The sequence below is a fragment of the Myotis yumanensis genome, unplaced genomic scaffold, assembly GCF_028538775.1.
Source record: "Myotis yumanensis isolate MYYU_CA2020_CCGP unplaced genomic scaffold, mMyoYum1.0.hap1 SCAF_12, whole genome shotgun sequence".
Lineage (NCBI taxonomy): Eukaryota > Metazoa > Chordata > Mammalia > Chiroptera > Vespertilionidae > Myotis > Myotis yumanensis.
Window position 1 is genome coordinate 17,140,589 of NW_027223763.1, and position 119,487 is coordinate 17,260,075.

Consider the following 119,487-nt stretch of genomic DNA (forward strand, 5'->3'; position numbering starts at 1 on the left):
GGTCACGAGGCTGCGTTCCTTTGCCAGCGGGGTCTCCGTTTGAGTCGAGCTTTAGGACCTTGATTCTGCCCTGGGAATGCTTTGCTTCTCGGACTTATCTCCTGCCATGTGCAAACCTGGGCGTCTGCCCGGCTGCCCACCCTCCCTCGGAGGCTGCCCTCAGGAACGATTTTCCTTGCAGATACGTTAGGTCCGAAGCCAGCGAGTGTCGCCTGTGGACTCCCACGGAATCTGGACTAAAGCCGGTCTGACCTCGCGGGGCTGTAGATGGCACTGGTGGGGGGCAGCTTCTGGATCAGAGCTCTTTGCAATAGTCACACCAAAGAATTCAGTTAACTCTGATTTTTTTACTCTTAGCCGATATCTAATCGAGGCAATCTCCAAACTCAGTGACGCAATAAGGTTAATTCTGTGATCCAATATTGCTTTTGGTAATACATCTTGGACATGACTCAGCTACCCTAATGAACTAAAGACTGGCATATATTTAGGTAGACATGAAGAAATTGCTTTGTATTGTGAAATGGTAGAACAGGATGATTAAGTTCTTTCTGGGACTAGTTAGAGAAACCAGCCTGGAGACTCCCTGAAGAGCTCTATTTACTCATTTATATCACTTGCCAGTCCCCTATAGACATTTGAATTTACAATCCATGATATGGTGTTTAGATGCTCGGGAGGAATTTTCTTATTCAACAGATATTAGCTCCTGCTATGTGCTGGTCACTGGAGCTACAGGCAGGGCAAAAAAGACAAAGGTCTCTGTCTATGTGGGAGGAATGAGGAGTAGCCAATGTGTACTTTAGACTATCCTATATCCTATATAATAAAAGCCTAATATGCAAATTGACCAAATGGTGAAACAACTGTCAAACGACCGGTCGCTATGACATGCACTGACAACCAGGGGGAAGATGCTCAACGCAGGAGCTGCCCCCAGCCTGCAGGCCCCAGGCCAGCCAAGGCAGGTGCAAGCAGACCCCCCCCACCCCACATCCCCCGACATCGCCCCACAGAGGGAAGCGACTGGGCGGCACCAAGCTGGCCAAGGCAAGTGCCAGAAGGGGCCCCCCAATCACCCACCAGTCTCCCCACAGATTAGCCCTGATCACTGGCCAGACCTAGGGACCCTACCTGTGCACGAATTTCATGCACCGAGCCTGTAGTTGTAAATATGAAGTGTTTTAGAAGGATTATTGATAAGGACTGTCATTAAAAAAAACTATACTCAATAAAGTGAGTATAGAATGGAGAAAATATTTTCAAATGAAATATCTGATAAAGTTTAGTATCCAGAATATATAAAGAACTCTTAACTCAGCAACAAAAAGATGAACCCAATCGAAAAATGAGCAAAGGATCTGAGTAGACCTTTCTCCAAAGAAGTCATACAAATGGCCAGCAAGTACATTAAAAGATGCTCAACATCATTAATTATTAGGGAAATTCAAATCAAATTCAAAATGAGATTTCACTTTACACCCAGTATGATAGTTATAATAGAAAAAAAAGGAAAATAAGTGTTGGCCAGGATGTAGAGAAATTGTAACCTTCTTACATGGCTGATGGGGATGTAAAATGGCACAGCCACTTTGGAAAACAGCTTTGCAATTCCTCAAAAAGTTAAACATCTGTTACCAGCTACTGGATATTCACATGCAATTACATTTTTAAATGCACACCCGAGAAATGAAAACATTCAAAATAACCACCAGATGGCACTGTTATTTAAATATTCAAAATATAATACCACAAAATGTTAATTAACAAAATTGTGATAAATTATAACCTGATTTGGATTAAGGCAAAAATAGCATGAGGTTCTCTGTAGGACTCCCATAAAGGGGAAATAAAAAGAGGTATACATTTGAAATTCCTTAAAACTGCATCATTAAAATAGTACATAATACTCTACTTCATTTTTATATTATTTAAATTATCATAAAATAGTCAAGCCTGTCTTCACTTTGTGACTTCTAAAGTCTATTAAGTTTAATTCTCCAATATTAAAAAGTAATTCTCAGATACATAGGAAATTGAAAATGCCAACTTAAATTGAAATATCAAAAGTTAAAACATTGAAAACTTTAATATTAAATTATCAAAAAAGGACTCTTGTAGAAGAAAGACTCTTCATACCCTGGCCCCTTGTATAAAAATATACTTTTTAAGTGTATAATGAAGTAACATTCACATTTGTTGACCATAACCCACATAAGGATATAAATTTTTATCCAGACCCAAAATCCAGTTTTCTATTCTATTTTAATCTCTTATATCTTATCCTGTTCTTTTTAAATTGATCATAACCTAGTAAATTATTTTGATGACTCATTAATGGATCGTAACCTACCCTTTGGAAAGTATTGCTTTAGCCCAGCTGGCTTGGCTCAGTAGTTAAGCATCCACCTATGAAGCACGCCACCTATGATAGGCATGCAGGAGGCAGCCAATCAGTGATTCTCATCATTGATGTTTCTCTCCTCTCTGAAATCAATAAAATTATATTTCAAACAAATAAACATTGCTTCAGTGTGTTGTAATTTTTGAACTTGCCTTTTAAGATATCTTAGGCCTCTCCAGTCAAATATAAAATTACTAATTAATGGTCAGAGGCCAATAGAATGTGACTAAGAGCAGGTGGAGGCTTTCAATGGCTTTGAATGTCAGGGATCTCAAAACTTTCCATTTCATTCATCCACAAAACAGCCCACCCTAGTTCAGAAGCTTAAATGGGGAAATCCTCGGGATTTAGAGGGTATGACAGTTGTTTCTGATAATGTACCAAATCTTCCTCATAGGACTCCTAGTTTGCCTTTTGTTGCTCAATGAATTATTGCCAGTCATTATTTAATAACTAACTATTGGATATGAACCTCACTGCTGTATTTTAATGTCTACATATATCTGGTAATACATCATTCCAACAATCTAGAGAAAGTGGAAGTTTCTAATACTACCCTTCAGAGTTAATCATTGTTAACAGTTTGGCATATATCCTTTAAGATTTTGACATTTTTATATAGATGTTGATCATTTTTTTTTTTTTTATGTTGTTCCTTATATTCCACAAATGAGTGAGATCATGTGATATTTATCTTTTCCAACTTTTTTTTTTAATTAAATCTTTATTGTTCAGATTATTACATTTGTTCCTCTTTTTTCCCCCCATAACTCCCCTCCTTCCAGCTCCCACCCCACCCTCCACCCTCACTCCCCACCCACTGTGTTCATCCATAGGTGCATGATTTTTGTCCAGTCACTTCCCGCATCTCCCACACCCCTTTTTCCCCCAAGAATAGTCAGTCTATTCCCTTTCTATGTCCCTGATTCTATTATAATCACCAGTTCATTCTGTACATCAGGTTATTTATTCACTTGATTCTTAGATTCATTTGTTGATAGATGCATGTTTGTTGTTCATAATTTGTATCTTTACCTTTTTCTTCTTCTTCCTCTTCTTAAAGGATACCTTTCAGCATTTCATATAATACTGGTTTGGCGGTGATGAACTCCTTTAGCTTTTCCTTATCTGTGAAGCTCTTTATCTGACCTTCAATTCTGAATGATAGCTTTGCTGGATAAAGTAATCTTGGTTGTAGGTTCTTGGTATTCAGCACTTTGAATATTTCTTGCCATTCCCTTCTGGCCTGCAAAGTTTCTGTTGAGAAATCAGCTGACAGTCGTATGGGTATTCCCTTGTAGGTAATTGAGCCTCTTTCTCTTGCTGCTTTTAAGATTTTCTCTTTGTCTTTTGCTCTTGGCATTTTAATGATGATGTGTCTTGGTGTGGTCCTCTTTGGATTCCTTTTGTTTGGGGTTCTCTGCGCTTCTTGGACCTGTAAGTCCATTTCTTTCTCCAGGTGGGGGAAGTTTTCTGCCATTATTTCTTGAAATAGGTTTTCAATATCTTGCTGTCTCTCATCTTCTGGCACTCCAATGACTCTGATATTAGACCGCTTAAAGCTGTCCCAGAGGCTCCTTACACTATCTTCACACTTTCGGATTATTTTTTCATTTTGCTTTTCCAATTGGGTGTTTTTTGTCGAATCTTTGGTTTGATTATTGTACTCCTCTGGTCTGCTATTGGGTATAATATTCTTTATTTCAGTCCGTGTATGCTTACTTTCTAATTTCTTTATCGTAGCATCGAGGGTCTCATTAGTTTTCATGAGGCTCTGCACAAATTTATGGCAAGCCCTCAAAATTGCGATTCTTAGCTCCATATCCTCCATTTCTGTCATGTTTTTTTGTCTCCGCATCTTTTATGCTTTCTTGGTGCACCCCCTTGTGGTCTCTGTGCGCAGTCTTGTTCTAGCCAAGCCTTAATTGTTGTCTAGATGTTGATCATTTTTAAAGCATAGGGGAGATATCTATAATAATAAAAGCATAATATGCTAATTAGACTGGACATCCTTCCGGACAACCTTCTGGACGAAGCCAGGGCTGCGAGGGAAGCCTGGGTCCCGGGTGCCTACCAGCAGCCAGAGGAAAGCCCAGGTTCCAGGTGCCTGCCCGTGGCCGGAGGGAAGCCCAGGTCCTGGGTGCCAGAGGGAACTGGGTGCTGGCAACCGGGGGAAGGCCTACTCTTGCACAAATTTTGTGCATTGGGCCTCTAGTCTATATAATAAAAGCCTAAGCAACCGTTATGGCGGAATGACCAGAACAACTGGTGGCTATGATGTGCACTGACCACCAGGGGGCAGACACTCAATGCAGGAGCTGCCCCCTGGTCGTCAATGCGCTCCCACAGGGGGAGCGCTACTCAGCCAGAAGCCGGACTCACGGCTGTTGAGCGCAGCAGCAGTGGCAGGAGCCTCTCCCACCTCCGCAGCAGCACTAAGGAGCAGTGATCTGAGCAGTAAAGAGCGAGGGATCCTGGACTGCGAGAGGGATGTCCAACTGCCAGCTTAGGCCTGCTCCCCGCATGGAGTGGGCCTAAGCTGCAGGCAGACATCCCTCAAGGGGTCCCGGACTGCGAGAGGGCACAGGCCGGGCTGGGGGAAACCTCAGTGCACAAATTTCATACACTGAGCCTCTAGTATACTATGTTGTTTTGGAACTGCTTTTATTTTACTCAATGCTTCATAGACATCTTCCCAAGTTTACACCTAAAAGTTTATCTTAACGATAGGTGCATAGTTTTCTTTTATAGGAATGTACTCCATATTAATTTTACCATAGTCATATTTGATGGACATTTAAAGTATTTTAAAATTATCTTTATGATAAACAACATTGCAATAAAAGTGTTTGTGCATATATCACTCTTTGCTAATCATATTACATTTCCTTAGAATATGTTCTGGGTTTGCTCAGTAGATATACACATTTAATACCCTTTAGCTAAAGATTGTGCTAATAATTTACACCAAGATCTCTCAACCTTGCCATTATTGACCTTTTGGGTTGGATAATCCTTTGTTGTAGGAGTCTAAAAGTGTACCGTAGTGTGTTTAGCAGCATTCCTGGACTGTATCCACTATATGCTATTATTTTATTTATTTGCCTTGTTAATCCTCATCCGAGGATATTTTTTCATTGATTTTTAGGGAGAGTGGGAGAGAAAGGAAAAGACAGATAGAAACATTAATGTGAGAGAAACACATGGAATGGTTGCCTCCTGCACATGCCCTGACCAGGGCTGGGGCTGGGGAGGAGCCTGCAACCAAGTTATGTGACCTTGACGGGAACTGAACCCTTCGGTCTGCAGGTCGACACTCTATCCACCAACCCAAACCAACTAGGGCTCCACTATATGATATTATTCCCCTCTCCTAGTTTTCTTTGTTCAGTGTGGTAAAATATACATAACATAAAATTTACCATTTTAACTATTTGTAAGGGTATATTTCAGTAGTATTGAGTACATTCACACTGTTGTGTAACCAACACTATCATCTATCTCCATGCCTTCCAGTTTTAACAACTAAAAATGTCTCCAAAAATTCTAAATGTTCCCTGGAGGGCAAAATTGTCCTGGTTGTTTACACCATCACAGAGTTGAACGAGAAAGCCAAACGTCAATATCATTAAAAAAGGAGGAGGAGGAGGAGGAGGAGGAGGAGGAGGAGGAGGAGGAGGAGCGGCTACGGATCTGCAATAGATTAAAGGAGACTAAAAAGACATTACAATTAAATGCAACACATGATCTTGTACTGGATCCTGTATAGAAAAAAATTGGTATGTTAGCACAATCAACAAATTGGAATATTTACTGAATTAAAATATTGTGTCAATGATAAATTTCCTAAATTTGATAACTGTAATGTGGTTATGTAAAAGAATGTCTGGGTTCTTAGTATGAATATTAAAGGGTAAAAGGAAGTGAATATGTACCAACTCTCAAAAGTGTGTGTGTGTGTGTGTGTGTGTGTGTGTGTGTAGAGGGAGAGAGGGTGCTAAAACAGGTGCTTTGGGGTAAAGATATACGAAATCTTTAATTATTACAATTCTTCTGTAAACTTGAATTCAAACTAAAAAGTTTTGTTTTAAGTGAATGAGAATGCTTATTGCTGAGATTATAGATTGTCTGCTCATGCTTTTCAACTCTGGTTCCCTGCTAATTTTGTTCATCAATGCTTCAGAAAAGGTAACCATAACTATGGCTCCAGATAACATATTAATTAGTCTAGGTCAGTGGATCTCAAACTTCAGTGTGTACCAGAATCATCTGAAGAGCTTTGCAAAAAATGGATTAATGGGCCTGCCCTCTGGAGTTTCTGGTTCACTAGGTCCTGGACAATACAGTTGAAGAATCTGTATTTCCAACAAGTTTCCAGGTATTGTGAATGCTGTTGGTTGGGGCACAAAAAGGTGTTGGCCAGAAGTACCCAGCCTTGCTTGCAAATTGGAATCACTTAGGGATCTTTAAAAAATTCTGATGCCTGGATCTTACTTCCAGGCATTCTAATTAAATAGGAAGTAAACTCCCAGGTAGTTCTAATACTCAGCCAAGATGGAGAATCACTGATCTTGGCCCATGTCATCTCATTCCCCTTGTCAATGCCTTGTTCAGAAGTGGGCATATTATCCAGTGTGACAAATGCTGGGAATAGTTTTCTTACTTTTAAGAAAGACCACAGAATTGTCTCTTGTAGATGTCATTTCTGGATATGATGCTTGGAACTGCTGCATCTATTCTGCAACCATAAGAGGAAGTAGCTTTCCCCTTTCCTATAGCTCCTTCAAAGGTAAACTTTCTCCTAGAATATACATGAAGGAAAGGTTGGGGTTGGGGGCAGTTGTCTCAGAACCCTCCTGCTAGTTTTCTAATACACTCACCGCTCCAAGGTACACTGTGGGTTTTCCTCACTTTGAAGCTGGCTATATCTTAGAATTCCAGGAAACATTTCCCTCAGTAGACAAACCAATCCCTTGCATGAGGGCTCACAGGGGAGTGAGTGTGTGGATCACGCTACGTTTCCCTTTTTTGCTCTGTTGGTTCATTTACTGCACCATTCCCACACAACTCTTTGCCAATGAGATGAGTTGGAGCTTACAAAAGTGAATTAGTATACATCACTGATTTTTAATCATTGTGCTGCAAGAACTTTTAAAACATACAATACCTGACTATTTAATTAGGGGCGCTGACCTCTTTTCCCTTAAGATTGTCAAATAAAAAAATGACAACAGTCAACACAATAGTTGCCCGGTGTGAATTAATCAGAATTATACCTCTTTTTGTTGTTGGATGGACAAGATATATTTCTGTTATGCCACAGAGTTTTAACTATTCGTTTATGTGTGCCATGGGATGAAAAAGGTTGAAAATCGCTGCTATAGCTATAAAAAATTAACTTTATATGACAACTGCTATGTGAGAGACTACTATTTGCCTACCCATTACACATTCTTCACTTCTTACCAACGTCTATTATTAGAGGTGGCACTATGCCCAATAAAAACATTGCATCTCCCAGCCTTTCTTGCAACTAGGAGTGACCATGTGACCAAATTATGGCTCTTGAGACATAAGTGGAAGATTTTGGACTTCTAGGGAAGCTTCTTTAGAAAAGCTTCTAACCATTTTGTGAGCTTAAGAATTAAAGCCATAAAAAAAAATGAAAGCCATATGCTCACATAATGGAACAAAAAGCGATTGGCATCTTTGATGAACATGGAATGTCATAACAACCCTGAAACCACTACTTCTAGAATTTTGCATGAAATAAAATTTTACCTAATTTAAGGCACTATTATTTTTAGTTTTCTGTTATATGTATCACAATCTCTTAATGATACTCAAGGCAAAAGTATAAAAAATTATATAAACCATTGCAGGGGTCCCTCCTGAACATACCCAAATCCCTACTTTGCTCTGGCTTCATATCTGCTTTCATGCCTGAGAGCATGAATTTTGTTCAAATTTCCTTCTTTAAAATGCGCTTTACTATCTTCACCCCTTTCAGGAGATCCCATGCTCCACTCACACATCGATTGGTTGCCTCCTGCACGAGTCCCAACCAGGGCCAGGCAGGGGAGAAGCCTGCAATGAAGGTAAGTGCCCTTGACCCAAAACGAATCTGGGACTCTTTGGTCCGAAGGCCCAATGCTCTATTCACTGAGCCAAATCAGCTAAGCCTGAATTATTCATTCTATTTAGACTATGGCTTTAGCAAGAGAGTCCAAGTGGGTGTGGTTGCTAAGCCCAGTTTCCTTGGAGATATTTCCACCTAATTCTTCCTGGTGTCCTGACTTAATAGTAACTTTTATGTCAAATACACCCACATCGCCCAAAGTCAGGCATTAATTCTGAGACACAGTACTCCACTTTGAGTACATGAACTCTTTCCATGCTAAGAAAGAAACATTTGACTCTTCTATCATCAACGTAGCTTCCTCTGCTCACTATAAAAATAGCATTATAGCCCTAGCTGGTTTGGCTCAGTGGATAGAGCATTGGCCTGCAGACTGAAGGATCCCGGGTTCAATTCCAGTCAAGGGCATATGCTGGGTGTGGGCTCGATCCCCAGTAGGGGGCGTGCAGAAGGCCAGCCAATCAATGATTCTCTCTCATTGATGTTTCTATCTCTCTCTCTCTCCCTCTCCCTCCCCCTTTCCCTCTGAAATCAATAAAAATATATTTAAATAAATAAATAGAATAAAAAAATAAGTAAAAGTAGCATTTTATTTTGCAGGACAATGTCAGTTTTCTTTTATCTTCTAGCTTTCAAACTGTTCCTACCACCAGGCATTTTTTAAAAAGAATTTTAAAAAGGGCATTCAAAGTTAGCTTAAGAATCAGGTCCATGATTGAGCCATCTCTTAATGGCCACTACTTTGCTATACAAAGATCAAGCTTTGGAATTACCCCCATGTCTTTACTCTGTGCCAAATTATTCTTGAAGGTGTCATCCTCCTACTAACCTCTCCTAAATTAAATTTTACTGTTGAAAGTATTACAGATGTCCCCTGTCTTTCCCCACTAAATTAAATTTTTGATTAAGGTTTCAGACTCCCACTGCTCTTGTTGGAGAGGCTACATGAAGACTTAGGATCCTCTGACACAGTAATCCTCTACCTCCATGCGTGGGGGTTAGGAATGGGGAGGAGATGTGCTTTTCTAGTTACATTAATAACATATTCTCACAGAGAAATGTTCCAGGTTGTTCTTTAGCTTTGTTTTTCTGTGACTGACCTTTTGCTTATTTGCCTGTTCAAGGTTAGATATCTGCCTTCCCTGTGGGCTCATCAGTTATGGTAAACATTTTTTAGAACCATATTGGGGGGGGATAACAGCTCTATCCATTTGTCTGTCATCGCCAGAACCTTTCCACTGACTTTGTAGACTATGATCTGCTTTTGGCATAAGGCTATTGTTTCAACAAAGGACAAATAAGGAAAAAGAAAATAAATATACTCTAACCAATATATTTGGCTCCTTGTTAAGTACTTATGTCAAAAAATTTAGAGGGAAGGTTTGAATTAGTGACCACAATGAAGGCTTTGTTCTAACTGTAAAATAAAATTTATAAAAATAAATAAGTACATAAAAATAAAATATATATTTTTAAAAATCCCCACTTAATTAGAGTAATGAGTTTCAATCTCTTCCAATGTAGTTTTTAAATGCTGTAAAGGAGTAGCTATAGCTACAGCTACAGAGTTTTCTGGGGAAAGATTTTTAATTCATTGAAGTTTCATTTAGAAAAATAACAGAATATATAAAGACTCAGGAAACAGATAACACATTATCCTTTCTAAAAAGAAAATCTTAAGGATGTAATTTTGCCTACTGAAAGGTGAATTTTATTTTATTTTATTTTTATTTTTTTAATTAAATCTTTATTGTTCAGATTATTACATTTGTTCCTCTTTTTTCCCCCCATAACTCCCCTCCTTCCAGCTCCCACCCCACCCTCCACCCTCACTCCCCACCCACTGAGTTCATCCATAGGTGCATGATTTTTGTCCAGTCTCTTCCCGCATCTCCCACACCCCTTTTCCCCCCAAGAATAGTCAGTCTATTCCCTTTCTATGTCCCTGATTCTATTATAATCACCAGTTCATTCTGTACATCAGGTTATTTATTCACTTGATTCTTAGATTCATTTGTTGATAGATGCATGTTTGTTGTTCATAATTTGTATCTTTACCTTTTTCTTCTTCTTCCTCTTCTTAAAGGATACCTTTCAGCATTTCATATAATACTGGTTTGGCGGTGATGAACTCCTTTAGCTTTTCCTTATCTGTGAAGCTCTTTATCTGACCTTCAATTCTGAATGATAGCTTTGCTGGATAAAGTAATCTTGGTTGTAGGTTCTTGGTATTCAGCACTTTGAATATTTCTTGCCATTCCCTTCTGGCCTGCAATGTTTCTGTTGAGAAATCAGCTGACAGTCGTATGGGTATTCCCTTGTAGGTAATTGAGCCTCTTTCTCTTGCTGCTTTTAAGATTTTCTCTTTGTCTTTTGCTCTTGGCATTTTAATGATGATGTGTCTTGGTGTGGTCCTCTTTGGATTCCTTTTGTTTGGGGTTCTCTGCGCTTCTTGGACCTGTAAGTCCATTTCTTTCTCCAGATGGGGGAAGTTTTCTGCCATTATTTCTTGAAATAGGTTTTCAATATCTTGCTGTCTCTCATCTTCTGGCACTCCAATAATTCTGATATTAGACCGCTTAAAGCTGTCCCAGAGGCTCCTTACACTATCTTCACACTTTTGGATTCTTTTTTCATTTTGCTTTTCCAATTGGGTGTTTTTTGTCGAATCTTTGGTTTGATTATTGTACTCCTCTGGTCTGCTATTGGGTATAATATTCTTTATTTCAGTCCGTGTATGCTTACTTTCTAATTTCTTTATCGTAGCATCGAGGGTCTCATTAGTTTTCGTGAGGCTCTGCACAAATTTATGGCAAGCCCTCAAAATTGCGATTCTTAGCTCCATATCCTCCATTTCTGTCATGTTTTTTTGTCTCCGCATCTTTTATGCTTTCTTGGTGCACCCCCTTGTGGTCTCTGTGCGCAGTCTTGTTCTAGCCAAGCCTTAATTGTTGTAGTTAACACTAGAGGGGTTTGACCACCAGGCCGACTGGCTATAGGAATCAGCTGTATGGAAAACGTCTGCCTTCTGGGGAGGCGCTAATCCAGCCTTTGCCTGAGGCGATCGGCAAATGGCTGTGCGCAGGGTTTGGGCGGGGCGGGATCAACAGGGCGGGCGGAGGGAGCAGTTATGGCCACGCTCAGTCCCGTTCCCAGAGGCTCTGCTTCTCAGAACCCCGGCAGCCGCTGCAAACCTCGGAGAGAAAGCTGCCCTCAGGTTCCAACTGATGCCGGATAATCCCGCTTCTCCCGTTTGAGTCTGGGTCCCTAGAGACTCGCCCGGATCTGGAGCCCAGAGTCTGAGACTCACTCCCGACAGAAAACGACAACCGCGCCCTCAGCCACCAGCCCGCTTTGCGCGCGCACCTCGGTACCTTTGTATTTTCCACACTGTGCCGCCTCTGAGCCTCGATTTGCTGTTCTCTTTCCTTCTAGTTGTAGAGTCTCTCTTCAGCCAGCCTTCCTGTGGTTCTTGGTGATGTCCGTTCAGTCTTTTAGTTGTATTTTTGAAATGGTTGTTTGCGGCAGCGGTCTCCGGTGTTTACCTACGCCGCCATCTTGGTCTCCCTCCTCCGAGACGCGACGACCGGCACCCGCTTTGGCTGTGAAGTCACCGGGGGCGGTGCGCTCCGAAAGGTGAATTTTAAAAACAACAATATTGTCAATGAGAACTCCCCTAAACCAATAATTATATCTAAAAATATGAATATTTATAAAATTTAATGTGATAGTTATAATTTTTGATAGAAAATTTACATAATGTGAAACTAATACTCTAACAAAACTGACAATAAAGGAGAGAGTCATCAGAGTTGTTGTGAGGGCTAATTTTTTATTTCTCAGAGTGGAGTCAATAAATATCTTGTACATTTTTGCTCCTGAAGCTGATGATTTATGTACGTTATTTAACACTTAAAAGATAATTATTAGTGGAATCAACACTAGATCTTCTAATTTACCAGAGAAAGTTGCTATAATTCTGATACTAAACTTTAAAAAGTAGAAAGGAGCTCTGCTGAGCTGTAAAGAAAGGAAAAGCTTTAAAGGAGGAAAAGGGGCAAAAAAAGGTAATTATTAGTAAAAGATGCATTGTCTCAGGCTGGGTCACTCTCTTAAGGGGAACGGAAAGGTTTTATCTGGTAACTAGAGGCCTGGTGCACAAAATTCATGCATGGGTAGGGTCCCTAGGCCTGGCCGGCGATCAGAGCTGATGGGGGCCTTCAGGCTGCCTGCCGGGGCCTTCCTTCATTTCACACCACCCCCTGGTGGTCAGCGCACGTCATAGCGAACGATCGAACTCCTGGTCTCCTGGTCGAACTCCCGAGGCGACACTCTGCATAGTAGCCTTTTATATATATAGATTATCTCACTAGTGCTGACTAGGTAATTCCAGGTTAACTGCTTAAAGGTTAAATTCCTAGGAGTGATTGAAACTGCAATTAGATTAGGATTAAGTCTTGGTTTGCTAATGTGGGGCTTAGCATAAGTGACTCCATTTTAGGCCTGTTGTCTCTTTTTTTAACACTGGAAATAGAAAAAAAGTTTCTATTTGGTGTTAGTATGCCTTTTACACCCACACTTGGTAATCTCCCTTTTTATAAAAAGGAGAAATAGGTCTCTGGCCCAGAGTCTTCAAGAGATAATAGTATCTAGCTAGAATTTTTTTAAAATATATATTTTATTGATTTTTTACAGAGAGGAAGGGAGAAGGAGAGGGATAGAGAGTTAGAAACATCGATGAGAGAGAAACATCCATTCAGCTGCTTCCTGCACACTCCCTACTGGTGTTGTGCCTGCAACCAAGGTACATGCCCTTAACCGGAATCGAACCCGGGACCCTTCAGTCTGTAGGCTGACGCTCTATCCACTGAGCCAAAACGGTCAGGGCTCTAGCTAGAATTTAATATTGTTTACATTGTATTCAGTGACAGCTCTTATGGCAAATGATACTGGTTTTCCATTTATGATAGTGATATAAAATGTCCTTTTAAAATAAAATAATTGCTCTGGCCAGGCAGCTCAGTTGATTAGAGCATTGTCCTGATATGCCAAGGTTTCGGGTTTGACCTCTAGTCAGGGCACAAACAAGAATCAACCAATGAATACATTAATAAGTGGAACAACAAATCTATGTTTCTCTCTAAAATCAATTTTAAAAAGTGATGTTATAAAAAATATTTTTTTAAAAAGTAAAGTGATTTAGAGAAAAATGTTGAGCAAACAAGAGTAAAGATGATACATGGATAGAACAAGAATCATGGAAATGGTATTGGAATGACCCAAGTTTGAGAAACTGCTCCAGGCAGATGTTTCTTAAGTGGGCCTGTGAATACATTCATGGCGGTCTGAGGGTTTTCTGCAAAAATGTTTCACATTTGTGTTTATAATGTTATATAATTATATTCTAGATCATGTGGATAACTATCTTACAATAAAGTGAGGCCATATAAATTTAGCGCCTACCTTTGTATATACATTTGCTTCCTCACACATTAGTGCCACTTTGTCATGGGCTAATGAGAAAAAAACAGAGAGATTGATAGGTAAATGATGCATTTGATTCACATAGAAGGCAAGTGATATAACATTCTAAGAAATGCAGGTATATAGGAAGTTTTTAATACAATTGAGTTATTGTCCCCATTATAATGAAGTTATATCCATGCAGATATTCAGCTAATACTAGTATACAAAGGTTGGCCCTACTAATCATGGACAACATCTATTTTGAATGGTTGGTGTCCATTTAGTACCAGTTATTAATTAAAAATGTTGAGTATCACCTGTATTATTGGTCAAAGAACCTTTGCTGTAGGAATCAGCACTATATTCATGTTGTGAGTAAGGATTTTTTGTTTTAGCAGACAATTTTACCTTTTAAAATTAACAACAGTTAATTTAGATTTCTATTGATTTAAAATGTTTACATTTAACTTAAAAATCTATTTCAGTTTATTATTTATAAAATCTAGTCTTGTTTCTAAATATTTAACAGCCATTATAAGAAAACTAAGTCAATGCTGAAGAGTATCTTCTTTTTCTTAAAAGTCGAGGTTACATGGGGTATAATAGGGTATATTCTTTTTTTTTTTTTAATCCTCATCCTAGGGTATGTTTAGAGAGAGAGAAACATAGATTTGAAAGAGAAACATCGATGGGTTGCCTCCCTTAAGTGCCCCAACTGGGATGGAATCCGCAACCTAGGTATGTGCCGTGACCAGGAATCGAACCCACAATCTTTTAGTATATGGGATGACACTCCAACCAACCCAGCCACGTGGCCAGGGCTGGGTGTATTCTTTAAAAAAACCCGAAAAAACTATAGTTAAAATCTGTAGGAGAGTAGGGCTATAGCTTAAGTTTGTTTTCTGTGGTTTTAAAAAATATTTTTTTATTGATTTCAGAGAGGAAGGGTAAAGCAAGACAGATAGAAACACCAATAATGAGAGAGAATCATTGATCAGCTGCCTCCTGCATGAGCTACAACCCCCGCATGCACTCTGACCAGGAATCGAACCATGACCTCCTGGTTCATAGGTAGACGCTCAACCACTGAATAGCTTGAGTTTTTATCCTATATAAATTTCAACATGTGCATTTCAACATATTTAAATTGTACCTAAAAACAAAAATAAGTAGAGTGGTGGAGAAGGGTAAAGATATAGATGAAACAAGAATGTCAGAATATTGAGGTAGACAGTCCTGAAGTAAGACTATCAGAAAACAAGTGAGAAGAAAGAAATTGTTGTAGACACTTAGGTTGCCCATGAGAAAAAGTAAAAAAACCAACAACAACAACAATGTAAAGGGGCAAAGCAAATATTCCGTTATCAGTTCTCAAGAAGTAGATGGCGTAAAGATAAATCTGGAAAAGTACATTCTGTGGGCTCAGGTGGCAAAAAAAAAAAAAAAAAAAAAAGAAAGAAAGAAAGAAAGAAGAAAAGCTAATGGGAATATATTCTACCTTGGATTTAGCAATAAACATATACTAAGGGGTCCAACTCTTGGTGCAGGGGCTGCAGAAAAAACTTAACCCTTTACATCAATGATTCTCAAAATTTGGTTCCCATACTATCATCAGTAGCAGCCTCTTCTGGGAATCTGCTAGAAATGCAAATTATTGGGTCCCATCCCTGGGTCAGAAATAATCAATTCCTGTTTAACAAGCCCTCCAAGTGATTCTGATGCATATTAAAGTTTAACTACTGCTCTACATTGACAATTTATCAGTGATTTTAAATGATCAGTGATTGGTAGTTGGGAGTCATTAAACTATTCCATTTATTATGTTTGAAATAATAATTCCTTGATAAAAGGTCATAAAATAGAAGACAGTCACATATCACTTGTAAAATAAAAAAGAAAAACAGATCCATATATTTGAGAAATGGTAGAGTAATGCTTCTCAAATTGTGGTGAAGGACCATTTTTTAAAAAATTCCAATCTTCTGTGCCCTAATACTTTTGCAAAAATACAATAAAAATAACTAAAATAAAAACAAATACAGAATATTAATCCTACATTTTTATTAGTAGATTCAATAGAAATAATATTTCTCTGTCAAATTGCTATGAAAGTTTCTAGACACTTATTCTCATACTAGAAGACAGTTGCACAAAGATTCGCGCAATAGACCTTCCTTCCCCTGGCTGCCGGCACAGGTTTTCCTCCGACACCCAGGACCCAGGCCTTTGGTCCGGCCGTAGCGGAGAAGCCAAGCTTCTTCAGTCTTCAGTCTTTGCTCCGAGCCTGCTTATGCAAATCAACCGCCATCTTTGTTGGGTTAATTTGCATACTCATCCTGATTGGCTGGTGGGTGTAGCAGAGTGATACCAATTTGCATGTTTCTCTTTTGTTAGTGTAGATTCCATTCTTTTGGTAGGGACTAGTAGCACTTTACTACTATAGATCAGTTGGTGCTGATTCATGGTCTACACTAAATACATGATTCTTGAATGATGTTCTGCTTTGTAAGCTCATAATAGTAATACAAAATAATAAATATAAACATATTGCATGTGCTACTGTTTTAAGTACTTTTTATGTATCAATTCCTTTAAACTTCCCAAAAAACTATCAGATAAGTACTACTTATTATCCCCTCTTTATACTTCAGGAAACTACCGCCCAGAGAGGTTAAGTAACTTGCCTTAGTTCACTTTTAACTAATACTGGTCTATAAACTTTTTATTTTTTGTTTTGCTAAAAAATTCTGACAAATCAGGAAATGGGGTTTTAGGAGGGGTGGTGATGCAAAGGAAGGAAGCCATGGGGTAGATAACAGTAGTGTCTCCATCCCATGCCTGATATCATCTACTGAAGCGGACAGACTGGCATATTCAGAATGGGTGGGTGAGCCCTCGAACACATCTGTTCAATGTAAATGTTTATCTCATCAAGCAGCTCACTAATATTGACCTCAAAGTGATCCTCCATATCACTGAGGATCTTAGCATCACTCTCACCTGACACAATTATCATGGCCAAGCCTTTGGTGCCAAATTGGCCTGCTCCAGCCACATGATGTGGGTAGGTCTCACAATACTCACGTATATCGTTTTTTTTGTTTGTTTGTTTTTTTAAAATATATTTTATTGATTTTTTACAGAGAGGAAGGGAGAAGGAGAGAGAGTTAGAAACATCGACGAGAGAGAAACATCGATTCAGTTGCCTCCTGCATGCTCCCTACTGGGGAGGTGCCCGCAACCAAGGCACACGCCCCTGACCGGAACCGAACCCGGGACCCTTCAGTCTGCAGGCCGACACTCTATCCACTGAGCCAAACCGGCCAGGCACACGTATGTCGTTTTTTATTTTTTATTTTTTTAAAAATATATTTTATTGATTTTTTACAGAGAGGAAGGGAGAGAGATAGAGAGTTAGAAACATCGATGAGAGAGAAACATCGATCAGCTGCCTCCCGCACATCTCCCACCGGGGATGTGCCCGCAACCCAGGTACATGCCCTTAGACTGGAATCGAACCTGGGACCTTTCAGTCCGCAGGCCGACGCTCTATCCACTGAGCCAAACCGGTTTCGGCACGTATGTCGTTTTTAAAGGCAGTATTCAACAGCTTCATGTCCATGCCTTAGCCAAATAGGTTGGTAGCCACAGGAATTCATCACCGAAAATCTTTCAACTGCTGATACTGAGAAAGCCTCTCTTCCTGGGGCAACCCATAGCGGATGGCAATGGCTGGTTAGGTCTCCTCCACCAGGAGCAGGGCCAGGGCAGTGTAATGCTGCATATTGCTTCACAATATTTTAAGATTCTAACTGGCAAATCTGGTTCTAGCTCACACTCTTCACCACCATACAGTACTGTTCATTTTATTGCCTAGGCAGAGGTGTTGCTCTACTTAACTCAAATTATTCCTTTTTCTAGTTCTTTGATAAAGTTAGTGAATAGGATTCTCTTTTTGTGGGAGTGGGGGTGCGGGGTGGGTGTCTCAGCTTGAAATTAAGCAGAATCAAATATACTCAAGCATATCTGAAGAGGTGTGACAACCTTTATTTCCAGGAGATCTACTTGTAAGTGGGAACCAGGAAACACCCTGATAAACTGCCAGAGCAGAGAGTGGCATGTGCCAGTTTTAAGGACAGAAGCCCAGTAGTTAAGGGGACTGATGTAGTGATAATCGCTCCGATTGTTCTCTGGCCTAGCCCCACAGACTCATGCCTAAATACTAAAGGATTTCCTGTGAATAGGAATGGAAAGGGCTCTTTTATTAAAAATTTGGAGGCATTGGGACATAGGTGGTATAGTATGACAAAAGGACAGAAAAGAAATTCTCCTCTCTTCAGAAAAGTGCTCCAGAAAATTGGCATGGGCTGCCAATTCCTATTATGGACAGTGACAGGAGACAGCACCTTCAGTGCAACATGGGGACCCTCTGAACCAGGTGTTGGACATGTTAGGAGCTTCACATAAAGATGACTATGTTAGGGCCACACACAGAATGAGGAAAATGGGCATGACTCTTAGTGGTGGGAGGTCAATGAGTATGTAGGAGAGGCTTTCAAGCCTTCTCCCCACATAGCAGGGAAGGACGTGGAAGGAGGACTCATAATTCAACAGATTGGGCAAGGTCTGTCAGACTCAGTGTCTGTCAGATATTATAACTAGTTTGATTTACCACGGTGCTACAGCGTGAAAAATGTGAATTATAATTCCACACATTTTCCTTAAACCTTTAAAGTCTGTTATTCCTTAACTACTGAACAACCAGTATTAAGAAAATGCTCTGCAAGATTTCTTATTATTGTTATATTTTGTCTGACTTGTAGATTCACAGGAAGTTTAAAACGTAGCACAAAGAGGTCTGCATACTCTTCACTTAGTTTCCTCCAATGGTTAACATCTTAATAACTAAAATGAAATAGGAAATTGACATTGGTATGATCCACAAATCTTGAGATTTTTCCAGTTTTATATGCACTTGTGTGAATCTAAAATTCCATGCAATTTTATCATCTGTAGAGTGTATAATCAAGATATAGAACTGTTCCATTACCACAAACATCCCCCTTGCTACTCCATTGTAGTCACACCCAACCCCCTTTCTCCCCATACCCTCCCACTCCTGGCAACTACTAATCTATTATCCCTCTCTATAATTTTGTCATTTTGAGAATCCTATCTAATAATGAGGGAATATGCTAATTGACCCTTACACCATCGCAAAGATGGCGGCGCCCACAGCCAATAAGGAGGGAATATGCTAATTGATTGCCACACCCTCAAAGGTGGAGGTGCCCACAGCCACAAGATGGGGGAGCCCAGTCCCCTGAGACCCGCCAGGGCGCCTGCCTCCGGAGTCCCCCAGTCCCCTCAGCACCCCAGCCGCCCAGGGCCGCCCGAGGCTCAGGTAACCATGGCCGGCCAAGGCTTGCGCTGCTGGCAGTGGCAGCAGCAGAGGTGTGATGGGGCGTCGCCTTCCCTGATCGCCAGGTCACCTCCCGCCCCTGAGGGCTCCCGGACTGTGAGAGGGGGCAGGCTGGGAATTTTCATGCACTGGGCCTCTAGTGTTATATAAATAGGATCATGTAGTATGGAATCTTTTGAGGTTAGGTTTTTCACTCAGTATAATTTCAGATGTTTCTATTTTAGGGAATACAGGTTAATGATTATGACTTTATATTTGTCTTGGATAAAATGACATAAAAATGTCTACCTCCCAGATTTACCTAATAAATGATCTCATTTCTGACCTATACTGGTATTTTTACATTGCTTTTTTTGTCTCAAGAAGTCCTAACTGTAAATATAAATAGGGTAATGTCGGTTAAATATTAACTACCACTGCATACTGGAATACCTTAAGGTAAGTGTTCAAAGTTGTATTTTGTCCAAACATCATAAATGTGGGGGGTATCTTTTATCAGATAAAGGTGTTTCAGAGGAATTTCTTAGACAAATTAAAATAAAAACACAAGGAAGGCAAAATGTTAGACAATTTGTAAACTAAATTATTATGACTGTTTTTATTGATTTCAGAGAGGAAGGGAGTGGGGGAGAGAGAGATAGAAATATCAATGATGAGAGAGAATCATTGATCGGCTGCCTCCTGCACACCCCACACTGAGGGTCAATGGAGCCCGAAACCTGGGCATGTGCCTTGACCGGGAATTGAACAGATAGCCTCTTGGTTCCTGGATCGATGCTCAACTGCTGAGCTACACCGGCCAGGCTAACTGTCTGACATTTCAAAAGTATAGAGCAATTAGCAATACGGAATGCTACCTTCTTCACCATTAAGAAATGAGCAGTATACAGAACATAAAGCTTCCATGCCACGCCAGGTCATGGGAGTGATATTTGATCACTCAGAAACTCAGAAACTTTTACTGAGGACATGGTTTTTCCATGCCTTCTGAATTCTGGAATAGCCAGGAATCTAAAAGTAGTCCTAGAAGACCTAAATTCCATTCTTATCCCTGTTTTTGAATCACAGAGACTCACAAACCTATGGAGCTCAGTCCATGAGAAGTCTTGAATTTATGACCAAAAATTAGGGAAGAGAGAAAGGTTTCACCTTTTTGTTTTCTTTGTGAACTGTTTTCTTGTATCTAGGCTTCTGTTATTAAAACTACATGCTAAGTGGTTAGGAAATGTCATACAGTTTTGTTCACTTTAGTCAGGTACATTGTCTTTACATTGGAGACTTTTCAGAGTTATTGTCAATAATAAGGACAATGAATTTCAGACAGACTTTCACATTTATCTTTTTTATTTTTATTTTTGTTAATTCTCATGTGAGGATATTTTTCCATAGATTCTTAAAGAGAGTGGAAGGGAGGGGGAGAGACAGAGAGAGAGAAACATCAATGTGAGGCACATCAATTGCCTCCCGTATGTGCCCCAAGCAGGCTGGGGATTGAGCCTGCAACCAAGGGATGCCCTTGACAGGAATTGAACACGGGACCCTTCAGTCAGTGGGTCAACACTTTATCCACTGAGCCAAACCAGCTAGGGCAACATTTATTTTTTAATATTGAAATTTGTTAGCTATCTTAAGGAGTAGGGCTAAGAGAAAGACACATTTTGTTTTTTAAGTAAAGTATAAATTGACACAGCCTTTTGGGACTCATTTTGGCAATATTTATCATATTTGAAAATGCTTATACTCTGTTCTGCAATTCTACTTCTAGGAATCTATTTTTTCAAATATAATCATATGTATGCAAAGATGTTCAGACATATGTGATATTCTTTGCAATATTGTTAGTTATTTTAAATAATTAGAAGCAATGAAAATTTCCACTATTTTGTAAAATGTTAAATCATGGTACATGGAACTATGAAATACCGTGCAAGATTGAAAAAGAACGAAGTGGATAAAAAATACTGATGTGAAAAAAAAAAATCTCCAAAATTATCAAATGAAAAGAGCAAATGAAAAATGGTGAGGGTTTGGTTTGGAAGGATGCATAGAGAATTGTTATACTGGTTATCATGGGCAAGGGGTGGCTTGTGAAGAAAAATAATTATAACTTTTTAATATTTAATACTTTGAAATTTTCAAAATGAGCATGAATAATTATATATATATTTAAATATATTTTTATTGCCTTTAGAGAGAGAGGAAGAAGAGAGAGAGAGAAATATCGATGTGAAAGAAAAACATCATTCAGTTGCCCCCTACAGGGATGGAGTCGGAGACTTGGGCATGTGCCCTGACCTGAATGGAATCTGGGACATTTTTGTGTACAGGAGGATGCTCAAACAACTGAGCCACACCAGCCAGGGTTATCATTATATTTTTTGTATAATCAACAGAATATATCCCCCAAACAACAACAGCAAAACTGTTATCAGCTACTCACCTTGCTGATATTTTTAATATCCATCTGGCAATTTACAAACTGCAACTTAATATCTGGATTTAACATACAAAACAAAACATATTTGACCTTTTGGAAAGAGGGACTGAGCTCAGATACAGTACTTTAAAGGTACCTGAGGTATTTGAAAATTGTTTTTGGCCAATAAATAAATAAATCAACGGAATCACAGAATCCATTCAACCATGAAGGCTGGAACCTGATTTTCTGGGTACCCCTGCAGTGCTTGACACATAGTAAACACTCAATAAATATTGGCTCAATGATGGATAAATAGACAGCTTAAACCTTTTTCTTTTTTTTTTTTTTTTAAATATATTTTATTGATTTTTCACAGAGAGGAAGGGAGAGATAGAGAGAGTTAGAAACATCGATGAGAGAGAAACATCGATCAGCTGCCTCCTGCACATCCCCCACCGGGGATGTGCCCGCAACCCAGGTACACGCCCTCGACCGGAATCGAACCCGGGACCCCCCAGTCCGCAGGCCGACGCTCTATCCACTGAGCCAAACCGGTTTCGGCAGCTTAAACCTTTTTAGTGGCACCCACTTATTTAAAAGCACACCTGTGCGACATTTCTCTCTCTCATCTTTATAGCTCAATCTGTATTTCTATCTCCCTTCTTCTCTCTCTAAAATCAATTTTAAAAATTTAAATAAATAAATAAAAGCATACCTGTTACTTGAGCTTCTTGTCACTTGCTTTTCAAATTGGGGGGCAGAGAGGGAGCAGCCCTTTCTTTCTGCTTAGGAGGCTAGGAATTTGGTCCAGGACAGAGTTTAGTGGCTCACGTTTTGGTGACCTGTGACTTGAAAACATCATTCAATTTCAGAACTAGATAGAATATAAGAGGGAAATTATATATATATAATATATTACATAAAATTATATATAATATATATAAAATTATAGGTATACATAATTTTGCTCAAACTAGAGGAAAAGGCTCTAGTAGTGGCTGTGAATATGGGCCAATCACCGCACTCATGTCTAAATCTTTATGTGAAAAACGGGAATCACTCCCTCATAGATTTCTGTTGCTTGTTTTTTCTTTACATGGAGAAAAAAGGAAAACTTTTATAAAACGCTGGCATTAGGGTCGTCATTCCATATTGTGCAACGAATGTTTCAGATAAATTAAATCTCAGGCTGTGGGGTCGAAAAGCCGCCGGAGACTAAAACTACAAAAAAAATCAAATGTTCCCCAATTCGGTGCAGTCTCTTTAATCTCATTCGCCTTCATCGCAACCACACCTAGCGGGCAGGTGCGGGTCCCACCGTCCACTCCCAGCGCGCAGCCGGCGGGCCCCGCACCGGCCGGAGTTCGCCCCCGCGGGGGTCCCGAGCCCGGGCTTCCTCGAACGGCAGCGCCCGGGACTCGGAGGACGACAGCGCACGCCTGGCCTCCGGGCTTGGCGAGGGCCGAGCCGCCGACAGTCTCGTCCAGCCGGGATAATTACGCCGCGGTTCGGAGGCTCTCGCGGGACGTCCTTACCTACTCTCCGGAGTCGGGTTCCCAGGTTTTCCCAGCCGGTGGAGGGAGGTACCCAAGCCAGACGGCCGAATGCGGGCGGGAGGGCGGGGCGGCGCAGCGGGAAGCACAAGGCGCGCGCTCCCGCGGACACCGGAGGGAGACGGCGGGCGGGGCGCACGCGCGCGCCGGGGCCAGGGGCGGGGGGCGGGGTCTTAGGAAGCTCGCCGGCAGAGGGCGCCCTGGAGCCGGGCTGGTGGCCGGCAGGGGGCGTGGCCAGGGGAGGGCGTCAACGCCAGGGGGCGGGGCGGGGCGAGGCGGGGACGCGCTTGCGGGGTGGGGAAGGCGGGGGCGCGGCGGTGGCGGGAGCGTCCCTGGTTTCCGCCCCTGTTTCCCACTCTCCTTCCACCTCCGACCCGCCGGGGCTGTGGACAGGCTCCGCTGGCCCGTCCCCCGGAGCCGCCCCGCTGCTGCCGCTTCCTCCCTCCGCTCGCGGTGAGCCCGGCAATCTCCGCACTGTGCGCTCCCCCGTCTGGGCCATGGATGGGTAAGTGCTCGGCGGTGCGGCGGTCGTGCGGGGCTGCGCTTGTCCCGCTTCCTTTCGGCTCAGGTCCGGACGCGCCGAGGCCGGGGAGCTGGGTGCGGCACCGGCGGTCGGAGGAGCGGCCCCGGCCGAGCCCGACGGCCGGGCTTCCGGGCGCCTCCTAGGGGAGCTCGGATTGCGGAGGGGCGGTCCGCCACCGCCTCGCCTTCTCCCCCGTGGGGCGCCCCCGTAACATCCGCCCCTCACACCGGGAAGTGGAGGAGAGCCCGGTGGAGCCGCCCGGGGGTTGGGGGCTGGCCTCCGCGCCGAGGGTCGGGGAGCCCTGCCCGGCCTCTCGACACTTCCTCTCTGAAAATGGTGCGCGGCGCTGGGGGAGGCGGAGGCGGCGCTCGGGCCGGGCGTCCTCCCGCTTGGGGAGTTGCTGTTTACCGGCGAGGTGGGGCGAGCGCCGGAGCTGCCCCTGGCAGGGAGGCGAGCGGCCGCGGGGAGGCGGACGGCGAAGTGCACGCGTCGGTACACGTCTGGGCGGCGACCCGCTGCCGGAGCCAGGGCCCCACGCGGGTTTCGGCGTGCGGGGGCACCGGCCGAGGTCCCCGGGCTTGTGCCGGGAGCTGAGTTAACGATCGCTGTACACCAGGCGTTTGGAGAACCGTGGCCGCCTCCCCCCCCCCCCCCCCCCCCCAGGAAACTTCGTGAATCCCCCTGCCATGTATGCAAAATACTGTATCAGTGCCATTTCCGGGGAGCCTTCCAACGCTCTAAAAGTTAATGAGATCTGTGATCAAAGTCAAGAGATTTAGAATAACCGACATAAATATTTCTCTTGGGGATTCAGTGATATGGGGTGGGACCCGACAGATATTTTAATATTTATTTAAGGAAACAACTGGGTGAGGATCTTCGTGAATTGAAGGTCGTAGTATATGTACATCAAGAATTTTTAAAAATGTCCAGCTCTTGTTAGCACCTGCAGATCACTTATGTAGGCATTCGAAGCTTTATTGGGACTTTGACGTGCTTTTGATGATACGATTTCTGTAAACCCCTCGGTTGTAGAATATGCAGAACTTGTTTGAAACAGTAAAAGCCGTGTACGTGTGGCCATATAGTCGATGATTGCTGTCATGCTGTGTAAAGACCGTGGAATCTTACAACCGTTTTTACCTTCGTTAGATTTCATTTATCCTACTTTCGTAATATTAAGTCTAAATGCTATATTGGATTAACTCATTTGAATGCATATTGTACGCTGCTACAGACATTAGACAAAGTTCAGTTTTACATTTCATTTATGGTTGGATGTTCTTTCAAGTGTTTTTTTTATTTAATTGAAACTTTATTGTTTAATTGAAGCTTCTCTGGGAGATTTGTTGAAAACTCATTATGTAAAATTTGCTATTTTGTGTAATTATGCCACTGGTTTTAGTTAGGAAGGCTGTGAAATTAGTATTTCATTATGTATAGTGAATTGTAAAGCGGTTTGACTTGAGATATGAAAGTAGGTTAGGTTTTTGTATTGGAAAATTTAAAATAGAGGGTAATATAGAGGACTCTTGGGTTATGCATTTTGGCTGTTAAATTCTTGGACAACATGAAGTGCAAGCTTACTATTTTAGACAGTGTTTTAAGTTCTGTTCACTCTATATGCGATTTTAGAGCTAAGAATGAGTTTAATGATTTAAATAAGGGCAATAAGGTACTGGAAGGTAAGTTTATTTGGGAGATCAAGTAGGTGCATGATTTACTTTGTAACAGGATCTATACCACAGTATATTACATAGTCTTTTTTTTATGCACAAACATCAGTTATTTATCACATTTAAAATTTAGACAAATGAATTTCAATTTTCAAAAGTCTATAAGGAAAAATAAATCTACATGGTAATTGTTTAAAACAATTGAATTTGCCTCATTAAACAGTCCAAAGTCATAAATTTGTTTACTTTTATTAAGTAATGATATTATGTGTTATTAACAATATATAGAACTTACAGTTTTCTTTTAAAAGCTATGTAGACAAACCTAAGGGAAGACAGTTTCTTTGGAGTTAGAAGAGATGGATTTTTGTTCAGCAGAACTTTATAGGGGTTTTTACACCTTGGTGTTAAGGAATGTGGTTTTGACACAGTGAATTTTGGCTTTCAGGAGGCTAATTAAATTTCTGCATTTTCCCACAGCCTGAAAAGGGTCTCTTTTCATTATTTTGAATAGTTAAAAAAAAACAAACCACCAGTCAACATCTTTCTAGTTCCTCCTCAAATCCCACTGTCTTGTGTGTGTGTCTGTGTGTGTGTTCATTTCCTTTTGAGGTAATTTATATTTAAAGTTTTTTCCTAGTTAACTTTTATTTAAATATACAATTTATTTTAAGTTAAATTAACTGTTACTAGTCTTAAAATTATATATTCGTTCCAGATGTATATCATAGAGGTTAGACAATTATATAATTTACCAAGTGATCCTCCAACACAGATTTGATGTGGTGGATTTTATTTAAAAGCCAGTCTTTGAAAATTTTGATATCTGAAATTTGATGTGTTCTGAGAGACTATCTTAGCTGAATTTTGGTGAGCTCTTTGGGTGGTATATACAAATTTGCAAAATAGCTACTATTTCTCTAAATCCACTCACTGGTTTTGTTTCATTTAAAATTTTAGACTGGTCATTTATACCAGTGATTTAAGAGAATGAACTTTGGTAATTTTAAGTTTTGGTTTGGATTTTTTAAAAAGAGGTAAATGGATAAACATAATCATTTTATTAAAGCACAACTATACTCTCCTAAATACTAAAAGAGAATTTGATTTATTAGTTGTTTCTTACATTTCTATTAAAGCTTTGCTTTTACATCATGCTTTTGCTAGGCTGTCCCATCACTTTTCTTTGTATTAACATTTCACAACTCATTGCATTCTTATTTTTATTATTTTTATTATAATGCTTTTTCTTTTTTTTTCTTTAATCTTATTATCTGTCTTTTAAAAACTTGTTCTCTAACTTTGTTTTCCATTTTCTCTTTTACTTTTTCCATACAGTGTTGTTACAGATCTTATAGCAGTCGGTTTAAAGGTAGGAATCTTTTACTATCCTTTAATAAGCATTTTTAAATTTTAGTTTTGGCATTTTTTTCCCAATGGTGAAATCATCTCACCTGTTCATAAAATGATATGTTTTATTGTCTGATAATAATCTCTTATTTTCACTTAGCTCCATACTAAGTGCTCTTATAGCTATTTTTGGATTTTACATATTTATTGAGAGGCCACAATATTATCTTGTGTATCTAAAATGTGAACAGAAAGTTTAGCCCAAAGTTTTACTTGAACTATCATAGTGTGTGTTTATTTTGTTTTGTTTTACCAGTTAAATGTAACCTAGGTTCAGATTTATTTTGCTATCGTGTCCTTTTTTTTATATCTTCTCTTGGGTATGCTTATAAGTAATACAATTATAACAGCAGCTGAAGTTTCTTCAATTTCTACTATGTGCCAGCTGCTTTACATGTATTTTCACTAATTATTATAACAGTTCTTCAAGGTAGGTATTAATGTTCCCATTTTAGAGATGAAAAAATAGGTTCAGAAAATTTGTATTCAAGGTATAGTGCACCAGAGTTTAAACCCATGTCCTCCTGGCTCCAGAGCCTGGCTCTCCAGCCCACCCCCACCCCCCATTATACCTAGCTGCCAGTAATGAGGATTCTGTCTTAAAGGAGGAGAACTGGATAGTTAATATTTCACAGTAACGCTTCTTCTAAGTTATAAGTCAATTTAGTTTTATCAAAGTCTTCTCATTTATTGGGTTCTAAAGTATAAATCAAGTCAGCGGTGTTCAACAACATGAGGCTTTTACAATATAAATGGGCGTTTTAAGGTTCCCTTTAGCTGGTGTTTGGTATATCTGAGTTGAGAACTTGGTTCTAGAAGCCACTTACAGTTCAGATCAGTGTAGAAAATAGAAAGAAATAATTCATAGTTTTATTATATGTGTCTTATATAGCATTGTTACACTACTTTTTATTTATCATCTCTCTCGCTAGCAGTTTCCACACTTCCCTCATTTGCATTTATTGGGTCTGTTGGTGACATTTATATTCTTAAAACACCTTAAAAAATAAGCATAAGTACAGCATACAGCATTTGAGATTAACAATGGTATGTCCAAGATTATAATTAGGAACTCGTGCTTAAATTATCTTTCGAAGTTGGTGGAATTACTTGCTTTGGCAAATTTTGAGCATATTTTATAACTTGAAAATAAATGGAGGAGCCTCTTTTGGTGGGATGTTTCCCCCCAACCCCCCTTTGTTTTTTTCTGATATACTTAAGTCATTTTCTCATTTAGGGGTGATAGAGATTAGAAACTGCAGGAAGGAATATTTAAAGTGAATGTTGTTTTGGTCTTATCAGAAATGTAATTTATGATTCTAGAGCAGCCGTGGGCAAACTACGGCCCGCGGGCCGGATCCGGCCCGTTTGAAATGAATAAAACTAAAAAAAAAAAAAAGACCATACCCTTTTATGTAATGATGTTTACTTTGAATTTATATTAGTTCACACAAACACTCCATCCATGCTTTTGTTCCGGCCCTCCGGTCCAGTTTAAGAACCCATTGTGGAAGGAGAGACCAAGATGGCGGCATAGGTGAACACCTGAGATTGCTGCGGCAAACAACCACTTCAAAAATACAACTAAAAGACGGAACGGACATCACCCAGAACCACAGGAAGGCTGGCAGAGGACAGACTCTTCAACTAGAAGGAAAGACAACAGCATACCGAGGCTCAGAAGAGGCGCAGTGTGGAAAATTTAAAGGTGCGGAGGTACGCGAGAAAAGCGGGCTGGTGGCTGAGTGCGCAGTTGTCGTTTTCAATCAGGAGGAAGTCTCAGACTCTGAGCTCCAGATCCGGGTGAGTCTCTAGGGACCCAGACTCAAACGGGAGAAGCGGGATTGTCTGGCATCAGTTGAAATGTGAGGGCAGCCTTTTCTCCGAGATTTGCAGCCATTGCTGGGGTTCTGAGAAGCAGAGCCTCTGGGAACGGGACTGAGAGCAGCCATAACGAAAACTAATGAGACCCTCGATGCTATGATAAAGAACCAACTAGAAATTAAGCATACACTGACTGAAATAAAGAATATTATACAGACACCCAATAGCAGACCAGAGGAGCGCAAGAATCAAGTCAAAGATTTGAAATGCAAAGAAGCAAAAAACATCCAACCGGAAAAGTAAAAGGAAAAAAGAATCCGAAAATACGAAGATAGTGTAAGGAGCCTCTGGGACAGCTTCAAGCGTACAAACATCAGAATAATAGGGGTGCCAGAAGATGAGAGACAGCAAGATATTGAAAACCTATTTGAAGAAATAATGGCAGAAAACTTCCCCCACCTGGTGAAAGAAATGGACTTACAGGTCCAAGAAGCGCAGAGAACCCCAAACAAAAGGAATCCAAAGAGGACCACACCAAGACACGTCATAATTAAAATGCCAAGAGCAAAAGACAAAGAGAGAATCTTAAAAGCAGCAAGAGAAAGAGACTCAATTACCTACAAGGGAATACCCATACAACTGTCAGCTGATTTCTCAACAGAAACTTTGCAGGCCAGAAGGAAATGGCAAGAAATATTCAAAGTGCTGAATACCAAGAACCTACAACCAAGATTACTTTATCCAGCAAAGCTATCATTCAGAATTGAAGGTCAGAAAAAGAGCTTCACAGATAAGGAAAAGCTAAAGGAGTTCATCACCACTAAACCAGTATTATACGAAATGCTGAAAGATATCCTTTAAGAAGAGGAAGAAGAAAAAGGTAAAGATACAAATTGTGAACAACAAACATGCATCTATCAACAAGTGAATCTAAGAATCAAGTGAATAAACAATCTGATGTACAGAATGAACTGGTGATTATAATGAATCAGGGACATAGAAAGGGAATGGACAGACTATTCTTGAGGGGGAAAGGGGAATGGGAGATGGGGGAAGAGACTGGACAAAAATCGTGCACCTATGGATGAGGACAGTGGGTGGGGAGTGAGGGCGGAGGGTGGGGCAGGAACTGGGAGGAGGGGAGTTATGGGGGGGAAAAAGAGGAACAAATGTAATCTGAACAATAAAGATTTAATTAAAAAAAAGAAGAACCCATTGTGGCCCTCGAGTCAAAAAGTTTGCCCACCCCTGTTCTAGAGTTTGGTAAAAAATGAATACATGAGGCATTTTAAAAACAATCATTTGGATTGAGGAATTATTCTTGAAGGATTGTCATGCCTGTTTTCTTGTGGAGAAAAATATATTTTGATGATAACTAAAAGAAAATGTTAGGCACAGGAACTGGATTTGAATACATGATTTGGATTTCTGACTACCGTTTTTGCAGCAAGCACTTTAAAAACAAAGATCAGATCCTACTCTGAAGAAAAGATAAGTTGATTAGTTGATTCAGTAGGCAGTCTATGCTTTTATAGTCTTAAATACTATAAAATAGGTTCAGAAAATTTGTGTTTAAGGCATGGTGCCTTGAATACAAGAGATTTCATATATAGAGAGATTTCTCATAAGATATTCTGCTTCCTTGGATCCCATCCAAGAAAGTTTAGTTACCAAGTAGGAGGCCAATAAGACTCATATTTTATCTAGATTACTAGAGGCCTGGTGCACAAAATTCGTACACTAGTGGGGGGTGGTCCTTCAGCCCAGCCTGCGCCCTCTCACAGTCCAGGAGCTACCCTACTGCCACAGAGGCGGGAGAGGCTCCCGCCACTGCTGCTGCGCTTGCCAGCCATGAGCCCAGCTCAGGGCTTCTGGCTGAGTGGCACTCTCCCTGTGGGAATGCACTGACCACCAGGGGGCAGCTCCTGCGTTGAGCATCTGCCCCCTGGTGGTCCGTGCATGTCATAGCAACCTGTCGTTCCGCTGTTTGATCTGCATATTAGCCTTTTATTATATAGGATATAAACCAAAATTAGTGAATTTAAATAAGTCTTTTAAAAAGTCGGTTATTTATCTTCCTCTATTTGCTGTCTGAATATAATGACTAAACAAATAGTTGTAGCCAGTGCCACGAGTGGATTCCATATGTTGCTTTTCAGGGGTCAAGAGTTTGGAATCCTTGCTCATACTTGATATTGCCAGTCTTTACATTAGCCATTCTAGTGGGTTTAACTGGAATTTGCGTTGACCTTTTGTGCTTGCACCCTTTCATGTGATCTTTAGCCATTCACTTACCATTTTTTTATGAATGTTGTCTTTTGCCTATTCTTTTCAAGTAGGTTTCTTATAGATAACATATAGTTAGGTCTTTTTTAAGCCACTCTGACAATCTCTGTCTTTTAGTTGATATATTTAGACCACACTTCAGGGTATGATTAATTTAGTTGGATTAATATTTACCTTTTACATAATTGTTTCCTATTTATTGACTTGTTTTTATTTTCTTCCCCTTATTATTTTTTTGCCTTCTGGTTTTCATTGAGTATTTTATATGATTTTTTTTATCCTCTCTTAGCATATTAATTATACTTCCTTTAAGCATTTTTTAGTGGTGATTGCGATATACATTTACAACTCACTCAAGTCCACTTTCAAGAAATAACAGTATATTGCTTTGTGTGTAGTGTAGGTACAATACTTTTTTTTAGAAATGTCAGTCATTTTTTTTAATTGGTACAATACTTTAGAGTATTGTCTTTTTCTTGCCCTTTATGACATTGTTATTCTTCATTTTACTTAATCATATGTAATCATATGCAATAATCACCAAATACATTGTTAATATTATTGCATTAGATGAAGTTATCTATTAGATCATTTAGGAGTAAGTATAAAATAATTTTATTTTACCTTCATTTATTTCTTTTCCAACAGTCTTTCTTTCCTTATGTAGATCCAAGTTTTTGATTTATATAATTTTGCTTCTCCCCAAGGAATTTTTTAAAACGTGTCTTGCAGAATCTACTGACAATAAATTCCCTTGGTTTTTGTCTGAGAAAGTCTTTATTCCTCCTTTACTTTTGAAGGACACTTTTTATATAGATTCTAGGTCGGTGGGGTGTTTTTTTTTCCTCCCTTAACATTAACTTTAAATATTTCACTTCACTTTCTTGCTGCTTGTATGGTTTCTGATGAGAAAGAAACATGTATAATTCTTATCTATATTCCTCTATAAGGTGGGTTTTTTCCCCAAGACTTTTCTCTTTGTTTTTGGTTTCCTGAAATTTGAATAATATGCTAAGGTATTTAAAATTTATTGGGGTGACAGTGGTTAATAGGATCATATATGTTTCAAGTTTACATCTCAATACAAAAGCTGTATATTGCACTCTGTGCCCACCACCCAAAGTTAACCTTTGGGTGGTGGGCACACAAATGCATCCCATTTTTCTTCGCTAATGTAACTGGTATTTTATTGTCAATATGTAAATTACATTGCATATTGACTTTGTAACTTATGATATTGCTATGTTACTAGTTTTTTTAGTTCCTTAGAATTTTTATGTACATGATCATGCATCTATGAATATTATTTTATTTATTCCTTATCAATCTGAATGAGTTATTTTATTTCTTGTCTTAATGTAATGTTTAGGACCTCCAGTATAATGCTGATAGAGATGATAACATCCTTAATCTCATTCCTGCTTTGAAGGGAAAGTAGTCAGTCTTTGTTAGTTGTACATTTTTCTTAGATGCCTTTTTTCAGGTTCAGAAAATTCTTTTCTATATCTCATTTGCTATTTTTTGGTATCATGAATGGATGTTGAATTTGGATCTTTCAAGATTTGTATATTTTAGCATAAAGTTCACAATATTTCCTTATCCTTTTAATTTCCCTTGGATCTGGAATGATTCTATATTTTTAGTCCTGATAATTAATTATGTGTGTGGTTCCCCCTCCCCCCCCCCCCCCCCCATTGGTTTAGTTAGAGGCTTTTTAATATTACTGATCTTTTTAAAAGCCAATTTTTGGTTTTACTTCTGTATTGGTTGATTCTTCTGTTTAATCTGTTTCACTCTTTATTATTTCCTTCCTGTTTATGTTGGGCTTAATTTGTTTTTCTTGACTTGAGTTTTTTTTGTTTTGTTTTATAGCCTGAAACAACATTATTGTCAAGATTTATCTAACGTTTTCTGTGAGTCAGGAATATGGGCCTGCCATAGCTGGGTCCTCTGGCTCTGGGGCTAGGGCTGCTATCAAGGTATTAGTAGATGAGATGTTGCAGTCATCTTCTGGGGACGAAATCTACTTCCAAGCTCACTCAGATGGTTGATGGCAGAATTATTTACTAAGTCAAATGATTAATTATGAAGGTAAATTATGAAAATAGAATTTTTAGACATGCATAGCCCTAGAATGTTTACTTTCTGTTTACCATCATTTAGGTAGTTGTTTTAAGGATGTACTCCTGTAAACTAAGAACAAGGAAGACAGAACTTCAAAAAAAAAAATTGAGCCAATCCAGAATAATAATGAAAAGAAGACTCAAGTTAACAGCTGTTCTGAAGGCCTACAAAGCATTCCAGATTGACACAGGAGGAAAGAGGGTTTTAGGAAGGAGATCTTGGGAAGAAAAATAAGGACTAGGTAGAATGAATGGTGTCATGAAGATTTTGGGTAAAATTTGATGACATAATAAAGGACAATGATGTGAGGAAAATAAAGGCAGTTACAAATCTCATGGGAAGCAAAACTGAAAAAAGAAAATCATGGTCTAACCCTAGTTAGAATGTGGCATAATGTTAAGAAATTGATAAGAGTATAGCCCTGGCCAGGGTGGCTCAGTTTGTTGAGCATCATCTCATTCACCTGAAAGGTCACTCACTGGTTTGATTTCTATCCAGGTGATGGATTCAGTCCCCAGTGGGGTATGTACAAGAGGCAACTGATCAATGTTTCCCACTCTCCCTCTATCTAAAAATCAATACAAACAAAGAAATTGAAAGAATTCATTTGATCTTGATTCTAGGAACAATCTTTTTCAAGTGATCTTAAGGTTGTAACAGACCATAGAGTAAAAAATGAAGTATGTCAGGGTTACATTTCCTTACATAGTGATAACAATGTAAATGTTTATTAGTTTTCCACTTTGAGTCAACCTTTGGACAGGACACGAATGGACAAAGCCCAGAATACTGCTGTTGCAGGGCAGATTGTAATAACCATAAAAAAATAAAATAACAGAGGGAGGGACAGAAGGAGAGAACAGATTACTAGCACTACTAATAGCTTTGTCTTTCAAAATGGAGAATCAAGAAATAATTTCATATTGACAAAATAAGCAATAAACTGTAAATATAGTATTTAAAGTTCAAAGATCTGTAATAATAAAAGCATAATATGCAAATTGACCGAACAGCAGAACGACTGCCTGGACGACCTTCCGGATGACCACACTGTGACATGCACTGGCTCCAGGCCAGCCAAGGTGGGTGCGATGCGATTGGTCAGGGGGCCCTGCCATCACTCCATGACCGCCCCGCAGAGGGAGGCCCAGGCCACCCTTTGTGGGGTGATTAATATGGGGGCTCTGCAATCGATTGCCCCAAAGAGGGAGGCCCAGGCCATTCTCTGTGCGGTGATCAATTGTGGAGCCCTGGCCAGGTGGGCAGGGCCTCCCTCTACTGGGCGATTGATCGCGGAGCCCCCCCATCGGTTGCCCCAAAGAGGGAGGCCCAGGCTACCCAGCCTGCAGCACTGTGGTGGGTGGGCAGGGCCTCCTGGCTGGTGGCCACAGAGGGAGGCCCATGCCACCCAGCTGGCAGCACTGTGGCAGGTGGGTGGGGCCTCCCTCTGTGGGTGATTGATCTGGGGGCCCCGCAATTGATTGCCCCACAGAGGGAGGCCCAGGCCAGCGATGCTGTGGCGGGTGGGCAGGGCCGCCAGCCATCCTCCCCTCAGAGGGTGGCCCAGGCCAGGCAAGCGATTGCTCTCCACGCCTGTCGCCCACAGAGGGAGGCGACCGGTGGCAGGAGGGTGGGCCAGCTGCCAGCAGCCTGGGGAAGGAAAGACCTGATAAGCCCTGATCACTGGCCAGGCCTAGGGACCCTACCCGAGGGGTCTCGGATTGCGACAGGACGCAGGCCGGGGTTAGGAACACCCCCCCTACACACATGAATTTCATGCACCGAGCCTCTAGTAGTTACATAAGAATTAAAATTGCTAGCACATATTTCAAACAAGACAGAAAAAAGGAAGTGTAAGAGATAAATTTTAAAGTTTTCACACTAGAGGTTAGTTTATTTTTAAAGTTGATAACTCAGAAGTAGTGTTACAAGCATATATTTGGGTTATGGAGATAACATTGGATAATTAAATTGTGTAAAGATTTGGATATGAGTGGAGAGACTTGCTTTTATCATGTAAACTCCTTTGTAACATTTGATGTGTTATAGTATGTGTACTTGATAAAAATAAAATTAATAAGTTAAAAGAACAGAAGTAATTTAACAAAAAATAAACTTAACTACATGTATATAGGGAACTTTTGTTTCTAGTGTTATTCCCCCACAGGTAGCAATTTTATTAGTTTTTTTTGCTTACCTGTCTAGTACCTTTTTAATGCAAATAAAGGCAAAAGTACGTATTTTTTCTTTCAATTCTAATACAAAAGGTAGCATATTTATACTGGTCTGTCGTTCTGCTGTTCGGTCAATTTGCATATTGTGCTTTTATTATTACAGATCTTTGAACTTTAAATACTACACTTACAGTTTATTGCTTATTTTGTCAATATGAAATTATTTCTTGATTCTCCATTTTGAAAGACAAAGCAGTAATCTGTTCTCTCCTTCTGTCCCTCCCTGTATACTGGTCTACATTTGGATTTTTTTCACTAAAACATAAGGCATCTTCCTCAACCCCCTCACCCCCATTCTAATTTTTAACAGCTGCAAAATATTTTGTGGCTATAGAAGTTATTTATTAGGTCCTCTGTTGATGGACTCTTATGTTAATTTCCAGTATTCTAATAAAGTTTCTTATGAATAATTGTGTTCATCTGTCATTATACATATATGCTGTTGTATTTGGGAAGTAGAGTCCCAGCATGGGATTGCTATATCAAAGGTTAAAGGTGTTTCTAGGTAAATAATGACAGATACACCTCCATTAGGTTAGCACTATTTTGCGCAGTACAATTCTTGCCAAGATTATCCTGTTGAACTTTTGTTTTTCTTCCAGGCTTATTGGTGATAAATGTTATCTCATTTTAGTTGCATTTTTTTTTATGGGTGACATAGAGAATATTTTTATATCTTTAAGGGATATTTTAAATTCCTTGTCTTTGGGATGCAGGTTCTTATTTTTAATTTTTCTGTCGGCTATCTTTTTCTTTTCAACTTTTAGAAACTTTTTATAAATTAGGGAGGGAAAGTTGGCCTCTAATGAATTGCAGATATTTTCCCCAGTATGTCATTTGACTTGCTTATGAAACGTTCTGCCATGTAGGTGTTTGATTTTTGGATAATTGAAGTTAGCAGCAGTAGTAGTAGTAGTAGTAGTAGTAGTAGCATAGCTCTAGATTTAGAGTCATATGCTCTCCCATTCAAGGTTATGAAGGAACTCACTGATGTTTTCTTAATACTTGTATGATTATTTTTCACATTTAGATCTTTTGTTTTTAATCTTTATTGTTGAAGGTATTACATAGGTCCCCATTTTCTCCCACTGGCCCCTTATTGCTCGCCGCCATCCCCACCCCAGGCTTCCACCCCCCTATTGTCTGTGTCCATGGGTTATGCATATATGCATACAAGTTCTTTGGTTGATCTGTTCCCACCCACCCACTCCCGCCTTTCCTCTTAAGATTTCTCATTTAGATCTTGATTTATTTGGGTTTTATCCTAGTGTGTGGTGTGAGAAATGGAGTCAACTTTATATTTTTCCAAATGGCTACCCAGTTGTCCAAATAACAGTTAATTATAAAGTCCATTTTCTCCACTGTTAATTGATGGTATACTCTGGTACTTTACCTTTTGCTAATGTAGCATCATGACCTTGGATATAAAACTGGTTATTCTAATTGTCAGTTCACCTGAGATAGAACACTAAGACAGAGGAGGGAAACTTCCTTTTAAATAATATATGTTAAGTTCTTTATGTATATTTTTGCCTGGAATCCTCACAACAACACTATGAGAAGATGTTTGTATTTTTCCCATTTCAGATGTGGAAACTGCGATACAAAGATAGCAAGTAACTTAGTCATCACATAGTAAGAAGTAGAGCCAGGATTTGAATCCTGGTGTGACTCCTTAATTAAGCTGTCCCATACCTTGCAACACTGTGTCCTATCTCTGATTTTATGGAGGCAGCAGGGAGCCTTGAGTTTTTTACTCTTTCAAATCCTTTGCTAATGCAGCAGCAGCAGCAGCAGCAACAGCATGACTGTGGAAATAGAATTTTAACTAAAGAAGTGTGTCTAGGTTCCAATCTTACCAGAGAGCTGCAAAAAAAAGAATAATAATAATAATAGTAAATAAGTAAATAAAGACTAGCTTAGCCATTTGAGCTTGGCAAGTGCAGAAAATAGTTAATGTATCAGGCTAGAGACTGTTCTTAGAAAGGCTGCTTACAACTTTATAAGGTTGGCCCTTGGTTGGAATACAGTTTTACAATAAGTAAGAGTGGCTCATTGTGCCCAGACTGTGTAAATAGTGTGGTTTATACTTTCTTTCTAGGAGTCTGGAAATTTGGTACATGCTTGGCAGGGAGTGCCTTTGTGACCAGCCCCCAATAAAAACCCTGGGTAGTGAGTCTCTAATGACCTTTTCTAGTAGATACAGTTTCCACATGTGTTATCACAAATCATTGCTGGAGGAGTTAAGTGTAACCCATGTTCACTGGGAGAGAACTTTTAGAAGCTTATACCTGGTTTCCTCTGACTTCCCCCATATGCCTTTCTCTTTTGCTGATTTTGCTTTGTTTCCTTGCACTGTAATAAGTCTTAGAACACAACTATATGCTAGGTTCCGAGAGTGCTTTTTAGAGAATTATTGAACCTGGTGGTGGTCTTTAGACTAATTCTAATCACTGACACTACATGTTTGTTGTGATTTGGGCAGTAGGGGATGTGTCTGTGCATGTGAAGCGGTGGAGAGAGGGAGAGAATGAATGAATGTACACAGAATATGAGAGCTCTATAACTCTGGGAGGTTAGGAGCCACAGTAGCTGGGACTAACAGCAGAGAAGAGTTTTCTTCTTTACATGCAGAGGAAATACTGGCAGATAACTGGTTTCTGCTCAGTCGCTATTGCAGATCGGAACTTCATTCAGCAGCTATACTGCTAGTGATGACATGTTGGGGCAATAGCATCAACAGCCAAGGAGCAGTAGTAGTTGAAGAGAATCCACCTTTTAGAATTTGTCATTCAAGAAAGGGTTCTTGCTTAAGAAAATAAGACATTTTTTTCTGACAAGTTGTATACAGTCTTGGGTGAAAGAAGAAATAGCCAAATAAATAATTAGTCATAGGTTTCAACACCTTTCTCAGTTATTCATAGAATAAGTAGACAGAACATCAACATTCTGTTCACCAGCTCCCCTCCAGCTTTAAGAAAGAAAAAAAAAAAGGATTTTATCCCTATCCAGCGAGGTATCAGTATACAAGAAGTTATTTTAAATGGAAACTCTGCATATCTATTATAATATTAGACCAATTTTGGTGAAACTCTATGTAGTATCATTTTTATTTCTGTTTATGGAAAAACATAGTAACAGCAGGTGAACATGTTTTCTGTTCTGGAAGTGTTCACAAAGGTTCACTAGACTATCTGCTAGAATTATAGAGGAGGCAAACTATCTTGGCTTCAATTTATAATGGAAATTTCAGTATTTAAGATACTTTTCTTAAAAAAAACAGATAGTTATAGGATCATGGAAAATTGTGAAGTATTGCCCTAGCTGATTTGACCGTGCGGAATGAAGGGTCCCTGTTTCGATTCCAGTCAAAGGCACATGCCCGGGTTGCGGGCTTGACCCCTAGTAGGGGACATGCAGGAGGCAGCCAATCAGTGATTTTCTCTCATCATTGATGTTTCTATCTCTCTGTCCCTCTACCTTCCTCTCTGAACTCAATAAAAATCTATTTGAAAAAAATTGTGGGGTATTTTTGATAATCTCTTTTTTATACTTACAGTATCTTGGTAGACTAAGACAAATGATCTTATTCTTGAGTTTCATATCCATTTTAGGTATGATCTGAAATTTAACCATGAGTTAATGGTTTATTTTCAGAATCTTTCTTACATGTTATTTTAGTGGCTATTTCTCAATTGTGTGGATTGCCTTTTATCATATTAATAATCTCACTTTAATGTTAAATAAAACCACTTCCCATCAAATTTGATAATGAAACACTTTATTTGTGCTGCTTAAATACAGTATTCTTTTGCTTTGTTGGCCCTGTGTATTTAATTATTCTTCAGCAGGAGAGAGCTTCAATAATTGATACTTGAGGCAGTGAAGCTAATTGGTGTGTTGACTTAGCCAGAGAGCTAACATGTCCACAGAACAACTCCTGTACTTGTGTAAATTTACGACATGTTTCTAAGGAGACTGTTGATCTAGCATTGTTCATGCACTTTCCCTTTCACCCCCACCCCCATGTCGTCTTTATTATTTGGCTTGTTAAAGCCTTTTATATAATGGTAATTTGTTGACCTGTGGTACAATCTTTTTTCTCTCTCTTTTTAACAATTTCCTTCTCTTGGTCATCTATAGTCACTCATCCAACAAGCTTTTCTTTCTTTTCTTTTTTAAATTCTTTCATCCTGCTTATCTTCCATCTCTTAAACGATGATCTCTTATAGCAGACTCAGGAGAGAGGTACTTAACTTTACGTAGGTCTGCATTGCTCTTCCTATACTATAATGGAAATTACCTTTCAGACACTTTTTGCTTATCTATGGACCACCATTGTATAGAAGGACAGTGAGAGGTGATAGTGTAAGATAGGGATGAGCTCTGAGAATGAGCTTTGATATTTGACAGCTTGATCAATCTTTTCTGCTCTTGAGAGTTGAACATAGGTGATGGTAATGACTGTTCTAGGCTAGCAAGAAATCTCTCAAGGAATCCTCTGGCTCAGAATGATATATCCCATCATACTTGTGTGTGTGTGTGTGTGTGTGTTTAACTTTTATTTTTTAAAAAAATAAGAGTTTCACAGCAAGTTGTAAAGATACTATATAGGGAGGTATTGTGTACTGTTCACCATTTCCCCCAATTAAGATGGTTGCATCCTATACAATAAAAGCCTAATATGCAAATCGACTGAATGGCAGAATGACCAGTGGAACAACCAGTCGCTATGATGCGCACTGACAACCGGGGGACAGACGCTCAACACAGGAGCTGCCCCCAGCCCGCAGGCCCCAGGCCAGCCAAGGCGGATGCCAGTGGAGGCCCTCCGATCGCCTTGCCAGTCACCCCACAGATTGACCCTGATTGCCAGCCAGGCCTAGGGACCCAAATTTCATGCATCGGGCCTCTAGTCTTAATTGTAATACACTATCAAAACAAGCATATTGACATTGATCCAGTGCCTTTGCATAATTCTGTTTCATCTCATTGCTTGTGTAGATTCATGTAACTGTCACCACAATTAAGATATAGAACTGATTCATCACCACAAATATCTCCCTAATGGTACCTTTTTATTTTTATTTTTTTATATTTTTTATTGATTTTTTACAGAGAGGAAGGGAGAGAGATAGAGAGTTAGAAACATCAATCAGCTGCCTCCTGCACACCCCCTACTGGGGATGTGCCCGCAACCAAGGTACATGCCCTTGACCGGAATCGAACCTGGGACCCTTCAGTTTGCAGGCCAATGCTCTATCCACTGAGCCAAACCGGTCAAGGCTGCATATCCTTTTTAAAAAAAATTGTAATTAAATCTTTATTGTTCAGATTATTACAGTTGTTCCTCTTTTTTCCCCCCATAGCTCCCCTCCACCTGGTTCCCACCCCACCCTCTGCCCTTACCCCCTGCCCCCAATTGTCCTCATCCATAGGTGTATGATTTTTTTCGTCTCTTCCTGCACCCCCCCAAGAATTGTCAGTCCACTCCCCTTTCTGTGCCCCTGATTCTATTATATTCACCAGTTTATTCTATTCATCAGATTATTTATTCACTTGATTTTTAGATTCACTTGTTGATAGATATGTATTTGTTGCTCATAATTTTTATCTTTACCTTTTTCTTCTTCTTCCTCTTCTTAAAGAATACCTTTCAGCATTTCATATAATCCTCGTTTGGTGGTGATGAACTCCTTTAGCTTTTTCTTATCTGTGAAGCTCTTTATCTGACCTTCAGTTCTGAATGATAGCTTTACTGGGTAGAGTAATCTTGGTTGTAGGTTCTTGCTATTCATCACTTTGAATATTTCTTGCTACTCCCTTTTGGCCTGCATAGTTTCTGTTGAGAAATCAGTTGACAGTCTATGGGTACTCCCTTGTAGGTAACTGACTTTTATTCTCTTGTTGCTTTTAAGATTCTCTCTTTGTCTTTTGCTCTTGGCATTTTAATTATGATGTGTCTTGGTGTGGTCCTCTTTGGATTTCTTTTGTTTGGGGTTCTCTGCGCTTCCTGGACTTGGAAGTCTATTTCTTTCACTAGGTGGGGGAAGTTTTCTGTCATTATTTCTTCAAATAGGTTTTCAATATCTTGCTCTCTCTCTTCTTGCACCCCCATAATTCAGATGTTGGTATGCTTGAAGTTGTCCCAGAGGCTCCTTACTCTATCTTCATATTTTTTGGATTCTTTTTTCTTTTTGTTTTTCTGGTTGGGTGTTTTGTGCTTCTTTCAAATCTTTGACTTTATTCTTGGGATCCTCTAGTCTGCTGTTGGATCTCTGTATAATATTCTTTATTTCAGTCAGTGTATGCTTAATTTCTAGTTGGTCCTTTTTCATACCCTTGAGGGTCTCACTAGATTTATGGAGGGTCTCACTAAATTTATTGGTGGTTTCTAGAAAATTCTTGAAAAACCTTATAATCATGGGTTTTGAACTCTATATCCAATAGTTTGCTTTCCTCCATTTCTGTCATTTGTGACCTGTTTCTTTGTCTCCGCATTTTGCCTGCTTCCCTGTGTTGGTAGAGTGGCTTTGTGTGCTGGGTGTCCTATAGGGCCCATGGCTCAGCCTCCCCAATTACCTGAGGTAGACACTCTTGGTGCACCCCTTTGTGGGCTTTGTGCACAGTCTTGTTGTAGTTAAGCCTTGATTGTTGTAGGTATCACTGGGAGGAATTGACCTCCAGGCCAATTGGCTATGAGAATCAGCTATGTCTACGGTGGGAGAACTTCTGTGCTGGAGATACCCTTCTGGGGCAAGACTTGCTTCAGTGGAGCTTTGGTGCTCCCTGAGTGTGTCCCTTATGGATCTGAGGAGTTGTAATCTGGATAGACCCACTCTGACCACTGGGTACACTGGCTCTAGGATCTCTAAGGAGGTGCTAATTTAGCCTCTGCCTGTGGCTACCCAGCAGGAGGTACGGAGAGATCTGCAGGTTCCTCTTCTTTGTTTGGGGTTTGGAGGTGCCCAGATGAGGCCCAGCTGTGAAGCAATGCAAGCTGCTGTGGGGCCTTGGGACTTCTTTTGGATGTTCGGGGTCTCTCTGACCCAGATGCAGTTGGTTAGGTAATTTTAGATTGCAAAGGGCCAGGCCATTCATATGCAAAAGCCTCTGTGCACAGTTTGGGTGGGGCAGTGTCTCAGGGAATCAACAGGGCAGAGCAAACAGCTAGGGCTGATCCTCAGCCCTGCCCTAAGAGGCCCTGGGTCTCAGTGTCCCGCCGTAATGGCTGCAAGCACCTCTGAGAGAAAGCCGCCCTTGAGTTCCACCCGATGCCAGACAGTCCAGTTTCTCCCCGTATGAGTCTGGGTCCCCAGAGACTCGCCCGAAACTGGAGTTCAGAGCCATCGGGAGCTTGAGACTCCCTCCCGTTTGAAAAAGACAACCTTGTCCTCAGTTGCCAGCCCTTTCCGAGTGTGCCTCCATACCTCTGCACTTTACTTCCATACCTCCTCTGAGTCTCAGTGTGCTTTTCTCTTTCCTTCTAGATGTAGAATTTCCACTCAGCCAGCCTTCCTGTGGTTCTGGATGATGTCCATTTTGTCGTTTAGTTGTATTTTTGAAGTGGTTGTGCGAGACAGCAATTTCCGGTGTTTACCTATGCCGCCATCTTGGTTTCTCCTGCATATCCTTTAATGATTAATAATGCTAAGCATCTTTTAATATGTTCATTGGCTATTTGTACATCTTGTTTTGGAGAAATACCTGTTCAAATCATTGCCTTCTTAAAAATTGGGCTATTTGTCTTTAATTATTGAGTTTTAAGAATTTATATGTTCTGAATACTAGTCCCTTGTAAGTTATAAGATTTTCAAGTATCTTCTCTAATTCTCTGGCTTATCTTTTCATTTTCTTGATTGTGTCCTTTGAAGTACAATAGATTTTATTTTTTATGAAGTATAATTTATCTGTTTATCTTTTTTTCTTTTGTCACTTGTGCTTTTGGTGTTAAAAAACCACTTCTGTAACCCAAATCCATGAACATTTACCTTTGTGTTTCCTTCTAAGAGTTTTATAGTTTTACATTTAGGTATACACTCTTTTTGAGTTAATTTTTGTATATGGTGTGAGAAAGGTATACGACTTCCATTTTTTGCATTTAGATATATAGTTTCGATGTATAATTTAGTTTTGACTATATTTTTGAACTCTCTTTAAATGCAATAATAGCATGCATTCCTTTTTTATTTTTATTTATTTATTTTTTATTTATTTATTTTTTTTAGTGGCCAAGGGTGATTTCTCCTTTACCTGCCATGTTGCGCTGCAAATGGTGACCCTGCTGGGTGCCTCGGGTTCTCCGCTTCCTGAACTCACCCCCCTCACCTGGAGATGGGGGGGTAGAGAGGGCGGATGGCGGCGGATGGCACCTGTGGGGGTCGGGGTCGGGGGTCGGGGGGAGAAGGAAGGAGGGGCGGGAAGACGAGCCAGCAGGATGGTGGGTTTCACTCAGGGGCTTCCCCGTTCTTGTTCTTGCTCTTCCTCCTGCAGCAGCGGCAGCTACCGCATTCCTTTTTTAAAAAACATTTTTATTGCCCTAACCGGTTTGGCTTAGTGGATAGAGCATCAGCCTGTGGACTGAAGGGTCCTGGGTTCAATTCCGGTCAAGGGCATGTACCTTGGTTGTGGGCACATCCCCAGTAGGGGATGTGCAGGAGGCAGCTGATCAGTGTTTCTCTCTCATTGATGTGTCTAACTCTCTAACCCTCTACCTTCCTCTCTGTAAAAAATCAATAAAATATATTTTAAAAAACACACACAAAAAAACATTTTTATCCATTTCATAGAGGGAGGGAGAAGGAGAGGGAGAGGGGGAGAGAAACATCAATGATGAGAGCGAATCATTGATTGGCTGCCTCTTGCATGCCCCCTATTGGGGATAGAGCCCACAACCTGAGCATGTGCCCTGACCTCCTGGTTCTCAGGTCGATGCTCAATCACTGAACCATGCTGGCTGGACATTCTTTTGTGACTTTTTATGTTTGTGAGATTCATTTATGTTATTGTGTGGAGCAACAGTAGTTCATTGTCATTGCTATAAATTGTTGAATACATTTACAAAAGTTTATTCACCTATTTTATACTTAATGCCATTAGGCTGTTTCCAGTTGGCTAGTAGAAATAATGCTGCTGAGAACAATCTCAGATGTTTAGGTGCGCATAAGCAGGCAATCTCTTGTGTGTATCCATAGGAGTACAATAAATACATAGGGATCCTAGGATATTCCATATAATAAAATTTAGTAGATTGGGTCATTTTTCCAAAGTTGTCCCAATTTACACTCCCTCTACCAATATGTAATAGTTCTGTCACTTTACATTCTTATCAACACTTGATATTTCAGTCTTTTTAATATCCTAGTATTTCGTTGTGGCTTAAACTTGCATTTCCCTGATGACCAAAGTAGTTAGGCATTTTTTTGGTATATGTTTATTGGATATGGTATTAGTCATTTCAATGTGGCTGAGAAAAATACATTTATTTACTTACCATGTTGGTGGTCCTTACGTAGCTATACATGTTTTTGTTCTAGGAATCATGCTGAAAGAGCAGCCCCTGTTTAGGATATATTCTTGTTTCAGAGGTAAAGGGGGAAAACTAGTAGAAAATTACTATCTTTTGAAGATTCTGTTTGGATTTAGTGTAGGTCACGTCCATTCATATTCCATAGGCCAAGGCATATCTTAAAACCATACTCAGGGTCAGTAGACCAGGGAGGTGTCCTCCTTTCGCAAGACGCATTAAAAGTCACATGGCCATTGTTGGGGTGAATAGTTTTTTCACAGAAAAAGCAGAGGGCACAAATACTCTGGAATAGTAATAAAGTCTACCATCTTATTTCTGAGGTGCTTGTTCAGTTCTCTTGTCATGTTCTGTTATTCTTGACTGTTTCTTATTAATTCCTTGTGGGGAGTTTTTCCTCCTTTTTTCTTAGTAAGTTGTGAATATAAATCTTTTTTGGGTATAGATAGTGAAGATATTTACTCTCACTCTTTGACTTGGGCCTTTTTAATCCGCTAATGTCTTTTGTTAAATAAAATTTTTTAAAGTTGAGATATATTTGACATATTTTAGTTTCAGATTAGGTATACAACATAATGATTCAATATTTGCATATTATTGTAAATGAAATTCTGAATTTCATTGTTGTCTAGTTTATTGATATTTTCCTTTATAATTGGTTTTGTTTCTTGTTTAATAAATCTTTCCCTACTCCAATATTATAAAGATAGCTATTTTCATTATTTTCTAGAGTCTTTATTATTTTGTTTTTTACATTTCAATCTGTAAACCACCTAGAATTAATGTTTAGTGGACATTTTAACATATTCCTTCAAGTCTAGAAAAGAGCTAAAATGATCTCTAAGTAGTTTCTAAGATCAGATTAACTCAATTTACATATAGAAACATTGATACTAAATTCACATATGTATAGAAGATATATCTGTTTTCTAATATAAAAACATGTTGGGCATATTTAAAATTTTTACTACATTTAAAACTGCAAAAATTCACCTTTCCATATCCGTAGGAAGTCAGTAAACAACTATCTTTGGCTACCAACATCACTATTTCTCAGATATTATCAGGAATTCGTGAGTCTATAATTTCCATCTTTCTGAAATTTAAGAGTTTCAGTTTTATTTTATCTTAGAGCTTACTTAATTTCTTTCTCTTGTCCCAAGCTGTCTCTATAAACTTCTAGTGAAAGAACCAAAGAGAATAATTTCTAGATGTGTAGTACAGAAATTGTTTAAATAATTGTGTTTCTATTAAGCAAACACGTTAGTAGTTTGCCTTTCTTCAGCAAAGACTGAAGTTGTTCCTTGCAGAAGAGGTACTTACATCTAAACATTAAATATATGTTGTGGCACTTTTGCTTCTCTAATATTTGTAGGATAGTTTGGGGATTAAGTTTTATCATCTAGTAGACCAAAATATTTGTTCTTAAAAATTGACCAAGTTAAGCAAATAGTAACATTTTAAATAGGTTAGTTTTAACACTGTGCATAGTATTTTTGTTGTTGTTAATCCTCACCTAAGGATATTATTCCATTGATTTTTAGAGAGAAGGGAAGGGAGATGGAAAGATAGAGAGAAACATCATTGTGAGAGAGACACGTCGATTGGTTGTCGCCTGCAACCGAGGTACATGCCCTTGACCGGAATTGAACCCTGGACCCTTCAGTCCGTGGACCAGTGTTCTATCCACCAAACAAAACTGGCTAGGGCTGTGGATAGTATTTATTATCTTTCTTAAATGTAAACTTAAATCTTGGTAATAGATCTTAGGGTTATAATGAAAAGTCTATCTGACTTTTCCTTTGGCATTGACCATTCAGGTTTGGAATTGGTCAAAACTCTTACCTGAAAAATAGAGTAAGTATTTACTTAAATAGTAGTTTAAGAAATAGTACACATTAAAGATCATTTTGAAGATTAATGGATGGAAAAAATAATCAGTGAATAAAAGAACTTGGCCAATATAGAAATAAATTACATCTTTGTGTTCAACCTAAAAAAGAGGGTATCAAAAAACCAGAATTATTAGGGAGTGCTGCACAAAATATTTGCATTCACATATATTACAAAAACTTAACGTACTTAATATACTAAATATTCTTAATGTACTAAGTGTAATTAAAAATATACTACAGCCCTAGCCGGCTTGGCTCAGTGGATAGAGCATTGGCCTGCGGACTGAAGGGTCCCAGGTTCGATTCCGGCCAAGGGCACATGCCTGGGTTGCGGGCTCCATCCCCAGTGTGGGGTGTGCAGGAGGCAGCCAATCAATGATTCTCTCTCATCATTGATGTTTCTATCTCTCTCCTCCCTTCTCTCTGAAATCAATAAAGAAATATATAAAATAAATTATATATATATTACAGAAGCAATGTCAGGATGGAAATCCTAAATTCCTAAATATGGTTTCTGGTACTTCACATGTAGCATGTCAGAGGATTGGGTTTAATCAAAAAAGGTTCAGGATTATGCCTCCAGTTATGTGATGGCCATTCTGTTTTTTAATAACTGTCATGTAGATATTTAGTAATTTTTCTTTTCTATAAAGTTCACTTCCAACCTTTAGCCTTTGTGATTCTTGAGTACTTCCCCTTAAATGCCTTGATATTCAGGTGAAGTAATTTATTGACTTCTATGTTTTTAGTAGTAAATATGGACCGTTATTTGAGATTTGTTTTATTAACAGAATATTACTCTTGCCTTTCAGCGGGGATCTGATGAGCTTCTTTCTTCTGGCATCATTAACGGACCTTTTACCATGAACAATTCTAGTCCTTCTATAGGTGTGTATGGTGAGTTTTCTTTTTTTTTTTTTTTTCCTTTTCAAAATCTGAAATGTTTTTTTTCTCCATGGGTTTCCCCCCAATTTTTTACAGTGCTCTTATTTTGGTCATCTTATAAACATGTTGAAGTTCCACTACCTATATATATAAAAGGCTAATATGCAAAGTATCTCCTCAGGAGTTTGACAGGGAGACCGGAGTTTGATCGCTCACTATGATATGCGCTGACCACCAGGGGGCGGCGCAGAATGAAGGAAGGCCCCAGCCGGCAGCTGGGGAAGGGAGGTCCCGGCTGGCAACCGGAAGGCCCCGATCGGCCCTGATTGCTGACCAGGCCTAGGGACCGTACCCGTGCACAAATTTCGTGCACCGGGCATCTAGTTTATGTATAACAAAAACTAAAATTTATTGCTGTAAAGTTCATATATGTGAAATTAAGAGTTATAGTTCTCATAAATTTTAAGGATTAATTTGGGTTTAATTTGATAATTCCTTTTTAGTTTGATGTTCTGTGTGCTACACAGTTGTGATAAGGCTATCAATAAGTTGGTGACCCTTCACAATTGAGTAAAAGAACTAGGTGCAAACTCTTGTAGTATTGAATGATGATGGATTTAGAATAGAAGTGTTAAAATTTTAATATGCCAACATGATTTTTAAAAATTGAAACATACCTTGTGGGGAGGGGAGGGGCTGAGAGGAGGGGAATAAAGGGAAGGAAAATGGGAAATATCTATAATATTATCAATAAAAAAAATATTTTTTTTAAACATTGAAACGTAATTCACATCCCATAAGGTACCACTTGATTTAAAAATATTTTTGAAATTTGGAGACTGGAGACTGTAAAACAAGTTGGGAAAGTGTAACACTGGAGGGAGAGTGAGCCTTTAAGAGACTGTTTATACAGTAGCAGTAACAATTATGACGGAGAGAATTAGAGAACTTACAGAAGGTGAAAGTGATAGTTGTTGATGATTACTGTTGGTGATTAATGTTTGAATAAGAGATTTCATTGATGATTTCCAGGTTTTGGTCTTAGAAAATTGAATAGATGGTGATGCCACTCTTTATATTAGAAAATGTAGGAAGACCAGAATTGGACAACATAGCAGGTTCGGATTTTTATTATTGAATTTGACTTTCTCTGGAACATCCAGATGGAAGTTTCAGGTAGATAGTGGGTTCTTCTGGTCTCAGCATTGTGAGAGACATTTGGAAGTGAATATCATACACATTGGCAGCTGAAGTCATGAGAATGGAGAGTCTCAGAAAAGGTGAGATTTTTATCTAGATGTTTTTGGAGTTATAGGGAGTTAGGGAACAAGTGGACCTCAATTTCCAGACCCTGAGATACATGGGGTTTGGGAAAGTGAACAGGCTTTATGTGAGGACACACTGAGAGAGGTGGACCAGGTTTAGTTAAGGCAAAAGATGAAAAGAAAATTGAATGAAGAAATTAAAAATATATGGAAATTGGTCAGCCATGATACATTGCTCTGAAGGAAGCATGTCAAACTCACAGCGAGTTTGACATGCTTGCTCTAGAGGACTAAATGGAAAGATTTTGTAGGCAGAGCAACAGCATAGGATTTGTTCATGTAGAAGTATGGACCATGTAATACGGGCATGAGACTAAATCAGCTTTCTCAAACTTGAGCTGGCATCCAAATCACCTAGAGGGCTAGTTCAATAAAGCCTGATTGCTGAGTTCATCCCTAGAATTTCTAATTTATTAGATCAAGGGTCGGTCCTGATAATTTGCATTTCTGCAAGTTCCCAGGTAAAGGTGATGCTGCCATTTGAGGAACCATACTCATAACTACTGGATAAAGTAAAAGCTAGAATATGAAGTTCTTAAACCTTTTGATCTGGTGGGCTTAAAAAAAAAATTCTGCCCTTATTCCCCAGAGTTATAGTATATCAAGGGTAGGGCCTATATGTTTGTTCTTATTTTAAAGATTGAGGTCAGGTAGTCTCTTTGGTCTTGGTTGATTGATTACTTAAGAAAGAAGTATGAGATCTAGCTTTTAGCAGGCGGCAGTTTTTGTTTTTGTATTTTGAATTTCTTCTTGTATCCCATTTCCTAAGTTCATTGTTTCTTTTCCTGAAGCGCATATCCTCTTTAGTAGCTGTTTCAGCAGAGCTCTGTAAATGGTAACCTCTCACACTGACTAAAAATGTCCACTTCACTATCGCTATTGAATGATAGCTATTTAGAATTCTAGGTTGATAGTTATTTTCTCTCAGCACTTTGAATGTACTATTTTACTCTTTTGGCTTCTATTGTTGAAAAGTCTATTGTCAGTTTATGTTATTACTTTGTAGATAGTTTTCTCTGTAGTTATTCTTAATATTTTCTCTTTATTTTTGTTCTGTGGTTTCACTATGCCTAGGTGTGCATCACAAGTTCTCAACCCTGGATGCTCAATAAAATAGCTTAGGAAGCTTTGAAGAAAATACAGATGCCTTGACTTACCCCACACCAATTTTAAAATCTCTGTTGGGGCTTGGGCTGGGGTGGGTCTAGAGACTCTAGATACTGTTCTTTATTTGTTTTTAAAGCTTCTTAGGTGAATATATAGATAAATATATATATGGTTTGTGCAGCTGGAGTTGAGGACCATTGCTGGAGACTAATTGCCTCCTTCTGGATTTCTGTTTTATGAAATGGTAAAGGAAATCCTTCAGACTTGAGGAAAATGATACCAGGTGGAAACTTGTGTCTACAGTGGTAATTATGTGGACACATGACTTTCTCCTTTTTTTTTTTTTTTTAAATTTAAAAGATAATTGAGGGAGGATTCTGGGAAGATGGCATAATAAGAAGCATCAGGAATCATAACTGCCTACCTAGACAACAATTGCACTGCCTGAATCTGTAACTGAATTGGAACTCTTGAGTCTGTTGAAGGCTTGCAAGTTTCATGAGGAGACTTGGAAGGTAAATTATGGTTAATTTTCAGATCTTAGCACAGTAGCTGCTACCCGTACCACCACCACCCCCCCCCCCACCCCCCCTCCCACCCCCAGTCACATGGAGCCAGCTGTATCCCTGTTTTAGGAGTAGCTTACAACAGCTTGCGGGAGCTAGGATGGTCAAAAAAAGACCTTGTCCTTTAACTTTTGGGGATCTGTGCTCTGATAGATAATTGCTTCATCTGATACACACTTGCAAACAAAGAGGCAGGCAACCATTGTTCTTGCCTCTCCTGCTTTGTTGCAAGCTAGGCCTCACTCCCCCCAGATGACTACCATGAGATTTAAAGGGCCAGTGCTCTTCTCCTTCCCCCACTTCATTTTTCCTGTTTATTTCCTTTTGGGGACCAAACATTAAAAAAACAACTGCATCTACAGGGAAAATTAGAAAGTGGTCATACAGGAAAAGGCTCTGGTGAAACCTGAAAAGACCTTAGTTTACACAGCAGGCTCATTGTTGGCCCAGAGACAGCCTATAATAATAAAAAAAAGAAAGACAATAAATAAAAATAATTCAGAACCCGGAAAGCCTCACAGAAGGGGAAGAATCTGATTTCCAGAGTTACCACATTCCCAAATTTGATGAAAAACGTGAATATAAATATCCAAGAAGTTTAATGAACTCAGGTAAGATTAACTCAATGAGACCCACACTGAGACACATTATAATCAAGCTTTCAAAAGACAAAGAATCTTGAAACTGCAAGAGAGAATGAACTCGTCACATACAAGGGATCCTCAGTAAGAATAAGGGCAGATTTCTCATGAAGAACTTTGGAGGCCATGATGCAGTGAGCCAATGTATTAAAAGCGTTAAAATATTAAAACTGTCAACCTGTAAAAGAATCCTATATTTGGCATAACTGTCAGTCAAAGGTGTTTTTTGTTTTTTATGTTTTTTAGTTTAAATAAATTTTCTGCTACAGAAAGAAAAATTTATAGATTAACATCCCTCATGAATATGGACACAAACATATTCAGCAGGATAGTAAATCAAATATCTTATATAATACTAGAGGCCCGGTGCACAAAAATTTGTGCACTTGGGGTGCGGGTCCCTCAGCCTGGCCTGTGCCCTCTCGCAGTCTGGGACCCCTCAGGGGATGACCACCTGCTGGTTTAGGGCTGCTCCCCGGGGGGTTGGGCATAAGCTGGCAATCAGATATCCCTCTGGCAGCCCGGGAGCCCTCGGGGGATGTCCATTTGCCAGTGGAGAGCAGGCCTAAGCTGCAGTCGGACATCCTTAGCGCTGCTGAGGAGGCGGGAGAGGCTCCCACCACCACCGCTGTACTGGTAGCTGTCAACCTGGCTTGTGGCTGAGCAGAACTCCCCCTGTGGGAGCGCACTGACCACCAGGGGGCAGCTCCTGCATTGAGCATCTGCCCCCTGGTGGTCAGTGTATGTCATAGTGACCAGTCATTCCCAGTCTTTCTGCTATTAGGGTCAGTTTGTATATTACCCTTTTATTATATAGGATAGAGGCCTGGTGCATGGGTGGGGGCTGGCTGGTTTGCCCTTCAGGGTGGGGGTCCCCACTGGGGTGCCACTGGTGCTGGGGTCCAATCCCAGCGGGTCCAGGGGTCCCCAAAGGTGTGGACGGAGTTGGCGAAGAAGGAATGACACGAAGACAGCCTTCAGTTGATCAGCAGCCTAGTCAGGACCTATAGCCAGGATTTCCAGCCAAAGTTCTGGTCGGAGCTCTGGTTAGGAACTGATGAGGTTCTGATGTTTATTGTCTTGTTACATCCGTATTTATACCAGCCGATTTTAATCCTGTCAATTTCTATTACAAAGGTTAGGGCGTTTCTTATCTCCATTCCAGGGAGTAAAGATTATGTAGCTTAACTACCCGCCTGGCACTTAATTAAGGGGTTGTATCCCCTCCCTAACCTCAGGGAAAGATCCCCACCTGGGGAAACAACCTTTCTTGGAGAGGTGACCTTGGTTAAAACACATGGCGCTAAAGGGAGCAAACATATTAAGAACAGTATGCTATATATGCCAGGTCCATTGAAACATGCTGTGCAGATGTTTCTTTCCTGCAGCGACTGTGTCAAGCAGCAAGGATGGACCGGATTCCGGCAACTGGGGTGCCTGACCAGCCTGGGTGAGGGGTTAATGGCTGTTTTCAGGCTGGCAACACCCACTTTAGGGTGGGGGTTCCCCATTGGGGTGCCTGGCCAGTCTGGGTGAAGGGCTGAGGGCCGTTTTCAGGCTGGCCAAGCCTCCCCAGCGACAGAAGCTCCCAGCCTCTCCTTTTTTTCTTTTTTTTTCTGGGATTTATTTACCTTCTATAATTGAAACTTTGTAGCCTGGAGTGGAGCTCAGAGCCAGCCAGGGCTTGGCTTCCTCCATCTCCAGGGGCAACCCAAGGCTACAGCTCAGTGGCCACGGCCTGCTGAAAGCAGGTATCTGGGGTTTATTTACCTTCTATAATTGAAACTTTGTTGCTTTGAGTGTAGCTTAGAGCCGGCCGCGGCAGGCGGGGAACCTTGGCTTCCTCCATCACTGGAGCAAGCAAGCCTCCTGCTCATTCCAGCTCTGTGGCTGCTGGCCGCCATCTTGGTTGGGTTAATTTGCATATCTCGCTGATTAGCCAATGGGAGGCATAGCGAAGGTATGGTCAATTACCATGTTTGTCTATTATTAGGTAAGATAAGCCTAATATGCTAAGTGTCCGGTCATCCAGTTGGCTGTTCAACCAATCAAAGCATAATATACTAATGATATGCTAAGGCCGCTCAACTGCTTGCTATGACATGCATTGACCACCAGGGGGGCAGATGCTCCGATCAGTAGGTTAGCTTGCTGCTGGGGTCCAGCTGATCGGGACTGAGCAAGGCAGGCTGGACACACCTTGGAGCCCTCCGTGGCCCCTCCCCACCTGGCCGACCTCCCACATCCTTTCCTGGCCCCGACCGTGCTCCAGTGGGGTCCCTCAGCCTGGCCTGTGCCCTCTCACAATCAGGGACCCCTCGGGGGATGTCTGAGAGCCTGTTTCAGCCTGACGGCAGAACAATCGGTCGCTATGACACACACTGACCACCAGGGGTCAGACGCTCAATGCAGGAACTGCCAGAAGCCAGGCTTACAGCTGGCAAGTGCAGCAGTGGTGGCAGGAGCCTCTCCCGCCTCTGCAACAGCACTAAGGATGTCCAACTGACGACTTCGGAGAATGGGCCTAAGCTGTCTGTCGGATATCCCCCAAGGGCTCCCGGACTGAGAGAAGAGGGCGCAGGCCGGGCTGAGGGATCCCCCCTCTCCTGAGTGCATGAATTCCATGCACCGGACCTCTAGTATACATATAATATGGAAAAAGAGGGGAGATAATATATCATGATCAAGGAGGGTTTATATCATTTTAAAAAATTCAGTTCCCATTTATGTTAAAAGCCTTAGCTAATTAGGAGTAGAAGGGAACTTTTTCAACCTGATAAAGGTATGAAACTACAATAAACGTTATACTTAGTGGTGTAAGACAGTGCTTTCCCTCTGAAATTAGGAATGATGCAAGGGTGTACAATACAAGGTCAACATACCAAAATTGTATTTCTGCATACTATCAATGATTAATTGCTACATAATTTAAAGTGTTATTTACAAGTCCATTAAAAATTATGAAGTACGTAGGGCTAAATGCACCAAAATATGTGCATGACCATTCCACTGAAAACCATAGAACGTTGCTGAGAGAAAGTAAAGAAGGCCTACATAAATGCAGAGATATCATGATGTGTATAGTTTGGATGACTCAATTATTAAGAAGAGAACTCTTCTTAGTAAGTACCTGATTTCAAGAATTCCTGTAAAGCTATAGTAATCAAGACAGTGTAGGACCTATGGTTTAATTGAGGAGCTGGTCATTTTGGAAGGAGGACTGACTAAAAGGGGCACTTGGGACCTTGTGGGGATGGTGAAATATTCCTATATCTTGATAATTGTGTTCATATGGGTGTATATGCGAGAAGTTGTCAAACTGTAAAATGTGGGTAGATTTTATTTTATCTAAAGTATACCCTAATAAAGTTGAATTTTTTTAAAAAATCCATATTTACAAGGTAGTTTACCTCATAGATTCCTCCAGTTTTGAGATGGGAATATATAATTTTTAAAAAGCCTCTTTCATTTATCTCTTTGGAACATGACTAGTAGGCATTCAGTAGTTTTCAGTATATTGTTCAATAAAATACAAGATTGATGTAAGCTAAGTATTTTGAATACTTATTTTCATAATAAAAATTTTGGAAAGTGTGATGTATCCTTTCATACAAAGAACTAGAGGCCCGGTGCACAAATTCATGCACAGGTGGGGTCTGGCTGGCCTGCCCCGATCGGGGCCTATCGGGCCACACCGGCCCAGGGGAGGGGCCGCAGGTGGTTGGTGGGCCGTGCTCACTCCTGATCGGGATTAGGGGGGCTTATTGGGGATGGGGCCAGTTGGCCCCTTCCCCTGGTCGAACTCCCGGTGGAGGGGACAATTTGTATATTAGCCTTTTATTATATAGGATAATTCTTCAAAGTTATGTATTCAGTGTAATAGAATTTCCTCATTTCCTGTTGACTTTTATTGAATTATGGCTATATGGTTGCTAATATATATTTTCCACTTTCAGATTATTATACTTATCAAATATTTAGATACAGCCATTTTTGGGTCATAAAGTAACCCAAAATTGATTTTTTTATTTCATAAAGTAACTTTTTTGATTTCAGAAAGTAACTTGCCAAGACTGGATATCTGGGCATAGCCTATGCTCATAATATAGCTATGGCACTTTCATAATAATATAGAACAATTAACCTACAGTGGTGATGTATAATTGCACATTTTTTAAAATAAAAATGTGTTACCACGGGTCTTTATTTGATAGTGCAGCACAAGCCCAAATAGTTGTAGTATTAATCTTTTTTCTCACACATAGTTTTACAGAGATTATGTATACCTCTGTAAAAGAAACGACCTTCTTAATGTTCTTTCATTTATTTTAGAATAGTCTGGGTAAAGTGATATAAACCTCTTGCTTTTAAAATGTTTTTTCCAGTATTTAACAATATTTTCTGGTTAAGAAAACACAAGGTGGTGGTATTTTAGTCTAGCCATTCAGATCTACAGGGAGGGTGCAAAAAGGCACCCTGGCTTTTACTCCTATCCAGGGTGTGATGTTTGGTATTCTTAACTAGTGACAAAATTATAAGCCACATAAATTTGGACATACATTGAAAATTTATAATGTAAATTTGCTTGCTTATTTCTAGGAATGATAAGACAAACGCTTTGAGATTTAGTCCTAGTTGGGTGGCTCAGTATACATCAAAAGGTAGCAGGTTCGACTTCCTGTAAGGCAGTGCTTCTCAACCTTCCTAATGCCTCGACCCTTTAATACAGTTCCCCATGTTGTGGTGACCCCCAGCCATGAAATTATTTTCGTTGCTACTTCATAACTATAATTTTGCTACTGTTATGAATCGTAATGTAAATATCTGATATGCAGGATGTATTTTCATTGTTACAAATTGAACATAATTAAAGCATAGTGATTAATCACAAAAACAATATGTAATTATATACGTGTTTTCCGATGGTCTTAGGCGACCCCTGTGAAAGGGTCGTTCGACCCCCAAAGGGGTCGTGACCCACAGGTTGAGAACCACTGCTGTAAGGGCACATACTAGGTTGTGAGTTTGACCTTGGTCGGAGGCAACTGATGGATGTTTCTTTCTTCCTCTCGAAGGAAAAAAAAACTTGATTAAAAAACCACACATATATACTTGAGTGAAGATTTTTACAAGGTTACATTTAAATTTTAGTTTGAATAATGCATTTTTCACCTGTTCCAGGGGTCCTCAAACTTTTTAAACAGGGGGCCAGTTCACTGTCGCTCAGACCGTTGGAGGGCCGGACTATAGTTTAAAAAAAAAACTATGAACAAATTCCTATGCACACAGCGGCGGCAAAAACACCCGGCGGGCCGGATAAATGTTTTCGGCGGGCCACATGTGGCCCGCGGGCCATAGTTTGAGGACCCCTGTCTAGCCATTTACAAAAATAAATCATCTCTGAACCTCCATCTCTTCATGTGCTAAAATTAAGATTTAACTGAGTATATTTCTATATGTCAACTCAAATAGGGCAGTGTAAATGAAAGCAGTGTGAAAACTAGAAATGAATGGACAGAGTCTTTAGAGCAAGAAAATGACATGGTACACTATTTTAGGTTGATAATGTAGGATCTGAGACCAGGCAAAAGGGGAGTGAGACTAGAGAAGTAGAAGGGGACAAGATCGTAGATGAGGTTGGTGACATTGAGAGTGGAGATGAAAAATATAATTAGTCATTTTGGAGGGAAAACTTACTTCATGGTGATTGATGAGAAAGAAGAGGGAAAAGAAGGAATCTCTTGCCTACCAGATTATCAATATCTGACTGCCAATTATTTTTCACAGTCTGGCTAACCATTTGCTATACACAGACACAGAATTGTAAGGACTTCTAAGAATTGATAGTCTTTTGGCTCTGTGTAGGATGCTGCTTGAATTCATGAACGTAGAGAATTTGGGAGAAAATGCTGGTTTGGTTAATAAGTCAACTTATTCACCTGTAAGCAAGTAGAGTTCCATGCCACAGATACGGGTATAAAATAGTATTACCATAATTTTTATGTGGTACTCATGAAATTTATTTATTTAGGAGCACAGACATCTGATTGTAAAGTTCCATTAATATTTGGGAAAATGATCATTTTAGGCCTTTTGAAAGATAATATTTTCTTCCTAATAGTGCTAAGTATGGTATTTAGTATTTAAGAAAAAACACACATAACTGTAGTGAAACCTTTGGCTTTCAGATAATTTGCATTCCGTTTTATACAGTGCTATATCTGGGGGAGGGGGACATTTCTGGATCTTACATATATAAATTTGAGTATTTGTTACAGACTTGTCAGTCTAGTTATTGTCAGTGTTAAAATAGTAGGATTTAAATGAAATTTGTCTGTGAACTGAGGTAATTATTTTACAGCAGTGGTTTTCAAACTTTAAGGTTGCATCAGAATCATCTGGAGAACTTGTTAAAGCACAGGTTGCTGGGTCCTGCCTGTAGTAGATCTAGGGTAGAGCTGGAAATTTGCATTTTTAGCAAGGTGATCATGCTTATGTTAAAAACTATTACATAATAAGGACTAAGATTATTCTCAGAAACCACAATTTAGCCTCAAAAAATAACTTTAAAAAATAAATAATCTCTAAGAAATAGACTTAATTTTCATAAACATATAGCTCAAATCCAAATCCCTTTAGGGTATAATAAATATAAAATTTTTGTTATAGTGTACCCTAAAAGCTATTGTTCGTACTTATTTAGCAACAGAATAAATTAGAAAAATATATTTTAAAATACTGTAAGGACATTATAAATGTTCTCTATTCACAACAAATAGTTGATTATTTAGAAGTATTTGGTGCTTCTAAATATGTAATTAACTTACCCAGTAATTTCCTTGAAGTTAAACATGCTTATATTTTTAAAGATTTTAATACCTGTGTGAAAAAACCAAAAACCTCTTCACTTAAAGATGAATGGTTCTTTTCTCCTCTTACCTCATCTATCCCATTATCCCCAAAATTTCAAAACCTGAAACTCTTGGAGGATCAGTATTGTCATGATACATATGATTAATATAGTATGTCTACCCAAATTAGTTTCAGTAATTTTTTTAAAATCTTATTTTTTTTAGCTAATGGGAGTGACAACAAGAAATTTAAAGGAGATAGACCTCCCTGTTCGCCTTCCCGTGTTCTCCATCTTCGCAAAATTCCAAGTGATGTCACCGAAGCAGAGGTCATATCATTAGGTCTACCATTTGGCAAAGTAACTAATCTTTTGATGTTGAAAGGAAAAAGCCAGGTATGTAATATTTAAAGATTGACCCATCGTTATATCTCTGGGTATTAGTGTTAAAGATGATTTTTATTTTTTTGAACTTTTCTAAATTGCATTTTCTAAATTTCATTCTATTTACATAAAGTAGTTTTTAAATTATAATTTTTTGTGTATGACAAGAAACAACAGATAAAAATATTAACATTGACTGGTCTTTTTCCCTTAATAAAAAAATTTATATTTTTAATTACAAAATGGCTGATGAAAATATCCTGTGATTACCAAAAGACCCCAACAGAAAAAGAGAGAAAATATAAATTATACCTCATTTGGCAAATTACAGGACATAGAGGTTTTCCAAAATCTATATAGAAATATTTATACTATTTTAGTTATAGAATTAATAAGTAGCTTCTTCGATAATTTCAGAAGTTAATAGGTTTTTCTTAAGATGAATATGCTTTTGTGGTGATCATTTCAAAAATATAGTACATGTCATATTGATTGAATAATCGCATGCTTTCTTGTTCCATCTCAGACCTCACTGGGATGAATTTTTTAGTTCTCTCCTAGTTCTCTTTTACACTGAGCATTGTTGCAAAGAAGCGGACAACAAATTGAGCGAGGCCCTAGACATTGTGTAGTACATTGGGATATGTCCCTATGTTTCTTACACTTCTCATGAATAAGTTTAAGAAGCACATTTTAAATGTATTTATAAATAAGTTGCTTGATTAGCAATAGACTTGCTAGAGGCTGGATGATGATGTCTGAATTATGTTCAGACCTTTAGTAAGCTATAAAGTAACATCCCTGTTTAATTCGGACGAGATTATTAAGATCTGTAGAAGTTAAATAAGGTGTTAGTCCTTGTTGTGTCTACATACTTAATCTCCCATCTCTTGGAGATAGTACATGTACCTAGATCTTTATTTTAACACAGTTGCCTTTGTTGAGAATACTAGGTTTGCATGGTTTGAAAAGAGCCAACATGGCCATGTCTAATGGTTGTGATATGTGTAACAGCCATGTATCATGTATATTATCATATTTCAGTAGTATATCCTATACATTATGTCAAATGGCTGTGAGAGGCAGCAGGCAATATCATACTTTCCTCTGTCGCTACTATTAGTTCTGGGGTTTTATTTATCGGTAGTGCTAATTGACTTATGTTGATTGCTTGTCTTTTGTTTATAAGTACTATTTGAAAAATATCTTGTCAGTGATATACTTTAGCAGGAGATTCAGATGTGAGTCACTAGAACTACTTTTAGGCATAATCTTTCCCATGGTACTTGGAAGTAGAGTGTTGAGGGCATAAGGGGGATTATTTTCACCAGTCTTTCTGTGGGTAGTAATTTGATTTTCTTTCCACCCACATTATGAAAATTGATCCTTTTGACTGGATACTTTAGAAAAACAGAAATAAAACCTTTACTGGACAATTCATTAAATATGAATTCTTAGGTTTTATATGCTTTCAGGAAAAAACTTCTTATGACAAGAATCATGTACTATTCCAAATACATTGTTTAGTTTTTCCTTTGTGTGACTGATGTTAAACATTGAGTTAATTCTTAATATGTAGTAAAGAGTTTGTAGGAAAAGACCCTCTCCTCATATAGTGAATATTATTAAAATACTACAGTTGTACAATTTTTTTTGTTGAAAAGATGATTACAAACAAGGTAGGAGATACTGCCATAGCTATTTTTACCTTGATCATTTTTATCCTTTTTTACAAATACTAGAAAAAGTATATTACTGATACAACTGGATAGTGGATTTAAAGTGTATTGTGGATTTTTATACCTTTTAGATGGTATAAATGACTCAAAGTCTATTTCTTGAAGTGGAAGGAATTTTATTTGTTTATTGTGGATCAGTTAATTAATTAATGGTATTTGATCCACTGTTGTTGGCTAGCATTACTATTTAGTAGATTGTTTTTAGTTCATTTAATCAATTCAGTTGTGACATTTGATTAATTCAGTTAAGCATCATATTTAACATTAATTAAGTTAATAGCCTAGGATATTTGCCAAATGGAAACACTTGCCAAGTAAGTAACAAAGAAAGTTAAATTTATAGATATGTGCCATTTCCTGTGTTGAATAAATTTTGTTAAGTACATACTTTATAAATAAATTATAAATGTTTTATATATAATTTGAATTGCTAACTAAATGCTTTATTGTAGTAAAAAATGAATTGAGTTGTCTAACTAGAAATTTGCGTTGATTTAAAATGCATTTTAAATTTAAGATGTTCGTAAGGTGGTTCTGAGGGTTCAGAGTGATTAGTGTATGTCTATATTTTGTCTTCCTAATGAACCATTAAGATAGGTGGCAAAACCTGCCACCTTAAAGCTTTATAAGTATCCTATTCCTGTCATATAAGTTACAGGAGTCCTGATAGCCAGAAGAAGCCATATATAGAATAAGATATAAATACCAAGGTTTGTCTTCCATCTTAACTCATCCTATGTTACTCTGCAAATATTATTAGTAGTACAATGATTACAGATAAAAAAAATTTTGCTTGAATGATTTGGCTTATTATGGGAAGTTCTTCTGTTTCCCTAATTTGAATAGTTGAGCCTCTGCTCCTGAATGCTCTATTTAATTGTATTCATAAACTGTTTAATAAAGGGTAAAGAAGAACAGATGGTCATGCCCCATCTCTGAGACTGTTTTAGCAAAGAACTGTTAAATCTCAACTCCTGAAAGCATCCATTCATAGTGGTGATGCACACATTTTTAAAATATATGTATATTTATTGATTTCAAAGAGGAAGAGGGAGAGAAAGGTAGAAACATCATGATGAGAATGAATCATTGATCAGCTGCCTCCTGCACTCCCCCTACTGGGGAGTGAGCCAATCTGGGCATGTGTCCTGACCAGGAATCAAACCATTACCTCCTGGTACAGAGGCCAGTGCTCAACCACTGAGCCACACTCGCCAGGCCACACATTTACTTTTGCCTTTTTAATTACTTCTAGATTTAGGAGAAACAAAAATAAGAGAAAAATCAAAAACTAAATAAATAATCGAATCAATTTCTCAATCCCAAATCCTTTACTGAACTCAGCTTTTCAAGTATGTTCCCAATTAATATCAGCAATACACATTGAAGGAAAAGTCTTTTCATTCTCTTCATTACATTGAAGCAAAAAATCTTTCCATCCCCTTCTTTCATGAGAACAAATATACAATTACTATATATATGCACAGATATTTATACAGATATATGTGATTTATTTATTTACTTTTCTTGTTTTGATCTGGTCCTTGCCTTGTGGTGAGTGGCTTGAGTGGGTACAAGGTGGAGCTGCATGTGTGTGAGGGGCAGAGATGGATTGGTAACCACAGGATACCTAGTCTGTGTGTAGAACAAAAACAATTTAGTTACCCAGAGATAACTAACGAACATTTTGCTAACATTTTGGTGTGTGCCTTTCTTTATTCAGATGTATTATTGTCTGTGTATATAATTTTATTTAGGTTGACAATGCATGAGTTGAGAGCAACCTAGAATGACAAAATAGTTCTTAGCTGTCTTTCAAAAACCATGAGTTTTCACTTTACCTTCTTGTGTTTATTGCAGGCTTTCTTAGAAATGGCTTCTGAGGAAGCTGCTATTACTATGGTGAATTATTACACTCCTGTTACTCCTCACCTTCGAAGCCAGCCTATTTTTATTCAGTATTCCAATCACAGAGAACTTAAGACTGACAATCTACCTAATCAAGCTGTAAGTATTAAAGGCATTTTTAAAAATAGCTGGAAGCACCTATGGTATAATAGCTTAAGATTAATTTTCTGTTTCAGAGGAAAAACAAAAACGTGTTTTTTTAAATCCATCTTAGCATGATTTATTAGTAAAGATTGTGTATGTAAATTTCTTACCCAAAAGCTTAAACATAAGAAAGTGAAGCCATGTTTGAAGATTAAAGTTATGGTGTTAAAAATGGCAGATATTTACTTTTCTCATGTAACTGTTTACATGAGAAAAAAAATTAAATTGTTATGTATCTCTTAAAATCTCAGATCTAAAGGAATTTTAGAAGTCAGTCCTCTTTTACAGAATATATAGCAAAGGCATTGAGAAATTGAGTGATGTTTCTATTGTGATGTTACGTAACTGAATTTAAGATGTTAATAAGAATATGTATAGATATGTTTAGTAAATGATTTATAACTTCAAGATGAATGTGCAATGTAGAATATCAACATTTCTTAGCTATTTTCCAGTTTTTATTTTGGTGTAGTTCATGTTGAATCTTTTGTGTCTCTTCAGGTTGATTTTTAAGTAATTAAAATAGTAATTTGAAGATTTTTTATTATGTTAAGTGCATAATGTTTGGCCCCTATGTTCTTGCTCTAGGCAAAAGAACTCCTCCAGCTCTTGATTCTGTGTTGAAAGTTATTTAAATTAGTTGAATTTAAATTAGTTTTCCATATTATTAAAAATGGACATTTCCTTATACAATCTTTAATTTGTTCTAAGAGATACTAATCTATATATATTTATAAATGCCTAAGCGACCTTTATGACCGAACGATGGGTCACTATGACGCGCACTGACCATCAGGGGGCAGACACTCAACACAGGAGCTGCCTCCTGGTGGTCAGTGTGCTCCCACAGCCAACCTCCCCCATCTGGCCTACCTCCCGTGGTCCCTTCCCCCAGCCGGGCCCTGGGCTTAGATGAGGAGCCAGGGGTGCGTGGCAGTGGATGCAGCCCCTTTCCCAGGGGGCCGAGGGCTGGCTCCCTCCTTGTGCGCGGCGGCTGACCTCCCGTACCCCGTCCCTCCCCCAGGCCAGCAGGCCCCTATCGGCCCACTGCCCACCCTCTGCAATGGCAGCGAGGTGGCCAGGGAAGGAGGAGGGGGTCAGGTGGGGAACCACGCGATAGCAGGGCTCCAATGATGGCAGTGTCGACATTTAGCATCTGTTCCTCTATACCCGGCCTGGTGACCGTTGCCTCCTCTCCCGACCCTGATAGATGAGAAATTATATCTTATTGTTTACTGATTTTTATTTGATTACTCATAAAGTATTTATAGCAATTTCTGTTAATGTGGGTTTCCAAAACCCCAATTAAAAAATTGCGGTAAAATGTATATAATACAAAATTTACAATTTTAACCATTTTAAAGTATGCAGTTCAGTGGATATTAAGTACATTCACATCCTGCAACCCATCACCAACATCCATCTTCAGAACATATTCATCTTCCCAAACTGAAACTCTGCACATTAAACACTAACTTCCATTTTCCTCTCCCCTTAGACCCTGGCAACCACCATTTTACTCTCTGTCTCTTGTAAGTTTTGTCTGCTTTAATAATATAGTTTTAAAAATATTTTAGTACAGCCCTGACCGGTTTGGCTCAGTGGATAGAGCGTCAGCCTGCGGACTGAAGGGTCCCGGGTTCGATTCCGGACAAGGGCATGTACCTTGGTTGCGGGCACATCCCCAGTAGGGGGTGTGCAGGAGGCAGCTGATCAATGTTTCTCTCTCATTGATTTTTCTAACTCTCTGTCCCTCTCACTTCCTCTCTGTAAAAAAGCAATAAAATTTATTTTAAAAAAATATTTTAGTACAAGTCATATCTCTTAAGATTGTATTAAAGTTTCTGATTTTGATACCATACTCATACAGACTTAGCTAAGCAAAATTTAAAAAAAAATTGCCTATATTCTCCTACTTTTACATTTTAGTTGTTTATATTTTAATATGTAAATCTTTATTTTATTAAATATTTTTGGAGTGGGGAGTAAGGGTTAGCTTTTGGTCTTTATTTTACTACCAGTGACCAGTTTCACCTTTGTTATTTAACTTAATATGTTTTATTTCTTCAGATATATTAGAATTACTTTGGTAACTTCTACCCCAAAAACACAATTGGAATTGAATTTATTTTATAGATTAATTTAAAGATAATTAACGTATTTTTATTGCTCACTGATCCTTTAAAGAGGAAATTATATTTTGTTTCCTGTCTTTGAGTAGATCTTTTAATTTCCCTTTATGTAAGTTTTCTCATAAGTGTGATTCCTAAATATATTACTATGTCTTGAAGAAGAAATAAACAATTTAAAAGACTCTTAAAGATAGGATTATTCTAAAGGGAAACAGTGAGAAATCCCAGTTGCTTGGCAACCAAAGCCAGCCCAAATGACCTAGTTTATTCTTCGATAGCCTTGATTTCTTCCCAATATCCTTTCTATTTTGTTACTTTTGTGCAGTTTTTATGCATTGATGTTTCATAAAATACAATAATTTTTCTTTTATTCAAAGTTCTATGCCAAAGCTGAATTTGAAATTGAAGGTACCTGTTTGCATATATAAAATGTATTAGATAACTTTTATTTTAACAGTTCTGGGATGCTGATAAATTAACTGTTTCATTCTCTTTTGTTTTCTGAATCAAGATATCCCAAAACATGCCATAAGTTCTTTTCCAGCTTATGGACACACTTGCCAAAGGGTCAGGTGAATATCAAGTATTTTTGTCCCTTGACTTAAATTAAAATTATAGCTAAAAATTTTATATTTTAAAGTACATCATCTGAGAAATGGTTGTGTAATAGCAGTCAATTATTGTATGGACAGTTTTTCTTGACCTTGTGCATGGAAGTTTATAAATCCACAAAGAGATGACCATGGGAAGATTTTTCTCTAAAAAGTCATCAAACTGAACACTTAAAATCTCTGTATTTTTTTTAATCTCTGCATTTTTATGTATACTCATTTCCTTCTCAATTTTAGAAATGCCTTCACAGAATCTAGGCATGTTTTAATTTTACATGAAGTACATTTCTCTCCCATGCCTCAATAAAAATTTGTTGGTTTCATACTGCTGCTATTTCCTTTATTTATAGTTAGTGTAACCATTCTAGAGGGTTTGTTGCGGAACATTCAAATAGGATCTCTTATAATAGGAATTCTGTGTCATAATTTTTATCATCAGATTCACAGAATCTCTTCATATTAAGAAGACATTTCTCATTTTTCCCCTGACTTTTCAGTGGTTGTCAGTAAAGAGTATGCCTCAATTTCGTTTTTTTAACTTAAATGTGTGGTATTGTTTTTTTCAGGTGTTATTTTCTCAGATATTGGTTGTCAAAAGCATTTCTTGCATGCCTACTACTCTAAGACCTTTGTACTCAGTGCTCAATAATACAGGGTATATTGAAAACTCCAGAATGATTAGGACAATTTATACCATGGCTTTTTATATTTCTCCACTATGATATCCCATATGCCAAAGAGGAAGGAGTGAAGAGTAATACTAGCAACCACAAGCATATATGTAGAATTGCTTAATATAAAGGATAAATAGAATTTTTGGAGAGATAATGAAGTAAAGTCAGTGAAGTGAAGTTTACTTTTGTTTGTGCAGGCTTAATTTTGATAAGATTTAATCATCTTAATCTAAGAAGAAAAGGAACCATACTTAGAACCTCACTGTGATGATATCTTCCTAGACAAATTTCAAAATAAAAAATTCAGTTCTTCAGTTGCACTAGGCACATTTCAAGTGCTCACTAACCATATGTGGCTAGTGCAGGGGTGGGCAAACTTTTTGACTCGAGGGCCACAATGGGTTCTTAAACTGGACCGGAGGGCCGGAACAAAAGCATGGATGGAGTGTTTGTGTGAACTAATATAAATTCAAAGTAAACATCATTACATAAAAGGGTACGGTCTTTTTTTTCTTTAGTTTTATTCATTTCAAACGGGCCGGATCCGGCCCGCGGACCATAGTTTGCCCACGGCTGGGCTAGTGGCTATCATATTGGACAGTGTAGATAGTGAACATTTTCATCATCACAGGAAATTCTGTTGGACAGCACTGTATTTTATCTTCCATGCCTCTACTTTTGTATGCGTGTGTGTGTGATACAATTGTAGTAACTGCTTTAATCCCTTGTCTGCTAATTCTAGCCCTGTGTCAATTCTGGGTCTTTTTGGATTGATTGACACCACCACCACCCTCTTTCATTTAATTATGGGCTCAAAATGGTGGAAGTCTGAATCAGTTTTCAAAGTTGAAAGAAGTAGAACCCTGTTTTCTTACATAAAATCTTACTGGGGAGCCCAGTGTAAGTAGGTGGCATAAACCACCATGTTGAAATGGGATTGTAGTACTCAGTGTCCACATGTAATTGGCTTTCCAAGAGCATAGTTTTAAAAACCAATGTCATAAAATATTCAAATAATTATTTGTATATTATTCTCAAAGATGATGATGCTTTGGAAATTGAATGTTTGACAGTTGTTTTACCTGATACATAAAAATTTGTATATGGCATAAAAATGCTACTAAAAGGTATAAATAAAAGGTTTATACAGTCATGTGCCACTTAAAACAGCAGGGATATGTTGTGAGAAATGCTCATTAGATGATTGTATCGTGTGAATATTATAGGGTGCATTTACACAAACCTGGATGTTATAGCCTATTACACACATAGACAATATTGTATAGCCAGTTGTTCCTAAGTTATAAGCCTGTTTAGCATATTAATGGACTGAATACTATAAGTAATTGTAATACAGTTGTTAGTATTTGTGCATGTAAACATATCTAAAAATAGAAAAGGTACATTAAAAATACTACATAAAAGCCCTGGCTGGTTTTGCTTAGTGGTTAGAGTGTTGGCCAGAGGACCAAAGGGTCACAGGTTCGATTCCTGGTCAGGGGCACATATCTGGGTTGCAAGTTTGATCCCCGGCCCCAGTTGGAGCATGTGTGGAAGGCAACCAGTTGATGTGTCTTTCTCACATCAATGTCTCTCTTTCTCTCTCTCCCCTCCCACTCTCTGTAGGAATCAATGGGAAAAATATCCTCAGGTGAGGATTAACACACACATAAAAAAAATACTAAGTAAATAGATAAAATATACTATATAAAAGGTAAAGAAAAAAATGCTACACCTGTTTAGGGTACTTATCATGAATGGAGCTTGCAGGCCTGAAAGTTGCTCTGGATGAGTGAGGGAGTGGTGAGTGGATGTGAAGTCCTAGGACATTATTGTATGCCACTGTAGGCTTTATAAACACTATACACTTAGGCTACACTAAATTCATAAAGCAACATAAAGTTAAATAAAGCACAAGAGAACATGATGCAGTAAACATGAGGTATGTGAGACTGTTGCCAGCATAATATGGCATACTGTTTTTACAGCAAACTTTTTTTTTAAATAAGTAGAAAGAGTACCCTCTAAAATATTAAAAATTGTAATACTTAGGTAAGCCAGTAACATAGTCGTTTATTATCATTGCCCAGTATTATGTACTGGCACTTAATTTCATGTGGTAGTTTTATACTAATGGCAGCACAGTATGTTTGTTTACACCAGCATCTCCACAGACACGAGAGTAACATGTTGTGCTAAGACATTATGACATTCAAGATGTCACTAGGCAATAGAAATTTTTCAGCTTCATTAAAATCTTATGTGACCACCATCATATGTGCAATATTTCCTTAATGTTGTTATGCAGAGCAAAATAGATGTCCAATTATTAAGCATACAGAAAGTAAAAGACGGCCAATTTTCACAAAGGTACTTATTTTAAATATAAATGTTATTTATCATAGCAAAATGTTGGAAAGCTACTTACCTCACAAAGTGATGGTATAGTAAGTAATAAAGTAAATATTCAAATCGTGAAAACAAAACAGAAGTGCTAATATTATTTATTTTAATTCTTACGTGAGGATATATTTTTTATTGCTTTTTTTAGAGAGAGAGAGAGAGAAACATTAATGTGGAAGAAACATCGATCGGTCACCTCTCATATGTGCCCAACCAGGGATCGAATCCACAACCTGTTGGTATATAGGATATTGCTCCAACCAACTGAGCCACCTTGCCAGGGCAAGAAATGTTAATTTAAAACAACATACAAAGTACTGTGATCTTTAAAATTTCAAGTAACACTATGTGAAAATGAAAGTAACTGGGGGTTTTCATTTTGTTGCACAAACATTTTATCAACATTCTTAAGCAGTGATAAGTATGGAACAAGATTGATGAAAACTTGCATTTAATTTTAATAATCATTAACTGTGCCTTTTTTCTTTAAATTTTCCCTTCTTCGCTTACTTCATTTTTTCAAATAATGATTTTAAAATTTGAGACAATAGCAAAATTAGAAAAGTGTTGAACTTTTGATTTCTTGAGGCATTTGGGAAATAAATTGCTAATCTGGTCTGTCTTCATTTTCTAACACTTTTATCGTGTTTTGCCTACAAACGGGTATTCTACACAACCAGAATACAGTGGTTAAAATTAGTAAATTAGTCTCCTTTAATCTGAAACAGTTCCTCAGTTTTTCTTTGACTGTCATGACCTTGATACTTGAAAATTAATAGGCAATTTATCTTTTAGGATGTCCCTCAAATTGAGTTTTTCTGATGTTTCCTTGTGATTAGATTTAGTGGATAGTATATATCTTTATGTTCTTTTTTCCTCATTGCTTTGTATCAGGTGGGACATAATTTAAATTTGCTGCATTACTGATGATGTCCTCTTTGATCACTTGATTAGGCTGGTGTTTGCCTGACTTCTCCACTGTAAAGTTAGTATTTACAAAGCAGGGAGGGCGGGGGGGGGGGGGGGGGGGGAGAGTATTTGAAGAAAGGTATTTTAAGGCAATGTAAATATATTCTTCCTTATCACCTGTCAGTCTATATCAGTATGGACTAAAGGTTTCCTGTTTTATGCGATGGGCTATTATTTGTTATAATCATTATTATTTCATTTTCAAATTGTCCTATATTTGGCAAGTGGGACGCCCTTAGAGTTGTCTTCTGTGTCCTTTTGGCATCTCTCTATAATTTGTGTGTATATATGTATCTATAATAATAAAAGCGTAATATGCAAATCGACTGAACGACTGAACAGCAGAATGACTGTCCGGACGACCTTCCAGATGACCATGCTATGACACACACTGGTGCCAGGCCAGCCAAAGCGGATGCGATGTGATTGGTTGGGGGGCCCCGCCATTGCCCCACGGTGGCCCCACAGAGGGAGGCTCAGGCCACCAGCTGGTAGGGTGATCGATCAGGGGGTTGGAAGGGCCTCTCTGATAATGCAGCCCCTGCCAGGTGGGCAGGGCCTCCCTCTGTGGGATGATCAATCACAGAGCCTCATGATCGATCAATCGCCCCCCCCCCCCCCCCCCCCACAGTGGGAGAGGCCCAGGCTACCTGGCCGGCAGCACTGCAGCACGTGAGGGGGCCTCCCTCTGCAGGGTGATCAATCGCGGGGCTCCTGAACTGTGAGAGGGTACAGGCTGGGCTGAGGGACCCCCAGACCCCCTGAGTGCATGAATTTCGTGCACTGGGCCTCTAGTGTGTGTGTGTGTGTGTAATTTTTTTCTTTTTAATTAATGAATTTTTTTTATTGATTTCAAAGAGGAAAGGTGAGAGAGATAGAAACATCAATGATGAGCAAAAATCATTGATTGGCTACCTCCTGCACACCCCAACTGGGGATCGAGCCTGCAACCCAGGCATGTGCCCTAACCAGGAATAAAAAAACAACACACCAAACAATAAAAACAAAAGGCCATGCATTCATTTTTTGCTTTCCGTACTCCACATTGGGAACTTGACTTGGTTTCTTTTAGTGGAGTATAATATTTAGAAACTTGTCTGCCTAAACCTGCTTGGGCTCTAACATCCCATGCCCGGTTATCTCTCCATTGTTAACATTCTTATGCCATTGAGGCCTTCATAAACCTCTTGTTCACCATACTCAGACTGTCTTTACCACATTGGCTACTCACTCCATGTGGACCCCTGCCTGGCTCTCCTTGGGCTCTGACATTCCTGGCCAGTTTACTTTCTTCTGGATGCCTTTCTTACCCTTTTTGTGCTCTTCAGGTTCTGATACCCCCAGTGAGCCACCCCCACATAGAGAAACCTTCCTTACCTTGTTTGGGCTCAGGTTCCCCTTGCTAGGCAACCCTACCACATGGATGCTCTCCTAATATTGCTCAGGTTCTGATGCTACATGCCAGGATGCCTTCCTATAGGGATGCCCTCCTTACCTCACTGAACCACAGCTCCTTTCCTCCATATTTACATTTATTATTTGCCACCCAAAGGCTTTAGAATTTAATTGTTCAGGAAGAGTTAAGGCTACTTGAATGGTTTTTAAGTGGTCTTGAATATTATTTTCACATTGTCTTTTTTTCCTATTTAAATATTTTGAATAAAAGTCAAATATATTACTTTACATTAACTAATTTTTTAGGATTCATGTATTGCTTCTATGTAATTAAAGTACTCATTTTGGATTGTTTTGTAGCGAGCCCAAGCTGCACTGCAGGCTGTCAGTGCTGTCCAGTCAGGAAGTCTGGCCCTTCCTGGAGCTCCCACCAATGAAGGCACAATGCTACCTGGGCAGAGCCCTGTGCTCCGGATAATTATTGAAAACCTCTTTTACCCTGTTACTCTGGAAGTTCTTCATCAGGTAAGGAGGGACCTTCTTAAGAAAGCAGAGTCAAATGTGCCTCTGTAACTTTAGATGTTTTATATCTTTAGTTTTTTGGGTTGTTGATTTTGTTTGATGTATTTGTTTAAATTTTTAAAAAATTTACCGTGTTTCATGCAAGAAGTAGTATTAGTTAGAGATAATTTTGATACTCCCTGTTTTCTAACTTAAATACTTGATTTTAAAAGATGTGTAAGACATTCTTTTTTTTTTAATTCCTAGACATGGAAATGAATAAAGTATAGAATCTATAAAAAGCACTGGTGATAGTTATTCCTGACAAAGTAAGATCAGTATAGAAAATAACTAATTTATTCCTGTTGACTCCTTACATTTGAGTATTTTTATTTTAAAAACTCTGAAAGGAAGGTATACAACAATTCTTTACATGTAACATGGAAATATGTTAGTGCTGACTGATGCCCAATGTAGCTTTCATTGACTACCCGTAATATGCCTAACCTGTCTTGATAAAAGACATTCTACCATATTTTGGCCTACTGTGTGTATATAGAATTTAAGGATTAGGAGGTCACCTCGTTGTGTAATTTTATAGTGAATAAAACTGATATTCAGATAATTGATGCATTGTAGAGAGTAATTGAAGAGCCAATTAGAACTCAAGCCTCCTAATGTGAAGTCCCATGCTTGTTATATTTTTAATACTCCATATGTACATACCTTCAAAGTTTAACATGTAGATATTTGGTAATCTGTATACATAAATATTTGGCATCTAGCCCAACAACTTCAGTTAATTTTGTCCCTTTTAGCTGCATAATGATTTCATTTCATTATACTTGTCAATCCATGTATTAAAATACTAAAACATGTTATTTTCTTATTTTCATATCTGTATCTCAATATATATTACCAGTATAAAACCAGGTCAGTCCAGGATTATTTAACTGCTTTTCTAATCTTTGTATTTGTACTAAAAGTGAAGAGTGATTGAAGTATGTATGTGCATGTGTATTTACGAATTGAAATGCTCTTAACTCTATTCTCACATTTTACAAATAAGGAAACAGACCTTTAGAAGTTACACTAGGTTTCCACAGTCACTGTGCTAACTGGTGATAGAGCTTGGATACTTTCCTAATGCAGCCCCTTTGCTATGCATATAAATATCAAAACATACCATTTATTAGGCCCACTGTGATCCCTATGATAGTTTTCTGAGTACCATTTTCTTAAATATGTATTTGTAAAGCATGTCCTAGGGAAGGCTTTAACAGAGGTATCCATAGCCACTTTTGTTCCCTGAAAGGGTTCAGGAATTGCTCAGGTGATTGCTTTCTTTTTTCTGGTGGATTTTCTTCTCTTCTGTTTATTCCACAAAATGGCACTGAGCACGCTGTGATCCATCAGCAGTGTTTGTTTGTTTTTGGTACTGTAACCCTGTAGCTACTGCTAACGTACGCTGTGTTACAAAGGACATTCTTGGTCCTGTGGCTCAACATTGCCATCTGTCACGGTGAGTTTAGCCAGGGTCATGTGGTTTGGTCCTGTCGTTCCATTTATTATCTTCATGACAGCAGTAACAAACCTTGTTTCTCTCCCAAAAGATCATGGGGTCTTTCCGGTGAAGAGTAGTAATTCTGAGGATCCTCAATAGTAACTTTGGGGGTAGGACTCTCGGCCTTCAGTTATAGCACTGTCTTGTTTCATGCTCCTTCCCATTGTTGTTGAAATCAAACCAAATTCTTTACCAAGGCCCTAGGGCCCCCACATGCAGACCTCTCCCCATCTCTTTAACCCCATTTCCTAATACTTCTCTGCTTATTTAGCACCTGACTTTTTTGTTTCATTGATCTTCTCCCCTTCCCTCCAGCTTATTCCTGTCTTAGTCCATTTTTATTTTCTATTATTTAAGCTTAGAACACTCTTCACTGAGATAGTCACTTAACTGGATTTTACATAATTAGGTTTTCACTTTATTCACCTCCTCAGAGAGTCTTTCTCTAATTACATTAACTAAGCCCTCTCCCTCCAGTATCCTGTCTCATTAACCAACTAAAGTGTAGTGTAGCCTAAGCATTAAGGATACAGGGTTTGGAGCTGGTTTGAATCCTGGCTCTACCACTTACTACCTCTGTAATCCCAGGCAAGTAACTTAGCTCATCTATGCCTTTTACTTACTTACTAGTACATAATGGAGATGAATTAAGATGGTCTCTAATATCTTCATTGTGAGGTTTATATGAGTTAATGCACTTAAAGCACTTAGAACAGTGCCTGCTGCATATTAAGTGCTCAAGAAATTTTATCTGTAATTATCAGATGCTAGTAAATTTCACTGTAAGGAAATGAGATGTAATTTCATAAGTAATCGCATAAAATGCAATGAATATTGAGATGGGATCATACATGGAAATGTGGAGTTGCTTGCACCTGTTACAATTAGAGGATTGTTTTATATTCTTTGCTGAAGAGTTGGCATTAGCTAAACTGCTCTTTAACACCTGTAGAAGCTTGTGGTTGTTCCTTTAGCTCATGGTAAAGGGATTGAGATGGGAATGGTGCTATTTTAGATGATGGACATTAAGAGAGATGTTTTTAATATGTCATTTGAGCAGAGGCTTGAAGGATGTTAGGGTATAAGTTGTGTGTACATGGTCAAGTCAGAAAAAGCAGCAAGTGCAAAGTCCTGAACATGAAGGTGTGCTTAATGTGTTCAAATATCAGAAATAAGGCTCTGTCGGTGGAATATAATAAGTAGGAACGTAGTAAATAAGAGGGTCAGAGAAGCAGTTAGGAGCCATATTATGTAAATAAAGATTTTATTATCTTACATGGAAGTAAGATGGGAAACCATTGGAGGATTTGGGGAAGAGGGGCACGTTTACGTTTTAACAAGAGTCACTCTCGTTGCTGTTGTAAGACTACAGACAATAGTACAGTGAAGGCCTGGGGATGGGGTGGGAGCTGGGTGGAAGGGGTCAATGAAAAAAAGGGACATCTGTAATACTTTCAACAGTAAAGATAAATTTTTTTAAAAAAGAATAAGCTGTAGGCATAAGTGAAGGCTCTTGTCATAATCATGTAAGAGAGGGTGGAGACTGGGGTAAGGACGTGGGCACTGGAAGTAGTGGTTACGGATATATTTGGGAGGATTTGCTGATGGGTTGAGTAGGTGTAGGTTATGAAGAGAAAGAGAGTAATCAATAATGTCTTCCAGATTTTACCTGTGAAATGGTAAAGTAGAGCTATCTTATACTAAAATAGTAAAGACTGAGGGGAATAAAGATTTGGGGCAGGGGTAGAAGGTAGGGCAGGAATCAAGAGTGTGTTTTGGACATGTTTGATAGATCTATTACACATCCTAAGCAGGAGATGTTGAATAGACAATTGGCAAATAAACCTACACTGGCATAAGAATTCTGGGCTGGAGATTTGGTAATCATCAGCTTATGGGTGGTAATTTAAGGCCTTTGGGTTGTATGGCATCACCTAGGATAAAGGACTGGTCTTTTTGAATTGCAGAATAAAGAGAAATAACTTGCAAAATCTATTATGGTATTAAATAAAAAATTAAATCTAGTAATATAAAATTCTGGTTCTTAAGTCTTACTATTTTGTTGGCTACAAAAACTATTACAAACAAATTGTGTTCGGTGTGCCTGATATTTTTTAAAGTTCTAAGATGAATATACTTTTTACAACTGAATACTAGTGAACATTTTTAGTTTCTGGCAAGTTCTACCTATATAAATATCACCTTGAAAATTAATTTTACCAGAATTTGAGCTTCAGTATTTCTTTAGTCCCATTTTAAAGTCCAAAAGAATACAACGTACAGGAGATATCAAGAGTTGAGTCTATGCATTTATATTTATGACATCAAAATAAACATATTAGGGAAATAAAGCCAGAGACTTTATAATCAATAAAAATAAATCTGAATATATTGAACTTTCCTGAATGTTAATCTTTTGAAACCAAATTGTTTAAAATTTAGTATTTTGATAATTATGAAATAATGTTAAAAATCACACTTTAGACGTTCCTAGATTTTAGATATTGATGCTCTTAATTTTCCTTATTCAAACGTATCAGATTGATTGAATTTTGCAGCTATTCTCTCAGTATGTAAATACAATCCAGGGGACTCTAGAGAGCTATCTATGTTTAGCCAGTTAAGTCAATTTATATCCACTTAGCATTTTCAGATAAAAATCACATACCTGTCAGTGAGGATATCTGTAGGTTATTTTCCAGATTAAATGAGAGAATGAATCTAATTAGCATATTATACTTTTATTATTATAGATTTAAAATTCTATTGCTACTCATTTATTTGGTGATAAAAACACATAGTTGACACACTTATACAGATTGATGGTGCATGGTGTGTGTGTGTGCACACAACTTCACAATATTACCAAGGATGAAAATTAAGAAAATATAAGTAAGACCTTTTACCAAGAATGCTTATATCTATATCTTAAAGAAAGATACAAAATAAAATTCAAACTGAGAAGGTAAATTTGGTGTTCTTTTATGAATTTCAAGAGTATTATCTAGGTGGGGTGGATGGAGGTCAGTGAGGTTTGAAAAGGGGGAACATCTGTAATACTTTCAACAATAGAGATAAATTAAAAAAATAATAATGACATTTGGCAGGGGGGGGGTTAGGGGGTGCAGAATATTATCTAGGACACAGGTTGTACTGAGAAGATACCTGTGATAGGACCAAAATTTTCATTTAAAGAAAAAAGCAAAATAATTTCCTTAAGTTTTACAAAACACAATTAAATGAGAAATTAAGGTACCAAAGTTCTAAACCCTGAAATAAGACCATAATGAAATTAACTACAGTTTTTTAAAAGTTTCTAATTTCAATAAAGAGCTCTCAGACTATCTAATTTTAAGGAATGGCATTTTCTGGTGAGCCCCTTCCAAGACATTGGTTTCACAAATCTTGAATGATGTTATTTCCTAGAAGTGTTTGACTCTAAGCTAATTATATGTTAAGAATGTCTTGTCAAAAATGACCATTTGGACTTTAGAATACTTTATTTTGGGCATGGTAAAATACACATAAATAAATTTTACCATTTTAGCCATTTTAAGACATTTTTCATCTTTCCATGCTACAACTCCTGTACCCATCCTATCTAATAAAGAGGGAATATGCTAATTGACCCTCACACCATCGCAAAGATGGCAGCACCCACAGCCAGTAAGGAGGGAATATGCTAATTGAGTGTCCCGACCTCAAAGATGGCGGTGCCCACAGCCAATAAGGAGTGAATATGCTAATTGACTGCCACACCCTGAAAGATGGCAGCACCCACAGCCACAAGATAGTGGCACCCAGTCCCCTCAGCCCCCCAGCCTCCCAGGGCCAGCCAAGACTTAGGTAACCAGGGCCAGCTGAGGCTTGCGCTGCCGGCAGTGGTAGCAGAGGTGTGATGGGGGCATCGCCTTACCCTGATCGCCAGGTCACCTCCTGCCCCTGGGGGCTTTCAAACTGTGAGAGGGGCAGGCCAGGCTGAGGGACACCCCCCTCCCCCTCCAGTGCATGAATTTTTATGCACCGGGCCTCTGGTCCTATATAATAGACCGAATGGCGGAATGACTGGTCACTATGACGCACACTGACCACCAGGGGGCAGATGCTCAACAAAGGAGCTGCCCCTTGGTCAGTGCACTCTCACAGGGGGAGTGCCGCTCAGCCAGAAGCCAGGCTTATGGTTGGCAAGCACAGTGGCAGTTGTGGGAGCCTCTCCTGCTTCCGCGGCAGCACTAAGGATATCCGACTGCTGGCTTAGGCCCGCTCTTGAGTCCCTGCCTTTAATCTTTTTGGGTAACTTCCCAGAAGTGGAATTGTTGGTTCATATGGTGATTCTGTTTTTAAGTTTTTGGGTTTTTTGAAGAACCATCATGAATATTTTCCATAGTGCACAGGGTTCTATTTTCTCCACATCATCTCCAACACTCAGTATTTTCCATTTCTTTGTTTGTTTTGCTAGTAGCTATTCTGTTGGGTTTGAAGTGGTATCTCATAGTTTTTATTTGCATTGCTTTAATGATTAGTGATGCTAAGAATCTTTTCGTGTTTTTATTGGCTATACAGTCATCTTTTTTGTAGAAATGCCCATTCACGTTTTTTGTTCATTTTAAATTGGGTTTTTGTTGTTGAATTGTAATTCTTTATTTATATTCTGGATATTAATCTCTTATCAGATATATGATTTATAAATACTGTCTTTCATTTTGTGGGTTGCCTTTTCACTCTGTTCATAGTATTTTTAATGTACAAAAGTTTTTAATTGTGATGTAGTCGAATTTATCTATTTTTTCTTTTGTTGCCTCTGCTTTAGGATATTCTTTCTGATAATAAGAAAGCAGAGCCATTTGCCCTATTAACAATACTCAGACATAATCTTTGATAATAGGACATTTTTACCAGCTTAGGGAATACTTATCTTTTTATTCTTAGAAGCAGAGGACAAGTTTCTGGGTCATTAAGATCCAAATTTAAAATGGGATGTCAGAGGAAAACAAAATGCATTGTAGTAACCCTGGCCATGAACCTTTGTTTTGGTGAAGTAGAACAGTAAGAGCATTGATAACCAGATATCTGTCAGGAAACCTTCCCAAACCCTTGTTTATTCCTCTTCTCCAATACCACTTACGAGGGGCCTTCCTTGACCACTCTTGGATGTCTCCAACTTCAATTCTGGTTTTCTCTCATCCCTTTTTCTTTTTTAAATTCATAACCTTTTTTACAACTGGACATTGTTATTTATTTGCTTAGTTACCATGTCTTTTCTCATAAGGGCAGAGACTCTTGTCTCTGTTTTGTTCACTGCTGACTTTCCAGTGCTTAGAACAGTACTCTGTGAGTCTTTGAATTAATAGAGCAGTCTCTATTGAACATCTTGTAGTTTGTCTATCTCTAAAATCTCAAAAAGTTAGAGGCGATTCTCAGAGTGAAATAGTTGATCAATGTGACTCTTCCACTTCCATTCATATACTTTTCACCCCATTATCTTATAATATTATTTTCTATTGTAGACTCCCATTTTAGTATTGTGCCACTTATGACATACTATAAAGTAGGTTAAATATTTGAGTGCCTAGGGTTAGGCACTGTTTTAAGCCATGCATGGGTGTTGAAACTTTTACATCTTAGGTTTGATTTAAATTATTTTAGTATCAACAATTTTAACAGAGGAAATTATTTTCATTTAAAGATGGGATTCATGAGTCAAGCTGTATTTATAAAGATATGTGAGTTTAAGTTTTTCCTTAGATTTAACCTAATGTGAACTTTTTTTCAGATATTTTCTAAATTTGGCACAGTCTTGAAAATTATCACCTTTACAAAGAATAATCAGTTTCAAGCCTTGCTTCAGTATGCTGACCCATTGAATGCACAGTATGCCAAAATGGTAATTATTAACTTTTTTCATTTTTCAGTTGTTAATCAGTCACTTCGGTGATACCAAAGGAAGCCTTCATGTCTTCTCCCTTGCTCCCATTTACCATGTGTTTTTTAATTGTAGTAAGATAAACATAATATAAAAATTATCATTTTCAAATATACTGTTTCATATGCTCTTTTTTATAACAAGCTAAAAATTACTTTGTTCATATGAAATGGTTTCAAAGCACCTATTATAGCTCAAGATCTCTGGGACTCATTTCTGTTTGTCATATTTGAAGTCTAACATTGAGCACAGTGTTCCTGATATAATCTAACTAATAAAGTAAAATTATCCTTGCCCTTATGCTTTCATTTACTTCTATTAAATTATCCAAAGATTGATTTCACTATTTTTACAACTGTATTTCTTGTTGAATGTTATGAGTTCTGAATTGGTGAATACATTAAATCTTAGGAAACCTGCTGTGTCAACTCATAGTCTTTTTTTTTTTTTTTTTTTAGTTCATGAGTGCTTGATTGTTGACAAGATATAAAATTTCACAGTTTGGTTATATTTGACCCATCTCCTATTGAGATCTTACATCTCTAACCAGAATTGTATCTTACATCAGTGTCTGAATTGTTTCTGAATTCTTTTCAAAGATAGGGATAAAGTTAGTTGTACTTTTGTGTACCACACAGTGTCTACCTCTTGATTAGGAATATAGCCTTTATATTTGTACCCTCTACCGCCACATACATGTAATTTTGTGCCTTTATAGTGGCATACTCATCAATAAACTATTATAAGTCAGTGTTTTTTGTATATTTTTGTCTCGGTTTCTGATATTCATTTTGATAAATTTCGGCATTTGTACATAAGTCAGAAGTGACTACAAATATTCCTTTGGTAAATTTTTATTATTATGAAGGGGGAGGGATTACTGGTTTTTAGTCTTGTTCCAGAACTGACTTCAATTTTCCCTCAATTTATTTTTTATTTATTTTTATTTATTTACTTATTTTGTTAATCCTCACCCAGGGATATTTTTTCCCATTGATTTTTATTTTATTTATTTTTAATATATATTTTTATTGATTTCAGAGAGGAAGGGAGAGGGAGAGAGAGATAGAAACATCAGTGATGAGAGAGAATCATTGATTGGCTGCCTCCTGCACGCCCCCTACCAGGGATCGAGCCCACAACCCAGGCATGTGCCCTTGACCCGAATCAAACCTGGGACCCTTCAGTCCGCAGACCAGCTCTCTATCCACTGAGCAAAACCGGCTAGGGCCTATTGATTTTTAGAGGAGTGGAAGGAAGGGGGAGAGACAAAGAGAAGTGTCGCTGTGAGAGAGAGACATCCATTGGTTGCCTCATGCTCGCTCCTTGCCTGGGGTGGGGGTGTCTAGCCCGCAATTGAGGTACATACCCTTAACCTGGAATGGAACCCGAGACCCTTCAGTCCTTGAGTGGATGCTCTAACCTCTGAGCCAAATCGACTAGGGCCCTCAGCTTGTTACTCAAAGTGCTAAAAAATAAATTTATAAGAGAAGAAAATATGATAGAATTTCATGTATCGCTTTTCTAATAAGTACCATTTAGAAAGGCTTTATTTTATCTTTACCTGTATAAACTATACTAAACTATACTCATTCTTTAAAAAGAATTAAAATGAAGTGTAAAAATATCTGTAAACATTTTTTGTGGACAAAATAATCATAATATCAGCTAATACAATGTACAGTAATGCATAATAGTTTTCCAAGCCTTTACATTCCCTCTCTAATTTGATCTTTACCAGAGACAAGATAGGGATTATTATCCTTATTTTACAGATGGAAAAACTACAGTTAGACATTTTCCTTTTCTCTCTTAGGTGCACATAGTGACAGAGGTAAAAGTAAATAAAGGTCTTTGGCTTTTAATCCAGTGCTCTCTGCTTTATACCTGATAGCCATTCTTTGTCAAAGTAGAGACTACTTGATTTATCAGTGTTGTTGTCTTGCAAAACATCAGTCCCTTTCTTACATGCTTTAGGCACTGGATGGCCAGAATATCTATAATGCATGCTGCACTCTGCGTATTGACTTCTCCAAGCTTACCAGCCTTAATGTGAAATATAATAATGACAAAAGCAGAGACTTCACTCGCTTAGACCTTCCTACTGGTGATGGCCATCCATCCCTTGAATCCCCTATGGCTGCTGCTTTTGGTGAGTAGTTCTGTTTCGGGTCACAAAGCAAGTTTTCCAAAGTTACACATTTCATTTATTAATCCATGTTATGTCAATTAGCCTTTTTCTTCTTATATTCTCCCAGGTTTTCTAAAAGATAGCAAGGATCATAGAACAAAATTTGTTGATTAATTAAATTTTAATATTTGTAGATTCTATTAGTTGGCAAAACAAGTAAATATCTAACATTGAGAATTACAGATTTATTTTCTAACGTAAATATTATTCATTCTTTATCAACCATTCAACAGTGTACTTCAAATTAATAGTCTTTTACGTATTAACATTAGTTTAAATATGTTGGTTTATAGCCAACAGAATATTGGCTTAAGTGCTCCTGAGAGAAATCCTTTTTTAAGTAGTGATATATTAAAACAAGGATCTAAATTAGTGGTGTGTTCTTCCTTTATTCAAACAAAAGTATTTATTTTATTTTGTTTTGTTTTGTTTTTTAAACATCAGAACTTCCATCTTTACCTTAAGTTTGTGGGAAGTTGCATTTTTACATTAATAAAAATAGTCTTCTGAATTGTCTCTGTAAATGTTGCTCTGAAGGGCTTCCTTCTTTTATTTAAAACTAGTTCTCAATACATTTATACGTACTTTTTAAATAAAACTTTATGTTAAGGAAAAAGCAGTGGATGGCCCGGTTGGATATATCACTAGGTTAATGTGTGCTACTTTTTGGATTTGCAACTTTTCTAAGTGTGGTTTATATTTAGATAAAGTAATAATTGTATTACCCTTTGTGATTTCCCCAAATGACACCATAAAATATTGTTTCTTGAGACCTTAAGTGATATTTATTCTATCTTCATTTCACAGATAAGAACAAAAACAAGACTTATTAGCCAAATGGTTGTCTAAAATTCTCGAGAAAATACTTTGTAACTTTTCTTTTTCTTTTCTTTTTTAAATATATTTTATTGATTTTTTGCAGAGAGGAAGGGAGAGAGGGAGAGAGAGTTAGAAACATCGATAAGAGAGAAACATCGATCAGCTGCCTCCTGCACACCTCCTACTGGGGATGTGCCCGCAACCAAGGTACATGCCCTTGACTGGAATCGAACCTGGGACCTTTCAGTCTGCAGGCTGACGCTCTATCCACTGAGCCAAACCGGTTAGGGCTGTAACTTTAATTTTCAAGTATAAAAGCCCTTCGTTCTTTATAACTGAAAAAACAAGTCGAGTGAACTGTTAAGTTCATGTTCCTAAAGTTGTTGAAGTTTCTGTTCTGGTCTGACCAATTTTTGTGTTTTATTTGTTACCAGCCTTTACTTACATGTCTGATTCTGCAGAGCCAAAGGTCTCTGTAATTATTGTTTCAATAACACATGATAGAAATTGAGGCTATCATTCAAGTTTGCCAAAACTGGCTGTCAAGTGCAGAACTACACTTACTCCAATAACAGAATATATACTGTTGGTGTAATTAATGTTCTGCATTGTGAAAAGAGGACATTTAAAAAATACAATTAAGAATTTTGGTTTCTGAATATAGTGTCAGAATGTTAACATCCTTTTTCATTGTGTTAATAAATTCATAGTCGTTGCAAAGTGATGCCTACATCCTAAGATAAGTGATTCATCCGAGAACAATGCTTTTTTATGTATTGTGTGGAAGTTTACTATTCCCTTTTTTCTCTCGGCTTCCGAAACACCACACTCTTGACCTTTTTCCTACCTCAGTGTGTTCTTTCTCTTTTTTAAAGGTTGACATTTAAAATTTCTAGGGTTACATTTTAAGCACTTTGTCCTAGTTTTTAGTGATACAGGGTCGTACAAAGGTGGGTTTGCAGTTGTTGATATGGAAAATATTACAATAATTAATAAATAGTGATACAAGAATAAACTGTTTTGTGTACTCACAACTGTAAACCAACTTTTGCCCCACCCTGTATTTTATCAATAGAAAAGCTTATGAGACATGTAAATATATTTTAATACTTATGTAATTGTTACCTAGGTTAAAAAATAAAATATTTATACATACCGAAGAAGCACTCTTTGTACCCTTCTCATTAATTGTGCTCCCAGTCTAAAGATAATCAGTCTAAAATTTTATGATAATCATTCTTTAGCTTCTTAGCTTTTTGTTTTTACTTTGTTGTTGTTTTTACTATTTATTATGCAGCCCTAAGTGCTAATTTAAAAAATGTCTTTTTCTATATTTAGAACCTTACATAAATGGAATTATGCTATTTGTTTTTTGTGTGTGTGACTTGTGAGTCATTCATATTTATATATGTGACTGTTGCTTATTCATTCTCAATACTGTCAAGTGTATAGATTCCCATTGTGTGAATATGCCACAGTTGTGTTTATCCATTCTATTGTGGATAGACATTTGGGTTATTTTAGTTTGAGGCCATTATGACCAATGCTGCTCTTGATTAAGGAGGTTGAACATATTTTTATTTGTTTATTGGTCATTCTCCCTTATGAATTTGCCTATCTCTTTTGCCTAATTTTATGTTTGGTTTATTGCTTTTTCTTGTTTGTTTGTAGGATTTTTTTTTAATCTCTCAAACACTTTTTTGGTTATATGTGTTAGTTATATGCATTTCTTTTATTTTTGGCTTTATAGTATTTTTATGTAGTCAGATTTATTTGCCAGTTTCTTTATGTTTGTGTTTTTTGTGTCTTGTATAAGAAATCTTTTGTTGCCCTGACATCATAAAGCTATATACTTCTATTTTAAAATTTATAGTATTTTAGTAACTTTGTTTTGAAATAATTTACGTTGCAAGAATAGTACAAAGAATTGCCTTATATCATTCATTCATATTCTTCAGTTATTAATATCATGCCACATGTGCTTTATCGTCTCTCTGAGTGTGAGTGTGTGTGTAAGTAGGTAGGTAGGTTTTTTACCCCCCTGAGTCACTGGAGAGTAAGTTGCAGGCATAATGCCCCTTTACTTCTAAATACTCATTGTGTATTTTCTAAGAACAAGGTCATTCTTACCTAAACAGAGTTAAGTTATCAAAACCAGGAAATTAACAGTCATACACTACTATTATCTAACCCATAAACCTTTTAAATTTTTGACAGTTGTGAAAATAATGTTCTTTTATAAGAGAATTTTTTCTGGTAAAGATCCAAACCAGTATCAGGCCTAATTTATTTGTCATATCTTTTTAGAGTCCTTTAATTTGGAACACTTCTTTGTCTTCCATGACCTTTTCATTTTTTAAGAGTTCAAGTCGGGTATTGTGTAGAATGTCTCTCAATATGAGTTTGTGGGCTTTTTTGCTGAAATAATGTGTCTTTCTCAGTTTATTATGTCAATAGACACATGATGCCAGTTTATTCTATTCTTGGTGATAGTAACTTTGGTCATATGGGTGAGGAAGAAACTTCTCTTTTCCCTCAAAGTCCTTCCAGCTGGTCTAATAATCAAATCTACGTGAGGCAAATTAGCAAGAAATAATAGCCAGATGTAAGTGCACACAGGGGAGCCCCACAGTCATGAGAGAGTTAGAGACCCCACATACATGAGAGGTTCAAAGACAGAAAGAGGAAATTAGGTATATATGAACAAATGAGGCAATACGACATTCTGCATTGGGGCTTCAGAAGGGAGGGAGGTCATCACAGGCCAATAGAGCGGATGTGAATTCAGTAACTAGTAGTTTGCCCTGCTATATAGATAGATCATAAAATGTTATTTCTGGTGATAATTCTTATTACATGCAAGGCCTCTAATTTAAAGTTTTCTAGGGAGTTCAATGGTGGCAGAAGTTTCTCTTGAGTCTGCAGGGTCTCTGTTGCCTTGATCTCAAAATAATCTGCATACCATAGAGGCATGTCTTGAACCCCTACAAGCATTTATTAAAGTGGTTTCTGACAGGTTTCTTTTGGGGTTTGTTATTATAAATAACAATGATAAACTGATTTCAATGCTGTCTATTAATTTATCTGGCCTTAATTGCTATTTTGGGTCTACATTTTCCAAATGCAAAATATCTATTCTTAATCATCCAAATCTTAGAACTTTTCCTTAAAGGTTTGTATAAACTTTTCATAAAGTTACTAACATATTGTCCAACAGGTTACTTTGCTAAAATGTTTTTTGTTTCTGCTTATTTGAGGAGCACAGATTTATGGAAACTTAATAAATAATTCTTTTTTCATATTTTAACAGATATCCTTATTAATCATTATATTCTACTGGGAAACAATTATTTAAATTTTGACCCTGATAATTGGTTGCCATTTCTTGTATTTATCACTATTTTATGTTCTGTGATAGTTATCTCAAAATTTTCCTCATTTTTCTAAAACCTACTGCTGGTCTGACTCATACGCCTCTCAGTAGGCATCTCTACTGGTCACTTTGTTGTGTTTAAAAAGAATCTCTCTTGTCACCCCCAAATCTCTGGATTTACAGCAATTAACATTTCTCTCTTAGCATCAACACTTAGGCAGCTGTGAATCTGCTTTTGCAACCTTCATTCATATACCTTTGTGATCCAGGGCTTGGGCTGAAGATGTCACTCCATTGGAGACATGCATTTTTATGGCAGAAAGTAAAAATAAGAGAGCTGTTTACACTATAATGCCTCTTAAAACTTCTATACAGAAGCAGCGTGTCTGTGTGTTCCTATGACATGATCAAATGCAGTGGGAATTGCATAGAAATGCATGCTCCTCCAACAAGAGGCACTGCAAGTCACATGGAAGGGGCAAGTGAATATTTGGCAACAGTAATAAAATGTACCATATTTCTTCTTCTTTTTAAAATATATTTTATTGATTTTTTACAGAGAGGAAGGGAGAGGGATAGAGAGTTAGAAACATTGATGAGAGAAAAACATCGATCAGCTGCCTCCTGCACACTCCCTACTGGGCATGTGCCCGCAACCAAGGTACATGCCCTTGAACGGAATCGAACTTGGGACCCTTGAGTCCACAAGCTGACACTCTATCCATTGAGCCAAATGGTTAGGGCTGCCATATTTCTTCTTATGTTTAACTTTGTATTGTAAATTTTTATAATTACTCATATCCATATTGAAGTCCCTTTGTTGTCTTTCTTTATGCCTTGACTATAGTTACTCTATTGTAAAGATGAATCATTTTACCTATGATCTTCGGTTGACTGGAATGCAAGTTTAGCAAGGACAGAGATTCTTGTCTGCTTTGTTCAGTGCTTCCTTAGTGCTAGATAGGCTTGCTCATAATATGCTTTCAATAAATATGCTTCCCTTCTAATTACATCAGTTATTCTGTCATTTATTTTGTGTTTTCAGTTCTCTCTGCTAGCTCTACCTCTGAAGTCTCAATAACTATATTTTCTTGAATTATTTTAATAAAACACAGCTATATATTCAACTAATTCTGTTAAATCTCTTTCATGAAGAGAATAAACTTACATAAGCTTTTAACTCTTCTGGAAAATACAGCCTATATTCTTCTATAAATATATCCATCACCCTATTATTAAAAAACAAAACCCTCCCTTTGGCTCTCACAATCTAACTTTTCACTGCTGCTCTAAAACTGTTCTTTATCTTTCACATTTCTCATTCTTTTTAACCTCTGTTGAACCCCTTCTCCAAAATAACTTTGATTCTCTAGATCCCGAAGAACTAGAATTCACTTTTTTTCCTAGTTCGAAGGCTGGTGTGTTTTTTTTTTCTCTTTTAGAATGTCCCTCTTCTTTCCTCTGCTATTTAAGTGTACCAATCGATATTCCCAGGTTTTGTTTTTAGCTCTCTTAGTTTTTTTGTCGTGTGTCCTTTTCAGTGGGACTCTCATTCATTCGGCTTCATTTATTTCTACATAGATGATTTATAAATCTCTATTGTTATTCTGAGTTTGCCCCCTCGTTTCCACTGTTGGACATTACCATTTGAAGGTTTTTACCTCCACCTTGACATGTCCAAAACCAAATTGTTTTCCTATTAATACTGACTCCTCCATTGGAACTAAGTCCTGTTTTTGTTATTGATGCATAGTCACCAGGTTTCTGAAAGGAAAGGTACCAGCATTTGTTTAGCACCTAGTGCACACTAAACACTGTGCTTTTCAATGCATAATGCCTAGCTCAAGTTTTACCTCCTGAGAAACCTTCTACAAAAAAATCACAGTGTATCCTCTGTGATCCTTTCTTCTTAGACCACTTGTAATGCATTTGTATTTAAACCACTAGATCCTCAGCATATGAATCTCCTCAAATTAAATGTTTAGTTTGTAAACCTCTCAGAGGCAAGGATTTGTATTTTATATTTCCTTTTTATCAATTCAGTACCCCATAGGTATACAACCCAATAAGTTTTTATTGACTTTTACATAGAAACAATCCTTTAAATAAGGGCAAGAATTTCAACCTAAATAACAAACTAATAACTCAAAACTAAATAACAGCTAAGCTGTACTCTACACCCTGAACTCAATTGAAAGGGGTTCACCTCTGGAAGTGGCAGAGACTCTACATTAGCGATCACCTATTGAATAAATTTTTACTTTACAACAGAATTCTTTATCAATAATATGCCCTTATATAGCCATTTTATATTGCTTTGATAACCATATTTATAGAAGGTAATATATTTATTTTAGCTTCTCTTTTCCATTAGGTGCACCAGGTATAATTTCCTCACCGTATGCAGGGGCTGCTGGATTTGCCCCAGCCATTGGATTTCCTCAAGCTACAGGTGATTTTTTTCAAAGTTCAGTTTGAAATGATTTTTTCTGATGTCCTATATTTTTTGATAGAGTGGAAGGGAATGGGCGGAGGAGGGTGTCAAAGGGGAGGGAGAGGGAGAGAAACATTGATAGGTTACCTCCTGCACACGCCCTGACACATTTTCTTCTTTATTTATTTTGCTTTTGTCTTTATTTATTTATCAAGTGTTGTAATCTTCAGATAACTAAAATATGAAATGCTTTTGATGTTTTAAAAAGGTCTGTCAGTCCCAGGTGTTCCTGGAGCTCTTGGTCCTCTCGCACTCACCTCCTCTGCTGTCACTGGAAGGATGGCCATTCCTGGGGCTGGTGGTATACCAGGAAATTCTGTTCTGCTTGTCACCAATCTCAATCCTGATGTGAGTTGGAAAGCATTGTAACATAGTCTTTCAGAAGAGGTCTGTAGTCACTTCTGATCTAGAGTTGTATTCAAATAAATTTTAAGTTTATTTTAAGAATATTTATTAAAATTCATCACTAGTATATATAGAGGAAGTATATAAAATAAATGCTTTAAACAAAGTCAACTGTTATTATTACAAGTAAACTTATTTTAAAGTTTTACGTATATTAGTCAGACACCTGTATTTTGTATTATCCTTTCAGCTTATCACACCACATGGGCTGTTTATCCTATTTGGTAAGTTTCTTTTTTTTCTATTTTTAGTATTATCTATGATATGGATTGAATACATTTCATCATTCAGTAATATTTATTGACTGTCTCTATGTGCCAAGTAGTGTGTTTGACACTGAAGATAGAGTATTAGTAAGTAATTACAATAAAATTTTATTTAAAAAGGGACTGTATAGCTGGGAGTCCTAACCTAGCTGAGGGAATCGGAGATGGTATGCCAAGAGAAATTATAGTTAAAACTGACTTGTGAAAAATCATAAGCATTAACCAGGCAGAAAAAGGAGGGCAAATATCCTTTCACAGGCATTATAGTGAGAGAGCTTCTGGAGCAGGGAAGTGAAGGAAGTCCAATGGAGAGTATAAGGGACAGACATGTTGAAGTTGTACACGTGGGTGGGACACATCATGAAGAGCTTGTAAGCTAAATTATGGAGCTTGGTTTTAACCTAAGAACCATGGGAAACCATTGAATAGTTTTAAGCAGGAGAGAGGAATTATGAGCTTCAGGTTTTACCAATTTCCAAACTTTCCAATAGTGATTTTCTCAGTTAAAAAAATCTAGCACAGCCCTAGCCAGTTTGGCTCAGTGGATAGAGCAGCCATGGGCAAACTACGGCCCACGGGCCGGATCCAACCCGTTTGAAATGAATAAAACTAAAGAAAAAAAAGACCGTACCCTTTTATGTAATGATGTTTACTTTGAATTTATATTAGTTCACACAAACACTCCATCCATGCTTTTGTTCCGGCCCTCCGGTCCAGTTTAAGAACCCATTGTGGCCCTCGAGTTAAAAAGTTTGCCTACCCCTGATAGAGTGTCGGCCTGAGGCCTGAGGACTGAAGGGTTTCGGGTTTGATTCCGGTCAAGGGCACGTGCCTGGCTTGCAGGCTCAGTCCCCAGTGGGGGCCATGCAGGAGGAGCTGATTAATGATTCTCATCATTGATGTTTTATCTCTCTCTCCCTCTCCCTTCCTCTCTGAAATCAATAAAAATATATTTAAAAAAAAATTTAGCACATACTCCTAATTTATATATGACTCATTATTCATACACTTCATCCATATTCACTGTAATCATTATATATAGTGTAATATGTACAAATATATGAGCAATTACATAAGCAGTATTTAATATCTTAAAGATTTTTATTAATGGTGAAACTTTTTCATAAAAACTTTTTCATTAACATTTAGTGAGAAATATGATATAATATGCTTCATTATTTTCAGAAATCTTTTTTATTTTCATTCAATATCCTAAGGTCTGATTCTAAATTCACTTTATTTTAGTACTTGATCTTAATGGTTGTCAAACTGAAAAAGAAACCTCATAAATATATGTGGTATAAATGGAAGTGTTTCATTGTTGCTACACCTAATTATGATACTGATTTTTCAGTTTAATTCACTAATTTTTGTTGTACTTTGAAAAATTCAATTTTTCCTCTTGTTAAATTAGTTGATCTTGAAACTATTGCATGAGAATATTTTTAACAAATGGAGTTAAAACTCACTTCCATTTAGAAGAATTTTTAATACAATAAAAAATTGTTGTAAATTTTTTGAGTGGATAATAGGTGTTTTAAGCTGTGTTTTTGGGGTGTCATTTATAGGTACACAACAGTACGGAATTGTGCAGTCATTATTATCAAAGCCCAGTTTTAGAACATTTTGATCATCCCACGGAGATCTTCCATGCTCATTTGCAGTAAAAGTTTTTATTGATCACACATTTCTGTTTTCAGTAATGAAATCATGTATTAATGATACATTTTTATATCTCTTTAATAGTCCAAGCACATTTCTTTCTAAAAGTAGTTAATTTCTCACTCATTTAAAAAAATATCACCCTCAGCTTGAAGAACAAATTGTGTGTGGGGGATTGTTTTTTAAAAAGTAATAGCTATTTCAGCCACTTGTCATTTCTGAAAAGAACAGAAAATTGGAATAATCTTTTTGTTTTAAACTTTAAAAGTACCACTCATCTCTAAGTTCAGTTGCTCTTAGGTGCTTGCCCACAAGATAATCAGCACTCCTTTGTGTGCCTTGAAAATTTCCATAGTCGTTTTCATCACATTACAAAGTATGGTAATGATGCAACTACTTAAGGGTCTTATTTTTGTAACATTGGTGATACCTATTAGCACATAAACTGCAGTATATTTTAATATGCTGAATGACAAAAAGGAGAGAATGTCCTTTATATTACAGAAACTTCTGCCTATAATTTTTTATATATGTTAAAAATTAATAAAATGTGTTTCATACTGGTTTTATATATAAACAAACCAGTGTTTAAAAAAGTTTATTTTCCTTCCACACCCCAATGAATCATTTTGCCTGTTCTTTGGGATGTAGGACCCATTATGGAGAACACCAGTGTAGAAAACTTGGATGTAAAAGATTAATTAGGAGGCTGTTGTGAAGATAGCTTTGATGGTAATGAGGATGGGAGGAAGTAGGCAAATGTGAGAGAGATTTAGACCATAAAACCAATCAGTGCTGGTGATGGATTGAATGTAAGAATTTAAGAAAAGGCCTGGCCGGCGTGATACAGTGGTTGAGCATTGACCTATAAACCGGGAGACCACGGTTCAATTCCTGGTCAGGGCACAGGCCCGGGTTGTGAGCTTGATCCCCAGTGTGGGGCATGCAAGAGGCAGCCAATCAATGATTCTCTCTCATCATTGATGTTTCTATCTCTCTCCCTCTCCCTTCCTCTCTGAAATCAATAAAAATATATTTAAAAAAAAAAAGAATTTAAGAAAAGGAAATCAAAAGCTGAATCCCAAGTGTCTGACTAGAGTAAGTATTTGGATGATGGTAATAACTATGAACAGAGTTTGTGAACACTGAAGTAGGAAGAGGAAAGGGGAGATCCGGAACATAGAAGGGATACAAATTTGGGAGCATGTGTATGAAATAGCTCAGGGAATATATACAGGGTCAGACAAAAGTAGGTTTATAGTTGTTCAAATGAAAAATAATACAATAATCCTATATAATAAAAGGCTAATGTGCAAATTGTCCCCTCAACTGGGAGTTTGGCCAGGGAGTGGGGCCAGTCCGCCAACTGCCCGCAGCCCCTCCCCCTGGCCTGCCCTGCCCCCGATTGGCCCCCCTCACCCTGATCAGGGGCGGGCCGACCAGCCAACCTCCCTTGTGCCCTCCCCCCGGCCAGCCTGACCCGATGGGCCCCCATGAGGGTGGGCCAGCCAGACCCCCCCATGCATGAATTCGTGCACTGGGCCTCTAGTTAATAAATAATAATACAATAATAAACTGTGTTTCATGTACTCACAATTGTGAACCTACTTTTACCCCACCCTGTATAATAAGGGAAAAGAAAACTTCTTTAAATGTATTTGTAAATACTACACAGACATTAAAAATTGTTTTGTTTTGTCTTTTTAATTAGGAGTATATGGTGATGTACATCGAGTGAAGATTATGTTTAATAAGAAAGAAAATGCTTTGGTTCAGATGGCAGATGCAAATCAAGCTCAGCTAGGTACTGATGATTAATAGTAATAACAGTGGTGACCTCCCCCTTTTTATGTAAATTTTTCTATAAAATAAGCAAACTTACAGCTAGTAGGAATATACTTTACCAAAAAGTATTTCTTTGTGGTAGTATCTTCATTATTTGTATCTGCTTATGTTTTATAAAGATTAAAAATATTTATTACTCTTTGAAGTTCGTTTTCTACTTGTTGCTATTTAGAACTTTCACTCTAGGGTTTTTCTCTAAGTTTAAACTATTAAACATCACTTGCTTTGTTTAATTTTATTATTTTATTATTTATTTGTTTTTGTTCCAAATTAACTTTTCTAGAACTGTTGCATGGCATAAAAGTTTGGGCAAACTTCGTAATGATGGCACACGACAGTGTCATTCTATGGCCTCTCTGTTTATTGTTATAGTGGCTATTTAAAATGTTACTACTTGGAACTTTTGTAGAAAATACTTTGCTTCATATTAAACTAATTTATTCAGTAACCGTTTCCTGAACACTTGTTATGTTCCAGGCACTCTGGAACTTCCTAGGAAGAGAGTTGATTTTTGTTTGACTGCTTCTTTTGTTATTGTAAAATAAATTATCTAACACATTTCTATATGTAAGAGTTTTAAAATTTAAAACCATTTTAACCCACAAACTGACAATATAATTTTAAATGACTAAATAAAAAGATTTTATGATAATTTAGACAAATTTTATAGAGGCTCTATCTTAATACCCAAACTTTCCTTATTTTCTTCCTATGCATCAGCAATGAACCATCTGAATGGTCAGAGACTTTATGGAAAAGTGCTCCGTGCTACACTGTCCAAACATCAGGCAGTTCAGCTTCCTCGGGAGGGACAAGAAGACCAAGGTCTGACTAAGGATTTTAGTAATAGTCCTTTGCATCGCTTTAAAAAGCCTGGCTCTAAAAACTTCCAGAATATTTTTCCACCGTCAGCCACTCTGCATCTTTCCAACATCCCGTATGTACCTAATTAGTTATTATCCTACTGTTGGTTAATAATTAATATAATTATTATTATAAACAATATGTTTTAGGGGAGGTAAAAACTCTGAAATTAGCCCTAGCTGGTTTGGCTCAGTAGATAGAGCGTCGGCCTGGGGACTGAAGGGTATCAGGTTCAGTTCCAGTCATGGGCACATGCCCAGGTTGCAAACTCAGTCCCCAGTGGGGGGTGTGCAGGAGGCAGCCGATCAATGATTCTCTCATCATTGATGTTTCTCTCTCTCTCTCTCTCTCTCTCTCTCTCTCTCTCTCTCTCTCTCTCTCTTTCTCTTTCTCTTTCTCTCTTTCTCTCTCTCTTCCCCTTCCTCTCTGAAATCAATAAAAATATATTTTTTAAAAAAACCAACTCAAATTATTCTAATGTAGCAATTGTCCTACTGACTAATTTCTTGTGAGAGGATTAATTTATTATTATGTCTTAAGAAGGTTATATCTTCAGTCGTACACTGCAAAAGTAAGGATATCAGTATTTTAAAAAATTTCTTACAAGTAGAAAATTAGCAACTAGTTACCTTTCAGTTATAAAAGGGCATAAAAATAAGTTTATGCAGAAATATTCCATTGGCACATATTTGTTCATTCCTTTGCATACATATAAAGACTTAAGTAACCAACAGAGCAAAGTCAAATAATTTATGTTTTTTTGTGTTTTTTTTTAAATCCTTCCATGGGTATGTTTAGAGACAGGAAAGAGAGACAGACAGACAGACAGAAAATCAGAGAGACATTGATCAGTTGCTCTAGTATGTGTACTGAGGGTTTAGAACGCAAAACTTAGGTATGTGCCTTGACTGGGAATTGAATCCCAACCAACTGAACCTCCCAACCAGGGCAAATAATTTATGTATTTAAGAATTTGAAGAATTTTTAATTTTTTTATCTATAAGCTGCAAAGCCATATATAATGATTAATTTTAACTAATATGTTAATTATTATTTTTGTGTGCGATCACTCTATTAACTGGTGTTGTAGCAGACTTGTTCTTTTTTTAAAAAAATATGTATATATTTTTATTGATTTCAGAGTAGAAGGGAGAGAGAGAGAGAGAGAGAGAAGGAAAGAAACATCAATGATGAGAGAGAATCATTGATTTGCTGCCTCCTGCATGCCTCCTAGTGGGGATCGACCTGCAACCCAGGCGTGTGTCCCTGACCAGAATCAAACCGGAACACTTCAGTCCACAGGCCAACACTCTATCCACTAAGCCAAACCAGCTAGAGCCAGACTTGTTCTTTAGTTGTTTTCTAAGTCTGGGATTAATAGACTACCCATGGTCCAAAACCATCTGTTTTGGTATGGCCCACGAGCTAAGACTGACTTTTATATTTTCAAATTGCGGGTGGGTTGGGGAGGAGGGGCAAAATGGAAATAATTTGTGATTTGAGAAAATTATATAAAATTTAAATTTCCCATTCCATAAATAATGTTTCTCGGAGCACAACCACACTTGCTCATTTATATACTATCTATGGCTGCTTTTGAGCTATAACATCAGAGGTGGAGTGTTGCAACAGAGACTGTATGGTCATCAAAACCTAAGGTATTTACTATGTGGCCCTGTATAGAAAACATCTGAGCCCGGCCTTGGTGGCTCAGTGGTTGAGCATTGACCTATGAACCAGGAGATGATGGTTTGATTCCTGATCAGGGCACATGTTCGGGTTGCCAACTCGATCTCCAGTGTGGGGGACGTGCAGGAGGCAGCCAGCCAATCAATGATTCTCTCTCATCATTGATGTTTCTCTCTCTCCCTCTCCCTTGTGCTCTGAAATCATATCCTGATTTAAAAAACAACAAAAAACCCTGTTTTGTTTGTTTGTTTTAATGGTAGCAACTCCTGTTCTAATTCTTGAATTCCTTGACCAACAAAGATGGCAGTTTTGTATAATTTAATCAAATATATGAAGGGGGATAAGCTTTGGAAAGAGTTAAAAGCTGTGGGAAATGGTTGTATGTGTGCATGTGTGTGGAAATTTAAAGACTCGGGGAATGAAGAATGGTGAGATTTTGGATTGTTATTAAGAATGAGAAAAGGAGATGAATAAGAATAGAAAATAATTACTCAAAATAGTATTGAATACTCAGGCTCCAAGCTAGTCTCCAGTTAGCCTAGTGAGAGAAACCTTGAATCTGAATTGGGCAGGGCTCTAACCTTAGGCCGGCTTGGAAGCTAGAGGAGCCACTTAAGAAAAAAAAAACTAGATTTGTGGATCTAGAAATTTAGCAGCTCATCACTATAAAGTCTGTAGAGTGGCAACATATTTAGATACTGAGGCAGGCTCCTGTCGTTACCTTTCCCGTTACCTTCAAGCTGGTCTCAAGTAACTACTGTAATAAAAGTTATGTGAATGTAGTCTCTCTTACTAAGTCAAGAACTCTCACCTTTTCCCTTAAAAGAAGCACTTTATGGCTTCTCTTTGGCATATCTGAATTGCCAGCATCACTGCTTTTGCACTTTGGCGCCATTAATAAGTAAAACAAGGGTGACTTGAACACAAGCACTGGAATACTGTGATCGGCGATCTGAACACCAAGAGGGGTACTAGTGACTAACAGGCATGTACCGTATACTGTTTGGAAACACTGGACAAAGGGACGATTCATGTCTTAGGCACAGTGGAGCAGGATGGCAGATTTCATCACACCACTCAGAATGGCACCCAATTTAAAACTTACTTACTTAAGTAACTTACTTCAAGTGATGTACCAAGTGAATGAGAAATAGAATGGGAAGACAGACCTGTCTCCCTGCAGAGCCAGTTATTTTTCTGCTATACCAGCCTTGCTGGCAGTTGTGAAGTGAGTCTACTTTTAGTCAGTTGGCCACTCACTGTATTAGTCATCTGCTTCATAACAGATCACCCCAAAACGGAACACAGTAATTAACGTTCATTATCTCATACTGTAGCTGTGAGTCAAGAATCCAGAAGTTGCTTAGCTGGATTGTTTTGGCTGAGAGTCTATCATAAGGTTGCATCTGAAGATTGAACTGGGGCTAGAGGACTGACTTCCAAAGTGGCTCATTCATGTGCCTAGTTATTGACAGGAGACCCTCAGTTGCTTGTCACAAGGACCTCTCCATGTGGCGGCTGTAGTGTCCTCATGAAATAGCAGCTGGTTTCCTCTAAAGCTAATGATTCAACAGAAGGTGAGGTGGGAACTGCAGTTACATATGTAATTTCTATAGTACCTTTAAAGGTTACAGAGGGCATCCCTATTCAGTGTGGCAAGGGTATATTTGAGGGCGTGAATTCCAGGAAGCAAGAGTAATTGGGGCCATCCTGGAGCCTGGCTATTAACACATATTCATAATTATCCTGAAAGCAGTTTAAAATGTAGAACACTGGCCAGCTGGAGTGACTCGGTTGAGTGTTGTCTGGTGCACTGAAAGGTTGCCAGTTCGATTTCCAGCCAGGGCACCTCTGGGGTGCAGGTTTGATCCCCATTTGGCAACCCATCTCTCTCTCTCTCTCTCTCTCTCTCTCTCTCTCTCTCTCACTCTCTCTCTCTCTCTCTCCTTTCCCCCCCACCCCCAAGCATGTCCTTGGGTGTGAATTAAAAAAACAAAACTAAAGTGCAGAACTCTGGACTACAGTGGACTACAGTCGATAAGTTAGAACTAGCTTTGGAAGTACTAGAGTTAATTACTGAAGTCTGTGGTATGAGTACTAATTCCTTTGAAAGAATAAATACAGGGGTGGGCAAAAGTAGGTTTATAGTTGTAATACAAATAAATAATACAATAGTTAATAAATAATAAAACAAGAATAAACTTCCTATCCCTTTGTACGCCATAAGCGTCTGTAGACACAAGGATGGTTTCCATTTTGAACGCATGGCAGTTAACTGGCTAGTACTCACAACTGTAAACCTACGTTTGCCCACCCCTGTATAGAAAGATATTCTTGGTATTCATGTACCTGTCCACATTGTTTGCAAAAGATTTAAGACAAAATTCTGTTTTTTGAGGACATGTATGTGGTATGTGTCAACCTTGAACATCTTCAGGACAGTTCCAAATCATGTCTTCATTGCATGGCTTTAGTCTCTATGAAATGTGAGGTACTCTGGAGATTTAACAATTGCAAGTTAATCTTTGCTTCATTTGAGAATTAGGGCGCTAAGATACTTGGTTGACTCTGATGTTTTCACAGACCTTCCGTTACGATGGATGATCTGAAGAACCTTTTCACAGAAGCTGGATGTTCAGTGAAGGCTTTTAAATTCTTTCAGTAAGTCCTTGCTTTTAAGAAACACATTAACTTTATTTAATATGGTATGCAAATTTTAGGGTCATTTCAAGAAGTCTTCTAGGGTGGGAGAGAAGGTTTATAGACAAAATTAATTCTATACCCTTTTTAAATTTCTTATCCCATTTTTAGGAAAGATCGCAAAATGGCCCTTATTCAGTTGGGATCTGTGGAAGAAGCAATCCAGGCCCTCATTGAGCTTCATAACCATGACCTTGGAGAAAATCACCACCTCAGAGTTTCCTTCTCAAAATCTACAATCTGACTTTCTGTGAATTTTTCTTCTAAGACTGGACCATAATAGCAGTAAAATGTTCAGACATAGACTGAAGCAACTCAAGACCAATTCTGCCTCTTTTACAAAAATGATTTTTTTTCTGAGTTTGCTGTTTAAGTATATTCAAAAAATTAAGGAATGTTTTCCCCCCTGCCAATATGTGCTCAAAGGGGTGTTTTTCTTTTATATCTTAGTTTCTATGAAAATAATCTTCAGGAAAAAAAATTTTTTCAGTAATTCACTTCCCCATATTAAATTGGATTTCAGAAGGACAGACTCTTTTAGTTTGGGACCAGATCAGCCTTATACATTTCTAAACTCCTTTGTACTTTAAAAAACTAAATATAACAACTTTTAAAATTACTTGATATAAGTAATTTCAATTTCTTACAACCAAGTTTTTAACTTTATGATTCAGAATTTGTTCATGTATAAATTACATCAATTATTTGACATATATTGATGGTTATACATAAACAAATTGGTTTGTGTTGGAAGCATATTTGTAAACTTCATGTTTTCTTTTAGTTTTTTTTTTCCCCAGTGGTAAGACACTCCTATGAATATTGCGTATCTTTAATTTTTTAAGAGTATTTGGAGAAATGAAGCATCTCAGCTGTCCCAAGGAAATTAAGTGGAATCCAACCAGGATCAATTAAGGTGTCAGAAAAATCAGTAACTTTCTTTGGAAAAATCATGTTTTAAATTTAAAATGATACATATGCTGAGTAATAAAATATGATCTTAGAAAACTAAAAAAAATTTTACTTATAAACAACTTTTTTATAATTGTTTTCAGAAAAAAAGTTTACAGTCTTAAGGAAAATATTCAGGTCTATCATATGGTTTGACAGATTTTTAAAAGTTATTTTTGGTAAGGTCTTCTTTTAGAAAAAAATTAATCTCAAGGGTTTTTTGTACCACTATAATCTGTAATACTTATTCAGAATTACTGTGTATTTACTTAATTTCTAATTATGTGCCTTATTATGTGCTTATAATACAATAGGTTAGAGTTTTATCTAAGTATCTTGAAAGCTATATTGTGGGCTTGGTGAGTGTTTCCCTTTTCTTTCCCTGTTTTGGTAAGGATTTTAAAGGATTTTTCATTGCTATTTTAAGTAGTTTTCAATAAGTGATCATTTTTATCCAAATTTATGGTGCTTTGGTGCAGAGATGGGGTGGGGAAGGATAAATGGTTTAGACAATAATTCACTGTACACCTGTAGGCCTCTTCACATTTGACCAATAGCAGTCATTGCCATTATGGCATACTGATTTGGAGCTATGAAATGGAATCTCAGTTTTTGGATCTTGTCAAATCTTTATCATTCATCAGATTTTGTCTCAGGATTACTTGATTTTTCTCAGTACTCAAGCAGAACTTGCTTTTCTTTGTTAATGTATCATTACTGAGTGCCCACATATGTGGAGTATGGCAGAGTGGGTTCCTTCTCATTCTCAGTCCCATTCCCTTTTTTGGTTGAATGTAAGAGTGCATTTTAATGTGGCTTCAGTGATTGTATAATGTAAAATTGTTTCTTTTTAATGAGAAACTTAGCTTTTGTTAATTACTCCTTCAATGCTTGATCAGATATTTTAAAAGCGGGATTTGTCAAAAGGGACATTTTTGTCCACCACTTTTACACTTCTCAGATTCTCAGAGTGGCTCATCTCACCTTTAAGAGGAATATCTCAATCTCTTTGCTATATTCCAGCCATTTATTTGAACACAGGAAGAGTTCTACAAAAGAAATTTTACAAAAAATTGGAGACACAGGAGATATTATAGGTTGTTAAAAAGCAGAATTCACTCAACACTGAGCAGTAGAAGGCGGGTAGAATCGGAAGGAGACTACTAAATTGAGACCTTTTGGGTGCATCAGTTTAGCATTGGCTGAATAGATAGGTATAATCACTTATCAGATTTTTTATTTTTTTCACTTATGAGATATATTTTTAGCTAAACACTGAGTAAAGGGGAAGGGGAAAATGTCTTTGAGACAGCTCCCAAAATTTACTGCCTTTTTCCCTCCATACAGGCACTATTAAAGTTTTAGTGACGGGTGAAATTGGATTCTTTCATTTGCTTTGAGTTACGAATTTCTGTGTAGTTTAAAGTCATGATTCTCATAATCAGCGTGTAAGTGTAGCAAAAGTGTAGCAGAAGGGAGATCATAAGGGTGTTGAATGTAATTTTGAAATAGAGCATGGCCTTTAAATCTGAAAGAACGTTTGAATCCTTTTCAGGGATTTGTGTATGTGTGTTTATATGTGTATATATATATATACACAGATATGTATATATCTATATACACACACACATACACTCTTCTGATGTTGTACATACATATACACATTACATACCTTTTAATTTATTGACAAAGAAAATCAAATTAAGATTTGGAAAAATGAGATATTATTTAAAGTAGTGTGTTTGAAACCATCAATTTGTGTCTAAAATTAGCTGTAGCACATGGATGTTATCTATACTGGGCTATTTGCTGTTTGACTTCTAGAAGTCTATAGTGTTTGTGTTGGCATAGTTTATGTAAAAAGATTTTAAAATATCAGGGTAGTGGAAAAATTAGATCTTTGTATTTTTGTTTTTGGCATGCATTTATTAGATATCTTCTAAGTCATGTTTTCACTGTTCAGCTGACATAGTATTCTATTTTTAAGCTTATTTACTTTATTTTAAGGAGTATGTCTTATCACTTTTGGAAGTGTCTTCACTTTTACACAAAGTATATATATTCAGGACTTTAAAAAAATAGCAGTACATGTTTAACAAGTAGCAATTTATGCCAAAAAGTTTTTCTTTGAGATTTAAGTAAGTTGCAGAGCAGTAAAATGTGTTTTGTGTGAAATACAAATAGAAAAATGATCCAGTAACTAAATTGTTAACTTACCAATTAAGAATATCAGCATTTTACCCAATAGCTCCTACAGAATGCCATAAATCCTTTAAGACTAAATATTGTAATCTTTTATTTGTAGTAATAATATTTCTGATTTTTTTTTTGTCAAAAGATGCAAATATCATCATTTTTAGAGACATATTTCTTTCTGCTTGCCTAATTCCTTATGGGAGCAGGGCAATACCTACAATAATAATCTAGGTTCTGCCTCAGTTGGTTAGAAGTAACGCTAATGAATGTCTCTGTTCGGTTTCATGTAAACATTTCAAAGCTTCCCTGTCCTTTGGCAGCAAAGTTTATATATACACTAGAGGCCCGGTGCACAAATTTGTGCACCAGTAGGGTCCCTCGGCCTGGCATGAGGGATCAGGTGAAACCTGCTCTCTGACATACCCTGAGGGGTCCCAGATTGCAAGAGGGCGCAGCCAGGCCGAGGGGCTCCACTGGTGCATGATCAGGGCCGGGGAGGGACGCAGAAGGACTCCAGGGCGTGTCTGGCCCATCTCTCTCAGTCCCAATTGGCTGGACCCCAGCAGCAAGCTAACCTACCAGTAGGAGCGTCTGCCCCCTGGTGGTCAGTGCACATCATAGAGAGTGGTTGAGCAGCCTTAGCATATCATTAGCATATTACTCTTTGATTGGTTGAACGGCCAACCGGACAACCAGACACTTAGCATATTAGGCTTTTATTATATAGGATTGAGTAAATTATCATGTAATTTCTCTTCTGTTCCCACTAAATATTTTTGGACAAAAGATAACAAGCTCAAAAGTATGTGCCCTCCACCCCCAAAGAGTCACTTAAACCTGAAGTTTGCCAAACTATTAGCCTATTTCTTTGAAAACTTAATGTGTACTGCTATTTTTAAAACCAAAAAGACAGCATGACTATGCGTAAAAGCATTTTTTCTTAGCCTTTCCTTTGTCTTGATCTGTTGTTATCAAGAATACTGCCAGACTTAAAATATTCTACTATTGTCCTCAAAGAAATACAGTTTAGATTGCACAAAACTTTTCCTTTAAAGACAATATAACTCAGCTATCTTTTAAAAGAGCTGTGTTGTTATCTAACTATTTGCAGTCTTTTTTCAGAGCAAATTCCAACAGTTAGTTGTGAATTGTTTAAAAAAAATAGAAAATAACTAAAATATTAGTTTTAGGGGTTTTATAGAGGGAGAAAAACTAAACGGGACCAAAGTTTATGTGCCTTCTTCAGTAGTCTTAATTGACCTTTTCTTCCTATTCGAGACTAAGGTAGTATCAGTATTCTGGTTTTCAGGAAGGATGTACTATGTAGTTTTAAAAGAATGTTATCCTGCAGACTATTCATACAAGGGAAGAATTGTAACTGTGTAAATGCAGCCTCAGTTACACTTTTGCCTTTGTTGCATAATATTTATTATATTGCATTGTGCAGGTTCAGGAACAGAACTGCTCGCTCTAGATCTTTGTGGTAGTCATCTTAGTTTCTGTAACCTGAGGCATGTGTTCCAGAGAACAGGGATATTTGTCTGGTCCAGTGACCTTGGTGATACTAGTCACAACTGAAAGCTGCTTATGGCAAGCTTGATTCAGCACTGTAAACAGATTTTTGTTCTTGTATTATTTTCAATTTTTGAATCTATGTAGTAGTTGTAATAAAAGATATTTAAATAGCTATTTTTGATGTCAGATTCTGGCCTTTTCCCCCCCTTTCCATTGTTACCCAGGTATTTGACAAATTCATCCCACATCCAGAAAGTACTAATTGTAAAGATCGCTGACCAAGCAAAGTTTTGCATCAAAATGTCACCTCATTGCTCTGACCAAAGACTGACTTCTGGTTGTAGCTCCTTCTATTAAGCATTGTTTCCCAAGCTCCTTTCTGAAAGAAGACCCAGCGCAGAGCGGCCTTTACTTTCTATTTCCTGATGGTGAATAGACTACTTGATATTACTTAGAGAAAATGGGAGTTTAAATGTGAGCAGAGTGGGTTAGGATGACAAGGGTTGGATGGGCATTTTCAGTACTGTACTTAAGAAAAAAAATAGCACAGCTAAGGAGCCTATGACATTGTCTCGTGTTTTGCGTGGTCTGTTCATAAGATTCCCTTTTTCAGTTTATAAGAATGTTCATCTAACAGAAGAAGATGCTGTAAATATTTGTAACAACATTTTTTTTAGCCAGGCCAAAAAAGAAAAAAAAGGGGGGGGGTTTGGGGAACAAGGTAACATATAAAGTGGTTTTATATAAAACATCGATTATCTTGTATATTTTGATAAGCAGCAGTACCAGCTTCATTTGTAACACAGTTTGTGGCATTGGGAAAAAAGGATTCTGTTATTGTTGATGTGAACTATGTTATAAATGCAAAGAGATGATAAAATATTAAAAAAACATATTTTCTAAATGCGTCGTGCATGGTTAATTCAAGCTTCTGTACACTACAGTGTATTCCATTCTCGTTCAGTTTGTATGTTTGCCAACTATTACTTGATATCTCTAATCTCTTTTCCTAACAAGTATAGCATTGTAGCATGCCTTTTAATAAATGTCATGACATCTGTACGCTCTTAAAATTTTTTCTGTGTTCTTGTCTGTACTTTGGGTTTCCCCTTGTCTTACCTGTAAATCTAATGATGTTATATTCTTTAAAAATTTTCATAACCATACATCTAAACTTGTCATATTTAGAGAATAGCAAGCACATATCTATATAACTTCAAAAACTGAAAAACCTTAAGTCTGCTAACACCTTTTAAAATTAAAGAAAATGCCCTAGCGGGTTTGGCTCAGTGGATAGAGCGTTGGCCTGCAGACCAAAGGGTCGCAGGTTGGATTCCGGTCAAGGGCATGTACCTTGGTTACAGGCTCCTTCCTGGCCCAGGCCCTGGTCAGGGCTTGTGCAGGAGGCAACCAATCAATGTGTTTCTCTTACACTGATGTTTCTCTCTCTCTTTCCCTCTCTCTTCCACTCTCTAAAAAAACAGGCAATGGAAAAATATCCTCGGGTGAGGATGAAAAATAAAATTAAGGAACAGTTCTCATTTGCGGAGCAAACTGCTTTTCTAATTGTCCTGTAATGCAACTTTCTCTATGGCACCCCCCCCCCCCCTTTAGTGAAGTGCATGTTGGCACACTTGCATGAGTTCTCTCTCTCCATCTCTCTCTCCACCTCTCTCTCTCTCTCTCTCCCTCTCTCTCTCTCCTCTCTCTCTCTCTCTCTCTCTCTCTCTCACACACACACACACACACACACACACTTGATATATGTGCAATGCCAAACAAGAGTTGGAACACTTTTTCTAGTCTGGTTCAGTTTTTGGCTCTCCTATGGGATTAGTGTCCATAAATTTTGAGACAGGAGGTGTGATCGAAAACCATGTTTGTGTCCTTTTTAATTAAAGAGTAATACAGTTATCAGCTGCCTACATATTGCTTGTCCGTAGATAAGTGTTTTGTGTCTGGGTTCTTTTAAAGAAATATTGGATTGTAGGAGTCTCGGCTCTTTTGGAAGAAAATTTATTTTTAATGGATTGGAAATTAGGTAAACCTTGATCTTTGCTGGCTCACCTGTAAGCTCTATTATCTCCATAAATGTAATTAGATCAATTTTTTTTTAAGCATAAGAGACATTTTTGTCAGGAAAAAATAAAGTAACCCTATGGCCAAGTGAGGTTTTACAAACTTGACCATGAATGCTTGTTGACACAGCACATTGCTTATAACCATCACCAGGAATCACGCATTTTTTAGGATAAATGGATCTAAGCTCGCCTAGTTCAGTTTCCACTTTTACAGGTAAGTGGCACAGAGAAGGAGGTGACTTGCCCAAGGCCACATGCCAGTTCGTTGCGGAGTCTGGACTAGAAACCAGATCTCCTTGAGATTATCCACTACACTCCCTCACACCCAGGTATTGTGCTATAAGGGTTACGACCTTGAAGGTCTGTACATGGAATTGGGATGTTGATACTACCATAACCAGTCGAAAGACTGCACAAGTGGTGGTGGTGTTTTTGCTGAAGGGTAAAAATGCCTACCTACTTCTGAACATTTTAAATGAAAAATGTAGTTACTATTTGTCTGAGTTTGCTAGGGCTGACATAACAAAGTATTCCAGACGAGGTAGTTGAAATAACCGGAATTTATTTTCTTAACAGTTCTAGAGACTAGAAGTTTAAAGTCAGGTGCCAGCAGGGCTGGTTTCTTCTGAGGCCTCTTTCCTTAGCTTAGAGATGGCCCTCCTCCCCCAGTGCCTTCACATGGCCTTTTCTTCTCTTTGTACCTGTGCCCTAATAAGATACACCAGTCATATTGGATTAGGGCCCACCCATCTGACCTCATCTTATCATAATTACCTCTTTAAAGACACTATCCCCATATATAGTCACATTCTGAGATACTGGAGTTTCGGACTTCAATAATTTTGGGGGGGAGGGGGCACGATGTAGCCCATAATACTAATAAATATTATTCATTCAGCTCCCCTTGTACTGATTGTACCAGCAATTGAGCTAGGTGCTGGGCAAGATATAAAGAGTTAAGAATATGTTGACTTACCTCCTAGAAATATGCTATACAGTGGAAATGTCAGCCTAAATCCATAAATCAAATAGTCTTGAACTCTTACCTTTGATAGGAGGCCTCTAGGCAATTCGAGTCAGAATATACTAGTATATGGTTGGCGCTAACATATAGCTAATTAATGTAGGAATACACACTGTTCAATAATTTTCTACTCCACTCTTAGAAATAAGTTATTTCAGCAATGATCACTTCTAAGACATATTCTGTAACTTGAACAGTGCAGGAATCATCAAGAAGGCACCATCAAACAAGCTGTGCCCAATTTTTAATGCTCAACATATGTTGATAAGTGAACTGGGGTGCTGGCTCAGGAATATTTCAGTGTTAAATCCAGTGTGCTTACAATTTGCATGGTGGTTCCTACATCAATGATTTTTTTTCTGTTGTCCTATTTCAACTTCTAATGAAGTTGTCACTGTGTGTTTCTATCAAAACAATTTATGCTGAGCTGATATGAATCTAATAACAATTTTGTTGGAATCACTGCATTCATAAACTATTGGGTTTGGATGTAGATCTTCCAATTTTGCTAGAATAAAGAAAATATAATTAACCAGGAAAAGTTGATACTAATGTTTCCTCAAGATTTGTATTTCTGTTTTCTTTTATTCCTATGTTCCAAAGATATACTAGTAGACAGGGTAATGGGAAAAATTCAATGGTTCTGTTGGAATAAATTGCCCTTGGATTAAATAAACTATGCCCCAGGTTAATTATCTGCTAAATCCTTGATCCTAGAGAATACAAATATCAGATTCTGACCTGTTAAGCAATTATCTTTAACCAAATGAAAACCGGTATTATATTAGTATTAGACAAAGTACACTTTCAGGCAACAGGTACTGGTAGAGATAAAGAGATTTTATAATATTTATAATTATGCAAGTGAGCACAATAAAGCTACATAGAAGAAGCTCTCAGATGTGATTTTGAACAAAGGAAGCCATACGCAAAAGGATATATAATGTATAATTCTATTTGCATCGAATTCAAAAATAGGATAGTGGTTAACTTGGGGAAGGAAGTAGTAGTTTGAGGGTATGAGGAGAGGTTTTTACTGTGTGGTTAATGTTTTATTTCGTAACCTTTGTACCAGTTACCCAGGGCTGTTTACTTTCTGGTAATTCATTGAGCTTGTACATTAAGAATTTGTGCATTTATCTGTGTGTTCTACTTCATTTATGTTTCATTTTGAAAACTGGTTGTAATTGAACGAGGTGCTATAATCCATTCTCCTTTTCATTTTTATTAAATGTTTTGGGGTGACATTGGTTTACAAAATTATGCAAGTTTCTGGTGCACAATTGTACAGCACATCATCTGTACACTGAATTGTGTGTTCACTACCCCAAGTCAAGTCTCCTTTTATCATCGTTTATCTTCCCATACCCTCCCCCACCTCCTCTACCACCCCTCCCCCCGGCAATCACCACGCTGTTGTCCACGCTTGTTAAATCAGCTGATTATTCTACCCAGTCCTTGTCACAAAGTTCTGAAGATACCATGGACTGAGTTTCACCATGAAACTCTTCGACACATGTATATGGTATTGCATTTCTCTGGCCACAGCATACCTACAGGGAAAATGTTTCCCTAACAAAACAAAAACTATTTTCCAGTAAATTCTATATTTTTGAACAGTTTTAAACTCAACTAAATTCAAATAATAATTTATTAATATAGGTGACCCTTGAACAACATGGGTTTTAACTGTGCAGATCCACTTATGCGTGGATGCAGATTCAACCAGCTACAGATTGGGAACAGTATTTTTTTTAAAATATATTTTATTGATTTTTTACAGAGAGGAAGGGAGAGAGATAGTTAGAAACATCGATGAGAGAGAAACATCGATTAGCCGCCTCCTGCACATCTCCTACTGGGGATGTGGCCGCAACCCAGGTACATGCCCTTGACCGGAATCGAACCTGGGACCCTTCAGTCCGCAGGCCGACGCTCCATCCACTGAGCCCAACCAGTTTTGGCGGGAACAGTATTTTTGATCTATGGTTGGTAATCCATGGATATGGAGAGTCAACTACTCGTTGTATGCCATTTTGTTTACATAAGGGGCTTGAGTATCTCTGGATGTTGGTATTTGCAAGGGGACCTGGAACCAATCCCCCCGGACATCAAGGGATGACTGCAGATAAGCTTTGGGGGAATCAAAGCTATACTCTGGTTTTTGTGCAGAAGGTTGGTGCCCCTAACCCTGCATTGTTCAAGAGTCAAATGTACATATTAGCTTTGTGTTTGCAGCTATAAGCCTCATCTGGTGGGCTATTTGATGTCTGACCCCTTATATATTTTCATCAAGAAAAGCCAGAAAGCCTGGCCAGTGTGGTTTAGTGGTTGAGCGTTGAACCATGAATCGGGAGGTCATGGTTTGATTCCCAGCCAGGGCACATGGCTAGGTCCCCAGTGAGGGGTGTGCAGGAGGCAGTCGATCAATGATTCTCTATCATTGATGTTTCTATCTCCCTTCCTCTCTTTGAAATCAATAAAAACATTTAAAAAGAAAACCCAGAAAGACCTACTTAGATCTCTAGCATCTTAAGAGGAGACTTAAACAAAAGGCATAGTGAAACTTCTTGTCATTAAGATTCTTAAATATATACTAATATAGTGTAATGAATTTCCAGGTACCCAATACCCAACTGCAACTAGGGGCCAATCTTGTTTCATTTGTTCTTCCTCTAGTTCCCTGGATTATTTAGAAACAAATCCTAGTCATAAGTTCATCTACAAACATTTCAGTATGTTTAAGTTCATAACTGCAATTGTTGATAAAGTCTTTTCATATATAGCTTCCCTTTCTATCTTTCCCCCTTGCCCCTTGCAGAAACTGAGCTATTTGCTCTGTAAAAATTCCCCACAGCCTGGATTTCACTGATTATGCCTTCATGATTATGCAGGTATTTATTTAATGTTTCCCCCACCTCAAATTTTAAGAATTTTAAATGGCATTGGGCATTTATTTACATTATGTATCTTTTCTTGTGATGGTAGTAGCCATTGATGATCATAGTTTAGATCCATTCATTTTTAGGGATAGCAAAGTGATGAAGTTCTATCATTCCTTTTGTATGTATTATTTGGATTACCTTTATATAATAGGAGAAGCTTCTTTTTTATTGAACTTGTTGGGGGTGACATTGGTTAATAAAGTTATATAGGTTTCAAATATACAGTTCTATAACTCATCATCTGTATGTTGTATTGTGTGTTTACCACCCCAAGTCAGGTCTCTTTCCATCACCATCTATTCCCCTTTACCCTCTTCCACCTCCTCCACCCCTTTTCCCTCTGGTAATCACCATACTGTTGTCTGTGTCTATGAGGTTTTTTCCTTTGCTTAATGTCTTTACCTTTTTCACCCACACCTCATCCCCCGACAGCTGTCAGTCTGCTCCCTGTACCTATGAGTCTTTCTGTTTTGTTTTTTAGCTTATTGAGTGCACTAGATTCCACGTATTAGTGAAACCATATGGCACTTGTCTTTCTCTGACTGGCTCACTGTTTGGTTACTCTGAGGTACAGGCATGTGCTCTGACTGGGACAACCACAACCTGGTTCATAGGGCGACACTTAATCACTGAGCCACACCAGCTGGGCTGTGTAGTATCTTTTATTTTCAGATTCTGCTTCTAGTTGTTTTTTTTTTCTTTTTTCAAAAGTTGTTTATTTAAAGATATAGTTTTTTAGAGCTACAGAATAACCTATTAGCGTTTGTGCTTGGTGTACGGCAACTTTAGACTAATCTAGAGTCTCACAAGTAAAGGCATAAAGACTAGAGATTCCGGGGTCCTAATGAATACGTTCTAATGTTCACTGAGTAGCAGTCTTTCCTTAGGAAATAAAGCACTTTCATGCAGAGACGGGCATACGGTACATTATCTGTTAAATAAATGAAGATTTGCCACTTCCTTGCAGCTGGGGAGCTTCTGGTGGAACCAGGCCCAATTGTTTCCCTCGGTAGTCCCCCTCCTCCACCCTGTTGCTTCCAGTGACTTTGTGGGGCAGCAAACTGATTATTACAGAGCACCTCCTGGTCTAAACCGAGCTGCAAGCCAATCAGAGAAATACACAGCAAGCTGAGTGAGTACTCACAGAAGTAAATAGAGGCTCTGTCATAACCTACAAAAACAACCTACTTTCTGCTCTACTTCAGGGCTTTGGGAATATGGTGACCAATTCCAATGGCACAGCTATCCTATATTTATTTTTTTAAATATATGTTCATTGATTTCAGAGAGGGAGAGAGAGAGAGAAACATCAATGATGAGAGAGAATCATTTGATCTGCTGCCTCCTATAAGCCCCCTACTGGGGATCAAGCCCGCAAACCGGGCAATGTGCCCCGAGCAGGAACAAACTGTGACCTCCTGGTTCATAGGTCTACACTCAAGCACTGAGCCATGCTGGCCTGGCCGGGCTCATTAGCACAGCTATCTTTTAGAGTGTATTCGAGATCCCTACCTTCCTGAAACTATTGCCTCTGACCTATACATTTTGGAAATAACTTCTTCCACGATGTCTCCAAAAGCATAGATTTCCCGGATATGGTCAATTCCAAAGAAGCCAAAATATTCCCTTGTACAATGTATTAGTTTGCTAGAACTGCATAACAAAGTACCACAAACTGGGTGGCTTAAACAGCAGAAATTTATATTCTCCAACTTCTGGAAGCTAAATGTCCAAAATCAAGGTGTTGGCAGGTTTGGTTTTTGGTTTCTTCTCCCCTTGACTTGCAGATAGATGCCTTCTGTGTCTTCACAGTCATGAGTGTGTGTGTGTGTGTGTGTGTGTGTGTGTGTGTGTGTGTCCTAATCTCTTCTTTTTCTTTTTCTTTTTTAATATATCTTTATTGATTTCAGAGAGGAAGAGAGAGGGAAAGAGAGAAACATCAATGATGAGAGAGAATCATTGATTGGTTGCCTCCTGCACGTCCCCCACTGGGGATCAAGCCCGCAACCCAGGCATGTGCCCTTGACCAGAATCAAACCTGGGACCCTTCAGTCCGCAGGCTAACACTCTATCCACTGAGCTAAACCACTTAGGGCTCGTAATCTCTTCTTATAAGGACACCAGGCACCAGTCATATGGCTTGGGGCCCACCCATCTGACCTCATTTTACCTTGGTTACATTTTTAAAGGTCCCCTCTCCATATACAGAAAGTGAGTTATCCCTCCCACTGAAGCAGTGAATTAAATAGGGTGTTGCCAGCATGATGGAGCCTCTATGCCCGGACAGCTCATCGTCTCTTTACCAGCGTCTTCATTCTCAGCACTATTATTTTTCCATCTAAAGCAGTTTTTCTTAACCCTTCTTTACTCTCCTTTAATAAACTTGCAAACCTCATTGCCCACCCCACCCCTTTGTGAGGGCCCTGGGAAGATTTCTAATAATGTAAACAATCATGGCTAAAAACAAAGCAATGGCCATTTTTGTGAACAAATGTATTTTCATCTTTTAAAAACCCATGTTTTTAACCTTCTTAAGGCATTATCCGTGTGACACCGAGCATACTAGTTGCCACAGTGGGCCTTGTGTCTTATGCCGTGTGCAGGGCACAGCGGTTTTAAAGTCAGGGCTGTCACTGCTCAGCTTACGAGCCAGAGGTGCAGACAATCAGCGTAACAGTGGACATTGATGAATGGTAGGCTGCGTACAAAATCAGGTCTCTTCTTCGACACACGGGGGACTGCTCCATCCCTAAATTCTCTAATGTGCTTTTCTATAGAAAAAATTGTTTTCTTATGCAACCGACTCAAAATTGTGTCACTTAAACCCTTTTTGAGGCTTTTTTTTTTTTTCCTGGCAAAGACTGAATATCAGGAAGGAAGAAGTTTCCCCCCAGAGTTTCACAATGGAAATTCAGGTCTTCCCCCCCCCCCCCCCCCGCCCGCCCCCGCCACGCCCGCTCCGCTACTCCCCCCTCCCCACACATACACACTGCGACATAAGAAAAGTTAGCCTGAATTCATCCTGCAGCTGGACTAGATTGGAATTGGTTTTTCTTGGAAACCAATCTCAAGATGCGTCCTTTAGAGCATCGTCAAGATGAACAAATGAAATGACATTTTAATATCAGCGTGAAGGATCTAGAAATGGATTTTTGTTACAGATGCTTAAAGGAGCAAATAAGGTTGGTATTTGCGCCAAGTGAATGTATCTTTGGCCACCCACAAACTTCAGTATGCAACGGAAGGAACTTGTACAGTACAAATTTGGCATCAGCGTTCAGATATTCACAAAAATGGGCAAATAACTCCGGTTTCCTAGACAGGCCCTAATGGATTTGGTGGCCTGCAGCTCTCAACCTGCCAGGGACTCTAAACTTAGTGCAGCCACACGGATTCTTTCTCCTTTTCCCCTCCTTCCCTCGGGTGTTCAGGTTCTCATCCCCCCCAGAGATCTCTCTGTCCACCAGCCATGATCTCTCTTGTCCATCCTCTCCTGCTGCTTCCACCTTGTCTGTTCTACTGGATTTTCCTATCAGCCTTTTAAACATGTGCAAGTCTCTCTAATCTTAAAACAAGGAATAAAATCCCCAAGGCTTCTTCGCCTACCTTTCTATTTCTTATCTTCCCTATTCACAGCTAAACTGCCCAACAGAATTGTCTCTGCTGCCTCATCTTCCATACCTTCAAAGAACTCAAAATCAGCTCTGGCTGGTTTGGTTCAGTGGACAGAGCATCAGTCCGCAGACTGAAAGGTCCTGGGTTCAATTCCCAGTCAGGGCACATGTCCAGGTTGTGGGCTCGATCCCCAGTGTGGGGCTTGAGGCAGCCAATCAATGATCCTCTCTCATCATTGATGTTTCTATCTCTCTCTCCTTCTACCTTCCTCTCTGAAATTAATTAAAAAATATATAAAAATAAAATAAAAGAACTCAAAATCAGAACTTACTTTCAAATAAAAACCTGCACTCCTCTTAAGACAAAGAGCACTTGCTTTGTGTTTGCAGTGGAAACTGTGGCACAGATGGTGCCAAGCATGCAATACAAATAACACCCTTTGGCAAATGTGTGCTGAGCGCCACGTTGGTTCAGCAGCTTGTTCTGAATGCTTTCTCGTTCCATATTCTCCACAAGCCTATCAGCCCGGCGTGTCACACTTGAATCTCTGTACCTTGTATTAGGAAAATGAGTTTTTAAAATAAAAAAGATATATTTTCTATGCTATCCCCCATTCTGAGATTCGATGTGTGCCCTTCCCACCTGTGGTTGGGAATCACGGATCTAGCATAAACGCTCGGGACATGGTCATTCCTTCTTTCCCCTAAGTAGACTGGGGGCCCAGGCTCTCAGCATCAGGGCAAGACCTGGGGGAAGTCCAGTCGATTAGAAGGCAAACGCAGCCTTGCGATGAGGGCCTGCGATGCCAGGCGACCTTTTCTCTCCCTGGAAATGCCATTGTCATGCTTCCCTTTTCATTTGTGACTAAGAATGAATGTCATCACCCACAATCTCCTGCTCTTCTGATTACCAGCCAGCACATAAATAACACAGCTACATGTAATTGAATTGCCCAAGATTGCAGACCTATTGAAAGGGAGGCTATCCTTTATTTAAGGAATAGCAGATAAAACCTGGAGGGTTGACATCCTTGGGGAGACCAAGGCAAATTTGTTTTGTAGTTTTAAAAAATATATATATTTTGCCGAAACCGGTTTGGCTCAGTGGATAGAGCGTCGGCCTGCGGACTGAAGGGTCCCAGGTTCAATTCCAGTCAAGGGCATATACCTGGGTTGCGGGCACATCCCCAGTGGGAGATGTGCAGGAGGCAGCTGATCGATGTTTCTAGCTCTCTATCTCTCTCCCTTCCTCTCTGTAAAAAATCAATAAAATACATTTAAAAAATATATATATATATATTTTATTGATTTTTTACAGAGAGGAAGGGAGAGGGATAGAGAGTTAGAAACATCGATGAGAGAGAAACATCGATCAGCTGCCTCCTGCATACCCCCTACCGGGGATGTGCCTACAACCAAGGTATATGCCCTTGACCGGAATCGAACCTGGGACCCTTCAGTCCGCAGGCTGACGCTCTATCCACTGAGCCAAACCGGTTAGGGCTGTTTTGTAGTTTTTTGTTTTTGTTTTCATCACCATTTATCCTCTCTCTTCCCTCTTCTACCCCCTCTCCCTTGCAATCACCACAGTGCTGTCCATGTCCATATGTTTTCTCTCTCTCTTTTTTTAATCTTCTTTTCTTAACCACAGCACCCCCCTCCAGAGCCGTCTGCCTGCTCTCTATGAGTCTTTCTCTATTTTGCTTGGTAGTTAAGGCGAATTTGAAGCTAACTCCTGGCTCTAAACTTGGTTAGAGAGAGAAAGATAAACGAATAAGCGTTTATAAAGCATTGTAAGAGGGGGTTTCTGAAAACATCAGAGGAGCACAGCGGAAGGAAGAAGCCAGAGTGAAGTCTAGGCAGGTCTTGGATGACGTAATAGTCAGGAGAGTCTAGGTGATGCTGTGGCAACAGATAAACCCTAACTATCCACAGCTTCCAACAAGGAATAGAATTTCATTTCTACGGGTGGGGCAACTATCTTGCATCTTTTGAAACACATGGCCTCCAAGCCTCCTCAGCAGGGAAAGAGCAATGATTCTTAAATGTCCCTGATATTAAATGCCTCGTCTGAGATGTGACACATGGGGCATATTATGCAATGTAATTGCATGATTAGTTGTAGTGAAACAGCAGTTGTTGTGCATCTGAAATTCAAATTTAATAGGGCATCTGTAATTTTATTCCCCAAATCTGGCAACAGTTAAGGAAAGCTTATCTGACATTTTGTGAACGGCGGCCACCGCCAACAGCCGAGATGGATGGGACTGAGGTTTCGAGCTGCACGGCCACCACAGGCACTTGCTGGCATGTGGGTTCCCCCGGGGCGGGCTGAGCAGAGCCCAGGCAGTGGCCGGAAGACCACAGCTGCTGGAGGAAACGCAGGGCTGCTGGGGCGGCCAGGAGAGCCTGTCTCTGTGCGGACAGTCCCTCGGGAGCTCTTCCCAAGGCCAGAGCCTCCCACGCACCTTGGCCTTCACATGGCCTTCTGGGGCCAAAGCCGGCCCCACTGGTCGGTTCCAGAAGAGGAGAGGAGTCCTTCCAGGCACTGTGTCTGCCCAGCTGTCCTTGTGGCCACCCAGCCTGAAGCAGCGCACAGGGACCATCTCTCCAGCCCTCACCCTGACAGGACATTGGCACATTTCAGAGCACATGCTGGCAGGCCTGCCCCCTTATTTGCAGAGCCTGGGACAAGAGTAAACATACCTCCTATCAAAAAATACACCTTCCTGCCCTGACCGGTTTAGCTCAGTGGATAGAGCATTGGCCTGCGGACTCAAGGGTCCCAGGTTCGATTCTGGTCAAGGGCATGCACCTTGGTTGCGGGCACGTCCCCAGTGGGGAGTGTGCAAGAGGCAGCTGATCGATGTTTCTCTCTCATCGATGTTTCTAACTCTCTATCCCTCTCCCTTCCTCTCTGTAAAAAATCAATAAAATATATTTTAAAAAATACACCTTCCTAAATACAAAAATAAAAACTATGTGAAGAGCTCTGAGTTTCATATGGTTGAAAGTTGACAGGCTATTAAAGATGACTGAATTGAATTATTATGCACATGTCTGGTGGTGGGCCAGATTTGATTGTGCAGGATTAAAAAGAAAATGTATTTGTGTTCACAGGGCACAACACTTGAACATATTTTATCAAAAACAGTAAATCAAAATAAAAAATGTAATTATGTAGGTACATTTTCAAAATGTCTTCTAAAATATTCAAAACCCTCTGCTAAAATTATGAGTAAAATGCACATTATAGTTAGTTGATATTAACATTTTAAGTCAAAATCATTTCAACAAAGCTGACTTTTAATTGAATTTTGTCAAGATTAAATCTTATTAAATATTTTAATAAAAATAAATCTGTTCACAATTTTAGCCTTGAGGACTCATTTTTTTTTTTTTCCAACATCGAGAACTGGTATTCTGCTTCCTCTACATTCGATCTAGACCTATGTATTCACAAATTCAGGAGTCACATGAATTGCTAATGTTGTAGATGTTCCTCAGCTGTCGTGAGTAATTATTGCAAAAACCATCCAAAGCTGTAACTACCTAGAGCTACGAGTTAGATAGAACATGATGGAAAACAGAAAGTGGACACACGGCACTGCTGGGAAATGTACTTCATCATTCAAGAATGTGCTACATTCGTACTATCACGGAGAAGGGATTTCATCAACCAATCCGTCTTCTCTCTGTTTATGGGCTTTCACTTCTCAGGCCTCCCTGCATTTTGAAGCACCCACCTCTGCTGTGAGCAGTGATACATTGAGACACTTCCCCGGCATTTGGAAGCAGCCACCTCTCATTTCAAGGATATGGGTCAGAATATGGGAAGACACGTCTCCTGAGCCTGGATGGGGTTAACCCTGGGAGTGGCTGTAGAGCAACAGGTTGCTATGCCAATGCAAAGGATGGAATTCTGAGTGACAGGGCACTTGTGTGGTTTTTAATTATTGAATTTTTATGTTTATGCCGTCTTTTCTTCTATACAATGTGTCTGTATTAAAACATCCCACTTTCCCAGCCGATGCTGGAGAGGGGCAGTTCCCAGTGCTCAGTGGCCCAGCATCTAGCTCCCTGCCCCTGGCAGCCCGTCATGGCCAAGCAGGTACTGCTGGGCCTGCAGATGGTGGTTGTGCTACTTTGTGCATAAATAAAATTTATCTTTAAGAATATGTTTGTAGCCCTGGTCTTTGTGGCTCCATTGGTTGGGCGTCATCTTGTGCACTGAAAGGTTGTGGGTTCGATTCCAGTCAGGGCACATGCCTAGGTTGCAGGCTGAACCCCTGATAGGGAGTGTGCAGAAGGCAGCCTATTGATGTCTCACTCTCACATTGATGTTTTTTTTTCTCTCTCTCTCTCCCTTCCTTTCTCTCTTAAAAAAAAAATATATATATTTTTTTATTAAAAAGAAAAAGAATATAATATGTAGGGCCCTCTGAAAAGTGGGGTTCGGGGAAGGGGCTCCTCTCCGAAAGAGCATTCTGGCTTAGAGACATTTCCTGGGGAAGCATGGGGGCTTAGGGCTGGGCACAAGCAGAATTCTCCTTTTAACTTCCTTTTCATTTCTGACTTTCTTCTCTGAGTGTCCACCGAGAATTAAACACCTCCGTCCATTAGCAAATTAATATATGTACAATTTTTTCAGAGAGAAGACCTTTTCTAGCTATCGTGTGTTCCCTGCTGGGTCCCCATTTTCACCTGTTGAAAACCTATCCATCTTTCAGGCTCTAGCTTGAAGGCCTCTTCCTTCATGATAACTGTCCTTATCTTGGCAGCTGGAAGGCCCTTTTCTGAGGCCTCATGGGCCTCTGTTTAAGCCAGACGGAAGTGCTTCTTAAAAACCAGGTTTATCTAGATGCATAGTCCTTCCTACATCTTTGCAGAGGCTACAATGTACTGCGTGGTATACAGAAGCCATGGAGTCTCCTTGCCCGGTACTTACTTCCCCTTTCAGACCACCCTAGAGGGATCCTGGGAGCTAGCCCACGGTGACTTCAGGCTCATTATTCCTGGGGGAGCGGGAGAGGAGAGTTGCTGTCCGGAGAAAGCCACTTACAGTGCATTCTGGAGTCATCATATTCTAAAAGACCAGCGGGCACATGCAGTAGACTGCATTAACAGTGTAAAATGTAGTGGGTACGCACTAAGGTTCTACGCTTGAGTTAGACAAAACTTGAGTATATTGCAAGGGTTTACTATCAAGACCTGCAGGAATAGATCCACTTGATTCTACACTGGTCAGACTTGTTTCCAGAGTATTGTGTTTCGTTTGGAGCATAAATAAATTCTTCGGAAAAAAAGAAGTTTGAAACTACAGCACAAAAAGGAGTCACCCAGAATGATGAGAGAGACTCAAAGCCTCGTCCTGGAATGCCACATGGAGAGCAGGGCCAGCCCACATGAGGTGGGATTTGTGCAAAGGCCTGCCAGTTACATTGAGGAGGGAGGGATGTTGCCCAGCCAGCATGTTCACCAGCTATCGCCACAGCTGCTGGCCTGGCTGCCTAGCACCCTTTACCCTTCTGAGAAAACAGTACCCAGCTCGGTCCCTGGGCTTGGGGTGAGGCTGATCCCACACTGGAGGTGGGCCCCTGTGGCTCTAGGCTAGCGATTTTCAACCTTTTTCATTGCATGGCCCACATAAACTAAGTACCAAAATTCTGCAGCACACCAAAAGATACACTTTTTGCTGATCTGACCAAAAAAATGTATAATTCTGATTCATTCACACTGGATGGCTATTGTTATTTTGGCTGCTGTCATTTTTTTCTTTGGCAATCTAAGGGAAAAGAGGTCAGTGCCCCTGACTAAAGAATCAAGCATTGCATCTTTTAAAACTTTTAAAATTCTTGCCCTAGTCCCTAGTCAGGTAGCTCAGTTGGTTAGAGCATCGTCCTGGAATGCCAAGGTTGTGGGTTCAATTCCCAGTCAGGGCAGATACAAGAAGCAACCAATGAATGCATGAATAATTGGAACAACAAATCGATGTTTCTCTCTCTCTCTCTCTCGCTCTCTCCCTCTCTCTCTCTTCCTTCCTCTCTCTCTCTCTCTCATCAATTAAAAAAAAATCCTGCAGCAAACCAGTGTGCCTGCCACAGCACAGGCTATTATGGATTCTAGTGCAGTGGTTTTGCGGTGGGCATTTGTCCCCAGGGACAAATAGGCTCAAGGCTTTTGTGTCACTCTTGGGGGAGAGAAGCTTTCTCTGTCCTCTGATTTTGAAGCTGAGAGGACACTGCAGCCTCTCTTCTCACCATGAGGGGAAGTCTGAGACGGGAGCGAGCAGAGCTAAGAGAAGAAACTGGAACCTGAACACTGTGTTAGGTCACGTCACACCCTAAGTCACATCTGTTGGGGAACCTTTTCGGTTATAGGAGCTGATACATTCCAGTTTTGCTTTCAACATTTTGGATCATTTTAAGTCACTTAGAACCAAGTCTCCTAAATAGTACACAGCAGGGCTCTGAAGGAGAGGGGTTTTGAGAGCAGCTGGTGAGTTGGTAGATGGAGAGCTAGTCTGTCTAGCACGGGCAAGTGGCTTGATTTAGGTGATGTGTGACATTCTGTGTTTTCTGAGCATCTAAGGTTTGTGGCCTGTCAGTCTGGTATTGTGGCTGACATTGGTTAATTGTATTTAAGAAGTAGCTACCGCCTAGCCAGTGTGTCTCAATGGTTGAGCGTAGACCCATGAACCAAGAGGTCACAGGCTCAATTCCCGGTCAGGGCACATGTCCAGGTTTCAGGCTCCATCCTTAGTAGGGGACATGTAGGAGGCAGCCATTCGACGATGTCTCTCTCTCCTCTCTCTCTCTCTCTCTGTCTCTCTCTCTCACCGATGTTTCTGTCTCTCTAACTCTCTCCCTTCTTCTCTCTCTAAAATCAATAAAAACATATTTTTTAAAAAGTAGCTATGATGATGAGAAAGAATAATTTGATTTAAAAATTACCTGTGAGTGCTTAAGGCTTATTCTACAAACCTGCCAGAGAAAATCAAAGCATAAGAAAGCTTTTGAACTGGCTAATACGTGCTTCCTTTTCTATTACCCATTTGGCACAGAGTCAAAGTCTTTCTCTCGTATTCATTTTAAAACAACTGCGTGAGCAAGTCAGGACACTGTGGAGCATCACCAGTGTCCTGGAGGCAGCGTGGGAGACAGTCATCTGGGGACATAGCACCTGGTAGCCACCGAGCCCTTAAATGAACAGGAAATGAGACAAGTAGGGAGATGACTAATCTGAAGCGTCTCTGCATCAGCTTGCTCCAAGGATGTGCAGCTGAACTGAATATTAACACCCACTGGTAACCTAGGATTGACAGTGACTGACTCTGTTCCTTTCTTCCTTCCCCAAATAGGCAGAACACTTACTAGGTACTTGGAGTTTTGCCAGGTCTTAGTGATGGGTTGGTTAATGGGGTACTGATCATGACCGCGAGCAACTAATAGTCTAATGGAAAAGACAGACCAGTAAGCACCAAAAGGGATATATAGGGGGACTTTGGAAGGAGAAATGTACACTTTGTATTTCACTGTATGTAAATTATACCTCGATTTTTTAAAATGGGAAGAAAAAAAGAATCATTTGAAGGCAGTACTGGAAATTCAGGCAGGGTCTTCTTTTCAGAGCACTAAAATAGAGATGATCTTTGGGAGATACAAAGCAAATGTAATCAGATTTCATGAAAGAGCTAAAGCACCTATAGCCCCACAAAGGCAGAGAGTATCTCCAAAAAAGCAAACTTTCTAATTAGAACTCCAGAATAAGCTCAAGTTCAGAGACAGCAGAAACAGGGAGAAGGTACTGGTATGATAGTGAACTGGTAATTCATTCATGAGGGGCAAACATCTGCACACATGTTCTGCTTTAGAAGTGGCTAGCTATGAATTTTCCCCCCAACTGTAAATTTTAAGTAAGGCTGGCTGCTTATCAATTAAGATGAGAATCATGATACAAGAAGCTCCCAGAGAAGGCATTGAAGTGGAGAAGGTAGCCACTACCCAGTTCCCCGCTCCCAGCCCCAAAGTGATTGGAGCTAGAACCAGTGTCACCAAATTTACTCCTAAGAAAATAGGGATTTTCATCTGGGCTGAGGAAATATATCCATACGACTAATTCTAAACATATAGGACTTTCATGTAAAAAAATAAGAACAGGCAGTCAACAATCATGAAACAGCCAAGGAAAACCAGCAGAAGACTCATCAAATTCTATAAATGAATGATCAA

The 119,487-nt window shown here is 38.6% G+C and overlaps 1 protein-coding gene and 1 long non-coding RNA gene across 7 annotated transcripts; one reads left to right on the plus strand and one right to left on the minus strand.

Moving 5' to 3' along the window:
• Positions 1 to 11,763: 11,763 nt before the first annotated feature.
• Positions 11,764 to 23,536, minus strand: LOC139020866 (uncharacterized). Its single transcript, XR_011473372.1, has 4 exons — positions 23,386 to 23,536; positions 22,566 to 22,698; positions 14,007 to 14,056; positions 11,764 to 12,170 (listed from the first exon to the last, which is right to left on the minus strand). It is a non-coding gene; the product is annotated as an uncharacterized lncRNA (long non-coding RNA).
• Positions 23,537 to 23,706: 170 nt separating this feature from the next.
• Positions 23,707 to 102,496, plus strand: PTBP3 (polypyrimidine tract binding protein 3). 6 transcript variants are annotated; one of them, XM_070430889.1, is made up of 15 exons: positions 23,707 to 23,908; positions 26,941 to 26,974; positions 47,714 to 47,798; positions 58,502 to 58,671; positions 62,259 to 62,405; positions 70,995 to 71,159; positions 78,473 to 78,583; positions 80,600 to 80,774; positions 87,380 to 87,457; positions 87,708 to 87,847; positions 88,095 to 88,128; positions 91,544 to 91,636; positions 92,398 to 92,614; positions 96,814 to 96,891; positions 97,042 to 102,496. In XM_070430889.1, the coding sequence occupies exons 1-15, from the start codon at positions 23,901 to 23,903 to the stop codon at positions 97,172 to 97,174; spliced, it is 1,668 nt and encodes a 555-aa protein (XP_070286990.1). In that variant the 5' UTR covers positions 23,707 to 23,900; the 3' UTR covers positions 97,175 to 102,496. The 6 variants fall into 6 exon arrangements, with proteins under 6 accessions (XP_070286990.1, XP_070286991.1, XP_070286992.1 ...); XM_070430890.1 differs by having other exon boundaries at positions 47,714 to 47,789; XM_070430892.1 differs by lacking the exon at positions 23,707 to 23,908 and adding an exon at positions 28,458 to 28,720 and having other exon boundaries at positions 26,940 to 26,974.
• Positions 102,497 to 119,487: the final 16,991 nt, after the last annotated feature.

Bases quoted from the DNA above. Each gene is read 5' to 3' on its own strand.
- PTBP3 (XM_070430889.1), top strand. The intron at 62,406-70,994 runs GTAAGTATTAAA...ATTGTTTTGTAG, and splicing joins ACAATCTACCTAATCAAGCT to CGAGCCCAAGCTGCACTGCA. The intron at 88,129-91,543 runs GTAAGTTTCTTT...CTTTTTAATTAG, and splicing joins TGGGCTGTTTATCCTATTTG to GAGTATATGGTGATGTACAT.